The following is a 140,196-nucleotide window of genomic DNA, read 5'->3' as shown; positions in this document are numbered from 1 at the left end:
CAGTCATGAGTCAGCGAGGATGCTGTTTACTCAACCAACACTGCTGTTTGTGGCACTCAGACAGGTCTCCCGTCCAGTCAACGCCAATTTAATTAGAGCTTTTCAGCGGCAAAATAATGCGACGTTGTGTCACACTTCCCGACCGTGAAATCCTCTTATTGTCCTTTCTCTCGGCCTGCTGCCTTTTATTCTGCTCAGCACCGAGCCACAGATTACCGGCCAGGCGGACCCGTGTGAAACACCAGAGGAATATATTTCCAGCTCTCACAAAATGGAACCACTTTGGAGTGCGATTCAACAACTTGGAGTTTGTGAACCCCCCCCCGCTGAACCCTGTTTGTGCTGCGGTCCACTCTGTCAGAGCTTCTTCACTTAAACATGAAGTGTGGCATGAACTTGTGGCAAAAGCAGCTTTTAAATAGAGTTTACTAGAGTGAAAAGTGTCGAGTTCTGGTCTCTTTCATGGTATTATAATCCAGCAGTGAGCTGCAGTGGTGTGTTTATTATTAGTCCCCCCCCCCCCCCCGAGTCGATCATCTGATTCTGCCACTGTGGCCCACTGATAGCTGTTGATCTGAAAAAGGCAGCGAAAGCATGCGGGCTGAGTTTGTGTGAGTGCCTCGAACACACATTGCAGCGCTGTATGTATCCTCAAACTGTTAGATTACACCCGGCCTGTTTGTTTGCTTTGCAGCGAGGCTGAAGTCTCCGCTGAAGTCGGTTATATCACAGCCTCTCCTTTGATAATAAGACAAACATGCATCAGCTACTGTTCTCCAAGCGCTACCAACAATGAAAACAACAGACACCTCCAGGCCCCTGTGTGCACTTGACATAAAGGAGAAAGAACATAAAGATGTTGTTCTTCTCTCGCTCAGGAGAAACAAGTCATTATTTTCACATCTGATACTCATATTTTGCTTGTTAATCTTTGCATCGCTCGCATTTTCCTCCTTGTTCCTCGTCTGCATGTATGCTGGGCCGAAGCAGGAAGTAGGAATTGAAAGCCGTGCAATAACCGCTCCTGCAAGCGGCTGAAATATTGAAGGCATATCTGCTGAGGCCCATTAATTATCCTCCAGCTTTCCAGTAATAAGCTTTCTAAGTATAGGCCTCGGTGGTTCTTCCTACACAGAGAAACCATGCGAACGATTCAAAGGGCATGAAGGGAGGAGGAAATGTGTGTATCCCACATCTTCAAGGTCTCTCCACGAGAATAACGGCGTTGCTTGGACTGTCGCGTTGGGATAATACCCGTCCTCCAGTCTGCCTAATAAAAATAAACAAATGTGTGCATGTCTAATCCCTTTAATTTCAGTGGTGGGAGGGAAATTAAAAAGCACGCGAATGTAAATCACTGCCAGGTTTCATATCGGGTGTTGGTTTTACGTCTTGGTTCCCTGGGTTACGCCAGGGGCTCATAATTTGTGGTAAGTGAATTATACAGTGAGACTTTTGTGATGAGGGTGGAGGTGGTGGGGTCATGGGGGAGGGAGAGGGAGAGGGGGGGCTTAGAAGGGGGGAGTCATTTTGTAAGAACAGAGAGATAACTTCTGGCTTCTCTGGAGCCTTTTAAGTCTTCTTGCAGTTTCTAGAGCTGTGATGTCTCTTTCATGTTGAACAGAGAGGGAACCGATACACGTCTAAAGAGACCGAGCTTCACATCTGACATGAAAGGGAAAGACAAATTACAGCAACTCCACTGGAGGGACTTATTTGAGGGGAAAGACCCTGATTTTGGGCTAAATTGCTGTAATCTGAAATTGCATCAATGGAAACCTTGACTGACGTTGACCCACTTGCTCGGGGTCCTTTCACTTCTTCAGATCACAAAATGCAAGTTTGTCCATTGTTGTCAGTTAGTAGAGGTGCAATCAAAAAGTGGAGAGACTCCTCTGGCTGCACGGGAGCAGACCACCGCTCAGTAACGCGTGCGGAGCAGAGCGAAGTAATCTGTCGCCGAGTTACACCTTTCTGTCCAAACGACTTGAACTTTGGCGTGATGGCAGTTGGGTTCTCCAACATGACAATGCTGCTTACAGTCCGTTGAAAAAGGATTTTGTCGCCCTCAACAACACAATCTTCACTCCCAAACGCCATTTCTTGCTGGATTTGGCTCCCTGTGACTTTTATGTTCCCCAAAAGGCCGATTCTGGCTCAGTTTTACAAAAGTGTGTTTCCAACCCAAAATGAAACCACATCTCCTCATTAGAAACATGTTATTAGAGTTAAATGTATAAAATGTATAATATTTATAAATGAAAAGGTTTAAGAATTTAAGAAAAAAAAAACTATCTTTTTCCTCAAGGAAACAAAAAGTATTCGATGGTTAAAAACATTGTGGAAAGCAGTATAAACATTTCATGTCCATACGATATAACGGATAATAATGTTATATCGAATCAAATCTTTCTTAAACAACAAAATGACCTGACCTGATATTTTAGGCCTTCTGTTAGAGATTATTTCTTCATCCTGCAGCTGTAATAATTGGTGTTCACAAAGACTTTCCTACAGTATGTAGGCCAAATACATTTTCAGCACATGATGATAATAATAAATCTGCTTCATCCACTGTAAAACTGTCTGGAATTAATACCTCTCCCTTATTATAATACACGTATTAATGGCTCATCATGCTTTCATTTTGAAATGTGACAATTACATAACACTGCACAGATAACACACTCCACTGCACTTCAAGTAAAGTGTTACTAAAATCAGGAGATTACTGGCCTATGTGTAATCAATAAGAAATAACAAGAGATGAGATGCCAGCAACTAAGGATGGAAAAGTGGTCTCATCGCAGACAATAAATAAAACATGAACCTGTTCGGTTTCTAGATATTTATATATGAATAATGTATTCAGAAGTTGGTGGGCGACCACAGTAAGGTACTGTCATTATCAACAACTGAGTTGAATATGTGGAAGGTGGAAACATATCCATATCTATGTGAAGATTAAGCCCTGCAACAAATCAGCAAACAAACTGGCAAAACACAGCGCAGGCACAACTAGCACCGACAAAGTCATTATCAACCAAAAAAAAAATCAAATTCAACCCCCCGAGCCCTCACACACTGTGCCTGATTAAAAAGGCAGATTGAATGTGTCGCGTCTGAATCCAATTATTTTTTGGAAAGCCATACCATGGCATTGTTTCTTTTTGATTTGCACTTGCCTGTCTGCCAGCTGCACCTTTCTCAATGAAACAAAATGCTCCCAAAACCTCTAATTTCTAGTGGAAGAAAGGTTCTGCTATTGTGACGCAGAGATGTGAAATCATATTCCAAAATCCCCCAAAACACCAGCGAGTACAACAGTGTTCAGATTGCTTTAATGAAAAAAAGAAAAGAAAAAACACAGAGGGAACTCCTGCAAACAGAAAAAGGAACAATTGGAGCTCATTCTGAGAGAAAAGTCTTGATTAGGAAATAGTAGGCATCCTGTAATTTCTACTTCTTCCTTTTTCTTCTTTCTAAAGACGATCCGAAGACAATTAAGTTACGAAATAGAGCCGTGGGCAGGTTTAGCGAGCTGGTTGCTGGCAAATGATGTTTCTACTTCTGTTTTAAATTCCGCCACAAGGAACGATGCAGCAATGAACGAGCGCTGACAATATGAATGTGCTGTTCATCTAAGAAGGCGTCCAGTCGCCGGCGTTTTCCATCCACATTCTATTAAAAACAAGCCAATTAAGAATAAAACCAACCCATTCACATCACGTTCAGGGAGACGTGGCCGCAGCTAAACAAACCCGAAGAGCACTCTTGATATCGACATATCAATATACCGACAGCCAATACAACCAGTATTCAATTCAGTATCTCTATAACTGTTGTATCTGTAAACCAGTGAAGCTTTTGTTGACGTATTGTATACAGTATAGTATTTCTTTACCGCTCACAGCTTTCCAGCACCCACTTTAATGTAGCCGATAGTTTTATTGAACCCAGATCACCCTGAAAGCGTGTAACATACCCGTCAGACCATTAGAGGATACATGGAAACGAAAGGCCTTTTACTTTTCAGTCCAGGATAAACAGGGTGTCTTACGTGCTTCGGTGTGATACTGGGTTGTATAAATGGAGTTTAATAATATAGGGGAATTCATTTCTAATCGTCTCATCGGTATTTTGTGTTATGTTGTGCTCCAGTAGTGGCCGGAAGTCACTAGAATTTTTATATTTTGTGTTTGCTGTCGTGACAAAAAGGGACATTTAGCCAATTTGTTGAAAAAAATGTAAGTGTAAAGAATGTAATCTTCACTGGAATAATCAATAAGATCTGCTGAGGAAGCTTTTCAATTAGAAAGCAGGAAAATAACACTCACTGCTGTTCCTACAGTAAATGATGGACAGGCAGTAAAAAAAAAAGGAAAAAAAAAAAAAAAAGTGAGCCAACGCCGTTTGTCGCTGTAATTAGTTCGGATCAATGTTTCGCCTCAAGATGCTGTCGTGCATTGCGGGCACATGAAAAACACATTTTGCATTGAATTAAATTATTTAATCCTTGGGGCAAACAGGCCGTTTTAAAATTCCACTCTAGCGAACCTCCCACAGAAATGCTCCAGGGATATGTTGCATACATGTGAATTCACTTTATGGTAAAAACAGAACACAGAACAAACAGACTATACTCCGCTTATTTATCTGCACTGAACACGCCCACATAACAGGAACACTTAGCATATTGTATCAAAACCCCTACAGCAAAACATATAAGCAACAATTGTATGTAACAAACCTGAATAAAATGTATCCAACACAATAGTGTAAAAACTTCTGATATAAATATATAAATAGAATTTAGAGAAAAATAAGAACACATAAATATTTAAAACCATCACGGCTCGAATGAAGCAAATAAATACTGCGTATAAATAAATGTATAAATAAATATTTAGGACAAATGTTTGAACCTGAATGTTTTTCCAGCTCGAGAAATGTGAACAGTGCTGTTATGGTGTCCTTGAGCAAGGCACTTATTTCCTAACTGCTGCAGCTGAGCCACAGCGAACTATGTATTATACAGAAAACTCCCCCGAGTGAGTATAAATGTGTAAAAGTGAAAGAGGACATTCAGTGGTTTCAACCTTCTGAGGATAAATGGGCGGTTAAAAAACATAACGGCTCTCAGAAACCAGGAGACTGTGGAGGCACCAGAAAACCGTGAACAACATGACGTAGAAAACAACATTTCAGTCGTCAAACATTACAATGAAAAAGCTTTTAAGAACTCCATTTGCACTCACGCATCACCTGGACTGTCCGACGATCACTTATATGGGTGGGGGCGGTGGAGGTGTTTGGTCTTGCTTCTCTTGGAGAGTCCGACCCGGATTGGCCGTGTGCACGTTTTCAGAGGCTCCAGTCTCCGGGGCAACTCCGGTGGTCCTGCACACACAGCAACAATACAACACTGTATGTCATAACCAGAGGAATCAGGCTTTAGCTTTCTTATAACCACGGCAGGGAAACACACGCTGTTGCAAAGAAGCCATGACAAACAACAAAATACACGTGTTATTGTTCTTGAAGCTTGCGGCGTCTTTTTTTTTTTTTAACCCAAACTGACAAGATTAACAAAATGTTTCTCCATGTGCAGCGAGAGCAGCGATGCTATTAGACTGATTTTGGCCCTCAAACTGACAAGGTGAACACATCGCATCTTCAGATAAGCAGGTTGTTAGACTCCCTCGCCTGTTAAATATTCAGGTGAGCCCACTTCACTCCCAGCTGACACACTTGGGTTCATAATGCAGTGAAGAGCAGCAGGAGTTGGAGGAAGGAAAGAAAAGGTGAGACTGGATGAAGCAGGTTGAGAACTCCTGTTTATACTGTTGATCTGTTTCTTTTTGAGTCACGACAATGTAAGAAATAAAACAAACGTGAAGTCAGTCTAAAAACATGACAGACAGATCTATACCACTGCCCACCAGCCGTTACAATAGATATACATATGCATGAAAAACCTTTCAAAGGATTTGCAACTGTCCTTTCTTTTAATTAATCTTCAAACAAATATGACCGCCATCCAAAAAGAACCCCACCATTTTATCAATAAAAGCCTGATGGGGTTATGTGTCTTTTGTGTGCCGTCACAAGATGAAACTCACTGTGGCTCAGTTGTTCCAGGAGAGGAAGGCAGCCAAAGGACGGACACCACATTTTCCCTTTCTGCTCCGTCTCCCGGGGCTCTGAAAGGAGCATATTGACAGTCAGAGATATCCAAGAAGGACCGGCTCATTCTGTCTAATTTGTTCCTCTGTTTACCCCGAAACAATGTTTTTGCATTCATGACCGACGTTATCGTTCCACTGCAGCTTATTGAGGAAAAGAATATGTGAACATTCACGAAAGCAAGCTGTTTCAATCTGAAAAGACAAATCAATAAACGTAATTGTATTTCCTCGCTGAATTAACCAAGCTGACCTTTTGAAAGTCTATCACCCACCTCTGTGTAAACAGTTAACAATGCAGCACTGAAAACAGGAGAACAAAGACACATTTAATTAAAACATTTCATGTTTTTCAAGCTTGTCATCTTAAAAGTTGAAACTTTTTGCTTCAGAGGAAATTCTCTGGTTGAGCAAACCACTTTTTACTTTCGTTAATTATTGCTGACTTCTGAGACACTCGGTTGATGTATGGTTGTTTTCCTCATGAAAATATGAATCTTTCTTCTTGATGTCTTCCCCTTTTTTTAACAGAGGAAAATATTTAATGAAGAAGAAGTAAACTGTGAACCTGTGTGTTTCTCTGCAGCGTCCATGGATGCTTCCAGGCACAGGTTTGTGCTCAGGGGCACTTCCTGCTCGCCATCACCGCTGACAGCGGTACGAGAATCCACAGGATCTCCTCCACACATTTCCAGGCAGCGGTCTTCTTCAGTGTCATCTAAAGATAAGCGATAACTTTTTACACAGTTCAGTCAAAAGGAGAGCTGTGTTTGGGACTGAATGACTGGCAGTTCAACCATCTAACTTTAACTCCACCTGACAACGCTGATACACAATGTGAGCGCTTGAGTTTTAGTCCGCGTGGTCGACAACGTGAAGACTTAGATTTAGACTTCATTAATCCCACAGTGGCGAAATTTAGTCGTCACAGCAGCATAGAAACACAAAAAGGTGCACACAAAATGAAAAAACATCAAATAAGATGGATAAAAAGAATTATTTTAGAAAAAAAAGTGGTTCAGTTTTTAAAGAAGTGTTCTTTTGACAAAGTAAGAAAACCTTTTGTGGCTGAATTGGTTTTCAGTGTTTGGAAAAATGAAAGATTGACAATTTCAGGTGCACGCTATTCAGAGCACAATGTAGAGATACGAGGGCCAATCAATAACCTGACTTGTTGCTGAAGCGGAGCGCAGCACAGTGATGTGCACGAAGCAGGACGACGCTGTAACCGTCCTCAGTAATTATTCCAAATAACAGCACCTGTGTTACACAAGTTTTGGTGAGAAGTGGTGCGCGCACATTTGCGATTACAGCCTGGACTTCAGCAGAGAACACACATCAACTTTTGTGTCAACGCAGACCCTTGAAATTCAGGAAATCCACAACGACAAAGCAGCGACCCGTAGAAGGTCGTGTGAGGTCACGAGTGCAGCCGGGAACCTTTCTTAGATATTTGTGGGGCTGTGCACCGTGAATTTGTCCCCCGGCGTCAGACGGTCAACACTTTCTGAGGAAAACATTTGTCACAAAAGACCTGAGCTGTGGAAACGACGGCAACCAGGTTGCCGTGACAACGCACCGGCTCAGCGCACATTAAAAACACACGACGCCCTCGACAACACGATAATCAGTCCCCACCGCATCTAATCACTAGATTTTGCTCCCTGTGATTTTTTTCTGTTTCCCAAAAATGTGACAAATTTGATGTGCAGTCTCTAGTTTCACATCCATTAGTGAAACCACAAACGTGTGCACACCAGTGGTCACAAAAACATCCGTAAACCAGGTGCTGATGTTGGTCCAGCGATGTATCTTGGAATACTTACTCAAGATGCGTTAACACAAATGATCTAAAAAGTTATTAAACGTCATCAACAATGTTACATTATTGTTTTGAAAGAAACATGAATATCCAATTAATTCTAAAGGTCACAGGAGGTTTCAGTGCTGCTGTGCTGCAGCTGGACCTCACGGGTGCTCTCGGCTTTTAATACAGTGTGATTGACCAAATTGATGAAGTGATTGAGTGTATTGATATTCAGTAAAGATGAATCACACAGTGTTACAGCTACCTGATGGCGCGTCCGTGTGGCCGCCCGGTTGTGGGCTGCCGAGACGTCCTTTGAGTTTGGATGCGTTGTCGTCCGAAGGTTCGGTGACGTCACCGCTCTGCTCGGGCGACGAAGGGCCGCGGTCGCTTTCGCAATCATTTCTACTGACGTCAAAGAACAAGTGAAGCTCTTTCAAGACCACGTCGAACTGTTTTTTCATTTCGAACTCGGAGCCGTCGTTCACGTGCCTCTCGGTGGAAACAGGAGACTCTGACTGGAGGTTAGATTCATCATGAACGTGCTCAGAGTCGCAGGCTGATTCGCAGATAGGCGGTTGTTGCTCCGGCCATCCGAGAGGAGTGACATCTGCTGCTGAGATACAGTTAGGGACTTCATTACAAGTCAGATCGCTGCTCGCAAGTGCCGGTGCCAAGTTCTCAGTGGGGCACTCGAATTTTTCCACCTCTTCCTCCTCGTGCCTGTCATTCTCTGCCACTGGCATGCACTGGTGAAGTTGTGGCTGGGGTGTTTTCAACAGCTGCCTGGGCGAGCTGGTGAGGACGGGGATGTTTCCCAGGCCGGCAGCATCGTCATCATCATCGTCATCATCCTCTGGTAAGAGCTGGATCTTTTCAAAAGTGTCAAACCCCTTCAGCACACTGTTGTAGAGAGTGAAGGCAGATGGCAACAGGGGAAATGTGTCACTACAGTTGAGGGCTGTGGGGATTTTGTTGTAAGCATTTTGTAAATGGCTTAAGTCCCGCTGACACGGCACAACTGCATCACTTGTCGACGGAGAAGCGAAGGGCAGAAAATAATCTTCATTTTCAGCTCTGTGTTGGCAATCAGAGGAACAACTGAGCTTGTGTTCTCGGTCATTTTCGCTATCTGTGGTCAATTTGTTCCCCTCTGTGCGCTCACTAATGCCTTCCCCAGGTGACACTTTGCTCATATCTGCTTCGGGTTCATTTTGCTGCGGCACACTTTCCTGCAGCATCTCTGCACTTTCATGCCCCTCAGTATTCATTTGTTCCCCGACATTTGTCACGTCTTTTCCTTCCCTTTCGTCAACTGTCACATCCATCACGGAAACATCAGCGCCGAACGGCCGTTCAGACGAACACTCAGGCTTGTTTCCTGGTTCACCTTCAGGAGGTTTTGATTTGCTGTCAGGTTCATGTGTTTTTCCCTCCGGCCGGTCGCTGATGTAATCATCAGTGGATATTTCAGCTGCATCTTCTCCGTCTAGTTCGTTTTGTAGCTGAAGTTTTTCCTGTGACTTCACTACTTTCTTGAATGTCCCGTTTTCCATTTCTTTCACAAAACACCTTTCTTCTCTTTCTTTCATCTCATCCATTCTTTGAATTTCACTCTGTGAATATTCAACCTCGCGTGGCTTCAGATTTTCAAGGTTGGCAGGAAAGGCAACACATCGACTCTGCTCTTTCAACTCGTGTCCCACGGTATCACGGCTTTCTTGTATTTCATCATCCCCAGCAGGAGGAAGGTTTACGGGGCCGCCGCCACTCGGTTTCCACCGACAGTCGCCGCCGTCGCTGGTGTCGTCGCGGATTTCGGCGGCGGTGAATGAACGAGCCTGTGGTTCTGTGCATGACTGACAGAAGTCTTCATCTTCATCATTGCACCGCCGTGTCCTGCTTCGGTGAATAAACTGGTCGGGATATGACACCGTCTGTAATCGTGTGATGTCAGAAGAGAGTGGAAGAGGCATTTCCATCTCGCAGGCCGTCGCTGATGGAGATAATTCTTCACCTGCAGAACTCTCGGAGTTACAGTGTTTCTCCTCCTTGTCAGTTTCACTCCAAATTGCAGGGTCAATTACACTGAAAGGGCCTGAATCATTATCTCCTTCAACGCGCTCTCGGCTGATTCTAGCTGGCATCGGAGTCTCTGTTGTGTGATCAGCCGTTTCGCACCGAGCTCTGGTTATTATCTCGCCAGCAGCACGCTCTTCTTTTGCCCCACAGCAGTCGTCAAGACTCACATCCTCGATCGCAATATTTCTCTTTAATACCACCACATCCGCATCGTAAGGAAGAAATGATCCTTCAGCAGCTGAAGGGATGAAGGTTTCGCTCTCATTAACTTGGCCTTTTGTTTCCTCATCACAGGTCGAAACATTTTCACCTTCACAAATCTGTAATTCTAATTCATGTTTTTCATTTTTTCTACCTTCTGCCAAGTTCCCAGAGGGCTCTTCTTTGGGCTTCGAGTAGAGACCGGTAGAGTCTGCATAATCACTGGAAGATATGGGACTCTTACCCTCTCCTCTACTGAAAGGGATATTCTCATGAAATTCAAGCTGGTCCCTCCTCTGATTAGTCTCTACGACTTCAGAAAATTGTCTCCGTGTATTACAGAAACCTTCATGAGTGCAATCAGACTGACATCTGACCTCCTCGTTTCTTGAACTGAACGTGACTACTTGGATTTGACTGACATCATTTTGCACCTGTCTCTCATCTTCGTCACTTCCACCGGAACAACTGTCACCGCCAGGGGTCTCGTCTTCAAATGATTTTCCGAGCCGCGTGTAATCAGGATGAGCGGCTTCGTCGGCGCCGGCTTCAGCAGAAGCTTCTTCTAGAGACCCTCTTTCATCTCCCCGGCACAAGCCGAGCTTGTCTGTTTCAGGAACTGGAGGCTGCTCGTCTTCCTCCAGTAGTAGCGGGAGTCTCTCAGCAGTGACGACACACTCTGTCGATGATCCCGCGTGTCCACTGTTACTCTGGGAAGAAGTCGCCTCCGTAATAAGAGTGACATTTAAGTCAGCGCCTTGTTGTTGCTCATGAGCTTTTTCGTCTTGAAAATCCTCACGTTCAGCTGCGCCTACGAAGCCCTCGTTGTTCAGCAGGGCGTTTGATGATGATGATGATGACGACCAACTGATGGTTTTCTGAAATGTCAGAAGCTTCGGGAAGGAAAACCTACTTATCTCACTGTGGTCGTTCTTCACTGTACAATCTAGCCTTTGTCGTTTCGGGGAGAGAGGTGCAGTAAACTCCCTCCCTGTTTGTGGACTGATATCGTCTTGCGTGATTTTATCCATTTTCTTCAGTTTGTAATACCTGAAGTAGAAACAGACTGAGAGGTTGAACACCGCATCTGAAAGCCACACCAACTATTACAGATCAAACAAAGCAATCACGTCAACAATGTTCCGACTGCTTTGTTTTTCTTTTTGGTAGATTACACTCGAAATAACTATTTCATATTTTAATTGGACTGCTATCTCACTGTAGTGATTAAAATAATAATAATAATAACAATAATAATAATAATAATAATAATAATAATAATAATAATAATAATATAATGTATCTCACCTTCCACCAAACCTGTGACTCCAAACACAGAAGTAATCCTCCAGCAAACCTTTGAAGAAAACATAAGACAAAACACAATATTCAGTCATTGGATATAGTGGAACAGAGGGTTACACATCATGATGCTAATTCACAGCACAGAGTACAGAGATGACAGTCGCACTGTTCGCAGCCCTTCTGTCAACATCCCAATCAAGTTTCTGACAATGTTCGCTTTGTTTACAACAAACACAAAAGGCCTTTTTCCCGACAGACTTTTTGCCGTGTCATACCAGTGAAACAAGTGTTATCTATAGCGTTAACAGCTACGATTAATTAACTAATTTACTCTGATTGCCTGAGGCCGTATTTGTGTCCCCCCCACGCTACTATGACTGAGGAATATTGTGCCTTTCAGGCAGCTGGGAATTGGGAAAGTTCTCATTTGGGAATTTCCCAACATCCGAGCTTTCACAAACAGGCAAACCCCAGAAAACCAGCTCCATTTCTGCTGTCAGAGTTTTGATCGTCAAAACCGTGGAATCAAAACACCGATCACGAGGAGTGACTTTAGTGAGTGGCACTATAATGACTTGTGGAAAAATGGGAGTGTTTTTCATCGTTTTGGAGGCACTTTTATACGCAGTCTGTTCAGAATATATCAAACTGTACTAAACCTCATCATCACCCATATAAAGAAATACAGGGATGAAATAGAGCTCAGGAGGTCCATATTATTTGTACACTACATTTCTACATGTTTTAATTCACTGCTGTTTTTTTTTTAAAACTTTTAACACAGGTATCACTATAAAGTAGACTCGGCTAACCCAGTCTGGAAGCAAGTACATGTCTGCCTTCAACCACAAACTGTGATAATGACGTCAAACCTACTTGCTCAAAAACCTCAGGGTTGGAAATGTCCCACCTCACAGTTGCTCTGGACGAATTATGATTGTTATCATTATTATTATTATTTTTCGTCTAGTTAGCTAAGAACATGAAACTCAGCTCACTGCTAACGCTAGCTTTTATTGCCGATTGACTTTCCATTGCAGCCTTTCAGCAGGAGAAATGGTGTTTAAATAAACTACTTTTTCAGGGCTGTGTGAATTTACTGTTAGATTTTCCTTCAGCTACCCGGTATGTCACATCAGTGACATTGCGTTGTTGCTAAATATGATTACTCTGCAACGGTGAGTAAATAAATAGGGAATACTAACTTAAGTCTTGCTTCCAGCCCTTGACTGTGAGGTTTATATTAAACTTTAAACTACAAATATAACGTATCTCTTTATCCAGCTGTTATTAGTGACCACTAGTCCAGAGTTACTTACCTTCTAAATGAATGCTGTTCAGTTAGTTCAGCATTAAGCAGGCCCTGCTTAGATTAGCTGGTTAGCTAATCGTGCTATATTGTCCTGCTCTGCTGCTATTTGGCGCGAAACTGTCGACGGAAGAAGATTGTTGTGAATTTAACTGCCAGCTAACTTTTTGATGTTGCCGCTCCTCTTTGACAAAATAAAGAACCACTTATAGTTCCGGCACCAGAGGGAGCATAAAGATTTATATTAGTGAAGAATAGTATGTGGAATACAAACGGCGTTTGTGTTTCTTGCTGCCTTTATTTTAGTCATTGCTCGTCAGCCTATTAATGCCGCGCGCGCACGCGCAGCAGCCCGCGCGCAGGACACGCGCATCCTGAGACGGAGCCGCACACTGCGCTCCCTCTCCGTGTCCGTCTCCTCCTCTCAGTCCATCAGCAGCACTGTGTTGAGCAGCATCACCCGACGGACCTGCGCCGCTTACTTTCTGTCGAGGCTGACTTTAATAAACATTCAACAACAACACGACAGAATTAAAAACAAAAAAAAAACAAAGCGCACAAAACATCTGAAGCGACCAGCGGCTCGACAGAAGCGCATTTCAGACGTTTGAAGCGCTTCTTTTATTTCCGTCCTCGCAGGTTTTGTGAACCAGACCGGACTTCTCTCGTTGACTCCACACTCTCACAAGGTAGGAGGAGATGCTCTGTGGCATATTGTGACTGATGCAGTTAATATATAAATATATATATATATACATATATATATTTGGGTTTTTTTTTTTGCACATCATCCTCTGTTTTTCACGTGTAAGATGCAACCTGGTGCGTCACCCTTTTGGTTTCAGGAGAGGAATTTATTGATTTATTGGCGTGTTAAATCCAAATTAATGAGACACAAAATAACAACAGCGACGCACACCTTTTTATTAACGCAGCCTCCACTGATGTCTGATCAAAGCCTCCTGACATTTTTTTGTGTTTTTGCACAAATTAGATGAACATGGTTGTGTCTTGCCTGGGTTTACTCATGCTGCCCACAAACAAACACACGCACACACACACACACACACACACACACACACACACACAGATCTTGGATTCAGCTACTAAAGTGAAGAGGCATTAAGCATAAGTGACAGCAGGTTTATGTAATCCTCCTGATCAATACGGACAGTGAATTTGGTGGATTGTAACTGACTTGCTCGTTTGGCATGACATGACTGTGGTGTGTGATGTATCCTGGTGTAGTTTGTCACTCATACTGATGTTGTGATGGTGTGTGTGTGTGTGTGCCTGCATGACGAAGATGGGGGTGTGGTGTGTCTCCTTAACCCCACATCATCATCCTCAACGGGAAGCTACTTCTTTTTTTTTTCGCAAATCAATGCAGGCATGAGCACATCTCATCCAGCAGCCCCTCCATGATTGTTGTACCCCCTCCTCTCCTTCAAACACACACACACACACACACACACACACACACACACACACACACACGCACACACACACACACACACACACACACACACACACACACACACACATCTCCAGTTAATAAGGGCGGCAGGATTACAGAGACTTCTGTCAGATTTGTCTTAATTATACCCCCAAACTGCTTTGTTTCTCTGATGTTGCCTCCCTGGGTCGGGGCTCTGCCTGCCTCTCAAGGTCATCCCCCATTGGCAAATGAGGGTAAAGGGATAGTGTTATGTAATAGCCTACTGCCTGGCTCAGGGGCAGGTCTGTGGGTTGTTGCATGGCTGTAAAATTACTCCTTAGACAATATTTATTTATGTCAAATCCATACCTGTCTGCTGTGATTTTCTTTTTCTTCATCCTGGCTCTGACCAGGCCACGGTGGACTACATGAGACAAAGGGCTATGACTCAGGTTTGGAGTCAGCATGGTGCTCCGCTCTGCATCGCGCTGCAGAGTGACCCGGCGTGTCTTGTCCCAGACTCGGTCCCCACTCATTACACTTGCTAAAACAAAGCGGTCATTTTTGGTTTTTTTTCCTGTGCGTGGATGTAAGTGCAAAACATTACAAAGGCATGAAGTTGAGCGTGAACAGGCGGACGGGGTGTGTTCAGCGTTTTGTGTTAATAAGAGCGCCTCTGCATTCGCCTCAAGTCACATCGTGATTACTTTTCCACCACTTTCCTTTTGCATTTCTCCTTTTTGTCAGTGTGCTTTCTGTAGAGAGTGAAAACGCAACGCCAGAGAATGTTCTAGGAATTTAGTCCTTATCCCACTTGTATGCCGAGCGGTGAGATTTCGTTCAGTCCTCTAACATTTAAAGGCGGTTTTCATTCCATTCTTCATATATTCCAGTACAGGGTCACTGGTAGACAGCGACGTGGCTCCTAGGCAGCTCTGAAAAAAGATGGATACTGGAGGTGTTGAATGGGAACAACGAGTACGGAAGACAAATATGATCAGATATTTAAGGCATGTGGGTGACAGACGATCCAAGTCACTCAACTCAGACTCAAACTGAAGGTCTCAGTATTTCTAAAACTGTAGGAAGATGATGTTTTGGAATTGCTCCACTGTGCCATGTTGCCTGTTGCGTCACTTAAAAAGAACAGTGTGTAGGATTTAGTGACATCTAGCGGGGAGGTTGCAGATTGCAACCGACTGAATACGCCTGAGCCTCCTCTTCACAGCGTGCAGGAGAATCCACGGTGGCCGTGAAACCTATGAAAAACGTGAAATGTTTGGTTTGTCCTTTTATGGGCTGCTGTAAAAAGCTAGAGCCTGACCAATTTATTGCTCGTCCAATTTGATGTGTTACATTTGGCGGGCGAGGAACAATCAGCTAAGGAACGACTTTTTTTCCGCGAGCGGTGGACAAGCTGCTAAACCATCACCGCCCACCCTTCCGCTTCAGGGATGCCAACAAAGACTGCAACTGAACTGCTGCTGCTATAATTTAATGGAAAGTGCAATAATAGTTTTCGCGTTCATTGTTTCTCTACAGACACACATCTTATTACATTAATATATTTAATCTATTAATTCTTATTTTGCTAAGAGGGCTGCTGCCTAACAAAATTTTGTCGTGTATTTATATGCAATGACAATAAAGAATCGCATTTATCTAAATAGGCACATGTGTTGACTGCTATGAGCGAATATGAAAACAGATCATAATGCAGAAAAGGATTGTTGGGGTCATTAGGAAAGTGAAGAAAAAGTTCTAACTATGCATTTCTTTTCTAAATTATGGTTATTTACAATTATTAGATATCCAGTGAAGTTCACGGTGTCAATGCACTGACGTCATTATGGACAATAAAGCCTATTGTTACACTCTTAAATATCTTGCCTCCATTACATATCTTTGTCACGTTTCAGTCGACATATCGATATTTCAGATTTTTGTACTTCCCAAGATCGATATCAGCCCCAAAAAAAATCCAATATTGGTCTGGCTGGAGTAGAAACGTGGCGGTACAAGATGGCGGGCTCCGTGGAAGAGGACCCGCTCCTAATGTAGATATAAAGGACTCATTCCAAGGTAACAAAAAACTACGATTCCTAGTTTAGAGTGGTATTATATTCCCCCCTGAACCCGACACACTGAATCTTTAAATAGTTTGCAGTCGCAGGGTTTCTGTAAGTGAGCTGATTGGGTGACATAAAAAAATCAAACATGTTCACGATAAATAAAACCCTCAAGATAATTTGTCTCAAAGTTAAAGTAATTGCATTTCATGATATAAACATTTTCGTCATTAATTAATAAGGCCCAGATGTAAAACTTGATAATATGGAAAAATAACTGGCGTTGTGTGGTAAAGCTGGGCCTCCAGCTGTGTCGCTGACACAACGCAGATTCAGATTCAGATTCAGATTCAGCTGGTTGAATGAATGCTGAGAGACAGCGTGGGGAGTCACACTCACATCATGATGCACTGGGAGCCTCTCTGAGGACATTGTGAACGTTTTAGCGCCTCGTCAGACATTTATACCTCTTATCAAAAATGGATTCACTCCCTAGAAGTTGTGTATGTGCATTATGTACTGTACGCTGACAGTATGCTCATATCGAGCTAGTTGTGCCCTGAAACTTCAGATTCATTCTTTATGATTTCTGGGATGCAGAGTGCACTTCAATTCACAAAAATGCTCCGTTTAAAAACATGTGACAGACATAAACCCATAAATATCATAGCACAGGAACATGAACCCATGCGCTCACTCACACCCTGTACATCCATGCTGCATAAAAAGATGCAGATCTATTACACACACACTTGTCTGCACACACACACACACACACACACACACACACACACACTTACACACCTACACTGTGATTTAATGGCGAGGCTGTTACTCGTCTCGTGCTCGCAACTCTCCCGGGACACATCTGTCTCCTGCTGCAGCTGCCATCTTCAGCCCCGGTCCATCATGTAACAGAAAAGTGTTGCGCATCGCCTCAACAGTTTCACTGTGGCGCTGAAAGATGTTTTTTTTTTTTTTTTTTTTTTTTGTAACAGGATGTTAAAGCTTGCCAGGCTAGTTTACAGTTGGTGTCAGCATCGTTTCACCCTTAACTCCTGTGTCCATGATGTTTGCTGCGATCGCCATCTTCTTCTCTACTTTAGTCAAGTCTGTGCGGGGTCGTTTGCTTCGGTGTGTCGAACTGACCGATTGACGGAGCAAGAAATAAAACCAAAGACTTGCTCGGTGTATCTACGTAGTTGTTTGCTCACAGAAAAAGAGAGAGAAGTAAATAATGTTTTAAAAAATCGGATAGTTTGAACACTATCTTACATGTGTAGCTTAGTTTACTAATCGTGATGAGTCTTACTTAGCTTGTGTAATGAGTTGAATAATATCATCTGTGGTTCAGTTGGAGCTTTACAAAACTGCCGTGTGTCATTGTTTTGGTCCTTATTATGAATGTTAGCATCACGTTCACATGTAAAATGACTTATTCTGAGCACTAGAGGAGTTGGGCTGTCATGTGTCTGAGTTTTGTAGGCAAAAACAAAATGTTTCCACAAAAGTTAATTGTACACTTTGCCTGCTAGCAGCGTCATTTTATCTGTTGTGGTGGTTCGCTGCTGCTAATCGATTGGAGTCGCTGCTGAAGATCTCAGAACAGCAATTTAGTTGATCTCCATGTTGAAAGCGCCATCTAGATATCACAGGGTCAATTAGGAATACGAAAATTGTACAACTTCCTTTTTTACTTCTCAGAAGCAACTGAACGCTGAATGATGCCCAACGGGTCACATTAACGCACGGCTGTTTATCTGCTCTTCAAAAGCTCCTGTTTGAGATGCAGGGTTGTTATTTGAACACTTTTCTGTGCTCATATTGCGTAATCTGTGTCATAAGCACCAGACAGATTACTGCATCTTTACACACAGGTCATGCTACTAGATAGCCTGCCAGTCCCGCGCTGCGACTGTAGACGCAAAAGTGTGGCTCCATGGGGTGCAACGCTTCGGTGGCTTTATTTACCACAGTGGCAATAAATGAGCTCAATGAATGACCCACAATTCATTGACTGGCCCACATGATATCCAAACTGTTTGACGGTCTGATTTTAAATCTATGACTCCAAAGCAGAGACATAGATCAAAACGGTCGAAGACTGCGTGAGTCAGAGTGCAGCACTGTGAAGCGAATGGAGCAGCAGGAACCTTTGTGAGCAACCACTGGTCACTAAAACGTGTGTAACTCAGTTGCTGATGTTGTCACGGTCTTGTGCACCATTCACGGGCAGCAGGAACAGCCTCAGAACTTTTTGATCCACCTTCACAGTTTTCTGTCACACAACAAAACGAATGGGATGTGCATGAACACAGAGAATCAAACCATGTGGTGGAGGAGTTGTTGAGATGACATTCGTTCAGGTCCAAAATGTGCCTTATTCGTAATTTATCAAACATCTGCTTTTTCGGTGAGCATCAGCCTTTTGCGGGCAACGAGTTCAGCTGGCCGTGTAATCATCTGTCCGACGTACAGCATCTCTTTGCTACTTTTTGGTGTTTGTCGCACACTGTGGGCTCTGTTTGGGCAGCCTGCTAAAGTAGATTAAAACCCACCTAGGCAGATAAAATCACTCTGTTTAAATTTTAGGGACATCTTTCATTAGTGGAACAGGTTATTTCTCTCTTATGAAACCAAATTTCATGCACTGCTGTAACTGAGTGACTGTTGGCTTCTCTGTGCACAGCAGCTGGCGAGCACCTCCTAATGTTCTGCAGGTGAGGAGTTTAGGAGACATCTGTGAACTGTAGCGTCCAACAATAATCTGTGTGTCCTTCAGGGCACATCTGTAAATTGTAGTGTCTACCAATAGTCTGTATGTGAGGAGGAGTTTGGGGGACTTCCATTAATTATAGCTCTCCCCCCTCTAAACTGCATGAGTTTCACCACCCGTTGACTAGAAGTAAATCCTCCACCTGTGGGAAACCATGCTTTATAACCACTTGGTTCTTGGACTGCTTTCATCTTCTCCATCTGGAGCTGCATCTCTCTTGGCTTCAATCTTTCTCCCATTTTCGGGTGGATCTTTATCTCCACCTCCCAAAAGCTGTTAAACTTAACAGGATTGTTTCAGTTTTTTATATTGTTTCACTGATTTCATTTTTGTTTGTTTGTTTCTATTATCTAAATAATTAACTTCATGTGTACAAAATATCTGTTATCATATAATACGTGCAGCAGTTTAATTTATAATAAGTTAATTTATTTGTTGCACTGCCCATTTAGTTCACAGTCGGTGAAAAGGCTTTTTACCAAATGAGTAACTTTTCTGATTTGAAGTGTCTCTCCACTGTTCTCCATTCTTCTCATCAGTGCAGACAACCAGATTACATCCAGTAACAGAGGCTGAGTACACACACACACACACACACACACACACACACACACACACACACACACACACACACACACACACATACACAGACTTTGCCATCCATTTCAAAACTTTCTAAAATAATATCCTGGTGGTTTGGGGCCAATAGAAAAAGATATGGACCGCTCTGTGTCATAATAAAACAATACAGACCTCATTCTGAACTCAAACAGAAGCCTGAAGAAGTAGTCCATGAGTTTGTAAAGTTTGAGTAGACCCCTGATGATAGTTAGATGAGATAATTAATTCCCCGTTTGTGTCTGGAAACGTATTACCCAAAATGTTATCCTTTAGAAATCTCATTCTTGTAGGTTTATATCTTTTTTTTTTTATTGTTTCTTTCCTTCCACTGAGCTACTGATTTGTATTCATTTCAGCACAGTATGACCATAAACTTGTAGAGACTCCCTCATGACAACTTATCACAGAAGAGCTATTGATTTCATGTTTTAGCCATATTTCAAACTGTAATATACTTTAGTTGCAAACAACAGAGACTGTTTGCCAGAGGTGATGACAGTGAAGACAAACTGACATCCAGGGTAGAACAGCTCACTGAAATGCATTCGAGAGTTACTATTTGATTAGAAAAAAAACAACAGATGATCAACAAGCAGACTTGGATACTGAAAAGGCGACTATGTTATTTAATTAACTTCTTGCAGTAACAAGGTTGCTGTTTGGCAGCCAGCTTTAGAGCTGGAGCTGAGTGTCTTTCAAAGCATCGTGGGGACCATTTTACAAAAGAGTTCCTCCTCACAATGTCATTACCACACAACAATAATGCTTTAAAATCAGGCAGCAAAATGTTGCATTTCTTATTTTAAACAGATTTTAAGTCTCAGTGTTGATTTTCACAGATTGTTGCTCACTCACATATCTGCCTCGGTCTTTTCACACCATTAAACATCTCAGCAGAGAGTAAAAGCAGAAATGTTGCAAAACTCGAACCACCTTTTGCAAATGATGTTAATTATGGGTTGGTTAATGAACTAATCCAGGCTGTAAAGCAGCACCATTAATGCTCTACAGATACAAGCGGCTAAATACAGACGCAGCTGACTGCAAACAGCTGGGGAGGGGAAATTAAGGGACATTAAACCAAAACATACTTGAGTTTTTCTAAAACGTCACAGTGGGCCAACTACTTTAAGATGTCATTATTGTCCTTTCCAAAGGAGATCCAAATGGAAAGTGAGAAAGTAAATACTGAAAGGCTACAAAAGCAAGTGGCCAAAAATTGAATCAGAAAAAAATAAAATTTTATTTGATGGGGCTTGAAAAAAATCAGCTGTAATATTAAAAGAAGAACAAGGAAAACATTTTTCCTCTAAACAGTAGTGTTTATATTTTTATTTCCCCTGATTGAAAACATCCATATGTAGCACAGCATGAAGACAATTTTGGCATAAAAAACAAAAGATATATAGTTTAATTGATGTTTGCTGATGAATATGATGCAAAAAAAAAACATCTAATGACAAGGATTTCAAAGGTTTCAGATGTCCTCTGAAAATTAAACAAGAAACAAACAAACAAAATTAGGACAAGCAGCTCATCAAAGATAGAAAAAGAAAGTTTCATGTCTCAAACTGACCCTTTTATAGAAATAGACCAAGACTAATTTCTAATATATGAAACTTTTCAGATTCCTCATATTGCAGTCCATTTGTTTTAATGCTTATTTTTAGATGGAGCTTTGGTTTGCACTTTCACAGCTCTTTAGAAATCTCTGGTTTCAGCCTTGATGAATCACTCTTCCAAACGCCCTCCAGACTTTCACTGTAGAGGCACTTCTTTGTGTGAGGTCTTCATTGAAAGACGCCTAACATATATTTTCTTTGTGTCTTTGCTTTGTGTTATCCGTCCTTGCAGGCAAAATGGGGAAACAGAACAGCAAGCTGACCCCTGAAGTGATGGAGGATCTGGTGAAGAACACAGAGTTTAATGAACACGAGCTGAAGCAGTGGTACAAGGGTTTCCTGAAGGACTGTCCCACCGGCCGGCTCAACCTGGACGAGTTCCAGCAGCTTTATGTCAAGGTGAGGCTCCACTGACTCACTTTCACTTGACGTATTGCACACATATTGTCTGCTACAACACAACACTGACTCCCTTTTGTATGTGCTCGCCACACACGCTGCACAAACTCAGCACTCAGAGCGTGCAGAGTAGAGCTGACTGCAACAGAGCAGGAGAGGTTTAGCCACTAACGAAGGGGTTCAATAGATTAAGGTAGAGTAAAAATAGAACAAAAGAACAAAGCAGAGAGAGTTCAATAGATTAACAGTAAACTTTGCCAGAAGAGAACAAAGAGCCACCGGCACTGCAAAGATTAGTTGCATTGAGCAGTGCTGATTTCATCATACCAGATTTTAACATGTTCTCATTGTGGTTGATTTGATCATCTAAGAAAAGCCTCAATTTTTTAAATTTTATTTATGTAAAATAAATGTTTTATCAAGAAATGACCACCAATCTCCTACTTTGGTACAGTAGGAGATTGCCATAAAGCCTTTTGATCTGACGTTAATCTGTTTAAAGGAGTACTACACTAACATCGCCATACATCCTGTTGACACAAAGACATTAGCATTCTTTAAAGTGTGTTTCTGCACACCTGATAAGTGCAAGTTCAACATTTACCCTCCTGGGAAATATCTGGCTCTGCAGTTGCCAGGTGCTCAGTTATGTTCACCAGCTATCTGCTCACACACACACACACACACACACACACACACACACACACACCTGGACAGGTCGATTTTGTTTAATTGCAAATTAAAAGTGGTAAGACTTATAAAACTGAACCAAAACAGAAAAGGTGCCGACTACAAAACCAAAATAATTGCCTGAAAGATGCTAAAATGCTCCGCAGAGCTATTGGGGACTACAAAGTTATGTGATCACTCTGCACAGGATTGTCACTACAGGTGACCCCTTACACTTTACACATAGCCATGTGATCTACTGTTATTATATAACTTGTTTATTAGTGGGTCTTTGATTTCAATCATTCTGAACAAAGGTCTGGGGGGGCTTTCGTTTTTCAGATACACAATTCATACTCTTTAAGTAAAGGTTTTGCATGAGGACAACTACTAACACTATTAGTAGTTGTAGAAATAACAGCAGGGGACAGACAGCAGCATCAGTAATAGTACTGAACAGTCACTAGCAGAGATATCAGTGTCAGTTATTAGCTGTTTGTTCATTTCCATAAGACTAACACAATGCATCCTTCGTGGGTTTCCCCACACTTGGGATCAGGGTTGGTCGGGGTCACATGACTACACTCTGAATCACCACAAGAAACTCTGTTAAATTTTAGCAGGCTTGCTGCCATGTTCCCATTCACCCCTCCTGTATCTGGGCAGAAAACCAACAGAGAGGCTGATATCAGAGGCGCTCAGATGAGTATCTTCTCATGCTAATACGTATCCCATCGTATCTCATTACTGTTGACCGAGCGGTGTGAATTTGTTCCATGATTTATTAATTTAGTCTTACAAAACAAGGAGGAACACATTCACAGAAACAATGATGATGTGAGAATGGAACCGAAATGGTGATAAAATAGGAAAAAATGGCTAAAAATGTACATTTGACCAAATTTTATTTACTTCTAGAAAGGCTTTTAAGTCCATAACGAAGTACTGCTGACTTTAAAAAATGGATTAGTTTTTTTTTCTGTCACCAAAGTGATCCCCCACTGTGACCTAGTGAACCTTAATTCAATCATTTGTAATAGAAAAGTACATTTGCAGATGTGTCAGGTCCATGAGGAGCCATCTGCCTTCAGGAAGACCTGACTGTGACCGTAATTATTTTTGAAATATGATTAAATAAAGATTCAACTTGACCTGGTCAGGTTTTGGTAATTAGCGGCAGACACAGAAAAACCATTATAAAAACCACAAAACAAAAGACAACAAGTGTGTTCTAATATTACAGTGATTAATTAAGTTCATTATGTACTAACTTGCTGTTACATCAGCGTCTTGCGTCCGCTTGTACTGTATGTTTTTACTCCCTGAGAGTTCTCATGGACGAAAGCACTCAGAGGAGTGTAAGGATAGGCATTAATCTTTTATCAGTGGTGGCAGGAAATGCTTCATAACCAAAGGGGGCTGTCGTTACGTAACACACGCCTGGGCTTCGAGGGCATGGGTTCACTTCCTCTAAATGCCATCGGACCTCATGCATCAGCTGAGACCGGATTTGGAAGAAAGAAAATGTGGAAAACATCCTAAAGAAGTGAAGGTATTCTTCCCCTCAAGAAAAGGGACATCTATCAGCAACAGACATGACATTTTCCATTAAAACGTACCGTAAGGCACCAAAATCTTTCTCATATTGAACTGCAGAAATGACCTGGTGCTCCTGGGAAATGAGAGGGGGGCTGGCAGATCTGACAGAGGCTGAAAACATATCCCCTAAGCTCTGTTTGCAGCACAATGTGACGGCACACGAGGAACAGTCTGCAGCGTGCACAAAAAGGGCAACGCGCCTCACATCTAAAGGGGTCTCGTAGGCTTCGGGGGAAATCCTATTATTGATGCATCCTATTGTGTTTCTAGGCAACAGTGTATCTGTGATAGAGCTTTATTTAAATCCAGAAGGCTGATAAAGTGGAACAAAAATACGGTCTGCTGCGACCTCACATTAACGGGACAGATTGTTCCTGTGAAGAGTGACTGTGTGTGTGTGTGTGTGTGTGTGTGTGTGTGTGTGTGTGTGTGTGTGTGTGTGATCGTGTGTCGGGGGGGCTCGTGTGTTTAGTAGGAGGGAGCGAGGGAGAGACACTACGGCGGGTTTGCGTTGGCTGAAAGTGAGAAACAGAAAAGGGAAGAGATGAGAAAAAAGTTTGCAAGCGAAAGGAAGCGTGTGTACATTATTTATTATTCATTAGCTCCACCAGAGTGATGAGAGATGTACGAGATGAGTTTCGAGTCCCGATGCATGAGATCGGCATAGATCTTTATTTTCTATATTTTTTACACCTTCTCATCTCACCACGTTTGAAGCCCTCCCTGCCAGGGTGCTAAACGCAGCGTTAGCTCCACTCGGCTGCCAGCCTGGAGTTAATGCACTGTTGTGGTTGGACACAGACACACTGTTCTCTTTGTTCCTTCTGTGCTACATCTCTCGCGCTTTTAGGAAGATAAAGGCAAAGGGGTTGAAAGTAGGTGTAGCACGGCGGCTGGAAATGAAAGGACAGCATCTGAGGCGATGCTGTATAACCACGCTGCATGGTGCAGTACAGTATTTCTTTGTATGCTATAACAAGGATGACCAGTTCTTGTGCTTCTTACATTTGATGAGAGCTTTTGAATTACTTTACATACAGGTGGCAATCAGAAAGTACAAAGACAGTTCCAAATGCAGCGAGTCGGGATGCTGGAGGACGGCTGTGTTGTTGCGGGTGAGAAATGTGTGTTTTCGACATGCTGTGACGGGTGTGTTGTCATGTTGAAGAACCTAAGTGACATTTTGTGTCTTGGACAGTGACGTTCTGCCCCTCGTGAAGCGTGTTTACATTTCAAGGGTCAGTTTCCAGAGTTTGACACAAAATGTGCTGCTCTTTGTTCAGGTTTGTGGTGAAATAGCAAATGAACACATACCAGCGGTCACAAAGACACGTGTAACTCAGGTGATTTCATTTGGAATAATTACTGACAAAGGTTATAGCTTGCCTCCGCTCTGTGCACATCATGTTGGTCTCCATTAACGCACAACAGGAGCAGTCTCTGAACTTTCTGATCCATCCTGACGTCATCATAAAAGAAAATGTGATAATTCTCGAATCAGATTAATTTGATTTATTCTGAGAGTTACTTTCGATGACGTGCTGGATTCAGACGTTTAGTTAAATAGACAGACACATTCAGATTTTAGATTGTAAAATGAGGTGAAAGGGAGACCATTTTCCAAATGATAATACCACAATTTAAATGTCCATTAGTACGGTAAATTAAATGGTAATAGCTCATTTAAATGCATGTTTATGGTAAAGAAACCAGTACTGATCTTCACTGTCATGAAAAAAGTCCTTCAATGAGGCCTCGGTTAAAATGAACTATACATTTTTTATCATTTATTTTTATGGAATTTTGAAGATTCTTATCTTTAATTATCTTTAATGTTACAAATGCTGAGACACGCTGCACATTCAAAATTGTCCGTTTGCTCTTAGCGTCGTACATCCTTTAATCCACTCAAGAATTATTGAAGACAGGAAAATGCTCTGAGGTAGCTCTCTAACATCTAGTCGACTCTTCAAACTATAGCTTATGTGTGCAGTTTTGACTCCAGCAGAGGAGATTAAATCAAATGAAGGAAAAATGAACGATGCAACATAGCTGATAAGCTACCGTAGTACACATAATTTCAGTGTTATAAATTCTTGTGTGACTGAGCCTCAATAGTCTTGCAACCGACACCATGAACTTCAACTCAACTGCAGCGCATTGCGACGCCAAGTGCAACACAAGCGTCATTTTGTCATCCAGCACTTGGAAATGTAATTGAACTTGTTGGTCTTACAACGAGGGTTCGTCAGGGGCTGAATTCGATTGTACGACTGACCAACAAAAACCTGGTCTTAAGTCGGTGTTCCAGAGTTTAACTGTTATTTCAAGGGTGCATGTTTAAAACAGTGGTATGCACCTACTCAGGTGCTTTGCCCTCATAAGATTTGGACAACCCTGTAATGCACATGTGCTTTAGATCATGAGCTTAGATTGTTAAAATATAGACTTATTTCGTTATATTGTTTAATAAGTGGATTTTTCCAGTCAATTGACGTGTTTATTAGTGTATCAAAGGATTATTTTGTGTTTATGGTATAATTAATGTCTAAAATATGACTGTGACAACCTAAAGTAATATTTTCAGATTGCCTGGTTTTTATTCCAACAGTCTATAACTCAATATTCAAATTCAGATATACTGTATATACTGTACTGTCGGTATCACTTTACAATGATATATAACACAGAAAGCAGGTAATCATCACAATTTAGACACTTAAACCAGCACAAGTTTAACATTTCTTCCTGATCATGAGCTTAAAGTTTTACTCAACTATCTAATTGTCAATAAAGTAATTATTCAAATCTACTCTTCCAGGACCAACCAGTGACGTCATAAAGAAACTGTATCTGAGCTGTCCCGCTGACAATGAATGAGCAGCTGACTTTTTTGGCTTGTGTTGCTGACTGGAGAGCAAAAATGTGTGAAATCACTCAACTCTGTCGATATGAAGGTTTATGATGCCTGGTCTGCTTGTTTTCGTTTCTCTAAGAGGAGTGCCACTGTTCATAAATCCCGACACCGACTCCCGAGATCGTTTAAGTGAATCTGCAGCACTTTCTGTTTCCCGGGGGAAGTTCTCGTTTAGCCGTATCCCCAATGCCAGACAAGTTATGAAAAAGTGGAAGAGAAGCTTCCGTGCCAATTCACAGTCAAGCGCTTGCATGCCACGGCGTGTGAAATTTCTCATCCCTGACACTGCAGCTGCTCTGTGAGCCATTTGTAACAGGATAACGACACTCCCTGAAATGTTAAGGTGATAGATTCTGTCACTAGATCTTTTTTTCTTCTTGCGCTTGATGCATGTAGTGACAGCCATGCACACGCACACTCAGACACACACATTTAGCTTTGATCCATGCACAGCAGAACATTCATTCTTTTTTAAGGGGTTGTTTGCACCCTCATAGTCTCATAACATCCGTTGTGGGTCCGTATATGCTGGTGTGTAGATTGATCGTGACGTGAAATCAGTGCCTTTGGTCTCCTGCCAGCTGGTGTTATTGTGACGAGGAGGCTTTGTAACATCAGTATAATTGACTTCATCATAGTTTCTGCTACAAACAGCAACTCTGCCTCCGTGTCTTCCACTCATGTTACTCTGTTGTTGGTCCTGTGGACAACACATACATTGAAATACAGACAACAAACAAAGTTTGACATTTCAGTCGGGTCGGCTACCGAAGTTTGATGCTTTTATGAATACTTTCTACTTGCAAAAAATGCCATGTCATTGGTAATACATTTCCGATATCTGGGCTGCATTTAAACTCACGGTTTCAAAATAAAACACACATTTTGCTACGTTTATGTCGGAGTAAATCTGCTCAGCGTTAGCCCAGCGTTTTGGTTTTTTTGCTTCAAGAACGTTCTGAGAATATTATGCAATGTTTTAGTAATATTTTTTTTTTGGGGGGGGGGGGGGTTGGTTCGCAGAATGCCATTCTTTCATGTGAAATAACGTGGTCTAAAAACATTATAAAATATTTTGTGTTAACATTCTTAACATGTTTTTTATAACATTGTCACATCAAATGTGTAGTAAAAAGTTATTTCAATGTTTTAAATGAGTTGAATAACCTGCTTTGAAAACATTATACAAATTGTTTGTGGTGAAATTCTTAAAATGATTTTAAAATGTTTATGGGGAACATTTTCCTGTATTCAAAAAGAATATTTTGGGAACAAAACAAATTTACCACGAAAAGCATCATTTTTAGGAGGGAATGAGCCACATCAGTACTATACGTAGCTTCTTGGGGGCCCACGTAGATAAAATCACTCAGTTTTAACTTATGTAAGTCAATCTCAAATTAGAACTCTTAATTTCACCGCTTTCAAACTAATTTGTGTCCACATACAGTTCACGTGACTGAAGGCTTCTATGTGGTGAGCTAGAGTTGACATGTTAAGCGTTTAGGGAACGTTGGTAAATTGTGGTATCTTTCTTGCATATGAGGCATTTTTGGGACATCTGTTTATTTTCTGATACACTCTCCCCCTCTAAACTACATGAAAAACTAAAGGATGTGTACCGTAATGTGTTATGTAATTTTCTCTTTCTTGAATTGAATTATACACATGGTATAATTGGTAGCAAAAAAAAGTATTGTATGTTTTTAAGCAATACTCAGCATATATTTCAGCCCTATTCCCAATTTACAGTTTTTAAGGTCTTGGATTTCACTTTTGATATCATCATACAAACATTTAACTTGTGGTTTGTTGCTTTAGATGAGAGGCATTATGTTGGGGGAAAGAGTAAGTCCTTGCTGTAGATTGGATGCATTGTTGTGACATTGGCCAACACACAGACACACACACACACACACACAAACACAAACACAAAGGCACTGACGCACACACAGACGCTAACCTGATTATAGATGTATGGCTGGATTCCGCTCCGTTGGGTCTCGCTTACGTGGCCTCAAGGCTTTCACTGTTGACGGGTGTGGCGTGTGTGTGTGTGTGTGTGTGTGTGTGTGTGTGTGTGTGTGTGTGTGTGTGTGTGTGTGTGTGTGTGTGTGTGTGTGTGTGTGTGTGCAGCAGCGACCATTGGTCATTGCTGGCTGTGAGAGTCCTTATGGTCCCCACAGACAGACAGACAGACAGACAGACAGACAGATAGGGAGGTAAATGAAGCGACAGGGATACTGACATCATCTGGCCAGCAGCCTGTTTCTGTGAAGAAACATATGTCAGCTAATCACAGGAGACAAAAGATAGAAAAGATGGAGATGCAGCGTTACACTGACATAGAAAATGATCTATAAAACCCCCATTTTTTTCAGGAGGACTTCTTCAGCTTGATGTAGCTGACTCTCAGCTCAGACTTTGTCCTTTTACAAAAATATATATAGAAGCTTATTCATATTTATTAATTATGTCATACATTGACAGCCATACAGCCGAGAGCTGAGTGATATCCAATTTATATAGTCCTGTAATAAGTATTACGTTACGGTAAGTATTTTGCATTATCGTTAGAATCAATTTCAATTACATGTGTAAAAACTGCTGGTTGAAACTAACAAAAATGTCATATTTCCATGTTTGAGGTTTGAAAGACGGGTTTCTTGATGTCATCTTGTTGCGCCTTTGATGAGCATCTAATGTCATTATATCATTTAGTTGCTAAATCAAATGCCACCAGCCTGCTTCAGGCACAGTTTGGTGTTACGCCAAATGAAAAAGGAAAGCCCGACCACTTGAAGGATGCTAACTGTCGGGTTTGCAGCAAAAAGGTTGCCGTCAAAGGCGCTCTTTATATATTTCAACATTCAGTGTCAATAAACAGCTCCTCTTCTTCATAGAGTGTATGTGGATTATGAAAGCATCATTAGGATTATACTGTAATAGTGGCAGAAAACAAAAGTGCAGTCCAGAGCTTGCACGTATGTTTCCCCTAATGCCCTCACAATATTATATTAGTGTAATGTCATTTGTCCTTCTTCCTCTCGTCTGCTTCTCCATGTTCCTTTCTTCCACTCTGTCTTTCCTCTCTTCATTCCTCGTTCTCTCTCTTTGCCCACTTCCTCTCTGTCCAAGTAGGCTTGTGGCTGCCATACACTAAAAATAGCTTTTGTCATCTCAGAAGCTCTCATGCCATTCTCCATCGTTATCACAACACAGGCACGCGCACACACACACACGCACGCACGCACGCACACACACACACACACACACACACACACACACACACACACACACACACACGCAGCTAAATGGCTCCTGAAATGCAAAAAATTCTGTTAACGACATGAAGTGCTTTGTGTTGACATGCAGAAAAACTTATGTTACTAAGATAGAAACAATTTGAAGCTACAAAATGAGCTCAGAATGTGCGGCAGACAAATGATAATAATGAACTCAATCATTGTGACTGTGAGTAGCTCACGATGTTTAGAAAGCACACAGGGAGGAGAATCTAACATTGAATTAGCAGACTGTAATTTTTCTGAAGACAAACAGTGTTGTTGTTTTTTCAATCCTTGAGAACGGAAAATTGGTGTTAATTGCTAAGAGTCTGTGCACACAAAATGGAGAATATGAACACATAAATACAGTCAGAGCTGCAGAACAAAAGACAGAAAATAGATGCATCGGCACAGAAAAAGGGACACTAACGGACAGATGGCTGGATTTATGATAATGAATTGCTTTTGACCTGTCAGCTGCTCTCTGGCTTCTTTGCAGAGTTTCACTTCAGGCTGTGAAGATGTAATTCAATTATTCAGCAACTTTTCAGCGAGCCTCACCTCTGCTGCTAGGGTGTGAGAGCAGGAAAGAGGAAGTCAGTAAGTGCCTTTAGTTGCACAAAATATGATAATACGATCTATTCTGGGGGGGGGAAATCATATTCAGATTGAGCTGCGTATAACCATTAGCACAGAACGGGATGGTGAACAAGGCTATTAGCCTCACAGGGCAGGTTTAAATCTGGTGGTGCAGAGAGAGGGAGAGGGGGGGGGGGGGGGGGGGGGGCAGGAAGAATGATCCTCAACTGGTTAACAAGGGTTCGAGCCACAGAGTCAGCAAGTATCCACCCGAGAGAGACGCTGAATCCCAATCAGTTTGACCTCTGACCTTTATATGGTGGCAGACGTAACGAGAGAGATATAATTTCCATTTCTCTTTTATGTGAAAATAGACATATGAATACAAATAAATGATATGTCGCTTACGTGGGTGCACAGGTCAGGCACAGGCCTGCTACATCATTCAATATGGGATAAGGTGTCTATTCATATTGTTCTGTCAGTGTTTCAACTATCGTTGTCTTGAAAGAAACAAAATATGAACGTACTCAGAACTGCAGTTACGTCCAGTAACTACTATTTATTTAGCTAATTCCTGAGCACCCGTTTTATTTCAACTCAGTGTGGAAGTCGCATTAATTCGCAGTTTCTCTGCTCGGTTGCGTGTCTGAGTTTCATGAAGGGCCGAGCAGAAGGTAGACAGGTGAACGTTTCATGAGTTACGTGACTTTAAATAACGTGTCGCTGTGTGTGTGATGTCATTATGCAGCACAATGAAACTAAATTTTGGGACCGATTAGATGTCTCCCCGATGATATTGGGTAAGAATCCCAACATCTGAAGTGCCTAATAATTTTTGCACAACTACGCTACATACTGTAAGCAAATTCTGCTGAGATATAATTGTGGCTTAAAATACGCCTTCGAGGTCGAGTCAGGTCGCCATGAGTGAATCAAAATACTCTGGAAAGAAAATGGGTCTTGTTATTCAGTGGAGCGGCCTTCCTCTTCCCAGCTTGTTGTGCTTTGGAGTAGCACGTTATTAGATGAGGAGCCTTGCTTTCAGTTTCTTTCCCTCCCGCTCTTCTTGTCTGATTTTTACTCTCTTCATCTCTCATTCTTTGTAATCATTGCTGTCAGTCAACTCCTTGTTCCTCTTTCCGTCTAATGTTCTGTAGGATTTTATATCAGAAGTATCGACCAATAAAGGAATGATTTAAGACTTGGGGGAATATCCTTGTTTGCTTTCTGGTTCACAGACAGATGTCTGATTACAGTTTTGTGTCTATTTTTGGAGTTATAAGCTGGAACTGTTTCTTGGCTAATCAGTGGCTTCCTGGAGACTTTGATTAAGATTAAACAAATTATAACTTGTTGATATTTAAATGTGCCTGTAGGCAGATTTTATAAAAAATTTATACAAACCCTTCAAGTCTTCATGTTGTCCCAGGCTGACTGCCTGCTGGGTCCAGCTTTATATTTACTGGATCATTCAGCTGTGAGAGGGATGTACACCTTTTCAACCCTTGGCAGGAATGAAAATAAACTGTTTCAAAATGAAAACGTATTCGTGTGAACGTAACCTCAGTGTAGTGCTTAAACAGGAACTAACAATACTCTCTGAACTACAGTATACCCCAGATTTTGTTCTTACATTATGTTCTTTGCTGTCTTATAGTCTGTCCTCGCTGACGCAGCAGTCTAATCAGCTTTACTTAACACGACTACCAGACCGAGCAAAACCATTCTCTCAACTAAAACACAGGAAAATGTGACTGCTATGAAAGTGAAATGACACTAGAAATACACATTGGTAAAGTTGTTCAAATCACTTGTGGTTTTGTAGCTTTTAATCAGCAACATCTGAATATCATTCGCCGGGGTACTCTGTCACACAGCATCGCCATCAGATACCCAAAACAGATTTATACAGGGAGTCTGTTTTTCCAAATATCAAAAACATTTAATTATGGAGGCTAATCTAAACACAGAGTGAAACAGCTGAGACTGCTGACCGGGGTAGAAGAAAATGTATAAATACCCATAGAAACATAATACTTATCTTTGTGAACATACAACATAACCTACACATGCCCTCCAAGTATCAGTATAAATATTGACCACATTGGTGTGAAGGAAGAGAGAAAACATCTTTTTAGGTTCTTATCAGCAACCAAATTGTGTTTTTAAGACTTTCAGAGAAGAGGGACTGTTTGCAAATGTAAGCAGTGTCCTTACTAAGATTGGAGCTGCACATTGTAGCACCAGACCAGAGTAAAGCCTTTTCAATGTCAAGATGGCTCACAAGGAAGATCACTCTGAATGCACAGAATATTTTGTGAGTTAATGGCTACAAATAACTCTTACACTTACAGCATAATGCTAATACATAAATTAGCACATGCAAGGACATGCATGTGCCAGCCAATAGATGTATTAGCAGTGTCTGACCCGCGAGCAATGTACTTGTTGGTCAATGCCTATGGTCTGACACTGAAGTCAATACCAGAGCTAGAATAATCTTATTACTCTTGTTTCATGACCACATACAGATGCCTTAGTTTGTTTATGTTTTACCAGCTATACTGGAAATTTTACTTTTGAAAAATCAAAAATGAAATAATTGGAAGTGCTCTCTGTAGTTCGTTTTGTCCCTCAGATTCTTGTTATTTGGCCATTGACATTGCGATACAAATATATCTGCAACCATCTGATATGCTTTGCCTTATCCCGACTACGGTTGAATATCAAGTGGGGACAAACAGCCCAAAGTCAAAGTCTGGTGGTAATTTACACTTAGATAAAGAAGTAGAAATTAGAGAGAAAGAGGGTGCATTAGTAACAGCATGCACACTAACCATGAAGGTTTTGCCGTTTGAAGTCATTCATGAAAGATATCCAAACACTTTAATGTCAGAAATGCAGATACGAGTTTTTGAATGTGTCCTTTGAAAACGTCAAAAGTGAGGATTGAACGAGAGAAGTAAAATGAGCGTTTTGTGCCAAACAGACGAGTTGCGCCTCAGGCAAACTTCAAGCAGCCACCAGAGCGCAGGCAGGGTGCCCATAGCTGTGAGCCAGAGCAAAAGAGAAAGGTTGCTACTGTTCATATTTATGCAACACATGAATACAGCACACAGCAACGTAAGAGCGCTGCTAATTACTTCCAGCAGCCAGCTGGCAAAATCATAATGTGTGTAATGCAGATGCTCTTCAAATGGGTCACAGACTTGTCTGCTGCTCGTGGGACAGCGTGTCATGAGAATAGCTCGATGATTGCATGCACCTCAGGGTTTGAATAAAAACACATTCAAATTAGATCCTCGGCTTTTATAAATGGACTCGGATGTGGAGGGGATAGTATCAGACATTTAGACATCTTCTGGGGTTTTTAGCCTCCTAAAAGTCACATGGAAATGACATGAAGGCCGCAAACGCCCGCATGCAGATTCAGAAGTGGGAGTTTCTCGTGCGTGTGCAGATGCACAGACTCCGACATGATTGAGCAGTCATGAATGAGGAATTCATGCTTGATTAGGAAGAGCCAAGGAGGTTTGTTGACTCATGTAAAATGGAGGCACAATGTAAGTAATGAAGCATACTGTAGTCGTCCAGAGAAGACTGAAAGGAGTTTAGCGTGTTGTATTTTTCTCGTGGTATTTTCTCACCCCCCTCTCCCCTCACCCCTTTCACCCCCTTCCGCTACATCTCACTCTTCCCTCGCCTCTTTTCCTCCGCTCTGTCTGTCGGCACGGTCTGAGCCGGAGAAGCTCTCAGGCTGATTATGAGCTTCTTTTTTTGTTTTTTTAATTATTATTATTTCTTTTTAAATGTGACTTCAAACTGCGCAATCTGCCGTGGATTTATCTGCCAGGCACTTAAAAGACTAGCTGTTCTGGACACACCACTGGCAGGGGAAGATAAAGCGAGCACATCCGCCTTATTTTCTCTGTTGTTCTGCCTCTCTTTGAATTGCATCACAAAGAGCGGAGGGGCAACCCTCAGGTCTACCTGCCAAACCTGGCAGCCAGCAGTGAGTCACTCCCTGCTTCCTGCCCACCACCACCACCACACACAAACACACACACACACACACACACACACACACACACACACACACACACACACACACACACACACACACACACACACACACATCCCCGGCTGTTTTTTCTGTATCTGATATAGATCAGAGTCAGAACTTAAAGTTGCCACAGCACGTCACATTTTTTGTGCTAAAATGTTGATAAATACCCTTTTTAACCTGTGTCATGGCCTTTTTAATATCAGAAGGATCAGTTATCGGGATTATTGATTGGGAATCTTTCTATGCCGGTAGTCTGATGCATTTTCCTCTCATTCTTTCCTCAGTGCCAATAACTGCTCCCCTCGCCGTCCCCTCAGGCGTGAAATATGCTTCCAAACTCAACAGTGCCATCTGCTGTTGTGCTGTCATTTACACTGCTCATGCAGAGTTAGTGCTGCCAGATGGGTGTTTTGTAACCACGGAGACAGATCCATGCCAAATTCCCCTTCAAATCACAAGCTGAATGATTGTGTGCCGTCCAGGAATCAGCTGTTTGAGCTGATTCCTGGATGGCACAGCAGTGACTCACACTGTTTGCAGGGACATCTCAGCAGCCAGTCCAAATACTTTAAACAACCTTTTGGTCAAGTTATGGTTTGCATGTGGTGTCATAACCACAGCTAGTGAAACTTATCATCATCGGTGGCTTATGTTCCTATGAAGTGGCCCCTCTTCTTGAGAGCACCAGTGCGAAGCCAAATCCCTCGAGACCGAAGCAATCTTACAGACCTTAACCACAAACAAAGGTCATATGTGTATTAATGCAGCGATAGATGTCTCCCTCGTTGTTGCAGTCAGGCGGAGGATAAGCTGTCGTTTTCTACATGTGAAGGAATCAGAATCAAATCTTCCAGATTCATTTTAAAATGTGTATATCAGCTTCTTACTGAAAGCTGTTTAGCCTCCTTAAAAATTGTAATCCTGAAGATTGCAGTCCAGGTTGATTTGGCAACACTGTTGGTTACCGTGGTAACAGCAAGTGGTTTTAAATGTGACAGTAAACGCCATTTGAGCAGCTTTGTCAGACGGACAGCAGAAGAGCAACTGGTGTGTGTGTGTGTGTGTGTGTGTGTGTGTGTGTGTGTGTGTGTGTGTGTGTGTGTGTGTGTGTGTGTGTGTGTGTGTGTGTGTGTGTGTGCGTGCGAAGGGGGTACTGATGAGAGGAAATGATGGCTACGGTAACTCTGGACCAAGCGGCAACCAGCAGTGACGTCACACGTTGGTTTGTGCACGGCCGATATGAAACCTCGAGTTCAGAATTTGGTAGGCACCATCTTGGTTGTTCGGAGCGGTTTGGAGCAGGAACTGACCATATTTGGACAAGCTGGGGCGGAGCAACCGGTGGATCTGACTCGATCTGATTGGAAACCTGGCAATACTACATCCCGCTCACCAATATCCGTGAACCTGTCTGCACCACAGGTCTGTCAATCAAACAGACACGCCCCTCAAAACAGCTTTTTGTAGATTATTTTCTCATTAATGGCGGGATTATTTTCAGATGGACGGCCAGAGAACTCATCAGAGGGAGTTACTTTAGCTAACGACACTGACTAGAAATAACTAATTGACTGAGGATTTTATCAGAAGCTACGTCCACTTTTATCTACAGTCAAAGGTCTGGATTCTTTCCACGTGCATCGGAGGGCAGTTTGAATAACAGACTTCAACACTAACAATAAAATCTACTATAGAGGTTTGGTTTCATTAAATTCTCCACTAACTTTAACTAAATGCTTGTTGTCAGTGTGCTTATTTACACTGTTTAATAAGACTACAATGAGGCGTCTGAATCTATTGTTAAAAACATTCTCTGGCATGAAATCCTGCTAACTTGTTTAGCTTTGATGATCCTAATATCACAGCAGACACCCATCTGAGAGTAACCAGAGGATGATTAAAATGTATTTTATAGAGCAAAGGGGATTTTGTGTGTGTGTGTGTGTGTGTGTGTGTGTGTGTGTGTGTGTGTGTGTGTGTGTTTTTTCTCTGTGTGGAGACCCCGGAGGCTTGGAAGCAGTAGCAGCTACAGATTTGCGCTGGCTGAGTTTCTGTAGCTTCCTGGCATGTCACTGTGGGTTTATGTAAGAGCGCACGCAGATGCCGTCTCTCACGCAGACACACACACACGCGCTGTGACTACCCCAGCGATGGATTATGCGTGTGTGTGTGTGTGTGTGTGTGTGTGTGTGTGTGTGTGTGTGTGTGTGTTTCCTCTCTTTCTCCCTCTTGAGTCCTCGCATTCTGCTGGATGAAGTGGCAACTTAAGCGATGCTTTGACGAAGCAATGTATACAGCCGTATGCAGCGACAGCCAGTCCCTGTCGAGCCGCGGTCCTCCCAGCGTGTTTCTCCAAATAGGCTCGACGGCATCTGACAGTGTTAGCAAAGGGATGCACGAAGCATAAGGCATTATTTACACAACCCTCTGGTGCCACGGTGGAAGGATGGAAGCCGTAAGAAGCGAGTCCAAGCTAAAGCCTCTCTGTTTTACTGACGGGAAAATACAGATCGAAAGTGCTCCGAAGGGCAAATCGCAGTCTCAGACTGACATCTGCAACCGCTGCTCGTATGCTGGGAAGATGAACAGCCAATAGCAGATCTCCTTGGTATTGTCAATAACAATAGAGGCAGAACAGCGAGTCCTGCGGGGCCCTTAAGCAAAGACAGATGACCTTGTGGGCTTCGTGAAAGCCGTGTCAGAGAATTAACAGTATAAATCCATAAACTCTGATTAAATGAATATAACTTGTATTGTTTTTTTGTTGTACTCTATTTTCTGATATCCCGGCTGTTGTGGTCACCGAAAAGTTAAAGGTTATGGATTCAGTTTTCTTTTGGCACCAGCCCTGCAGGTGATGATAACATTCATCCAAAACGATACTGAACTATTCATATTGCTGCGAGAGAAGAAATGCGAGCACAAATGAGGTCTAAGACTCCAGAAAGTGTGTGTGTGTGTGTGTGTGTGTGTGTGTGTGTGTGTGTGTGTGTGTGTGTGTGTGTGTGTGTGTGTGTGTGTGTGTGTGTTGCAGCAAGTGGAACGATATGGAGAGAGAGAGAGAGATTTGAAATCAGACTCAATCAGTGAAAAAACGAAGTACAAACAACAGAGCATGGCATCGACATGGCAACGGTCCAGAGCAGGCATTATGGGACAGCGGGTGCATGAGAGATCACGTGTAAGGTTATCCCTTGGGCTATTGTGTGTGTGTGTGTGGTTTGCACAGGTCTGCAGCCTGTCCAGCTTCCTGTTGTATGGGAACATTTTGGCAAATTACACATACACTTATTGAGGCTTAATTTCTTTCTTTTTTAATGACAGAATTATTTTAAACTAGTATGAAGTTGTGACTTGAAACCTTGAAACTTGAAAATATTATTTATTTAGTTCAATGTGGGCGGCACAGTGGGGGCCTTTCTGTGTGGAGTTTGTTCTCCGTGTGCCTGCGTGGGTTCTCTCCAGGTCTTCCGGCTTCCTCCCACTGTCCAAAAAACATGCACCTCAGGTTAATTGGTGATTCTACAAATGGCCCTTTGGTGTGAGTGAGAGCGTGAACGGTCTTTGTTTCCGCCTGTCTATAAGTGTTGGCCCTGTGATGGACCGGCGACCTATCCAGGGTGTACCTAGGATAGGCTCCAGACCCCCATTACCCTGTTCAGGATAAAGCGGGTATAGATAATGGATGGATGGACGGTTCAATGGGAGTCGGCACTTTTTGGAGCCAAACTCTCATGGCACTCGGTGGTTTTGCAGCTTAAACCACTTCTGCCTCATTTTTTTGACTCGAAACTTCGTCTAATTTATATACAGTCTATGGACATAATATAGTTTTTTTTTTTTGACTGATCAAGATAATAAACGGTATCTAAAACTCAGAAACAAATGAATTACCTGATAATACTATCAACAAATCAACTGAAGTAGTTCATAGTTAATGGTCCAAGAAATATACACATATATTTAGTCTCAGCATGTGGGGAGTTGCCTTCTAACTACATTTATCAGGGGGCTGCAGAAAGACCCTAAAATTAGTTCCTGCAGGCTTCTTCAGATCACTTTCACTTGTAAAGGCTTACATTTTTGTTTTGTTTTGTTTTTTCATTAATTTTTGGGGTTCTCAGATAACAGTAATCCAGTTACATGCTGCTCCCAAACTGCAACAGAATCTGTGTGTCGTAAATATATCTTCATCGCTGTTATATCCTGACCCTCGCGAGCTCATCACTGGAAGCTTTTAAGCTGCAAAGATGTCTGTCCAGTTTAACTGTTATCTGAAGAGCTGGCAGCGCAGGCGGTTTAGCCGCAGAGATCGAACGCTGCTGGGCACCTCAGTCTCAAGTTATTGTTCCAATCAAAAACAAGTCATTTGCTCCTGATGAACTCATTTGTTGAATCACATCTTCGTGCTGTTTCAGTGTTTGGAGCTGGAAAATTCATCCGTTCCACGATCTTCAGTCACAGTTCTAGTTAGTGTGAAATGGCCTTCGTTTAAGTGTGAGTAGTGAAGTGTCAGTGTTTCTCCCACACTCTTTTCCTGTCTCCCTATTTGCTCATTCGCCCCCCCCCCCTCACCCCCCGCCCTTTTTTTTTTTCTCTCTCTCACCCCTCTCTCTGGCTCTCCTCCTCCTGAGTTTTTGGAGCAGCACCAGTGCCAGCTTGCACGCTGATTAAGAAGGCTTTAATGTTCCATTTAACAGCAGCGTGTTTCGGGTTGTGTGTGTGTGTGTGTGTGTGTGTGTGTGTGTGTGTGTGTGTGTGTGTGTGTGTGTTGGGGTAGGGGTTGCTGTTCGACATAATAGGCCTTGCCACACTCTCACTGATACACACAACCATGGTGACATTAGCCTTTATTAAGCCAGCTGTGCCTGTCCGCCTGCCTCATCCCCGAGTGGTCAGAGGAAGTCTGGCGTTCAGCCTGTCCTTTGATGGCCGACCCGAACAGCCATATCAAACAGCCATAACAGCAAACGGGGGCCAGATCAGAGGAGGAATACGACATAATGGAAATGTTAACAGCCTGATAACTGAAGCTGTGAAGTCGAGGAAACAGTCGCTTCAAGTCCTGACTCGCTCCTGTCGCTTGTTAAATGGTAATCATGTGCCGACTCGCTAACTTGTCCGCGACAGTTGCTTGTCTTTTCGGTCATTTCCATGTGCTTCTGTGACATGTCACTTTTTCTTCACTCCATTTTACATAAAGTGTTTCATAACTTACCAACTCTTCCCGTCCGTCCACGTGCCTCCTTCTGTTCCTCCCGGATGTGTGTGTGTGTGTGTGTGTGTGTGTGTGTGTGTGTGTGTGTGTGTGTGTGTGTGTGTGTGTGTGTGTGTGTGTGTGAGCCTAGGCAAGACCATACGGGTGCAGGAAGGCAGCGCTCGTGGGAAGGAAGCCACATCACATTTAATGCAGAAAGTGTCATGTGCTTCCTGGCAGCTTGGCGCCAGCCCTTACCGTCCCGGGGGGGGGGCTTCCATCCTCAAATTAGTTTGGCTTCTCTGGAGCAGAGAGGCCGTTAGGGACCTGGGTCCGGGGGTCTGAGTTCTGTTTCTGTCACGCTCCCTCCAACACTTCCTCCATCACACTTACTTTAGTCTGCTCCTCCTCCATCTTTTCTCCCGTTTTCACTCTTCTGTCTCTCCTCATCTCTTTGCTCGTTGACTCCCCCTCCCCCTCCCACCCCCCACACACACATCGTTCTCTTAACTTCTCGCTGCAGCCTGATCCCTTTGCCACTGCAGCAGAATTTACATGGGTGGGACCTCATTGCAGATGGGAGGTTAAGCAACCCCAACTGACTCAAAGTGTCGCACCCTTCTTCCTTATCCTCCTCCTTTTTCTCTCTGCCCCCCCCCTCTTTTTATCTCCTATCCACTGCGCTCTCCTCTCCCATTAGGATTCATGGCCTCGGCTTACCACCACCCTCCCGTCGTGACTCCAGACAGTTTGTGCATGCTGGAGCTGTTCCTCTTTGGAGAGGCCAGGGCAGCATCCCTCGCCTTCTTCTGTGTATAACGAGACAGGCTGTTATGCACATGAGCAAGGACACAGTGTGAAGCAGTTTTGTACCGCCTGGAAAAAATAAGTACGCATGCCTGATTGCTCGCTGCATAAACTGCAGCAGATTTTTTTTCCAACTGCTTTGAAAGTTCTGGCTTCTTTTTTTTACAGATTAAAGCTGCTAAAATCAATATTTTATATTCACAATTTGATTGGATTATTATGTATAATATAAACGGGGTGACTCACAACAAAAAACGACCAATAATCACCATTTGAAACATAGCACCACGGAGCGTTTCTGTGTCTTTTAGCTCATTGTTTTGGTTGTACTGCTCACAACTTAGTTGTTTTGATTAATTTCTATGTGTAACACGTAGTGAAATTGTATGTGCTACCTGCTCAGGAACCTTTGGATGGAGAAAATGAGCAACTAGCTTGTGAACGTAGTCGAGCTTTCAGTAACTAATCAGCCAGATACGGTTCTCAGCCGTTGGTGGAGACCAAACCATAAGGCAAACCCGCTTGATTCTTTTTGGGATTGGGATACAGAAACACAAACAAGTCGGGGCGATTTCTCCCCTTTAACAGAATGACATGAGTGTAGCCAGACCAGTCTCCAGTTCTGTTGGTGGAGATATTTCTGGTTATGCAAGACTAGTCCAACACTAAACAGCAAACACACAAAGTTAGCAAATAGCTGGTGAATATATTAGAGCATGTAACTTCTAAAGAAACAGATTTACCTCCGAAGTCAGCCAAAAGCCTCTAAATGAATGTTAATGTTGCTTTTTGTCTGCAGCAACTGTGAGCGATCATGTTCGCTTTAAAAGGTGATATTGTGTCTGTATTGTGTTTCCACTGCCCTCTACTGGCCCAACAAATCTGCTGATGCAGCTTGACAAAGATAAACAATAGTGGAAACGCCAGAAACATAGTTAGTTCATATTTTTTTAGTTTTACTGTCCCCCGAAAAAAAAGTGCTTTTCATTGTTTAGACCTGCAAATGTCAGTACAAGCAGGACCTCTTGACATGCAGACAGATGGAATATTCAAATGATAAAAGCACTCTATTTCCTGCATGTTATTTTGCCTTTAGGCTACCATTATATGTTTGCAGCGGTCACAGAATGTGAGCAAACAAAAGCCACAGAGGTCACACGAAGGATTGTATTTTTTAAATGAGTTCAAATACACCATCATTTCATTATTTTTTGTAATCACCAGCAAAACAACACAAACTTTAACGACCCCGGCCTGAAGTACAAAAACAACACAAAATATCTCTTCTGGTTTGTTCCGTTTCCTTGATGAAGCCTGAAACAGCCCGTCCTTTTCTGTTTACACGAGTACTCAGAGAGCGGCCGTGCTCAGCTTGCATTACCCATTGCCTCCGAGAGTTTTTACCAGAAAGGTCAAGTGGAAGGTTGCATCTAATGAATCGCTCAGCTTCTCACAGCGACCCGCTGGGTTCATGGTGTACAGTGGATGACGAGCGGAGCAGGGGCTCGGTGGTCACCGAGTTACTGCATTAACCCCTGAACCTGTGTGCGCGCAGGAATGACACGGGTGGCTTGAACTGCCGACACACAGACGAGCTTTACATTATAGCCAATGCAACTGATCCATAGCATTTACTAAACTATATGCAGAGGAGGTGGAAACAAACAGATCGAGGTTGAGAATGATCAGTTTTTGGAACGACCTTCTACATCTGCAAATTTAAGAATCAAAATATGCATCCACAAGGTAATATCTCTGACAAATGACATTTAGGGTAGAATATTCTTGATTGTGTTTATTTTGTATATTTGTTCAAATCTTACTCGTGGCTCTGTGGCACAAAGGTGCCTTCAGGTAAACCAGCATGTGAACATGATCACACTGACGAAGCTAACATGATGACGTTTAGCAGTTTTATTGTTTGGCATGCTGACTAGTTTAGCTCACCTTGTTAGCATTTGCTAATAAGTATTGGACACGTAAGAGTTCTGATCATGGTGCGAGATGGAAGTAAAGGGATCATCAAAGTGATACAAAACGTCAAAATTCAGTTGAATCTAACATTAAGGCTGAGAATATGAGCTCCAGCCACCTCAAGGTGACACTCACATATCCTTTAAGTTTGAGAAAACACTTAATCCAGATTTTGAGGGATATCAAATTTGACCACGTTCGGTGTCAGCAGGGAGGTGCTGCAGAGTGAAGCGGTGAGGGAGAAGGTCGTGGACCCGAGGGACCCTTCTTCAAGTCACAGGTGTGGAGTCGTATCTGGTGTAGGAAAGTTTCTCGGCGTGATTGAATATGAATGGGTGGGACCTGGATTGCTCCACCAGCTCCTGGCTGCTGTGTGTCGAAGGTCCAACACAAAAGACAGCTTCACCTTCAGGGATCAATAAAGACTACAATGTAATTGTTGTTGCTGATTTTAGAACCAGAATTCAGATGGAACCCAAAGGAAAGACTGCCGGCTGTAGTCGGTTCGAAGTGGCAGATTTCCTGCAGTAACTGTACTTTCTTACACTGCAAACCAACACATCAATACACAGAGCAGTCAGACGATTTGGAAAGTTAGAGCCAAAAGCACTGGATGAGAAAAGGAAATTGAAGTTCACTAAATTACTTCAGGTCATCAATGTCTTCTCATCTAATTCCCAGTGGCTTAAAATGACTGAAAAACATTATCATAAAGAATATATGCTCATGTTCTCACTCTTCTCTGTCTCCTCCCAAGTTCTTCCCTTACGGCGACGCGTCCAAGTTCGCCCAGCACGCCTTCAGGACCTTCGACAAGAATGGCGACGGCACCATCGACTTCAGAGAGTTCATCTGTGCGCTGTCCATCACATCACGAGGCAGCTTCGAGCAGAAACTCAACTGGGCCTTCAACATGTACGACCTGGACGGAGACGGCAAGATCACACGGGTGGAGATGTTGGAGATCATCGAGGTAAAGAATTATGTTGTGATAATCATTCTAAGAAAATTACAGGGATTCGATTATTATTTTTACTTACAATCTGGAAAAAAATCTGATACGACTCATAACTGTACGCTAAATATGAAGCTGAAGTGGTTAGCATAGCTCTGAACTACTGACAATGTACAAATTAAACAAGCTTATTATGGATTGTGTTTTCTTTGGACAGAGCCACGCTAGCTTTTCCACCTGTTTTTCATTCTTTGTCCTAAGCTAAGCTAAGCTAACCAGCCGCAGCTTCATATGAAACAAACAAGACATAACAATGGGATCAATATTGTCATTTAACTCTCAGGAAGAAAGCACATAAGTGTATTTCCTGAAGTGGCCACAGTGGACAAGCAGAATTTGGGGCCCGAGGAGGTCAGAAAGCAGCTCCTCTCTGTGGGGACACATTCTGTGATCTGGAATGGATCCAGGTCAAACATATATTTATATTTATGATCTAACATTTCCCCCATCTAACCTATATTATAAGGACATAAAGTTGATACATCTGTAAAAATGCAATCAGATTTAATGTGTATTCAGCATTTGAGCAACGAAGTCCATTTGCAGACTGCTTGACGTATCTGTACCAAGCCGATAGCCCCGGGACAGAAACCTGAAGTCAGCGTGGAAATGCCAAAAACTGGTTATTCCAGTGGTCGGTCCTCATACGACCACGTGTTAATGTGCCCAACTTTAAAACAGGACTACACATGTTAACAGGTCTCTGTAGCTAATTTCACTGAACATGATGATTTTAAGAGCGATGAATGCTTTTATTACTCCCCATGTATTTTGTATTAAGCTTTGAAGTGGTGCATGTTACAGGTTGGGGCTGCGTTGAGCGACAGGCGGGTGCTGTTACAGTTGGCGATCTGGCGACAGGTTTCAGCCAAACCCATACAGACCACATACTGTATAAAAAAATGGACGTAGCCTTTCGTGATGTCACCCATAGGTTTCCCGAAGAGCGGTTTTGAAGCTCAGTGTGGGCGGAGCTTCCAACCGTTGCCTTCTCTGCAGTGCCTGACTCCGCCTAACTTCAGGCACTGCCAAGATGCACCATTTTGCACCGTTACTGATTTTCATTTTCAAATGTCTGTAAACACAAACTGACAGCTGAAAAGGAAGCCTCATTTCATGTTTCTTGAGTTCTCTTTTCTTACATCTCTCAAGTCAAAGCAAAGGAAACCAGGGAATTGAGGCGTGCCCTGAACTCTGCTGCCCTCTGTCTCCCTCTGCAGGCGATCTACAAGATGGTGGGCACGGTGATCATGATGAAGATGAACGAGGACGGCCTGACGCCCGAGCAGAGGGTGGACAAGATCTTCTCCAAGATGGACAAGAACAACGACGACCAGATATCGCTGGAGGAGTTCAAAGAGGCGGCCAAGAGCGACCCGTCCATCGTATTACTGCTGCAGTGTGACCTCCAGAAATAGGCCGGAGGGCGAGCGCAGCGCTCCATCAGCCGCCACGGACTGCACAGAAAGAATTTCATGTTCCATTCAGTTTGCAGCTATTTCCACTGAACAAAAATATGCTTGGACTACCTTTCAATGGATCTGCTTCTTGTGTTTGAAACACTCGTGTGCATGAGAATGTTATTTGCTATAAAAAATTTAAAAAAAACGATCTACACACAAACATAACAACGGTGTGCGGGTGCAACGGTGCGGGTGCGCACTCACAACACAGTACACACACACACACACACACACACACATACACACACACACCTCTCACCACATCCGAACACCTCGCACAAATACTATATAGAGATATATAAATATGAATATTTATTTAAATTATTTAAAGATCAACTGCCAAAATGTGAAGTGTGCAAAGTATTTTCCAAACAGTTTCATTCTACTGGAGCTTGCGCATCGGTGATGTGCTACGTTGAATTTGACGCTACTCTATTTATTGTTCCGAGTTTACTGACGCTAGCTGTACGTGTTTCATAATACCGAGTAATGTCGACCGAACCAAATTCCTACGATAATGTATCTGCCTCCAATAAGACACTCTATCCATCCTCTCAAATATTAGCTCGAGAAGAGATGGACCGTCCAACTTTTCCCTCCGAAACATGCTTGTAACGTCAGTAAATACTGTAACTGTAGTTAATTTGCATGCCTTTAGGTTCTGCCTTAAAAAAAATCTCCTCATTTCTCGTCCTGTAATCGAAGACAGAAAGCCTTATCAAAGCAGCGTGGTGACACTTGGAAGGAAAACCGTGAGAACAATTTGTACCGACGTACAAAGTAATCATACCACAGTAGGTCCTTCTTCAAGTATCGTCGTATGGGATGTCATTTTCGTGACCTGTCGAGACGTTTTTCTTTTGACTGCTTTAACTGTGGGAGCATGTTTCCTTGTAGCTGTGGTATATGTTGCTAAGAACTAAAATCCCTGCCCCATGTGCATTTAAACACACTATCTCATTAGAAATTAGCACATGTTGAATGTGGAGGAATCAGTTTCAGAGAGATTCTTTTTTTCTTTTTTTTTAAAAAAAGGAGCTAAATTTGTATTTTATTTTTATTTCTTTGAAGCTGAAGGACCGGAGGCGCGTGAGATCAAACATTTAAATCAGGATTCAGGAGAATGAATGAAGCTCGAGTTCGATTAAATTAGAAACACAACAAAAAGTATTCATCTATAGTCGGAAAGCATTGTTATATGTTACTATCACATCCAACTCTTTTTTCCAAATAGCCCACACGTTGCATATCAATACGATGAATTCAGAGGAGGTTCTTTTTAAGGAGTGTCAAAGAAGAGCACAGATGAAGCCCGTGTTTGTCTTTTTCAGTGGAAGTAAATGAGTGCTAAAGCAGTGAGAGGAGCAGTGAATGGCGTTTCATTAAACACTGTAACTAGAGTAGAGGACAGCCCTTATTGTAAAAGCCATGTGCTAAAGTAGGTTGGACAATTAGTCCCCGTCAACCCGCCCCTCAAAGTACCAATCAGTCAATCTTTTTGTACTTTTTTACTCCCTTCTCTCACGCATTGTACACGTACTGATACATTCGAAATGTAGAGAAGTTCAGTGAAGTGTGGCAGCTCCTCAGATGAGAGAAGAATAGCCTGTGAGCCCACTTATAAATACGTTTGCCTGGCCCTGACTCTTCCCGACCCGCAGTAATACTACCGGTGTTTTTATGAGCTGACGGAGGATGAAGGAGATGCGACGTGTCATAACACAGTACTGCAATACAGATATATCACACCAGTCCATCGTCATCTCGCAGCAGTGTGGCTTGTTCCCTCTGAACCTGAACTTCTTTACATGAACATCTTCGGCCAGATAATGTTTCTAATCATGACTCTGTTATGACTATTATTGCTATCGAGATACCAAATGTAAACAATGGCAACCGTGTACAAGGATTCTTTTGTAGCATGTATTGTGTCCCTGACGACATGGCTGCACTACTCCCTGTGTTGTGATTTAATCTAATAAAAGGAACTCTATGGACTGTTGTCTGGTCTCTGAACTTTACAAAGATGTACATCTACACGCACACCGGTGGATCCCAACCGTTTGCCTGACATGGGAACATCAGCTTCAGTACATCTGCATCAACTCCACCCATCATGTTCCTAATGTGTTCATTTCATCTGAATTTAAAGCTGATTTTAAGTAACGCTACCAAAAGTTGGTTATTGAATTGTCACGTTGGTTATTGAATTGGTACTATCTGTTACATTTAGCCATCTAATTTAACCATTTATTCATTACCTGTGGCTTACAATGTCATAACTTTTAGGTTTTTCAGTTGCAACAACACATAACTTTTTCAACCATTATCTATTGAATATCACTTATTACTTTTAACTATTATAACCATTTATCCACACTTTTAGTGAACTATTTCAACTATTTTTCCAACACTTTTAACTATTACAACCATTTCGAAATACTTTTAGCTCAGTACTTAGGCTGTTTATTCATTATTCTTGTCAAATTATTTCAAATGCCTTTTTTTTTTTTTTACTTCCCCTTACTTTTGGCTCATTAGTTTGACAGTTTGTCAATTACTTATAGCTAGATATTTAAACTATTCTTTTGTTAATTTGGGCAAATAATGTCAAATTTTAAACCATGACTTTTGGCCAATAATTTAAAATTTTAATCCATTAATTTAAAGCTTAATATTTCAGTGGTTTATGCAATGCTGTAGTGAAAAAATGTCCCCTTGGGGATTAATAAAGTATCTATCTATCTATCTATCTATCTATCTATCTATCTATCTATCTATCTATCTATCTATCTATCTATCAATAATTGTTATTAGTTATTTGATCCAACCCCCTTCTCCATTTATTTTAGCTGATTATTTCAACTCCAGACATTTCTTTTGGCTAATTATTTCAAATGTTTATTTATTACTTTTAGCTACTTTTACTCCTCTACTTCCTCGCTGACTCGTTTTCATGCTATCTCTATTGAAAATATTGATTTCAAAGTGTTAAAACTGATGAAGGTTGGTAGAAAGTGTGTCAACCTATTGTAGCAGTTTACTGGGCTGTATTTATCAACACATACATTTGTAATACTAAATTGATGTTTACTTTCCCAATGCCAGCTGTATCTGTTTTATAAAAAAAATGAGTTGCGCTATACTCCACAATGTTTCCATGTACCCATGTACTTCACCGACCTAGACTGTGGGTGATCAGTGTATAAAACCTTATTACTAAGAGTATAAACCTGCTACAGAAAGCTCCGTCTTCTAACTAAAACAATGAAAAGCTGCTGAAACATGAGTACATCAGATATATTAATCGAAAAATACGATGTCATAATTAATAATTCACAGGATACTTGATGGACTGCAAGGTGATGTCTTCAGAAGATTTACTATTAAATACATCATTACGATCATTTAGTCAGTATCAAATGATGCAAAGCCATGCGGCCAACAAAGCTCCCTCTACTGGTATTACATCACACAGTAATGAGTGTCCTGTGTGTCATTTGTGTAATTAGATGGCCATCAAGACGATACTCAGGGAACTAATACACTACACAGAGTAGAGCTAACATGTGATGCTGTGATACTGTGTGTGATGCTGTGTGTGTATGTGATGCTGTGTGTGATGCTGTGTGTGTGTGTGTGTGTATGTGATGCTGTGTGTGATGCTGTGTGATGCTGTGTGTGTGTGTATGTGATGCTGTGTGTGATGCTGTGTGATGCTGTGATGCTGTGTGTGATGCTGTGTGTATGTGGTGCTGTGTGACACTGTGTATGTGTATGTGATGCTGTGTGATGCTGTGTGTGTGTATGTATGTGATGCTGTGTGATGCTGTGTGTGACCCTGTATGTGTGTATGTGATGCTGTGTGTGATGCTGTGTGTGTATGTGATGTCGTGTGTGATGTTGTGTGTATGTGATGCTGTGTGTGTGTGTGTATTTGATACTGTTTGTGATGCCTTATGTGATGCTGTATGTGAATGTTTTTTTTTTTAATCTACAGCTGTAAGAAGGGCATACTGTATTTTATTGTGAACAATTCAATCAAGTGTCATTTGGCTGATTACTGCCCTCCTCCCTCACTGCGGATCAGAGACATTTCAGAAATGATGTTCTGGTACAACCACCAGATGGCACCGTTCAAACATTTTTAAATGTCTTTACATTGGTATGAAAGGGTTTTTTGTATTTTTTTGAACTATTTGATCTCTGTTTTGAAGGTGGTTTTACACTGACAGACATAATAATAGGCAGGAACCCAGTGACTCTATACAGAAGAACTTTCCAGTGGAAACGACAGAGAAAGCCTGCAGTGTTTACCCATGACTCTTTTAGCACCATACCAGTGATTATTCAGGGTTCAGAGAGGCTTGCGTTCACACACACATATCTGGCGATCATCTCACTAAATCCCCGGGGACTTCATCACAAGCCATTTGAAGCTTCAGGCAAACCAAGAATTGGAGACCCCGTAACGCCTGTGCAAATGTGGAAAATTCAGTCTATTGATCTAAATGGGTTCACGCAGAGGACAGCACTTTCACTACACTACATCCACAGTATGTACAAAGGAGAAGACAGGCTTTTAGAAAAGGAACATTTATTTTACAAAAATGGTATACTTTACATCGTCGATACGGGTCAACTCAAGTCCACATCACACACTTGAGTGACTAAATAGACTGTGATTAGCTTTAAATTAAAGGTTTGCAGGTGAAAACAATGAAGCAATCAGCTCTGTCAGATTTGAACATGTTGTAAAGAGTGAAATCTATAATCATTCCACTATTCTGAACAACTGTCTTGCCCTGAAGTCATTTACTGCCAGGCTGACAGGAGGGTTCATACAATGTGGATAATAAAAGTTAAAAAAAAAACAGAAACAAATCCAACTAAAAAAAAAATCTTCCAAAAAATTAAATCACCAGCATAAACCAAGCAACATGTGAATTTTGAACAGATGAAGCAAAACTGTGGATGTGGAGGTTACCATAGAAACGTGGAGGTATCGGATAGACTACTTTGGAGGGTCTGTGTTGATGCCATATTTCTCTTTGAGAAGCTTCAGCTGTTCCTCTTTCTTCTTTGTGTCCATTTTCTGGAAAGCCTGCAAAGAGTTGATCAAATGGAGAAAACTATATTAAATGTGGAATTATTGCAGGAATTTGTATTTTCTAAATATGTAAATTCTTTCATCTTTTCACTTCCAAAGCAATATTGTTGTCTCCTCTTTGACTTGATTATGAACGCATATGCTGTCATGCTTATACGTACTCTGTTTGCATTGTAGTAGAGGACCACCAGGTAGCGGTTGCAGACATTGAAGCCTGACAGGTGGTCACAGGCATTCTTGGCATCGAAGATGTCTTCATACACCACGTAGGCTGTTCCTCTTGATTCGGGTGTGTTCCCTCTAACAGGTGTTCAGGAGAAAGGACAGATGTTATAGATGCTGTAAACATGGGACACGCTGACATATGATTGTCCCTGATCCACTAAACTGTGTAGAAATGTATCTAAATACAACTTTGATCCATATTCACGTATCATTGTCAAGAAAATAAACCTTTTTAGTGCTTATTATCAACAAGGATCACCAGATCCACTTGGCATGTTAACACGCATCTGCAGAACATGATGGAGGGTACGGCTGGCCAATATATTTGATCGTATCATGATAGGAGACTAGATATGAACATAGATTTTAAATATTTCAATATCTTGATATGGCACAAACGTTGTCTTTTCCTGTTAAAGGCTGCAATATTAATGATTTCGGTCATTTTCTGATCTTACCAGATTGTTCTAGCTGTATATTATTCACTTCATCCACTTAATGTTATGTTGAGAAAGCACTGATTTTCAACCCTGCAATGTCGTCACAATATCGATATATTTGATCAAATATATTATGCTATTAGATTTAGTTTCTTACGTGATATTACTTACGGCAAAAATATAACAATTAGTGTCTGTTGCGATTGAAGCTTCTCAAAAGCACCACAAAACTTAAACAGAGTTTGTACAGCTTTAACATTGTTACTTGCAAAAATGGTGAAAACAGGTCAAGCACACAACTGTATTATTGGCCCGGTAAAAAAATGTGGTTGATTTCAAATGAACCCACTCCGAGCCAACATACCACAGCAGTATATGGGGCTAGATTTGATGTCTTTTTTTTTTTTTTTTTGGTCTTTCAACTGCATGCACAGGCTACACACCATCCACACACATTTCTGTGCACACACGTCAGCATTTACAGTTGTTTTGAGTTGAGGTGCTTTGACCCACTACACGACCTGTCTGGAGATCCCAGTAGTTTGCAACACTTACGTCCTGATTTGCCGTATTGGTCCATATTTTCCGAAGATATCGTACATTTCTTCAGCGGTGATTTTATAAGGAAGGTTCCTGACGTACAGGATCCTGTTCACCTCAGGAGGTAATCGTATCTGCAAAGAGGAAAAACACCAGTTCCAACATATTTGTTAGAAAAGGATGACAGATTCAAAGAGGATACAAATAAACCTGCGACCGCTAAAACGACAAAAGATACAAGCGCATTATCATCTGTCAGAGTCTGTCAATCTAATGACAACAATAACTTGACTTACTCGACTAGTTTATAAAATAATCGTTAAAAACACAACATACGTAATGATAATAATAACAGTCAGAATATAATTACAGTATTTAATTCTTCACTATTTAGAACAAGCAAACGTAGCAGACACCAATCTCGTGGCTCTAGCGAACATTTATTAAAAAAAACAACAATAAAACAACTTCGGAAGGCAGATAGCGGCAAACACACCGCCACCACAAGTAGACGAGTTCAATAGTCTGTTTAAAACCGAATAAATAAAAAGAGGTTTAATACAGGAGGTTTGGTCGTTTTCTATCCGGTAGCGAGCTAACTGGCTAATCGTAGGCTAACTGAGTCGCTAGCTCCGAGCCTAACCAGGTAAAAAGTTCGTTATATTTATCACATAATACACCACCCGACTCGCTCAGACTTACATTCGCGCGTTTTGCTGCTTGCATAGCCATGGTGAATGTTTATTCGGTGTAAATAAGGCCGATGAACAATAAACACGCAGCTTCCCTGCTCTTGTCTTCAAAATGGCATCGGTGGCTGGCTGGTGACGTACTTCCGGTTTCCGACTGAGCAACTTGGAAGGAAAGACAGTAAGTTGCTGCCCCCCGCAGGATGACTGTAGTACTGCACTTATCCACCAGTGGTTCTCAAGAATGGAAAGACAGTCGAGATCAGGGGTGTCAGACTCATTTTAGTTAAGGGGCCACATACTGCCCACTTTGATCTCAAGTGGGCCAGACCAGTAAAATCATAGCATAATAACGCATACATAACGACAATATTTCTCTATGTTTAAATCATTGGTGAAGGTTTTTGGATGATAAACCCTGTTTTAAGGTCTTTCTACAATAAACTAGAAACATAAAGACCAAAAACTCAGACATCAGCCCACTGTTTATCTGCCTGGGCTCTCCTCTGCAGATTCCCTCGCTTTGTGACGCGTTTGACGTCAAACACGTCACAAAGCGAGCACCGAGCGCTTCTTCCTCCGGAGCAGACATCACATTTACGCTGTTTTTGAAGCAATTACTGGATCGATTAAAAAAAAAAGCACAAAAAAACCCCCGTTTGTACTCATAAACCTCCATATTCTCATAGAAATGCAATTTATGTCTTTCTGTAATTTTCACACTTAGCAAAGTCATCCGGTGGGCCAAGCTGGACCCCCTGGCGGGCCGGATCCGGCCCGCGGGCCGTATGTTTGACACCCCTGGTCTAGATTGAGGCTAAAACCACACATAACTTCATAAATGACTGTTTACAAAGAAAGCAAGCTGTAAAGTTTAAATATAGCTCTAATAAGATGTGTTTTATCTTTTACAACTGCTTTTTGGAGCTTGGACCTTCTATCTCAGTGTGAAATACATGTAGTAGATAATATTCAGCATTTGCACTGTTCTGTTGACATTATTAGATGTGTTTTGTTGCTTTGCTTGTGTGCTTTGTTGTGATAAGTATGGTGTTGCAGAATAGTTTGTGTGGCTGGTCTCTAGCATATGATGAAATGATCAACTTTACTATTGTTTGTCATACAGTGATTCTGCGAGGCAAACAATAAGTTGTGCATTGTTTAATCAAGCTTCAAATATATATTAAAATTACACTTTAATGACACAACATCTTTTGCAATGCCACTGCATCATGCCACTGCTTGACTCCTCAAATATGTATATGATTACTTTGGCTGTAATGTAATGTTCCTACTATTTCTAACTGCATGCACATTGCTGTTTGTGTATAGAGGAAGCACTCTGTTGAAATAACTCCTGGTGCAACACTTTCCTCCTCACTCTTTTGAAAGTGAGTACTTGAAACAAAACATGCTTGAGTAATTTATTAGACATTTATTCACACAAAGACACTAACAGTTACAACAAATAGATGAGAATAAATTTATCTTTGTGACGCTCTCACACATTTTTGTTCAAGTTATAGGACTCAATCCTCAAAAGAAATATATGTATTTTAATAGGCTACATGCTTTTTATACTGCATCATCTACATCTGCTTTTACTTTTTTGTGCGTTATTGAAATATGTTGTGGTTCATACATGAAAAGAAAAAATGTTAAGAGATTAAGTTCATATCATGAAACTGACTGCTCCATGGAACTGTTATTTAGAATGAGAGTTTAGAATAGAAAAAGCTTTTAAAACTACATAATAAGTTTGCTTTTTCTGCCAAAAAGAAAAATGTCGACGGATACTGAGCATATAACTTGTTTTCAACAGGTTTAAGGTCCTTGCCTCGCCGCATTTTTCCTCAAAGCAGTAAAGGTCACCATGTTGAAAGATGATAAAGTTTGGAGCTGTCCTGAGACACAAACGTTTTTGCAGCAGAAAAATATAGTTAATCAACATCCAGCATCTCAATCATTAAAGAGCCCAAAATTATATCATCACATGTAAAGAAACCATCGGCTGTTAGTTTAAAACCAGCTAGTCAGATTCAATCTCCCCTTAATCTCACAAGATTAAATGTAATTTATGAAAAAATATTATAATTGTGTGACATTTCTGAATTGCGTCCACAATAAAAAAAAAAATAAAGTCACGTGTGGTTGAAGTGGTGCTTTTTTTTACTCGGCTGCTGCAACGACGAAAAGTTCCGGGAGGAAATAAAAACTACGGGGGGGGGGAAACCGTTTGGCACGTGCGCGGTATGTTAGGCTAGTTAACTTGAGCCCTACGTCACTAATGTCTACTGGCTGCGGGGTTTCTACACGTCGTGGGCGCACTAAAATATTTTCAGAAGCAGTTGAGCTGGCAGTCTGATACGACAGGACACGGAAGAAGAAGAAGAAGAACACTGAATCTGGACTAACATTTTTTTTTTTTACTGCGGTTAAAGTTCGCAACGTTTGGATAGTCGGAGAAGTGTTGGCGCCGCACGGCTGCGCGTGGACCTGCCGGTCTGACGTTGAGTTTGTACGCCGGTCGTCCTGAGTCGAGGAGACTCGGACCGCCACAGTTAAACAAAAAAAAAAAAAAACGGTGAGTTATTTTGCGCCAAAATATCCCTCTTGAGGTTCTCGTGCTCATCAGCTGACACCTGTAACATCACTTGTCTGTTTGCGACGCTAATGGCGTTCAACTTCGCCAATTCGACTCGGCGACATTTGAACGTAATCGACATTTAACAAAAATCCGTCGCGTTGACGTGACAAAGTGTAATTCGTGTATGAACGTTTTGCTCGGCTTGGCTTGCTACAGTAAATAATAACGACGTGTTGGGATGATGTGCGGATATCTGTCTGTACGATGACAGAAAACCCGATTGGTGAGGAGTTTAAGCTAGTGGGTTAGCCACACAACAGTTGCATCGAGGCTAATTTATTGTCAATCGAGCTTTTATGTTTGAGACACTCAGTCGAATTCATTTTATTTACTCTTAAACAAAAACGTGTAGTCCCAGTTGTTCTTCAAACTATTTGTTTTGTGGTGTCAAAGTGTAAAATACGGTGAGAAATCACCGTTTTCACATTAAACACCTGTGTTTAAGGTATCGATAGTCTTTTTTCCCCCCCTCAATGTGCAAGTATCAGGTAACAGGTAAGTTCTGCTTTCCAGTATGGCCTTTTTTTTTTGTTGCACTGCTTGAAATATTTGTTTTTATTTCAGCCCATTGTTAAATAAAAATGAACATACTTTAACATAATGATGCGGTTTATGAATTGAGTAAATCGTTATAATCCCTAAGGGGGCAATTTCGTTTGCAAGCAGTTTACAGCCATCATTCATAGATATTGAAACGACATACAAGTGAAAATGTGTAATCCCAGACACATTGTGAGGTTCACGGCAAAGCGGTTCTTTGTTTGATTGATGAGAGGCTTTAATGACAGTAACTGAAAATCAACATGGCGATGACAATATGTTCACGCTGTGATCTTTCTGATAATATAAGAGCATTAATAAAAGGCTGGTTTTGACTTTGGAGGTATTACAGCACTTGTATAGCTGCGACATGAATTATACGTGGCAGTCGCAATTGCTTGTAACATTATTATTTTAATATGCAGCTTCTTTGTTCCAGTACTCTACAGTATTCAACCGCATGCAATTGGTGAACATGGTCCTTCTGAGTTTCTACTTCTTTTTTTTTTTTTTTATGTGCTGTGTGCTTCATGTTTTCAGATTTGCCACTTCATCTGCTCTGATCACGATTTACTTTGTAATCTCCAGTGAACAACAAAAAACAAAGCTGACTGTGAGTATTTTGGGATGTGGCACCTCAACTAACCACATGGGAGAAACCATGAAAAGCAGAAGACAGTGTGCGTTAGTATTTGACTTTGCTGTAGGGATCTAGCCTGATCCCAGACTTCATATATAGTACATTCCTGATATAATACTTTGTGATGTGAGTGTCTCGGTTCTACTTTGTACCTTGTAACTATTTCAATTGAGGATAAAATTGTTGTGATCATTTTCACAGCAGTTGTTAAATCCAGTTTTGTCATCTGGTAAACTGTAAAACACATTGGATTCATTTCTCAGACTGGATTTAAGGGATCTTTCATCAACACTTACAAATCAATACAACCACATTTTCTTCCGTCATGCTGTGCTGTTGTAGGCTGGGATGTCCCGATCAAGTTTTTTTTGTGCCAAGTCTGATTGAAAAAACTTCCATTGGTACATCTTATTCTTAACTACTTTATTCAGATGCTGAAGATCCTGATCAAATTTGATAAAATGCAGGTGAACAAGAATTGTAGAATTGAGTGTCCATGTTGTGTTTTATATGTGCTCTTTCGATGTGTGTATTTTGTGTGCTTGTGTGTTCTCCAGGTAACGTCCAGCGCTTGCGCACCAGTGTTGATGAGAGGTGACAACTCATGGGTAGCTGGAATCCATGAAACTGCCAAAATGTCTTCAATTCCTGGACTCCCTACACAAGGATCGAATGTAACAATTCTCATTACGAGGGTCCACCTCAATCCCTTATGTGTGCTCGTGGAATTTTGGGGGAAATTTAGCCAGGACAAGACAACATATTATGAGCGCCTGGCTGAAGACATCCAGTCTCCCAGAAACACATTTCAAGACTTGGAAGGACATCCAGGTGACCAGTGCTTGGTTCAGATAGATGGTACTTGGTACAGAGCCCGCATAGTCTCAATAAATGGGTTGAAATACACCGTGTTCCTCATTGACAAAGGGATGACATGCAGCGCCACCACAAGTATGCTGGCGTGGGGTAAGAAAGAGCATTTTCATCTGCCCCCTGAAGTGGAGTTTTGTGTGCTGGCTAATGTTTTACCACTCTCACTTGAGAACAGATGGTCTCCAATGGCTCTTGAATTTCTTAAATCTCTTTCTGGAAAAACTGTGGCGGCACATGTGCAAGATGTACTAGTGCCGCACAGAACGTTCCTCCTGAACATGCCTTACATATCCAAACAAATGTACGAGATGGGATTTGCCAAGAAAATATCTCCAGACAAGTTCCAGAACTCTGTACTCGTGTCACTGCAGACCCCCGGTGGAGCCGATCAGATACAGCCGCTCTCCATGGCAGCAGGTGATCGACAGCTCAAGCAGGAGCTGTTCTTCCCAGAGCTGCCGGGAGGAACAGTAGAGACCGTCATTGTCACAGAAGTGACAAATCCGCAGAGGATTTTTTGCCAGTTGAAGGTCTTCTCACAGGAGTTGAAGAAACTGTCAGAGCAAATCACACAGAGCTGCGAGGGCAGAACGTCCAAATGCATTATAAGCGCTGACATGATTGGGTTTCCGTGTGCCGCAAGAGGAAGTGATGGCAAGTGGTACCGCTCTGTTCTACAACAGGTTTTCCCAGCCAATAAAATTGTGGAAGTGTTGAATGTTGACTATGGAACAAAACAGTTTGTTCAAGTGGAGAACGTGAGGACGCTGGCAGCTGAGTTCTTCAGGATGCCAGTTGTCACTTACATCTGCTCCCTCCATGGAATCATCGACAAAGGGGTGGGATGGACAACCAACCAGATCGACTATCTCAGGTCACTCCTCCTGTACAAGACAGTGATTGCCAAATTTGAGTACCAAAGCATCTCTGAGGGTGTTCACTATGTCACACTCTATTGGGATGACAACATAAACATGAACAACTTGTTTGGATCCAAGGAGAACTGTTTGCTGGAGTGTGAGAAAACTCTTGGAGATTATGCCATTCGTAGCACAGCTTCCAGCCGCCAGCATCCAGCCCAACAACAACGAACTGATAGAAATATGTTACCCCCTGGACAGGCTGTAAAAGAAAAAGACAAGAAAGCAGCAGCAGCAGAAGAGAAGTTCCCTGCTGAGGATCTCTCTCCGACCTCCTCACACGTGGCATTTGTTAAGGACGCATCCGATCCATCAGAGTTTTGGATCCAAACACAGAACTACACCAAGGAGTTGAGTGAACTGATGGCTAGTATGCACCATCTGTACAAAGACTCAGCAAGTAAAGATGCAGTGAAAAATCCAACTGTTGGACTCTATTGTGCTGCCAGGGCTGAAGATAGTGACTTCTACAGAGCAACTGTGGCTGAAGTTGAGGAGACACAACTCAAAGTGTTCTTTGTCGACTATGGAAACACTGAGGTGGTTGATAGGAGTAACATCAGGACGCTTCCAGCTGAGTTGAAAAAACTGCCACGACTGGCACTGAAATGCACCCTGGCTGGTGTCAAACCGAAAGACGGGAGATGGAGTCAAAGTGCCTCCGAGCTTTTCATCAACACAGTCACGGATAAAGAACTAAATGTACACGTGACGGCAAAATACGAGGACGGCTATGTTGTCCAACTAACAGATCGTGAAGCACAAGGAGAACAAGATGTCGGTACGCTGATGTGTAGCTCTGGTCTTGCTGAAAGGGCTGAAATAGAGAAGCAGACCAAAGCCAAAGCTACTGTGCAAACTGCGTACACGTCTCCCTCACAACATCCAGATGTAGTCTTCCCAAGTGTATTTAGGAACAGTGGAATGTTTTTTCCGAGCCAAAACCCAGCTGGCCTCACCAGCAACGAAAGAAAAGTCTCTACCTTCAGGGAGCATATGTTTCCGATCGGAAGTATCCTGGATGTCAGCGTGTCCTACATCAAAAGCCCGAATGACTTCTGGTGCCAGCTAGCACAACAGGCTGGGCACTTGAAATCGCTCATGCATGACATACAGGCTCATTATGCGAACAGCGAGTATCAGCCCAACGTGGAAACGGCTTGTGTTGCTCGCCACCCTGAAAACCGAATGTGGTACAGGGCACTTGTGATTCACAAACACGAAACCCCTCTTGTGGACGTGTTGTTCGTGGACTACGGCCAGACAGAGACGGTCTCCCTCTTTGACCTGAGGAGGATCTGCCCAGAATTCCTCACCCTTCATGGTCAAGCTTTTCGATGCAGTCTGTTGAACCCCATTGACCCCACATCTGCCATAAATGAGTGGAATGAAGAAGCAGTAGCGAGGTTCCACAATTTCGTCGACATTGCGGCATCCAGCTTTGTGATTTTAAAGTGCACCATATATGCTGTCATGTACAGTGACCAGAAGGTTGTATTCAACATTGTGGAACTAGAAACTCCCTTTGAGAGTATCTGCACCAGTATGGTCAATCTGGTCAAAAGTGCACCTCCCAAGAAAGCCGCCAGACCGTCTTTCCGCCTGGACACATACTACTACTCGACACACAACGTCAAAACTGGGACGGAGGAACGGATCACCGTTACATGTGTGAACGGTGTCGGTAAGTTCTACTGCCAGCTGGAGAAGAACATTAATGTCATGAAAGATCTCATGGTGAAAGTGAACGATCTCTGCCATCAGCTTCAGAATGCAAAGCTTCCGAGAGTGTTTGGGACTTTGTGTTTTGCAAAGTACACTGACGGGCAGTGGTACAGGGGACAGATCAAGGCCACAAAACCAGCAATTGTGGTTCACTTTGTGGATTATGGTGACACTATCGAGGTGGAGAAATCTGACCTTCTCCCAGTTCCCAGAGAAGCAAATGACATCATGTCTGTGCCAGTGCAAGCACTTGTTTGTGGCCTCTCTGATATCCCCGCTGATGTTCCCAGTGAGGTGAACACTTGGTTTGAGATACACGCTACAGAATCTTCATTCCAAGCACTAGTTGTTGCCAGAGAACATGACGGGAAACTGCTGGTTGAGCTGTATCGCAGACACGCTCAGCTCAATGCAAAGATCAAGAAAAGGTTTCATATCGAGATGAACTCAACTGACCAGGTCGTCTGCCAAGGTCGGAAAACGCTTCCGTCTACAGCGAATCCTACCCCGAAGACACTAAAAGCTGTCCCAACACCAGCCACAGACATGGACGACCATACACAAGCCCCGAAGAAAAATGATCTCGCCGTCCCAAGTCCTCCACGTCCAAAGCGGCCCGTTTGTGAAATTGGTCAGAAGGTCAAAATGGCTACTATCGAGCTGTACAAACCTCCGCACCAAAGGTGTGGCAGGACGCCAAGCAATGTTTCTGAGCCAAGAAAAGAAAATCTTCCCAAAGACCCAAAGCTGCTCAACATGTCAGAATCATCTGGCACTGACTCTCAGAAGGAAAGCGAGGCTGGAAAAAACCCCAAACTCACAGACCTGCCCTCAAAATCCATCACATGTGGAATGACAGCGGATGTTTATGTGTCACACTGCAACAGCCCCGCGAGTTTCTACGTGCAGTTTGTCAGCGAAGAGAACAATATATTTTCCCTGGTGGAAAAGCTCAATGATCCCGAATCAAACCCAAACACCAGTGATATCACAGATGTGCAGCCAGGTGATCTTGTTAAAGCAGAGTTCACAAATGATTCCTCGTCGTACCGAGCAGTTGTGAGAGAAATCCACGGCAACACAACGGCTCTCGTCGAGTTCGTCGATTTTGGAAACGCCGAGTCGACGCCCATCTCCAAGATTGGGCGACTCCAGGAGTCCTTCCTGCAGTTTCCTGCTTACAGCACACATTGTATGCTGAGCGACGCTGCAGTTGTTGGAAGTGAGGGAGCGCTTGATCCAGAACTGTTGTCAGCTTTCAAAGAAGACATCGGCGGCTGTGGAGAACGAGTACTGAAGTGCCAGTTCAACAGGCAGGTGGGACCAGTGTGGGAAGTCAGCCTGAAGGACAACGATGTGAATGTCGTGTGTCGGGTGGCGACAAAATGTCCCGAAATCACTGCAGAGAAAGTTGAACAAGCGAAGGAGGAGCCAGCCCAGACCTCGGACACGGACAGCATCGAGAGACCACGACTGAACACCTGCTTGCTACGCTACAGTCTGCAAGACCTTTTAGAGGATCAGCTGGTCTACATCACAACCATAAATGAAGATCACACCTTCTGGTGTCAGCCTGCCAACTCGGAGGAACTCGATAAGATACTGTCAAGTATCTCAGAAGTTGAAGATCACGAACGTGTGGAGCCGGGCGCTCTCCTCCCCGGCACCCCGTGCTTTGCTTTCTTCTCGGACGATCAGCTTTGGCACCGAGCAGAGGTCGTGGACAAAGACGGAGACGAGCTGTCTGTTCTCTTCGTGGACTATGGAAACGAGGCTCAAGTCAACATTACAGAAGTGAGAGAAATGCCCCGTCCTTTATTGGAGATTCCCCCGCAGGCGTTTTTATGTGGGCTTGTAGGCTTTGACACCACATGTGGCTCGTGGGACAGCAGCGCAACACATGAATTGTCCAAACTTACGACGGACAAATTATTACAGCTAACGGTCGCTGAAGAAACGGTCGCAGAAGGAAAAATCAAGTGGGTCGTGCGGTTGCAATGTGAAGGCCAGGAGATAAATGAGGGGATGAAAATCTGCTGGAAGTGCTTCACGGAAGAAGACGAGCCTGATGCGGTTGGACTGACCGCCGAATCCGAAACACAACTGCAGGGAGACTCGGCTGAGGACGAGGACGAGGACCAACCGGAGCAACCTGCTGTCTGCGTTCACCCCGAGAGAGGCCACGTTGAAGAGCCCGGCGGTGACGATCCCGCTGACTCTCGCACAACAGACGACATCCCAGATTTAGCAAATAGTCCAGAGAGCAGCGAGCGCTCTGAAGATTTGGTTCATAGTGAGTCTTCTGTTACATCTCCAAAGGACGAATGTGTTTCCGTTGAGAAGGGGAACATTGTCCCCATCACGGCGATGTGTCCCAAAAACATTTTGCCAAGCAACAGCGGTGTAGACGAAACCACGGCACCTTCACTCAATAACAAAGATGACAGCCACGTTTCAGCCTTGAGCTGCAACATGAATGTGGAAGCTGGCGAAGGCATTGAAGAAGAGAGCGCTTCGGTGGTGGACACCGTTGGGTCACATGACTTCAATTCTACATCGGATGAGAACCTTGAAGAGGCAGTGGACGAGTCCAAGACGATAACAACTGACGAAGAGTCCCTACCTAAAGAGAACACCACCTGCTCCAGCTCTGACGTCATGAATGTTTCTGGTAAGCAACACATCATTTCTCCTTTTTAAAAAAAATTAATAAAAAAATGTTCAGGTCAATAAAGCAAGTAAAAGTAAAATGGATGAATCTGAATAGTACCCATGTAAAAAAAAAAAAAGATTTGCTTGTACAATTGGGTAAATTTTTTTTTACCTGAAGGCAGCAATTACCTGTTGTAAGTTACTAATTTCATATTTGTTTTTATTTTCAGATCCAGCCGAGGAAATGGATGACGGAGAAGTTTCTGTTGCCATGGTTACTCCTCTGACCCGTACGACGGCAGTGAGAATGGTACATTATGACTACAATATATTAAACTATGCTTCTGATAATGTAAGAGGTTTTAAAGAAGTTCATGTTGTTCTATGACTTGAGATTGCTTCTAAATATACATATGGGTAGATTTGGATGATTTGATGAAAAAGTTCCCCGTGAAGCTGTTGTTCCAAGGGAGAGTGCTGGTCTGCACGAGACAACGAATACCGTTTTTAAAGGCTCAAAACAATTAAAAAAAAGAAAAGGAGAACAAATCAAGAAAACCAAAGTTTTCCTTTTAGCTTTTACATTTAGAGGTTTGCTGAGATTTGCTGCAAATGTCCAACATACTACTGTGCCGTCGGTCACGCATGCGCTCCGTTTGAGAACATGAGAAAATGATTACCAATCCAATGATGCCTTCGGTTCAGTCCGTCGTCCAATCAGAGGCTGTGATCCTGACTGAGCGTGTTTGTGGGACGGCTCTGATCTCAAACGTGTTGCACAATGGAATAACATGAGATGTGTACATGTAGGGCAGAACTGTTACGCAATATTATATATAAGCATTCAAGCCACGAAATAATTGGTAATAATTGGAGATGCGCAAAAGAAACGCACATAGTGGTAAATGGACTGTGGCCTTGTGCGCGAGGCTGAATTAATGAGCAGTTGAGAACTAAACAACGATCATCGTGTTTATGTTTTATATCACACACTTTATTCACTCCTGTCACTCTCACCAGCAAAAAAAAAAAGCAAAAAGTGAAGGAGATGTTATGTATGTTAAATGTAATGAGCTCAACTCCATGATCATGCACTTCTCTGCCCAGCCTTCATTTAGAGAGATGTCATATCTGTAACTGAAATCAGGCCATTTGATTCAAATATTCACAAGGACATTGTTTTATTCATTGTGTGATCATGTTTGTCCTCTTCTAGGTTCAGGCTGATTTGGTGCTTCCTGCGCTGCCGTTGTGTGGTTAGTGGTTCCTATTTTATTTTTTGCTTCGATTAGGAGAGATTTGAGGTGAAAGGGTAAAGGTCATACCTCGGTCTGGATTTTGCCACCGATTTCCCAAATCGATTCACTTCCGATTCCCAGTGCTTTCAAAAGGTCCCGATGACTGATGTGACTGCCTCTCAAAACTTTAGTGAAATAATCGAAAGTGATTGGGAATCACACGAAATAAATGCAGCATGTATCAGAAGACGAGTGACCTGAAGACGTGTGGGATTTGACACATCACTAAAATGTTTTGCAACGTGGTTCGAGTGTGTTAATGTCCTTTCTCAACATCACCGTGAGGCTGAATATCACTGCATATGAAAGTTGCGACAGACTTTTTTGGGATTGTGGAGAAGTGGCTTCGTGAGGTTTTTCGCTGAATCGTAGCTTTCCAGACACCTCAAGTTATACACGTTAACTTTAACACTGCTTTTAAATCCAAAATGCATTCAAACATCCACAATGTCAACACATAAGTATTTGCATACACAAAAGATTGACATACAAGATTTTTAGAAAATAATGAAGTCAAACTAAACTGTTTTCATCTCATCAATATGGATCTTAATCTGACTCTAATATTGGAGACCTTTGTATGTTGGTTGTTGTATAGACTGAAGTGTCACTAATAGAGAGGATCCAGACGCTGGCAATTAAACTCACTCGTTTTGTATTTCAGAACAACGAATGTTGATTGTCCCCACAGATGTCCCCACATGGGAAGATACTGAGGCTAGAGATGACTTCACACAGGAAGAGGTGCCATGTGTCACCAAACAAATGGAGGTAATATGGATATAGAGCGCCTGTATGGAGGTTAACTGTTACTATTTTTGTTTTGATTGGTAAATATCAACGTCACCATTTACTAGTCGTCACAATTATGACACATTCGCCTGATCGCAATCATTTCGAATCGTTTCCTTTCATCAGTTTAATAACAGCTGGATGAAACTAACAGATTTCATATTTGCATTAATATTACCACGTTGTTTTTCCACCGTTCGAGGTTTGACTGGTGATCTTTTAAAAGACGTCCTCTCATCTCGTGGTGGTTTTAAGACACGAGTCCTACTCACATTGACCCCACTCACATTGACCCCACTCACATTGACCCTCACTCACATTCACCCCACTCACATTCACCCTCACTCATATTCACCCCACTCGTGTTCACTTATTCAACTGACAACATTTAAATGATCATCTAGTCACATAAACATTATGGAATTAGTTGCAAAGCCGAACACCACAGCCAGTAAATGGCTTTTCTTCTTCATAAGTTGTTTATTATTAAACTATGATTAGACTTGTACAGTAATAGTAGCAGAAAATGAACAGAAAAACACAATTCAATTGTTCAATGCAATTATTTGTATAACAAATAATGGTCAACTAATGTGTTCTTTTTCAGAAGGACTCGGCGAGTGAAGAGGAGACACTTTCAGGTCTGTTGGCATCATTTCACAATATTGAATTAATGCTTAAACACTTTTCAGGTTCCTCCTAGTAAATATTAACATCCTGCACTGTCAGTTAAAATGCAGAAACACAAACATGAACCACATCTGTTAACAACAGTTTAGCAAGTAGTGGAAAATAAAAGGAAAAGTTTGATGACATGAAAGCATGTAAATTGTTCTAATCTCTTCTCATGCCTGTAGAAGATGGCCGTCTGTCTCTCTGCCTTTATTCTCATATGCACAACAGCCCTAATCTATCTTTGTGCGGTGTGATAGTTGTGTGTCTGTGTTTGCAGCGCGGCCAGAAGACGGCGACACACTTCGACCACACGGCGACGCAGCTCTCGCTCCACCAACGGTAACCAGCTCGCCGTCGCTTGGCATGTTTAATTTGATGTTTCAGAAACATGTTGCTGTGGTATACTCTATAAATACATAACTCATCTGCTCTCTTGGACCACAAGTTGTAGCTGCAAATGTTTCCAAATGTACTTACACACACACACACACACACACACACACGATGATGGCTTTGAATCATCAAGAGTTGAGTTTTCAGTTTGTGTTCAGGATGAAGAGGTCGGAGAGGAAACCTGTTGTGTTGAAGAGACCCGTTCATCGGATGTCTGCACAGGTATCAGACTAACTGGGAATAAACATTTATCACTTTTATCACACCACTGCTTCAGGGTAATTAACAGTAGATGTTGTCTTATTTCTCACCTGGTATGAACTGCTTTATCAGTGATTTTCTTTTTTTTTTTTTATTTGCACTGCGTATCCAGAGGAGCCAAGTGATGACGGAGACGTGAGCAGTGAAACAGAAGATGGCCTGAGCAGTGAAACAGCACAGGAAACGGACGTTTACATCACAGTGAGTTTCCTCTTGTTGAGTATAAGCAGCTGCAGGGTTTTACGCTGAGGGACGGACTTGGTGGTTTCATTTTAGTTCAAAACTGAAGTCAATTTATCACTTTTTTTTTTCTTTTTTTTTTTTTTTTCTCTAAAGGTTCCTGAAGGAGATGTTGATCCTCTGGTACAAGATGATCTGCATGAAACGTTAGCTGAAGACTCACAGGAGGTATATGATACTAATGTTGTATAAAAACTTGTTTGTTTTAAAATATATGTATCTTAATATTCATTCATAGAATTTTTTTTTTTTTTTCATTTAATTGTATTTCTTGACATTAAAATGGTGCAATTTCTTAAATTGCAGGAGCAGAACGAATCGTTTGGTGAGTAATTTTTAATACCAATGTCCCAACACACGAGCAATAATAGATACTGTTAGCTTATTGTTACGCTAATAAAACAAAATATGAGGGTACATTTTGAGAAGCAAGCTGTAATAAAAGCGATCCACCGATGGACCGTTTAGTAGAACCGGGCCGACAGAACGGTCCAAGTCGGATCTTTTGGTCACCACTCCTACAGAAATCCAGAGATATGATGACGGCTGCTGGGGAGGATTCTTATTGAGCTGTTTCTAAAGAGCGTAGAGATTCTCCCGCTGTGACTGGTGGCGGCAGCCTGCCTTTCCCTTTACAAATATCCTGCAGTCGTGAAATGGATCCGGCAGCGTCATAAAAGATGTTCAACTGTACGCAGGCGGTAACTTCTGAGCATGTGCGGAAAGGATCGGGCAGCTGGCACCGACGAGTTTCACTGTTCACGTCCCGTTTCCTCTCATTCCTCACTGAGGATGAACATTAGATACAGACTGAGATTCTCTTCACAGAAACTCCTTCAGCAGGTGAAACGGAAACGGCAGCCGTTTCCCTGCAGGATGAGGTGCCGTGTACTTCCATCCTGAACGAGGTAGGAAAACCATAAAAGCTGCGTAAACCAGTTTCGAGTACAAAAATGGTCGTTGCTATGAAGATGTCTTGTAGCTGGTCCGTACTGGAGAAACATGCAGACTCAGCAGGATGTTCTGTTGTAGGAGGACCTGATGACTGAAGACGAGACTCTGACTCTCGATGAAGAGAAACGTTCTGGTTTGTCATCTTGATGCTGTCAGATTGGATCACTGAACACATTGGGAGTTTTTACCACTTCATCTGTTTGCATCCTTTAAAGCATATTTTATTTTGCCTCCGTGTTCGCAGCGCTGCCGTCTGTTACTGAGCCACGAGCCTGCACAGTTCCAGCTCCAGATTTGGTAAGAGATCTCATTATTTTCCCCGAGTAAAAAGCGAAAGCATCTCGACTGTGACGAGTGACGTCTGTTTGTGTTGCTGTTCAGAGAAACCTGGTTGAAGAGGTGATCTGTCTGGTGGGAGACCTCTGTTTAACAGACTTCTGCAAAGGTATCACACATCATGACCGGCACAATTTGAAAGCAGTGCTTTGCGATTATGAATTTCCAATTAAACATTTCAGTAACTGCCAAACACGTGTGCTCCTCAGACGTTTTTCAGTGTTCCCGTCTCATGAACATGACATCTCGGGAACACTTCCAATGACTTTCTTCAACGACATTCACGTCGACTCATTGATGAACTGATTGATAGATTTTCTGGGGGGCGGGGGGGTCAAAGGTCACCGCGACCTCACAAAACACATTTGTGGCCACATCTCAAGTGATGTGTTGACTTAATTCAGCGCAGCGCTAACTTAATATGATGAATGCTGGAGTTACAGCAATGCATCATGGTTAGAAATTCTGTCCGTGTGGTGCTGCGAGAGCTCCCAAAGTCACGTGACGTTAAAACCCGGCGGGAGCAGGGCGACTGCAGTTTTCTGAGTCCAACGCTGCAGCTGCTCTCTTCTGGCTGCACTGACTAACAACCACCTCGGTGACGACGCAGCTTCGCCCCGATTGGTTTAAAGCAGGGGTCTTCAACGTTTTTCAGGCCGAAGACCCCCAAACTGATAGAGAGATGGAGCAGGGACCCCCTCCTATATATATATTGTATAAAATTGTGTTTTATATTAAACTGGGCCTTGTGATTGGCACAGCAGCGATAGGGGCGGGTCCTTCTCTTTGTGTGCAGGAGGCTTGGAGGGAACAGTCCAGGTTAGTCTCACTGTGAGTGAACCGGTGCCCAGTTTGAGAGAGCTCCTGTGTGTCGCTGAACGTGTGCATTTCTGACTGAAAGATAAACATCTTCTGCCTCCATTTATCCATTCAATACAATATGTTGGATTCATGTTGATGTGTATTTAAAGACATTTAAATTTGTGGGAAACAAATTGGGGGGGGGGGATCTGAAAAATGGTCTAGTCAACCAAAGATTTCACGATCCCCTGCAGTACCTCTACGGACCCCATAGGGGTGTTGAAGACCTCTGTTTTAAAGCTGATGATGTGGTTGATGTGGTTGCCGTGGCAGCTTTTCCACGCTTCAGAATTCATGCTAATTATGACAAAATTTTAAACAAATGTCTAATAGGATAAAATTTAAGTGGTGACATTTAACAGGTCAAAGGTTAACTTTACTGCGACATCATAATTGTTCTGCAAAAACACTCAGGAACAGAATGAAATATGAGTGAGTGTGTTTCACATTTGGCTGGATAATGAACTGGTGATCTGATCCACTTTGAAACTGTGGTGATTGTAAAGATCTTCTGAGCTGTGTGAAGCATCCACATTTACAATCTAGCTTTTTGGATGAACATCCAATTTTGAAGTAGTGTCTGCTGTCATGACAACAACATTGCGTTCTATGAGAATCAGCTTTATTAACCAGTCTTCAGTACATATTATGAGTGTTATGAGTCCAGACAGAGATGGACATAAACTACAGCAGGACGTGTCGGCGGAGTCAAACAACTACGAGGTGTAATTCAAGCTCAGAAACTGTTAACATTTGATGTTGAAATTCACAAGTACAAACATGTTTGACAGCAAACCAAAGTCCATCAAGCGATAGCAGAAACAGATAATATCCTCCTTGTTTTCGCAGAGCCGCAACAGGAAGCTGAAGCTGTGACGGAGGACGGTGAGCAGCAGGTGAACACGCCTACCGCACAAAACGAGGTAAAAAAAAAAAAAAAAAGGTCCACACGGTTGATAGAAAAGTGTAATACTTCAGCTTTTAAACGTTGATCTTTTAGAAGGTATCTGGAGGTAAAAAAAAAAAAAAAAAGATGATTTCTAAACGGTAGGAAGAGGCTTGCAGATCCTCTGACATCACATACGGGAAACGATGCATGTTGGCTATTTGTCACTAAAGACCTCGTGCTCTGCTCCACGGTGGACTCACACTGTACATGACTGGCAGCGCGATGGATCTCTTAACGTCGCTCAACTCTTCGGCTCCTTTCAGTCACTTAGCGGCACCGCCGGAACCATTCAAACGGACACTCGAGCTACTGATTGTTAGCGTAAAGAAAACCGAACATCCGGTTTACTGTGGGAACATTCGATGTGTTGGATCAGGTCACGTCACTGTCTGAAGATCTGAACTTGATTTTTCAGGATCTTGATGACAGTTTGCCGACAGAAGAAATGTCTCCTGCTGAGAACAGTTTTGGTGAGTTGTGTTCTCGGATCGTCGTAACTATTTCAGTCAGAAGTAGAAATGGAAATACACAAAAAATACACACACACACACACGAGTTGATTTCAGTGATCTATTTATCATTGGTACTACTTGATATTCTGGTATCTGTAAAGCACTGCACGGATACTTGTTTTATTCTCCTCGTGTTCATTAATCTCCACGACTGTAACGTCTCTTTTGCAGGATCACGGCTACGATCTGTAATATGTTGCATTCACTTCCAAACAACTGCAGTTTCTTTATTCTCTCCTTCCTTTTAGAGACCCGTCTGTCACAGATAACTCACCTCTCTCTGATCGTCACCGACGGTGCTGCTGATGTTCTGCCTGCTGATCAGCAGCCGGAGGAGTAGCTGCTGCTCATTTCCTTTGTGAAGTTGTATTGGCTGCATGTTTTATGTTGCATCAAACAGGTTCAGATTTTGTTGTGTTTGTTCTCATTGCCTGTGTTGATTTGAGTTGTCCCAGCATGTCCTCTCTCCCTTTAACCTAATGGCTTTTCTAATTGTTCCTTTTGAAAACCAACCTCAGGTTTAGAAGTGCTTTTTGTGCAGTTAATAGTCGTGAAAGCGTTTGTCGGTCTCCATGTGTCCCCCACCGGTACTTGGAGAACTGTTGTTACAGATTACAGTTCTGATAATCCGCCACTATTTTCTGTTTGATTTGTAAGATATTGATTCGAGTGGCTGTCGTGTGAAATGTGAGATACTTTTCTGTATTTGCTGCGAACACATGCATGCGTTGAAGATTTCTGTTGATACAATAAACATTGCAGGTTTCTGGAGATGAGTCGTGGTTTTCCTTCCCCGTGTTTTGGAGCAGCTCAACCTCAGGTCATGTATGTATTTGATAAGAGAAAATGTTTTAAACACAATTAAGAACTACTTCATTCATCTCTAACAAACGATTTGTATTTATTAGTTAAAACTCATCTACATTTAGTGTCTGCTTTGTTAACAACCAGCTGTTCTCAATGTTATCTTGTCAATGAGTCATTTCTCTCTTTCACATCTGACTGCTCCTCTGAGATATATTCAGTGACTCTTCCCTGTAAAAAAAACAGCTGCAGCAGGATATTCTTGCTTTATTGTTCTGACTTGATATAATGACACGGTTATATTTCAGTGAAGTTGCACATTTCCAGGATCAGAGTTTCAGGTATTTTTGTGTTGGTTGTTACTGAGTATTACGTAAGGTATCAAGTTCCAGCTGCACATTTAAAGATGTAAAAGTCAGGACCTGGAAAATGAAGCCTTTTAATATATAAACCAGATTTATTGCATTTCTGTTGTGTACAAATGCAGATATTCCAGACAGTAAGTGTATAAAAGTGTTACATTGATCCAGGATGAACTGCACTGAGAGTTAAGGTACATGATATATTCCTGCTGCCTTTTAGTGTTTGTAAAATCATCTGCTCAATCACAATAGTTCCCTTTTGTTTGCTATCTTGGCTAAAAATTAAGATCATGAGTCAGTCTCTAATCATACTTTTCCCCAGTCGATTGGTTCGATTCTGATTCTCATTATAGGCCTCGTTACGTAATCACAGCAATCCTAGAGTATGGTGTCTCTGCTGGAAGCTCATATATCCACAGAGACGTACAGTATCTGTTTTTACACTCAAAGATGAAACTGATCACAAGGATTTGCTCTTCGTAAAGCTTTCACTGACAGTGAAAAGATGTGTTGAGCTGCTCGTATGCAATGTTCAGGCCTCGTGAAACAAACACGGCTACACTGAGTGCTTCAAGAAAACAAAATCTTTCCCGCTGATGAGGTAGACTTTAGCTTTCCTCTCCATTACTACTCCAAAATGCTATCCTCAGTCCATTTTGAAATAAAATGTGTGAAATGCCAAGTATGGCCCGGCTGGATATTTTGGGACCGTCCCACCGACTCCCCATCGTTCAGCTGACGGCCAGGTGTTCTTCTGTGTGCGAGGCAAAGTGGCAGTTCAGATGGCGGACTGAAGCACAGTAATGTTAGTTCCTTGAATGAGGTTTTCATCTTCTCCGTTGATCAGAGGGTCCCACTGATTAAAGTTATTCTCCAGACCTTCAAGATAAAAGAGTTTTGGTGTTTAACAGAATTTAAAATGACAGATTTAGGCCCAATCCCTAGTTTTGGAGTGAAAAAAATGTCCCCTCGGGGATTAATAAAGTAACTACCTAACCTAACCACCGGGTAGTGCCCCTCAGTACGGAGCAAGAGGTAGGGCTTAAAATATTGCACTAAGGAAATGGGGCACCACTTGTTACGTCAACAGTATCCCAAATTCACCTAAATTATTCTTTTAATAAGTCTGTAACTCAGCAATTTGATTGCTAATATACAGTATGGTGACAAAATAGTGCGAATCCACTGTTAATGCTCACAAACGAGACTTCATTCAATCTGTTTGAATGAGAAATAGCTTTATTATCCTTAATCTGCACTTTCAGATTACAAAAATATTCTTACAAAAAAAAAAATCTATCTATTTTATGGACCATTTTTAATGTTCTGTTGCTTCAGTTTGTCTTCTACACCTCCATTTTGAGTGCATTTAAAACACTGTTTGGAGGGCTATATGACCCTCTGCCCTTCAGTACATAGAACGAATGGTACCTCCTACCCCACCTGGGCCCGTTAACGGAGCGGCAGGGCCAAAGGCGGGTGACTGGGATTTGGGCCTGAACCTGACGGGGCTGGCAGGCGGACTTTTCTTACCCAGATGGCGTTGCAGAAAGGCTAGCGTTGCTTTGTTGGAGAGGTCTATGGCGAGCTCCGGGTCGAGCTCTCCCTTCAGCTTCATCAGCTTCCCGATCCAGTTGCCCGTCAGGAAGGTGAAGTCTGGGAAACTCTGGTGGACTGTACCTCTGAAGGAGCGCGTTGAAGAGAAGACATTGGCACAAGGTCAGAGGTGGAAACGTGTTTTTACTGACGTTATTAAACCTCCACCTTTCTGTGTGTTGTACCTGATCGTGATCATCTTCCTCTGTATCACGGCAGAGTCCAGTTTCTTCATGCGGCTGATGTTTCCTGCCCACTGGAACTTGTCCGAGTTGATGAAGAAAAGGGGCTGCTTCACCCGAGGAAAAATCTCGTCGTCTAAAGGAAACATCCAGGCATCCAGCGCGACTCCACACCTGATTAGAGAGGGCGAGTTTGTCTTTATTTATTGTCTAAATTTATTAAAAATCCTAAACTAAAATCTAATTTACTCTCTCATTAAGTTTTCAGGCCTTTAAAGTGATACTTTGTAGAAGCCCCTTTGGGACAATTACAACTTTTGAGTCTTGGTTGAGTCCCAACAGGCTTGTATGTAGATTTGATGGAAGGTTTCAGTAGATCTGCAGGAAGACCTCGTATCTGTAGAGAGACTTGGCTAAGAAGACGAGAAGCTCTGATGGCTGCCGAAGGGTTAAATTAAGGGTCTGAATACTTTTTAAATGAGAGATTCCAGTTAGTGATTTGTATAAATTTGCAATTTTTTCAAAACGTTTTAACCTCTTCATTACGGGTTATTTATTGTAGATTAAAGGGGAAAATGACAGTTTGATTAGAAAGTAAAATTACATTAAGAGGAATCACATTTGCCAAAAGTGGAGGTGTCTGAATGCAATGTTTTTTTTTTTAACAGATTGCATCTCTTCATGATTGTTATGCTCTAATTAAAACACGATCCTCATTTTCTAATACACTTCTGATTCCCTGCGACAAGGAAGCAGGATGATGGAAGTGACTGCAGTTAATAAAATGAGTGACTATTTCAAAGGCACCTACTTGAATTTAACCTCTTTGCAGAGAGCTTCGATCACCGTCGCTCCCCCGAAGGAATGTCCCATCGCTGCCGTCCTACACAGATCCATGGAGTTCTGAGACCAGAGGAAGTAGAAGAAACTTCAGCTCCAGGTTTCTCCATCAGATCACGGGTGAAAGGAGAAGCCTGGAGATATTCTTAATTCTCTTTGTTGTCGGCCAATTTGCATGAAAAGACGACAACTAATGGCTTCTTTAAACGAGTATCCTCTGTGTCACAGAGCTTCAAGGCCCCACAGCGAAACCCACCCACACAAACTGGTTGTTTTGAGGCCGTTTGATAATTATGCAGTGTACTGCTGCCACAAATCGCTTTCCTAATCTGTGGCTGAAAACAGTCCCCAGCTAACGCACTAGGAACTCCTGCTCAGTCACATTTTCTGCAGAGTGCAGCTGTTTAAGTAAATCAGATTAAAACCACACTAAATTGTAAAAGAGTATTTACATGACCAATTTTTAAAGATGTGTTTTGAGTCAAAAAAAAAAAAAAAAAAAAAAACATTTTCTGGAGACAACTTCCTGTCTGACCTTCACTCCTTTCTGTGTCAGATCGTTATGTTCTGACTGTCTGTCAAACTCTGGGTCATGTGCACATCTGACTGGAATCATCAATCACATGAGTTTCAAACCACACGTCTGTTACCACATTAGTGGCTCCACATTGCCAAGTGGTTGATAAACAAGCCCATTGAAATACCCTCAGTTTGGGTTTGCTTATGTCAGTTACCTCTACTTCCTGTCGCAAAGTCAATACTATAGCAACCAACGTGGATAAGACTAAATAATAAGGATCGACACCCGTACACACAGATCGGATCTTGTGCAGTTCATAATGCAGACGGCCAATCAGGATGATCGGATTCTGATTGGAAGAGCAAAAATTCAAATTTGTACGGACAGTGTTAGAGAGACGCAACAAAAGGTTCCTGAACCCGGTTACATGGCAACTCACCCTGTCCTGTGTGCCCCAACAGCAGCAGACCTTTGAACTACTATGAAAGTGACTAATAATCATGAGTCGACAAATACGAGCTACACATCTTAGTTTAGGCACGAACTGTTGTATGTGAACACACTTCATGAAAACTTCATGTCGACCTGCTGACTGCAAGAAGAAGCGCTCCTTTGTTTAATGTAATTGGCTGAACATGGAGGACAAAGAAAGGAAACTGTTTGCGTCCCCTTACTAAGAAGACCGAGACTGAAACACAGACGAGACATACAGCAAGAAACAACTGCCGAGTCCACACAGACTCTCATGGATATCACGTGTCCTCAGTCACACAGATGCTGAAAGAATGAACTGGTTCTCAGATATTCTGTTGATATTCTGGTCAGCTTTTCCATTCAGATGTCTGATGAATGGTCGGTTCTCTCAAGTCCAGTCGACCCCTGAACCCTTATTTCTAAGTCTTTCTACCAGCTCTGCAGCTGCAGAGTTGTGACCTGCAGCCGACAGACTCCAGCTTCAATTGGGACTTTTTGTTTTTTTTCCCCCTGCATTCTTCTAATAACCTCCAGACGCTCGTTGTTTTGCCCGATATGCTGCCGACACTCGGGACCTCCAAACCTAAAAACCAACGCTGATGGAAAGCTCACCTCCAGCGTCGTCCAGTCAAACCGGGTCTGCAAAGCATTTTGCACGTCTATCCCCGAGTTGATTTCAGTGAGTTTGTCCAGAGCCAGAATGCATTCATTTGCTCTTTGTTTCACCTGAGAAGAAAAGGAGGACGGAATAGAGAGCACTTCAATTTCATTTACTTCCCCATCTTTGAAATACAAACTCACCAACGTGTGATGATGAGAAAAAAGTCGGACTGAACAAGCCAGGATGTGGTTTGATTTTAACATCACTGGTTCAGATGTTATGTAATCCGGCTGCAGTGAGTTCTGAACTCACACGGTCTGACAGAACAATCTCCATCTACTGTGATACACTGACTCGCGTCACTGGACTGAAGGAGCTCCTAACACACGTCACCTGTTTGTTTCTGAGGGTGAATTCGCTCTCTCCGTGCTGCACAGCTCTGTAGTACATCCACTCCTTCACCAAGGTGTCTCGGGCCGAAGCCGATGTTTTTGCCGAATTCTCATTTGCACTTTCGGATGTCTCACGAAAAAAATACGTAGCTGAGGCCGACTCGTCTCTGAGGAAGAAAAGAAAACGCACCCTGCTGCAAAATCACAATAATTCAACAGCTGAAAAATAGATGTTAAACTGGCTTTTTTTTTTTTTTTTTGTGGAAGTTTCACCTGAAAATGTTTCTTTTCTAACTAAAGAAAATAAATAAAAGCTGACATAAATAGAGCTGCAATGATTAAAAACCAACCAGTTCGATCTGTTATAATTCAATTCATCCTCAGTCATTTCTCTGTTAAATACAGCAGTGAGCTGTTAGTGGACCAAACATCCAAACTACAACATTTTACCAGATCACCAACTACAGAATTAATAGAGAAAATAATCTGTACTAAATGAACTTTCTTTATGTAACTGGGAAATACTGGGTTTTGGCACAGGCCTCTAATGCATCCTGTTTCCTGCACATAAATAATAATAATAATAATGATAATTAAAAAAAAAAAAAGCTTGCAAATCAATGACACACACGTGATTAATGCAGTTACTAGTTTCCAGTTTCATGGTTCACACGCAGACACGCTGGACGGTTCAGTTGCCAACTCTTCTTCGTGTTCAGACCTGCTGCCCGACGTGAATAAGCAGAAGCCGATGTGACAAAAGCGGCTCGACCGACCGCCGGCCGTCACTGCAGCCACGCCAAACAAAGTGCGTCTGGTGTCACGGCTCTGACGTCACCGCCACTTGTTCTTTCTGGGGCGTCAGGCTGAAACCGGCCCACTAAAGTTCAGTCAAACACCACTTCAATCGGCGTGAGTGACAGCTCCACTGTGGCCATTATGTTCATCTCCATATGGTCCCCTTGTCTCTATACTGAAAAGAAATGTGATGAGCTGGTTCGTACTATTGTCTGCACACCCTCTCCCCTCCTACTCCACAGATAAACAGACAGCCGCTGCAGAGGAGACTGACCTCTGTTACCGTTTGCTTGGCCAGCGTTTAAACTACAATTTCCTCCAAAATGACACGTTGGACTCGTGTTTTGTAGTGTGAACCTGCAGTTTTGAATATCGTTAAGAGTGTGTGAAGCTCCCACACATGAATGTGTCGGTCTAAATGACTGCAGCGTTCAAACAGATTCGTGTGCTTCAGCGTATGTGCTGAATTTTGAAAACACCACCTTCAGCTGCAGACGCGGACAACATTTCTCATCGAATTTAATCGGCCAATTTAACCATGCCAAGACCCTAAACAAGGCTACAGAACAACGCCGACAAAAAGCCTCCGTTTCAATATGCAAGAGTACGTATACATCTCTTGCTAGAAGCGGCGCCGCTCGGCCGCTCAACTTCCATCTCCTCTTCAGCACTGAAAGGCTCGTGTGACCTGAGGTTCGGTGACGTCACTTCCCTCTGGACTGTGTTTTTTTTTTTTTTTTTTTTTTGGATCTTGTAATTTATCCATTTATTCCGATCAATAAAATCAACGAGTGAGGAGTCTGAATCCAGCAACATTATGCTAATGTTAGCATTATGCTACGTGGAATATCAAGTTACCTTCAAGTACAGGCAAATTTCATTTCTGAAACATGTAAATGATTAACAACTAAATTTGACATCATCGTATGTGTATGTAATTACTTTCTGTACTTATTGTTTTTTTGTTTTTTTTAATAGAATGAATGGTAACATCTGCATGAAGATTAGTTATCAGCTAAACGTGGACTTAAATAATAAAACAACTGATTACCTGTGTTCCACGGACGCCACGATGAAGCCCTGAGAAGCCATTTCTGCACATATGGCTGAATACAAAGTCCTAGGAAACACCAATGATACCAGACACAGCAGCTGATCAGTCAGCTGGACGATGAGTTGAGACAGCAGCAGTGTGTAAAACGGTGTGCTGTGTTTACCTAAAGGCTCCCAGGCCGTGGGAGAAAACAATTACAGGACATTTCCTATTTGATTTAAATGGCGCGTCCATGTAGGCCGGGATCTTAAAGGACCCTGAAATAAAAATATGACAAATACATGAGCTTGTTTTTCTACATTTTAGTCACTTCACACGAAGCTGCGTATTTTATGTCTATTTCAAAAAAAGGAAGCCATGGTGTTGTTAGCTTTCCCCACCGTATTAATTTACTTCCTGTTTCTACTTTCACTGGCGTCAAGGTTACATTATTGTCGCTCGGTAGTGCGCCAATTTGAAAAAGTCTGCCCTGACTTTGATGTGCAACGGTCACACAATTTTGACAAAAAATTTAAACTGATTTAAACAATTGATTTGATGAGCGGCCACCTGAAAGGATGGCGGACCAAGTTCAAGACACGGAGAAATGCTGCTGTAGTTTCACATTAAAGACATACTCTACTTGCTGCCGTTAAATTGTTACAAACTGACATCATTCACCAAAGAGGTAGTTGAAAATCCTTTCACTGATGGCCCTGTTGATTTTCATGAAGTCCGCCAGGCCGTTGAAATACTCCCTGCACGGCACCCAGTCGGGTTTCTCCGCCTTTTCGGTCTCCTGACAGGGATAGTAGAGTCTGAAGAAGGTGCCCTGTTGGCGAGAGTACAGTTAAACACACACGGCTGTCTCTGGAGATGTGAGCAGCAAAGCGCGTCTTGTATGTGATTGCGTTCGGTTTGTGTCGGTACCCGACACGCGTCTCTGATGAACTGCAGGATGAACAGACTTATAGCGACTGTATTCGCCTAATCAATCATGGTGCAGGATACCTAATGGATGTAAATCAATCATTACAGGATATATCCAGATGAGCTGCCAACTTCCCTTTTTTTCTTTCAACATACAGTGGCTTTAAACCACTGCTTGACGTTCAGCGGAAGATTCGGTGCAGATTATTTCTGATGCTGTTCTTTACAGTGACAAAAGAAAGATTTAAATGACATAACAACACTCAACCTGTCCAGATTTTACACCTCATGTTTCCTAAGTGATCACGTTTGAACTTTTACACATTAACACACAAAGTGGACAGACAGTGTATATAAATATATATATGGTGCTCCTACCTGGGCAGTGTGATCCATCATGAAGTCAGTGCAGCCCACAGCGTTGGGGCCCTTGGCTGGAGGGATCCCAAGATGGTTACTGCAGGAGCTTCCCATGGCGAAGAAACCAAGCGTGTACCTCCACTGATCTGACAGTCAGAGACACATTTAGCTGAGAAAATACAGGAAGTAGTGACAGACACTTTCATTCAGACGCTGATAACATGATTTGACAATAAAAAAAAAGCAGACTATGGTCTTGACTTCTGCTCCAGATTTCAGGCTGTGGGTTTTAAATGTCAGCACATTATGAACGCAGCACTTTTACTTCCCAGTATCAACATGCATTGTTTTTTTTTTTAAATATTAAACCTTTCTTACTGTATGAGCAACTTCTTTGGTGACAAATAAGTCTCCAGTTTTATGGGTGAACAGACAAATATGACTCATCTGACATTAATAGTAAGTAACTTGAATCAAACTTCACCAGACGCAGCGGACTGAACAGCTCTACGGACATTTACAGTGTTTGTGCTGTCAGTTAAAAATAATCAAATAATAAAAACAAATAAACAAAAAGGCGTCGTTTCAGCTCCTACCTGTCTTTGCCCACTCGTAAACTCTCTTGACTGCTAACAGTACAGATCCTCCATGAGACAACATCGACCTCGGTCGTTGCGACAGAGAGCTGACACGCACGTCAGGTATGTCCTCTGAAATCACAGAAAACACCAATAGAAAAAAAAAACAACAACAACACAGCGCCTACCGGAGGTTACAGACGTTGCGGTGGCCTGCCGGTGTTACTACGTCGGTTTCGCAACATTACCGCGAAACTAATTTGACTTTCTGGAGATTAATACACCCGCGCGAGTCACTCGGGAGCGGTTTGACCGGTTTTAGTCGCTGCTAGCGTAAGAGGGTTAGCCCACCCCCCCAACCCCCCCGGGGCGGTGTGTACCGGACGGGTTTCGTCCACGTCGCTCCGCCTCTGGTTGTGAAAAAAAACCCATTACACAATATCATATGACGTACATATCGTATAAAATGAACGATAAACTGTCCCGGCTCCTGTTATCGCTATAATTACGACAGAGGCTTTTTTTTTTTTTTTTTTTTTAAACGCCTGTCGTAAAACTGTGTGAACTCTCGTGTGTTACGGCTCTCGTGTGTCTTTGACTGACAGCGCCGCGGGCACGTGCGTTTGTTGACAACACTTATCGACGTTTTAATGGAAATGTCGTGTCGATATTTTGGGGGAGCGCGGGTGCTCTTTTCGGGGCATTTTTGCGTTACACGCGACGGTCTGATCACGATCGGGGCGAATCTTGACACGCGAACACACACATTGGACTCCGGCTCTGTAGGGGGCAGCAGAGGACAAACAGAGGCGAACACACACACACACACACACACACACAACACAGTCAGCCGAGACCGGTAAACACTGCAGGACGATGCTGTCAGCAACAGCTACTTATTCAACTAATTTATCAGTCGTGTCTCTCGGTAAAAAATGAAATTGGTGAGTAATGGACGTTCCGGTAAAGAGAACAACGTTAATAACAGGCGCCTAAAGAGCGGCTGACTGGGTTAGCTCGACAGCTAATAGCCCCGTCTGTTAGCTACTGTCTCATCCACTGAAGCTAGCTCGGCAGCTAACAGCCAAGCCGGAGCGTGTAAACCATGAAAGACACGCAGGCTGGTGACATAAACACACTTTGCTCCTTTTGATGCGTTTATCCCGCTTCTGCTGCGTCTTCCTGGCCGGCCGCCGTGTTTCTGATGGTGTATTTCTCCTTCACAGTATTGTTTGTCTGGTCATCCCACACTGCCGTGCAATGTCCTCAAGTTCAAGTCCACCACCATCATGCTGGACTGTGGACTGGACACCACCTCTGTCCTCAACTTCCTGCCCCTTCCTCTGGTGCACAGGTGAGTCTCCGGCACCTTTATTCATTCATTTATAGGTGGTCGACTTGTTGAATAATGGAGGCTGTTTTTGTTCTTTTTCAGCCCGAGACTCTCCAAGCTGCCTGGCTGGGTGTCCAAAGATGGAACAGTGAACTTGGAAAAGGTAATGAGAAGATGCCTGTATCTAAACTATAACTTGTTTTTGCTTCGTGCTTTGTCAGACCACTTTTTATCGTTGTCTTTTTTTTTTTAATCTACATACAGTATGTTACTACGACGACTCAGGCCTGCACATGTAGACAAAACCATTTCTTCCCATCTTTCCAGGAGCTGAAGGAGTGTGCAGGACGCGTGTTTGTGGACTCGCAGCCTGAGTTTTGTCTCCCTGAGGTAATAAAACTTCCAGCCACCACACGACTCTACTAAAAGGTTTGGTTCTCTGGGAATTATACAGTTACAATAAAATGTCGCTGTTGATCATGAGAAACGAGCTGAGGTCAAAAGAAAGCGGTGACGTGTTACATATTTTTTTTTACATCAAATCAACATCTTCGCAATAAATATCAGAATATGTATGTTGCAGTTGGTCGTTTCTCATTAAATTACAATTTAAAGGTTTTGCATATTAAAGTAGCCTTTTTTTTTTTTTTTTTTTTTTTTTTTTTTTTTTTTTTTTTTAATTAATTAAACGTATACTCAGCCCGTCTGCCTTTCTTGTGTTTAGTTCAAGCCGTCACTCATAAGTGTGACACTGACATGACTCGGGGAGGGAACCAAGGCAGTATTCAGACAAAATGACATCTATCAAACTGTTTTTATCTTGAGTGTTTGATTTCAATTGCTCGAGTCTACAAACTCAAAACAAGGAGTATTTGGCCGGTGGCTTGTACTGATATTCAGTGTGAAGCAATGATAAAAAAAAAATTATTTCTTTATTTATTACTGGAGCAACAAAGTGTGAGTGCTTTAATCATCTGTAACTTCTACAGACTGTACTTCCAATATACATTGTAATAACTGATTTACATAGAATAATCAAACATATATCCTTGATCTTGAACTATCAGAGAGAACTGCTGGGCCTGTCTACCGTCGATGTCATCCTCATCTCCAACTACCACTGTATGATGGCCCTGCCCTACATCACTGAGCACACAGGCTTCACGGGCACCGTGTACGCCACCGAGCCCACCCTGCAGATCGGGAGGTAAAGAGACACGGGGGTGAAAATGTCAACATATTGTTTTTCTCATGTGATTTTAACATTATTAAAGATGTATTTTTTTAGTACAGTATTGTAAAATGTGATAGAGGTCTAAATCAGCCAGGCTTCAGGTCACATTTTTTGTTTTAAGTCTGAAGAATAACGAAGGAAAGTAAACTTCAGCTGGTTTGCTTTTTGCTGTACTTTCTTTAGACTGTTGATGGAGGAGCTGGTCAACTTCATGGAGAGAGTTCCCAAAGCCCAGTCTGCCACCTGCTGGAAGAACAAGGAAATACAAAGGTAGCTAAACTTTTAAAAACAACTGTCACAGTACAAAAAGAAAAGCAAGTGGGCCCGGTTTGGGAAAATGTTTGTTTTAAAGTATCAAGTTTGGTATTGGGTTATATTTATGTTTAATATATGTAATATTTATACAATCTTGTACCAACTTTTTTTTAATCTGCATTTTGACTCTTTTTCTATCTCTCTTTTTCTGTCTTCAGTTTTAGTGTGTGTATTTTCGATCACGCAGTTTCATTTTACTTTGATGTACATTTCAGCAGAGACATAGAACTTAATGTGATACACAAATTAAAAAAATCCTTTCATTATATTAGGTTGCTGCCTGGACCGTTAAAGGACGCGGTGGACGTGTGGACGTGGAAGCGAAGCTACAGTATGCAGGAGGTCAACTCTGCCCTCAGCAAAGTGCAGCTCGTGGGTTATTCACAGAAAGTGGTAAGAACCACTTCAGGCCCATGTTCTCCACACACACACACACACACACACACACACACACACACACACACACACACACACACACACACACACACACACACTGATCCTGTTATTTTATGCGTGAAAAATACCTCCTGGTAGACAAAGTAAATAAAATTTAAAAAAGTAACATATAGCAATTAAATTATCCATCTGTGTGTTTTATCTAATGTGTGGTTTCCTTCCTCAGATATTTATGTGGATTATTAATCCACTATTTCTGTTGTTACAATATGAATGCCATATTTACAGTATGTGCAAATGTTTGTTGTGAGTGTGTTAGTCTTGAGTCTTTTCTAAGTAACGTCTCTGAAACATATTTCATTTTATTTGCATATTAGAAAGTGTTCATGTATTTCTCAGGCTGGTTTTTCCTCCACATGCTTTGAGTTGCGCTTTCACAATCCTGAAATCCCATTGCATGATTAACTGTCATACAAATTATTGTTATTAATGATATAATTGTCTTTTTTTAATTTATTCCGTGACAATATTATAAATCATAGTTTAATAATACACCTTGTGAAAAAGTAGAGCCATTTATTGTCATTGAACATGGGGACTTATAAATATAAATTACATTTCTGTTTGCCTTTTAGACTTTATAAACACAAACTGAACAGGGCAAATATAACAAACAACTTATGTATACAAAGTGTATTACTGAAACATACCAAGAAATTGCTGACAATAGTCAAAATTGGTGGGAGTCATGAGATGACGTCATCAAAAGAGCAACAGTCAAACCGCAAACTGAGGAAAACATTGTGCAAACGTGACGTCTGTTAGTTTCATCCAGCTGTTTGTATACAGAGGAATGAACACGATTCTGATGATCATGTCACATATTTGCAATCTGCGATGCTCTAGCTACGAGTGGAGGATTAATTCATATGCTTGTATATGCTGCTAAAACAGCTGCATGTTTCCTCTTTGTGTTTTCCATATTTGTGCGTCGTCATAGTGATGACTTCTTTTCTTCTCCAGGAGTTGTTTGGAGCTGTGCAGATCTCCCCATTAAGCTCTGGTTACTCTCTGGGCAGCTCCAACTGGATCATCCAGTCTCACCATGAGAAAGTGTCCTACGTGTCGGGTTCATCGCTGCTCACCACACATCCACAGGTTCGGTCAGCGGGTCTAATGTTTGACGAAATTACACCTGGGAAACCCGTAATGACCCAGAATGTAACATTTAAGCTAGATATGATGTAGTTGGATGGTTGCAGCAACATGTTTAATGTGTGAATGAATTTAAATGACCCCCAAACTTGAAAGATAATCCAGGATAACTCTGTAGATTCATTTTAGTTAATAATCACAAATCAGCTGTGTTTTATCCTATAAAAACCTCACAGGATAGTTTGGCTTCTCCGCTTGTCTGATGATGATTTAAACTTCCTCTTTTTTTTTTTTTCCTTCTTTTTTTTTTTTTATTTACCAGCCGATGGACCAGAGTTCCCTGAAGAACAGTGACGTTCTGATCCTGACAGGACTCACTCAGATGCCCACCGCCAACCCAGACGGCATGCTGGGAGAATTCTGCAGTAACCTGGGTAGGTGGAAATGTACCGGACATAATCGAGTTACTTGTGGACACTTCCTTTGACAATAAGCACGCTGTGCGTCCCACAGTGAGCTGGAAACATCTTAAGCTGTCGTGTGTCATTTGTCTGTCCCTGCAGCCATGACCATCCGGGCCGGCGGCAATGTGCTGGTGCCGTGCTACTCCTCAGGAGTGATATACGACCTGCTGGAGTGTCTGTACCAGTTCATCGAGAGCGCCAACCTGGGCACCACGCCCTTCTACTTCATCTCACCCGTGGCCAACAGCTCGCTGGAGTTCTCTCAGATCTTTGCTGAGTGGTGAGCAGCTGTTTATCAACACCGCCTCATTCTAGCAGACTTTAGGAGTAATTAATCCGAATATGATGATGGATTGAAACTCAATCAAACATCAATTCCAGATGTTTTCCCCCAATATGCACAAAAACAGTCATGTCTTAATTGTACTTCACATTTTTGCCTCGGTGTCTGCAATATAATTTGAATGCTTCATTTTAGACTGTTGCTGAAGAGAGTTTAATTTTTGACAGTGATTTATTGTAAAGTCAAAACATTGTTTTGTGGAGCAGCTGGATTTTCACCATATTTTAAATGGCCGTGCTGATTTTATTCATTTATTTATGTTATGTTTAAGTTACGAGATCATTTTGTTTCCTTTATAATTTCAGGCTTTGTCATAACAAGCAATCAAAGGTGTATCTCCCCGAGCCTCCGTTCCCCCACGCAGAGGTAAGTCCTGCCGCCGTGTCTCCGACCTGTAAGAACAGAGCTGCGGAACCAGATTTTGTGCCGGTAGACATGAATCTGACACGATTCCCGCAAGCAGCTCGACGTCAAAACAACGATGCAGCATTTTCACGACATACATTCACCGAGCACTTTATTAGGAACACCTGTGCACTCTGATGTACACCAATACACCCGCTCTGACTTAAGTTCTACATTTTCAGAAGGATGATAACTCCACTTTATATTTATTATTGAGATCATAGTGGGTGGTGCACCAGACTGCTCTATATAAAGTATTTTGAAATATTTTTTTACCAACTTCAATATTCATGAGGAACGCAGAATATTAGTTGTATTCAATTGCATTAGATTGCTACAGTTCCTAATTTAGTGCCCATTAAGTGCATTTTCTGTATATACACGTACATTTATATTTCTCAACATAAAATCTTAATATGTTTAACACCACCAGTGGAGCGTTTAGAAAATATAATTTGACTAACTCATGTTAATCCAACAGTATTTCACATTTAAAAAAAACACCTTTAAATCAATGAGAAACAAAAAATAACTTAAAAAGACAAGTAACCAGGAGCCACTTCAAATAGTATCGGTCAAATAAACTTAAACAAATTGGCCATGTAGTTATGGATCTGCCAACACCTGGTTTATTCGTAAACGTGTCTCTCTTGAGTTTGCTGGCAAATGTAGAAATGGTGGATTATTTTAGATTAGATGTGCCGCGGGCTTCTGTTGAGTTTTGCCCGTTCTGCCGATGTTGCAGCTGATCCAAACCAACAAGCTGAAGCACTACCCGAGCATCCACGGAGACTTCAGCAGCGAGTTCCGACAGCCCTGCGTGGTTTTCACCGGACACCCGTCGCTGCGCTTCGGCGACGTGGTCCACTTCATGGAGCTGTGGGGCAAATCCAGCCTCAACACCATCATCTTCACCGGTAACCACGCAAACACTGCTGCGTCATCAGAGGTGAATGACAGGATGTCATCCTGGACACACTAAGCTCCTAAAGTCCTCACTGACTTCTCTTTCCCACCACCAGAGCCGGACTTCTCCTACCTGGACGCCCTGGCTCCCTACCAGCCGCTGGCCATGAAGTGTGTCTACTGTCCGATCGACACGCGGCTCAACTTCCACCAAGTGTCCAAGCTGCTCAAAGAAGTCCAGGTACGCCGTTAACGCCTGATCATCATCCCATTCCCACGCGTGGTGAATGGACTGTTGGCACTTTTTCTCCACCAGTTAGAGTGGATTGTGAGAAAAAGGTGAAATAAGACGAGACGAGAATTACACGGGCGTGAAAAGAGTTAATAATAATGGTGAGTTTATAGAGGGAATGTTCTCTCCTGATTGTCTTGCTTAGAGAAGGCTGCCCCGTGGGTTTCTTTACACACAATAATGGTAAGAGGAGAACAAGGAAATAATATAGTAACAGTCCTGTGGGTGAAACAGGAAATGGGAACAAGTTGACAAGCTATCAGGTGAGTCACAAACAAAATAGCAGAACAATGCTTAAGTCAGCGTGCAGAGAACACAACAGTCGTGATACGCTGCAGAGGGAAGTGGTTGGTTGAACTGGACGTTATTCAACTGACCCTGTTGTTCTTCTATGATGTAATCATGTTAAAACTCCTCCACTCGTCCTCTTTACATGTAGAAGGACTTTATTTAATAAGTAATGGCTATGAATAGATCCATTCGGCTTGTCAGGTTATCAGTAATCTTAACTTTTATTTAAAAAAAAAAGCAACAAGAAAGCGCTGAACTCATTGTTTAAAATGAATGAACTGCTTTTATTTATCTCACACTTTTTCGTGTTCTCCTTGTTATAAGATGTCCGACTTCATGCTGCAGTTCAGGAGTTGCGACTGTGCGTGTGTACTTTTTAGTTTTATTCCTTCAGTTAAGAAAATCAAAAGAAAAATGAATAATAAAAATAATCTTTATTCACTGCCCTGATGGGAACTTTGTCACGTAATGTTAGTTTTCGCTCCAAACAGCTTTGTACAACCTCATCGAGCTGCTAACACAGATGAAGTTACATAAATCCTGATAATCATGAGAAATGTTCAACATCATTTAATAAGAAAAATGACTTTTGCCACAGCTGCTGGCCGGGGAAACACATTAATATCCAACACTTAAAAAAAAAGTGACCAAAAAAGAATCCTAGTTTTAGATACTTTTAAATACGAGTGTCCCCGGTCTTCCCCCCCCCCTGCAGCCCCTCCATGTGGTGTGTCCAGAGCAGTACACCCAGCCCCCTCTGACCCAGTCCCACCGCTCGGACCTGATGCTGGAGCTGCAGCCTCCTCCGATGCCCTACAGACGCTGCTCTGTCCTCAACCTGCCCTTCAGACGCCGCTACGAACGCATCTACATCCTGCCTGAGGTGAGGCGCTGCGGAGCAGAAGCTCTTAACAGGTTTCACTCCCGAGGGTGTCGGTTTATTCTTCTTTAACTTGTCCGGTTAAAAGCCCTCAACAGAGTCCTCTGAAAGTGTTGAATAAAAGATCGAATCAGCCCCTTTGGAAACAGATGGTGACGGCATATTTTAAACTCTCTGATGTGCTTTTAGTGAACGGTGACATGTGGTGCTGAAGTAGCTGTCATAATCCAAGATTGAAATGTATTATGGAAACATTGAGTGCTGTCAGGAAGCAGGTGGCCGATTTTCAATTCTCAAAGTCTGATTCTGCTTCTGTTTCCAGCTGGCCAACTCGCTGGTGCCCTCTGAGGTTAAACCTGGCATCTCCGTGGCAACCGTGTCTGCGGTGCTGCACTCCAAAGACAACAAGCACACGTTGCAGGTGAGTCCACAAAAGTCTTTAAGAGGCGTAATCTCCCTGCTGTCCGCTGATGTTTCTCTGTCATGTGCTGCCAGTCGGTGCCCAAACCCCCCCCTGTGGCCCCCACCAAGAAGAGGAAGCGTGTGATGGAGGAGCCCCCGGTGGTGTTGGCCCCCAAACCCCTGCTGAGTGGAGCCGTGCCCCTGGAAGCTTTCCTGGCCACATTGCAAAAGGTGTGAAATCTGCAGACATTGGTGGAAACCATCGACTGTATAAAAGTGGACGAAGCTTCCGGCCTGCAAAAATGCCAATGTGGAAGCGCCTTAAGCCGCAATACCACCGAGTACCACTAGAGGGTCGGCTCCAAAAAGCTTCCGGCTCCATAGACTCCCATTCAACTAGTCTCATAAAATTCTCAGTCAATTATATTTTTCCACAAGTTATTTCAGTGTTGTTAGCTAAAGTCGCTCCTTCTTATTTGTTTTCTGGTCGTCCATCTGAAAATAATCCCTCATTAATTAGAAAATAGGCTTCAAAAAGATGTGGGTTTTATTTTATTTTTTTTGGGGGGGGGGGGGGGGGGCGTGTCTGTTTGATTGACAGGCCTGTGGTGCAGTCAGGTTACAGCTATCGGTGGGCGGGACGTAGTATCGGCGGGTTTCCAATCAGTTCAGTCAGACCCACAGCTCGCCCAAATACGGTCACTTCCTGCTCCAAACTAGCAAGATGGCGACGGCCAAAGTACGAATTCAAGGTTTCATATCGGCCGTTCACAAACCAACGGGTGATGTCACTGCTGGTTGTCGCTTGCTGGAAACTTAAATATCAGCCAGCAGTTGAAATCATTTTCTGTACCATGCTGCCTTCTTATTGGCCCATCATTGGCATTCGTATTCCCGGAGGAGCCTGAAAATCGTTTCCTCTTGGACATTAAAATCTCTCTATGGCGTAACCTTGTCAGGATTAGTGCTTATTTTACATGTATGAAAAGTTCATGTGCGTTTGTCTCCTCACGTGCAGCATGGGATCTCCGAGGTCAAAGTGGAGGAGACGGCAGACGGACACATCCTCCACCTGCAGGCGGAGGACACGCTGATTCAGCTGGAGGAGGACGGGACGCACATCGTCTGCGACAACAACGAAGCGCTGCGCACCACACTGAGAGACCTGGTGCTGCGCTTCCTGCAGAAACTCTGACCTGAAAACTCGCCTCTGTTAGTTCTTCACTGCATTTCTGCTTCAGCAGCAGCAGCAGAAGAAACGGGAGGAGGGAAGGATGTGACGAGGAGCTGTGAGCTGAACTGAACTGTCACATTTAACGCTGTAACATTTACAGTCGTTTTACTGTGAAGCCCAGCGATGATTTTTTTTTTTTTTTTTTTTTTTTTTTTATAAAAACAAACCCAGATGTATTATTTTGTATTAAAAAAAAGATCTGAAAAAGTCAAATTTTGTGTCTTTCATCACTGTAACCTCATCGGGAAGGAAACTTGAAACCACTCGAGGTTATTTTCCAAAGGAGGAAGTAAAAAAGAAAAAAGTCATCTCCTGTAGGTTCCTCTGGTTTGTCTGTTTGTTATTCACATTTCTCACATAACTTAAAAAAAAAAAAAAAGTACAAGTCATTTGTTCTCATCTGACTATAACCTCTATTGAAGAACTCAAGGCTTTAAATTTGGTACAAAATGTTCTTCCTGCTGAATGAGGCGGTGCAAGAAAAGCTCTGTCGTAAATAATGAGACGATGACAGCAGAATTCCTTTGAGCTGCTCTGGTTTCAGGTTCCTGTTATTGACTCACTGTCACGGCTTCCTGGGACTCCTGAATACAACAGAGCCTTTGTTACATGTGACCTGTCAAACAGCCGGTCAGTTGTTACATTGGTAAATATGATAATCCACGGGTGCTGCTGAAGCACTTTGAAGACCTCGGTGCTTTATGTTAATGGTCCGCACAACAGACGTGCTCCGTACAACAAAATGCACTGTACCACTGATTAAGTTAAAAATGTCTCAACTAAAATTAAAATATATACCGCTACTTTTATACACAGTTTATGATGTTAACTTGACTTTCCAGCGCAGTTGGATGGTTGCGTGAATTAAAACTGCGTCGTGACGTTTTGGGACTGCTGCCGAAGCGCATCACCGACAATTAGTGGGCAATGAAATCTAACATCCCTTTGGACGTTAGGATGTTTGTGTTGTTTACACTTTTTTCAATGCGAGTAAAATCTTTTGTAAATATATATATTATATATTATATATATATATATATATAAAACAGCCTCAAGCTGCAATGATCAGAGTTGCAACCAGTAGAAGACAAGAAAGTAAATCACATGCACACACTGCAACAGTGTTGATGAGTTGTATTTGTCCACTAGTGGATTCAAACCGTAGATCTTCAGTGAAGGTGACTCACTGACTGCGCCACCAGGAAGATATAAATGCACATAAATGTAAAGCTATTGAACATCACTACGGACTCACCAGCTTTACCAAACAACCCCTTTGAAAACATCTAGTATCCAAATAATGTGTGGTTAAATTTTGGGAGCATTTGAATGAATATTTGTGGAGTTATGGGTTGCAGTGAGCCAAAGTTTTGTCACAATGCAGAGGATGTCCTGATTCAGTTCTGTAGCCAATAGAGGGGATTTATTGTAACTTCATGGGTTGATGATTGGTGGTGCAGTGGGCAGCAGACCGTCGCCTCACTGCAGGAAGCTTCAGGGTTCATACCTGCCTGGGGTTAAAACACTTCAAGATAAAATGTTGGCGATAAAATTCTGAAAAAAATATATATACTGTATATTATTTGGATGATGTCAGGTGTATCTCCAAATATTTCAGTGAATTATGAGCAAATGTTTGGAGAAATAGAAAATGTTGTGCATACAGCACACGTTACAGGAAGATATTTAATATCACTGCGAGCTCACCGTTTGACCAAACGTAACCCCTTTAAAAACACATGATGTCAAGTATCCGAGGAATGTCTGTGTCAGTGTTTGTAGCATTTGAATGAATAGTTGTGGAGGGTCAATGAAGTTCTTTCTTTTCTGGTTGGTTTTTTTTTTTATTATTTTTTTTTTAATCATTTTTGTGCCTGAGCTAACTGCTAACATGCAACAACCAATAACAAAACTGTCTCTGGCCGGCTGTGCAAAATAGGTTCTCAACAGTGGTAGAAGGTAAATAAGTACATTTACTCAATTTAAGTTACTTTACTGGAGTATTTTCCAGTTGAAGCTGCGTTATTTTTCCACTCCACTACATCTCAGAGAGAATATTGTACTTCCACTACATTTATCCGACAGCTTTAGTTACTTGTCAAATGAAGATTTGACATAATGGATAATATAACAAGCTTTTAAAATGCAACACAATGTTAAAGATAAAGTCAGTATTGTCACATTTCAGATGTCTGTGAGTTGTTAACAGCTCCAGCAAATTGTGATTTTTCTCACCAAACTGCTCACGGTTTTATTTCAATAAATGTTCAAATGATCCACAATCTCAGCAAAAATCAAGGAGATCATTTTTTCAAAAACTTAAAAAGCAGATTTGTAGATTCAAACTTTGTTTTTTCTCCCAGTAATCATCTGACGAGCCCTCAGATTAATCTGCTGCTGGATAGAAAACTGGATAGAAAGTAGTTCAAACCAGCTCCACCTGCAGCAGCTATAACAGTAACATGCTGCTGACACCCGGATGCTTCAGTGTTAATAATCTAATGATGTCATAGATATTAATGTATCAGAGACAGTATTTTACTTCATGACTTTAATTACATTTTGCAGGTAATACTTCTAGATTTTGACTTTAGTAAGATTTTTCCTGCAGGACTTTTACTCGTATTTCTACATTGCTGTATTGGTACTTTCACTCAGTCCAGGGTCTGAATACTTCTTCCCCCACTGCCTCTCTAAGGTTTTCAAAGTAATTTCAAAATGCATTTTTAGACTGTTTTGTCTCGTGAACTCTGGTGTAGCGTAGTATTCAGTGCTTTTGTTACAGTGCTCAAACTGGTAACTCCTCCTTCATTACCCGGTATCTGAAAGTGAAAAGAGTGGTCTTTGTATCAGAGTGCTGAGGGGCTGGAGGCAGGTTGTCATTAAAAGAAGAGACAGTCTCAGGTTCTCTACTTTATTTCATTCATTTCATGGTACAAATACTATAAAGTCACACACCTGCAGGTCACAAAGAGTTTGCTGCTGATTGGCTGCCACAGTAAAGTCTAGTCAGGCCTGTGAGTTTCTAACTACGTTTAAAAGCAGAAAAGCTGAATGCTGCAACATTGCAGAGCAGCGTGAGGCCGCAGGTCAGAGTCTGTGATCTGTATGTTCGAAGCCCTTTTGTCCAGATTCGGACCAGACTGATGAAACCTCATTATAGCTGATAGATGTGGTCAGACTCATCTATTACGGTGTGATCGACGTGGTTAAATCTACCATGAATGACAACATGTGACCACAGATGACTTGTCGGCCGTTGGGTTACCACAGAGGAGCTCTGGTCAGCATCCCTTTCCAGCTGTGAGAATCTGCCACCTGCAACAGAGCAGGATAAAGCGCTGTGGATGCAGAACAGCTGGAACAATGAACAGACTTCAAGGATACATGAAAACAATCCTTGTTGTGGCTAAATGCTCAACTCCATGTTAAAAAATGGCAACATGAAAGGATTATTGATCACATTAAAAAGTAAAAGTGCTATTTGAGGCAACATTACTGTGTGGTAGGAAGGTAAGCACAACTTTGCAGTATGTGAAATTATAAATGGATTGTTACAAATTGCACTGAATGTGTGCCATGGCAGGTTTCACTTCCTGATCTGCTTTGACTACAAGATGTGTTTGATCAGAGTAACTCACCTGCATCCTCTTGTGAAGAAACCTCAACTTCTGGCTGAGACATTCAATCTCCTGAGAGAAGACAGAGATGCTGTGGTCAGGTGGACAGAGCAATGTAAAATATCTGTCTAATTATAATAGAAGGTACAGATGCCTTTCACATTTAAAGTAAGAGTCTCATAGCTTTGACTGTGACGTGTGGGTGTGTGTTGGTGTTTATTTCTGTGTTCACTGCCGGAGGAAAAGTTCAAATACCTGTGTGAGTTTTTCATCGTGCCTGAGTTTGATCTGAGGCAAGAGGTTGTCCAGTCTGTGAATCTGGAATAAATATAAAATGTTAAACTTATGTCCTGGCAGATAATAAAGAAACTTAACGATCCAGACAGAATAAAAATGGCATGAAGACACATTTGATTGTCGGAAGAGGAATAAACCAATTCACAGTCAAACAGGCCAACCTGAGGCTGAGCTGGGCAAAGAAAAAAGAAACACTAAACCACTTAAACATGAACACATCTAATCCCAAATTCTTCATCGCAATTTGAGCACAGAGAATTTAGCCCTCAGACACACAAACTTTAAGCCCTTTTTGAATTAATGTTGATTCAAGTAATGAAATATTAGCGTTGATACTCCATCACAAGAGTGACTGTTAATACATTTACATTTTTAATGAGGAAAATATACATACAGTAGAATCATTTTCAAAATTTATCAGTAGTAGACCCTTTAAAGATTATATGTATTACATATAAAAGCTATATCCATAAAAAGGGGTTAAATAAAGGGGATTTACTGACTTCCTTCTGGAAAAGACTGGGGGAGACATCATCTTCCAGACATGCAAGCAGGAAAACTGATCTGGTCATGTGACATTTCCTATTAGTTGCATGACATTGATCAATCTTACCCAAGACAATCTATTTTTTCATTTTAAAATGGAATTTGTTACCCAAAGCCAAACAGCAACTCTTCCAGAAACACGTCGTCACATTAACGATCTGTGACATTAAACCGATTCATCCAAAAGTTATAAGATGATTCCCAGCGGCCTGTAGCTGCTCTGTCTGGTGCACTGATGACTAAATACATCAATGTTATATTAGCTCCCTGAAACATCATTACTAAAGCAGCAGTTCTTGTATGATGACTGCGCGGTTCCTGTTCCTCACCCTCCTGTCGATAGTCTGCAGTCTGGTCTTCATGCTCCTGTTGATCACAGTCATGGGGATGGTTCTGGGTTTGGGATGCACTGCAGTAAAAATCACAACTAACTGACCTGAACAACGTTTCTGCTGCTGCCGCCACCACGCTCACCTTCTTGGGCAGCTTTTAATACAACACAGAATACAGCACAAGTGACGACAATGACAGATGTTCATGAGCATTGTTTGGTTTGCAAGTGAGACGAATAGCCATGTTATAATCTAAAGTGATTTGCAAAGAAAAAATAAGTAATCTTCTTCATGATAGAAGTGTTTATAATCAAAACATATAACATTTTAATTGGAGACACTTTGAGTCCCCATATTTAGCATTCATAAGCAGCACACAAGGATTTAATAACAAGCATTTGTAACAGAAATATTTAAATTTCACTGATGCAACAAATCTAAAAAATATATTTTGGGTGCTCGTTTTGCTGTTTGCTGACACTATTTTTCATGTGTTTAAAAGTGGTCGCCACTGATGGCAACCAAAGGCCAAGAATTGTCTGCTAACTTCTTAAAATGGTTTCCAATGGCAACCCATCAAGCCATGTACCAGCTTGAAGAGCAGTATTTCCTTATTTAAACATTATAAAGAAAGTGAATTTGTGTATTTCCCAAAATTTCAAACTGTTACTGACAGTGTTGTGAAATGTAGAAACCCACTTGACGCACACATGTCGACCCACGTGTTTTGTTTGAGAGAGCAGAAGCTGGGTGAACTCTTACCATGCTGAAAGATCTTGGCAACCTCGAGCACATAAGGTCTGTGGAGAAAAAAAACATGTAATTGCTTCATAAATGATGCGCATAGACTGAAGCTATGTAAAGACATTCATAGTGTACATGAGCAGACCACATACATGTGTTTGCTGTTGGCGGGGATGGAGCTGTTCAGAGGCATCAGATGGCCGCGGTGGTTCCTTATCTGCACACAGAACAAAGTGATCCAGGTCACTGTGACTTCTCAGTGACTTTTCATTTCTTGTGATAATATTCTGTGGACACAAACAATTCCTTGAAACAGTCAGAGACATGTCTGTAACATGAGAGAAAACGAGTCGTACCTTCAGTATGATGTTGGAAGAGCTTAGCCCGAAGGTACTGTTGATGATCTGAAAAAAAAAAGAGATTAAAAAGTAGTGGAGGGAGTACTCAGATCGTTTACTGAAGTACAAGTAAAAATACCACAAGTAAAATAAATATCTACGGTCTATGATTACAAGTAGAAGTACTGTGTTCAAAATCGGATTGAAAGTAAGTATTTAAGTGCTGTCAGCAAAATGTACTTAAAGAAGTAAAAGTACTCTTTACGCAGAATGTCCCAGTAAAGTATTTTATTTGTCATAATAAAATTAATGGGATGTTGTGAGTGTACATGTGAGTCTCATTCTAATGTTGTCATGGTAGAGATCATTTTAACATGTGACACTGTTGAAGCATCTAATTTATGCACATCAATGCATATATAGGAACTAATCATATGTTCTAGGTAGGCCTATAATATCTTTATCTGAACAGTAACTAAAGCTGTCAGATAAATGTAGTGGAGTGAAAGTATGAAATACCTTCAAATGGAAATATTCAAGTAAAAGTACCTCTAAATTTTACTCAAGTACAGTACTTGAGTTCATGTACTTTCCACCGCTGCAACATCCACAACATTAAAAACAGTTTATATTTATTTTTGCAAATATTCTTTGTTCATATTTTTGAAACAGTTCAAACAAAAATCACAGTATCTGACAACAATAATGATATCAATACAAGTGACAACAAAATCCTAAAGGAGGAATATGAATTACAATTAAAATCAATTAGTGATGGATGGATGGATGGATGGATGGATGGATGGATGGATGGATGGATGGATGGATGGATGGATGATGGATGGATGGATGGATGGATGGATGGATGGATGGATGGATGGATGGATGATGGATGGATGGATGGATGATGGATGGATGGATGGTTGGATGGATGGATGGATGGCTGGATGGATGGATGGATGGATGGATGATAGATGGATGGATGGATGGATGGATGATGGATGATGGATGGATGGATGATGGATGATGGATGGATGATGGATGGATGAATGGATGGATGATGGATGGATGGATGTATACCTGTATGATCATGGTGACCTCAGCCCCTGCATTAATGGACACTTCTCGAAGAGCCACCACTCTTTCATCTGCAACAAATGGAACGTTACAGTCTACCACTTAATCAGTCTGTTTATATATATATATATATATATATATATATATATATATTTACATTTATTTATCTTTAAGACGGGTTTATAAGTTGTAACTAGTGACTTTATTAATGGTGAATCAACCTTTTCACCAAAGTCCCCCTCAACACAAACATTTAATTCTCCTGCTTGTTTTGGCCTTCACACTTCACAATGTATCTGCAGAGTTTGACATGTTTTCACATTCATCTGCCGAACAGGTGAAGTTTCTTTGTGCTCATTTTTAACGTGAGTTGAACAAGTGCAGCCATGATAATGTGATATTAAAACTCATGGTCGGGCAGTATGCAACAAGTATGATGATTAAGTGCACATACAGGGACTTTGCACTGGAGACAGTCTGTGTCCGGTACTAAAACTTTTTCATTAAAAATGATAAACTGACTCTAGATTGCTCAATGAGGTAGAAACATGTACAGAAACACTGCATTAGGCAGAAATTAGTATTCAGAGCGTATGTCTTCAAACCTGTCTGAAAGGGAGACTGGTTGGATTTGTAAAACCCCTTTATTCATCTCTTATTAACATCTGTATGCTATTGGCAGATAGTAAATTATTTAAAAAGCCATTATAATTGGGCCACACACACACACACACACACACTCAAAGCCTGAGATGTGGGCAGCAGGTCTAATAATAACCTAACAACCCTCCTTAGTCAAATGCAGCTGCTGCTGTCCTCCTTGACCATATGACATATGGACAGGAACGTTACCATAGCGACGCCTGATCACTTGGTGGAGTAAAATAAAACCTTCACGTGTGAATAACATTTTGTTAGTTGGATTTAACTCTGCCAGGTCTGAACAATAAGAGCGCAGCATCTCTGTTCAGTCTTCAATGAGTTCCGAGAGGCTGGTTGCCATGGAGATGGACAAATCTCCATGGACAAATAACTCGCATCTGACCACAAAGTGGAGAAAACTCACAGAAACGTATACGAACCGTTTTTGTCAAGCCGCCTCAGAGCGATCCAGACCTTTGACACGTGAGGAGATTCATCAACACTGACGTTAGACATTTTCTTCTCCGCACAGTGGCAGGAGGACACGAGAGCGTCTGATACTTCCTGTGAGGGATTTTCAGAATAAGGCTTGAGGTGTGTGGCTGCACATCAACGTGCCGGTAAGTGGCCGGTAAGAGGCGTCGAGCCTCACGCAGCACAGCGGGAACGTATGAACAGCCCGAAATAATGTGCAGCATCACAGTAAAAGTACTACAATCACCCAACTACGCCTGCTTCAGTACACTTTTGTATTTGATCTATTTCCATTATGTGCTATTTCTTGGGATTTCTTTTTTTTTTTTACATCAATGACATTTAATGTTTTAATAATAATAATAATAATAATAACAACAATAACCTTTATATGTAGAGCACTTTCCCAAACCCTAGTATTTCAAACAAGGCATGATATCCATACTTTTTTTTTTAAATAATCAGATTTTCATTATATAACAGCTTGGAAAAAATAAACATAGGCTACATTTAAATGAAAAGATCAGGAAAATAAGTTCTGCATTTGTCTTAAGAAGAAATGTAAAATATGGCGCTGACTCACGCAGTCAGTTACTTTGCTGTACAGGTTGTGGAAGCTGTCTCCCATCTTGAACATCTACAACACCGTTCAGGACCTGCAGTGAAGATGAAGGTAACAGCCATCCGCCCTCTGATTGGATAACACTTTAGATATCCCCAAAAGGTAACTGCTTGAGTTTCTGAAAGGCTTCTTCAACTCAGACTGACTGGCGTTGGAGTCTCCGGCATCCCAACCATTCAGTTGAAACCGTGCGGAGGAGCAGCTGGATAACATTTACATGACCTGCTGCCGCTTCCTCCCACAGCACAGACCTGCATGTTCAGACGGATGGCGATTCCAAATGGGTGTGAATGGTTGTCTGCCTGCTGGCCCTGCAATGACCTGCCGACTGTCTGCAGCACAGAGCAGGTACAGATAATCAATAGATGGATAGGCTGAGACCTGGATAACTGACAAATCTTTACGGACTCTGATTAGACTCTGCCTTGTGATTGGCTAGTCAATTTCCAGTCAGATTCAGGTATAAAGACAGGGTCAGAGTTCATAGTAGCGTCACACGGTGCAGATTTATTTCACATTACAAACGACAGACTTTGGAAGTATTCGTGAACGTCACTTTACAAGCTCTAAATCTAATGACTGATTTGAACCCACACAGGCTCCGCCTCCATCGAGGTTTAATCCCCCAGCAGCTGACGGTGCAGACCAACGATCAGCAACTGTGCTGTCTGCTTCACATCATGATTTGGATTCTTTGGATTTGTCTTTGGTACATTACACACTAAACTGAACAAACGTTAGATGTAAATACAAAAAAAAAAAAACAACCAGCTGGCTTCTTGTTATTTGTGTCACAAAATATTTAATTGGTGCAACGTTTTACATGCATCTAAAATACATTTAATAATAAGCTTTCAATGTACAATATCTTACAGTGTACTACACTGATAACTGATAATACACCTGTGTGCAGCAGGATGAACAAGAATTGATACATGTTGGAGGATTTGAAACTCATGAAACACTCTTATCCTTCAGTGAAGAGTTTACAAGTAGCTCTATGTTGGACAGATGTAACAACCTTTACATTTAACTTACTTCTGTCTGTTCACATGTGTTCATCTTCAGCAGAGAGAGAGAGAGAGAGAGGGAGAGAGAGACAAACAAGGTATTCTGGTATGTTTGTTGCGTTTCAGCGGGTATCAACATAAAAACAGAGGGTACATTTTGTATGGTGGTCCTGAGAGGGAGAACAAACAGGGGGCGACGTTGGTTCCATCAGTTGTGTGTGTGTGTGTGTGTGTGTGTGTGTGTGTGTGCGCGCGTGCGTAACGAGATCAGTGAGGTGTGGCCCATGCTGTAGGTACCGCCATTAAAAACAAAAAAGGGTAAAATTCATATGTCGTTGAACTGGACAGAAATTATATTAAAACATCTTTTATTATAATGAAGCTTTTAAAAATGTCTCCTCTTTGTTCTTCCTTATATGATACTGAAGAAACGGGCAGTGCATTCGGAAGGATTTTAGTGACGACGACATCATCTCCGGATGTGACTTTCTGATGATCTAAACTCGGTCTCGGTGCAGTTAAAATATTCTGAGGCTCATTTGGTCTTGAGCTTGGGGGGGAAAAAAAACCAAAAAGGTGGACAGTAGAGGTGGCAGTGCTTTCAGAGGAGGCTGTTTCCACTTTGCACCAACGTGCCTCCCGGCGAGATCGGATCATAAGTGGCCAGCTTTAAGCCGAGTGTTACCACATTGCATGTCATGCGTCTCCACCCGAGTCCTGAGTGACCACTTGAGACCAGATCTCACTTCCCCGCTCTTTATGCAAATGAACATGTGGGCTGCTTCATGAGAAGGCACGAGTAAATAAGCACAAGAACGGGAGCCTAAACGTCAGAACCTCAATGATTCGGGTCAGATTAATGAATTGTTCCTGCGCGTGCTCGCTGCCGTCGGTCCGACGTGTTGGAAATTACACGATGTAAACTCAGAGAAAGAAACTAAACCCTGAGGAGGCTTCGGTGAAACAAGTCTCACGTGGCAGCTTGTTTTAAATCGCTAAAAAGCTGATTTACATCACGAGTTTGCAGTAAATCTCTCGTGCTTGTCTGTAGAGTTCAGCTGTGCTCGGCACAATCAGGCAGGAGAGTTTTTTTTTTTTTGTCTGGTAACAAAAAGAATAAAAAAAATAAAAGAGAAGCGCTCACAGATCCAAAACTAGCAAACCTGCTGTAACGTGATGGGAACACATCGGAACGAACACGAACCGGATTAATTTTTTTATTCCACTTGGACGTTCGCTGGCCGCTTGCGATCCGATCACTCCGGGACACGTGTGGATGCACGGTGGAAACGGGGGTACCACAGACGGATCGTGTAAACAAATTCAGGCCCAGTGAGGGAACGTGAACGTCTCCTTTAGTGGTTGGGGGGGGGGGGGGGGGGGGGGGGGTCATAGTTTCATTATTACCTTTTGTCCCAAAAATCTTCCAATTCTGACATTTACAAATACAATACGTTTGAATAAAACGTCTGAATTTGTGAATCAAAACGTGAAAAGAACTTGACAAATGTAGAAATTAAAAGCCAAACATCAACGTTTTTCCTCGTTAGGTTAAGTGAGCAATATTTTTTTTATAAGAACAATGTGTCAAATTATTATGTGTAATGTGAACGGTGTCGCTCCGCGTTACAAACACAGAAAATGATCTGCTCAACTCTGCAGGTCCCCTCAGCGCTATGGAGTTCTTTTATAGCTTCCTTCAGCTCGTTGTTTTGGTTTTCGGCCCTTTAGCTTTATGTTTTGGTTCACTCTAAGTGCCATTTTGCGCACGACAAAAAGTCCTTTTTACCCACACACGGTAAAATAATGATAAAGCCCACTGCGCACTACCTGCACAGCACCAAACGGTATGTGATAATATGTCAGTGTTGCGTTCGGTTTGTTTCTGCAGCCTAAAAAAAAATTACCCCAAAGAAATCTTCAAGGAGCTTTAAAGACAAAATGTGGAGGAAATGTGGGTAAAAGTGACTTTTGGATCCCTGTGAAGTAACTGTCTACTCTTTTTTTTTTTTTTTTTTTTCTTCCCCTTCCTCAGCTTTCAGACCATTAATCTGCACTCTGGCTGCATCCTGTTGGTCAGAAGGAGAGTTGGTTTATCTGCCACCATCTGAGAGCGGGAGGCGGGGTTCGACCTGATAAATGTTTCCTCTGTCTCGTCAGCCGTTTGGAGTTTTACTGTCGTCCTTCACTTGGATTCTTTCTCGGCGTCCAGCAGTGCAGAGTTGACGCCCAGCTTCTTCAGCTCCTCCACCAGATCTCCGTTCTGGTGCATCTGGAGCAGGATGTCGCAGCCTCCCACAAACTCGCCGTTGAAGTACACCTGGGGGATCGTGGGCCAGTTGGAGAAGTCTTTGACTCCTGTGGAAAGCAGATGGCATCGGTGTCAGAGACGGAAATGGAAATATAATATCAGATGTCAGACCAAGAGAATGGCGGGAGATTTTCCTGTGTACGAACCGATGACATTTTCTGATTATTATCCGTCATGTTTCCTTTTGTATAAAACACCCAGGATTCCCCCGTTTAGACCTTTTTCTAAGGCCTTGTTTAAGGCAGGAATGTTGTATTGTTATTTCCCCTCATCTTTCTGTGTATAAGGAACAAACGCGGAATATTTTAATGAGCCATTCACAGTTTCACTTAAACAAACAGTGCAGGTAATCACGGACGGGAATTTCCGACTCTCCCTTTTAGAAAGACGTCGTGACCCCTCGTGGTGAGATTAGACCATGTTGTGCCACGTCATGCCATCCAAAAATCACACACTGGGGCAACATTATGCTGGCTTTGTTTGGTTCAATGTAAGAAAAAAAGAAAAGCTGTGGTGGCTGTGGCTCAGATGGTGCAGCTGGTTGCCCACCAATCGGTTCAATCCCCAGGTGTGTCCTTGGGGAGGACACTAAACTCCAAATTGCTCTGGATGGAAGGAGCCATCTTAGCATGGCAGTTCTTCACGTTGGTGTGTGAATGTGTGTGCTGATGGGTGAATGGGAGGCAAATTGTAAAGTGCTTTGAGATCACTGTGGTAAAAATAAAAATGCATTATATTACTGCGGACCATTTAGTGAGGGGTCTTCTTAACGGCTGTCTTTCAGGATCTCCGTGTAAAACGAGCTGTCAACAGAATTTTGCATGACATTCATAAGAAGACCTGAGTATTTAAAACGGCTGAACACAATTACATGCGTCAGTGTGATTTGGTAGGTTGTATGATCTTGTTTTATGCTGCTCACTTGTGATGTAACATCAGCAACAAAACAATAGGCAATAATCCAAATGTGAAGATGAATGTTAGATTAGTCCACAGTAAACAATAGTGTTGTATGTTTGGAGAGGATGCAGAGCTGGTTAAAAAAAATGTTTAGGACGAAAGTACTGATAAATAAAGTGACCCAATGTCAATATTTACATGTATTTTACTTACATTTTGGGGTTTAAGTTTATGCAACACTTCTATATTGCATTGCGGGATATTTACAAGTGATTCCGGGGTTTCTATTACAGTCGTGCAACTGCAACAAATGTTGAACAATGTTGGTCATTTCCTTGTCCATCAACATATCTGCTGGAACAGAAAAGGATCCAGTCATAAAGACAAGACAATGAGTGAGGTGTGAATAGCCCCGCAGGCTCACATGTGACTATCGTGTAACGTTTGAGTTGAAGCACCACACCCTGTGGTCCTGCTGCTGCACCACACTGATAAACACTTGAACACTTGAACACACCTCGAGACAGAGCCGCTGACAAATAACCGAAGTGTGGGGATAATAATAGGTTATATAGTGTACACAAAGCACGACAGGAGCTAACGGGAGACATAAACACGGGTTAAAGCAACTGAACGCAGCATGTAACACTTCCACTGTTCCGTATGTGGAAGTTTGTCGAGCTACAAGTTTCCTGTTCAGCTGCTCGGTGACAGCTTGTCGCGTCACGTCATGTCACGAGCCGGTTATTTCAGCCCACTGACCTTGTCTCAGGTCCTGGTCGTCCAACACGTTGTACGCGGCGTAGTTGTCCACCCCGTGCATCCGCAGGATCTGAACCACGGCATTGCTGAAGCCACACATGGGCTGTGCCGGCGTCCCTTTCATGAACACCACCACTTTGTCCTTCTTTACCATTTCACCAAGGTCCTTCTGGATATCTGTCGCGGCGCACAGGAGCCGGGCCGAGGCCGGCCACACGCCGGATTGTTTGGGCAGATAGACCGCCGCCCCCAACCGCAGACACCGCGCAGTAGATCTAATTAAACTGTTCATGGTTTTCGGTAAGTTATAACTATACCCGAAGGAAAGAAATGCTGAAACGGACCAACTTTGTTCAGTCCAAATCGGCGTAAACGCAGTCCGTCTGTCAAAACGCGCACGCTCACGCTACCCGCTGGAGAGAAGAGGCGGGACCTTAACACTGATTGGACAGCTTTGGCCAAACAAAATCGAATCTGATTTGCTATTGGTAAAGCCGCACGCCAATTGCATCAGTTACACAAGGAAGGCTTTTCAAACTGACGATTTAATAAAAAAAAAAAAAAAAAAAAAAAAAAAAAGAGAAAATGACATATCAATATACGAAATCGTGTTTTCCTTTCTTAAGAAAAAGTATGTATCAAAAATGTATTTAAAAAAAAAACTTTTCAGGTTACAGAAGTCCTTAAAAACTTCCGGGGCAACTTGGGCAAAAAAGGAAGAAGACGGTGACGGTTTGAAAGATGGCGGCGCACACACAGAAGAACAACAAACCTGGGAAATCTGGAGGTAAAGAGGCTCAGCCTCTGATAATCGCCAAAACTCCGGCGGAAGAACAGCGGCTGAAGTTGGAGAGGTTGATGCGGAACCCGGATAAAGTCGCTCCCATCCCGGACCGGCCGAAAGAGTGGAACCCGCGGGCTCCGCCGGAGTTCGTCCGGGACGTGATGGGCTCCAGCGCCGGAGCCGGCAGCGGGGAGTTCCACGTTTACCGGCACCTCCGGCGCAGGGAGTACCAGAGGCAGGACTTCTTGGACAAGATGGCAGACAAGGTGGACAAGGACGTGGATTATCTGGATAAAGTGGAGCTGAACAAGCAGGCGGCCGAGGACCGCACGGCCAAGCGCCGGAAGAAGCGCGACAAGATGAAGCGGAAAAAGCTGCTGGCGAAGAAAGCGAAAGTGGAGGCTCAAGACAAGAAGGGAGAGGACGCCGAGGAGAGCTCGGAGAGCAGCGAAGAGGAGGACAAAGAAGACGGAAGAGAGGCTGAGGATGACGCGGAGGCTCCGAGCTTCATCATGGGGAAGAAATGAGCGCGTGATGGATTCTAGACTGAAACGTCACAGAACAGATTCAAAAAAGCAGGAAAACCTTTGGACACCTGATGGAGAGCGAAAGAGTCAAATTGATCCAGTCCGGAAAGATGACAACATTTATCAACAAGGCCTTTTTTTTTTTTTATTACCGGCAAACAAACACACTTTCAGACACTTGTTGGTTTGTTGACTGCAGGATTTTAAATCGGACATTCAGTGTTCAGACGCATTTGTGATTCTGGGAAAAAGAAAAAAAAAAAAAAAAGAAAAAAAAAAAATCAACTTTTAACTTGATTTGATTGTTGAGGATCTTCTTATTTTTTCTTTTGCTAATATCGTGTTTTTTTAGTTTTTTTTTTTTTTTTTTTTAAATAAAAAAGAAAAAAACATGAAATTTCAGGTGTTTTTATTGCAAAATTTGCTTTTCTATCGTCATCACCGCACATCGTTGGCGGCAGCTAGGTTTATGAACAACTAAGAAACACAAGTAAGTACACTGTTAGTGACCCGTGATCCTATTTTACCGTTCCTGCCCTTTGCAGCCTTGTGAAGTTGCCACCAGGTGAAGACCGTTGCTTGTGTGGGCACAACAAGGTTGCAGAAAGCAACTCAAAGAATGAAAAGGCGTGACTTCTGGAGGCTCAGGAGTTTCACGTGCGATGTTCCTTGCACAGGCCCCCCCCTCCCCCCTCCTCTCCCCCTCTCCCCCTCCCCTCCCCCTATTCCCCTCCCCCTGCTTTCCACGGTGGTGATGGTCCCGTTCAGTAGCTGTCACCGTTCTTGAGGCAGGCAGAGCAAAACCTGGCAGCAGGATATTGTCTGAAACAGGGGAAGGGCTTCCTGTCAGACACTGTCAGTTGTCACAAAAATACATTGGGATTTTTGGACACCCCCCCCCCCCCACACACACACACACACACAAGTAAAACACAATAGATGATGTTTTCACCTCACTGTTATCGATCTGTCTTTAGAAATTTCTGTTTTTCAGAGGCTGCCAGCTGTGCAGTTTCTCTCCTGCAAGATTTATATTGACTCGCAGCTCTTTTTGCATCTGATAATTTATACATACTCTGAAGTTTCCACTGTGGATTCAGGCTCCTTTTTAAAAAAAAAATGTTTTTTATTAACCCTTCCTCCTTTGCTCCGTACTGCAGATTAAAGTGATGTGTTGGAAATAAATTCAGTTTGTGTTGTTTCTAAATGAAACTTGTAACAAAAGTGGATTTACAAACATTTTTGTTTTTGAGAAAATTGAGAGTTCCTGTTTGTATAAATACTCTTAAAATGATTAACAATGTTTCTCTTTGCGTTTTTTAATTCCTGCTTTAGTTCTACAGTGAGCCAACAAGTTTACAGAGTGAAATGTGTCTTATGTTGGCGACAGACCTGTCCGGGGTATAACTGGCCTTTTATCCAATGTCAGAGCTGCCGTAGACCCCGGCCTCCCCGAGACCCCGCACAGGGTAAAGTGGGTGTTGATGGATGGATGAAAGTTACAGACCAACTAATTTAAAAGATCCACAATACAAAAATATCAGCCAAGTTTGTCCAGTTGGACACAGAAATATAAACTGTTACACAGTACAAACCACTTGCTTATAATTGTAGTGTTGTCTTTAGTAAAAACTTTCCTCTCAGAAGAAAAAGAAAAGATACTTTCTTGTATGCATCAAAATGGCAGCGGTGGTCTGATTCTTAAGTAAAATAGCACACAGACAGAGTCCTTTATAAAATGCAACACTTTTTATGCAGCGGTGATGCTTTTCAAAATATTGCAAATAATTACACATTAGTCAAGCGTAAGCATTTAAACATTTTATTATCTCTGATTAAGGTGGAGCAGATTTGAACTATTTTTACATACTGTTTGTCAGTTTAACAAAGTGTTTTATTTCAGCACTTTATCTTTTGTTTCATATGTAAAATCTGCTAAGTAACAGCAAACCAAACCTGTTTAAAAGAGTAAGAAGTTCAATATTTGTTATATTTCCATCATTCTTTAACGTGCTGATTACTTTTTCAATTATAGATTTATGGTTTGGTCTTAAAAATGTCAGAAAATAGTGAAAAATGTTGCTGAAAGACCAAGATGTAGCCTAAAATCTCTTGTTTTGTCCCGACCGAGAGTCCACAACCAAACGATATTCAGTTTATTATCATGAGGCCTACAGGAACTGGAAAACAGTCAGTTTTGGGAAGCTTGTATCAGAGAATGTGAGCATTTTATTCACAAAAAACCCCTCAAACAATTAATAGATTATAAAAACTAATTGACTTTTTTTCTGTTGATCAACTTGATCAATGGACTACCGCAGCGACGTGAGGAAATGTTCTTTCACACATTCTGTTAGAATGTAAAAGTGCAGACATTCACTCAGAAAATGTGAATTTAGTCAAAACCCTGGATACCTCTGCTCAGTCCTGTACTCTGTAAGGTCGGCATGCTCAGAAGAAATCAGTGAATCATTCTATTATGTGAAGTCACTTCTGTAACCTGACACAGTAATCCCAGCTGATTCCTTCATTTTAACATTAAGGGCTGCACATTATAGTATGTGACCGCCTCCACTTAGTCGGTTTTATGAACCGCAGCCTGCCAATAGCATTCAGGCTGAGCTGTCTCGGGGGAGTGGCCCTCAAACACCTCAGAGGGAGGTTTCAGCATGTTCGGGCAGGACTCTCTGCTTCTCTTTGCATATTCTTCATCCTTATTTAGTAACGAAACCGCAGAGCTCCTCTTAACTGCTGACATTTTCAATTGTTCTCATCTCCACAATGGATCACGAGCAGAGTAGCTGTGGTTAAATGAGAATGCAGGACGACTGGGATTTGCAGAGGAGATCAATGGGAGAGCTCAGTCATCGATTTGAGCAGCTTCAAGGTACAGTCTTATGGTGGTGTGTTTTACCGATCCATAATAGGAGTTATATCGCTGCGTATACTGCTTACTTTTGATAAGAAAACACTCTACACACACATGAAATGGCAACTATTCCTCTTTTCCCTAACCCTTTGTAAGTAATTTTCCAAGTAGGAGTCTTTGGCTTTGTGGCAACTGATTGCTCAACCATTTCATATGTCTTGTATTAGTTGATGGCTTCCTTCTAAACTCTGTTTTGTTGAGACTTGTATGTAAAATATCTGATAAAAAGAGCTTAAAGATATATTTTCTGTTGCTAAATTTCTCAATATTATGACGTATTTTGGAGTTAACACATACAGGCATTTTCCCATGTTCTGGCTTAATGCTTATCATATTCAACACAAACTCTCCCGTGTGTTAGAAGCTTTTGAAACTACTCCTGTGACAAGGCCAAGGTCCTGTTTTCTTTTCCCCAGATGGGAGGAAGGCAGTGCAGAAGAGAACCTTCAGCAGATGGATGAATGTGTTTCTACAGACAGTAAGGCCCAAATCAATACAGTTCTAATCCACACTTTAAAAAATAAATAAATAAATGCAGTCACCAGTGAGGGTGATGTTTTGTTATTCTCAGCGCGATCCTCCAGTCGAAGTGCACGATCTGTTCACAGACATCCAGGATGGCAGAGTACTCATGGCCCTGCTGGAGGAGCTGTCTGGCTGCAAACTAGTAAGACTCCTCAATGAATGCAAAACCCTTCATGAGCTTTTAGGGATTTGTAACTTTTAAAATTGTAAAGTGGATGCACTCTCCAAAAACTAGATAATGTCTGACAGTGTCCGTGTATGTGAGTGGAAGTATCAAGTAATATCTATGGATCTATGTTCTTTATCATACTTACTTTGTCTAAATAGAATTGCTTCACATGGTGATTCAATCTGTCCCTTTTCTTTCTCTGCTCTCTCTTTCACATTTCACCCATTTAAACCTGCAGTTTGGAACTTTTATCTCCCTTGTCTGCCATTGAGAGTATTTACAAAAACACTGTTGATACGATCCTTCATAGGCACCACTGCAGCATACTTTGTCGCTACTGTTGTGGCTGTAAACTGTGGATAGATTGTGAGTAAAGGAAATAAAGGCCATTATAAAAAGTCTAGAAGAGCTGCATGATTTATTTCCCATTCAAGTTAGCTTGTGGACACTGAAAATTAGCCTGCTTGGGTGGTGGACGTTTCTGGTGCTCATGTCCTACCCTACAGAGCACGCTCAGTTGGCATTCATCTGTCCAGCGTGGAAATATCTCAACAGACACCAGATTTAAAACTCTATAATGTGAACGACAGAGATTTATCCAGCACTGATGGGTTTAATCAGCATTGCGTGTACTCGTTTGAATGTAATAGATGTTACATGTTTGTAAAGGTCCAGCACTTTAAGATTTAACATCTTACATTTTTAGCCAAAGGGCTCTGACATCAACGTGTGTTTCCTCACAAGATGGCACTCCCCTTCCCAACATGCAATGCAGCAGTACTTCTCTTCACATTCAATGCACAGTTGACAAATTTGATGCCAAATAAAATATATTTAAGAAAATAAAGAAATAAAATATATGATTGTTCTGGCAATTTCTTCATATTTCAGTTTCGATCAGATCCTTATTTTAGAGACATGGGATCAATGAAACCACTTCCAAAGACTCTGACTGTTGATGTTTGATACCACTCTCATATCTAACCCGAACTTTAAAGCCAGCAGCCAGTTAGCTTAGCTTAGCACAAAGACTGGAGGCAGTGGGGAGACGGGTAACTTGTCTCTGCTTAAAACTAACAAAATCCATCTTCTCAGCCATGAACTAGGTGACCAACGAAAAAATGACTTTTGTTTTTGCACAGAGCTTGTTTACTGTCTTGATGCGAGGCCAAATGAACTGCCTGCACTTCATATTTACTGTAGAGGATAAGCGTTCAACCTGTAATTTCTTACGTTAGCTTTACAGGTTTAGGTCGTCTTCTCATCGCATTTTCAGACTGAACAACATCTCCAAGGCCCTGTCTTTCCTGGATGATAGACATGTGAGTGTGTTTGCTTGTAAATACATTTTGACATGCGTTTCACTCTCGTTCACTTTGGAATGCTGAATAACTAGACTGTGACTGATGTCTCCTCCCTCTTGTCTCCCAGGTGAAGCTGCTTGGCATCGATGCCTCCGGTATCGCTGATGGCACGCCATCTGTTGTTCTTAACCTTGTCTGGAGCATCATCCTGCATTTCCAAGTAGGGTTTTTTCCCCATCGTCCATCAATCTAATGTCTCGTTGTATTATCTCGCTTCTTGCCTGAGTGTTTGTCTTTGTTGCTGACCTTACATACACACCTCCACTTTACTCCAACACAGATAAAGGAGGTGACGGGAGTCCTCCGCAGACATTTATCTTCTAGCCTCTCCTCCTTATCAGGGAGCAGTTACCCGTCCGGTGGTGACCTTTCACCCCAGCCAGATGTCACCGGCAGCTACGACTGCAGCACTCTGCCGAGCAAAGGCAGAAAGGCTGCCAGGGAGCCAAAGTATCATGGGAAAGCAATCAAGACGCTCCTGCAGTGGGTCCAGAGATGCACGTCGAAGTGAGATCCAGTCGCTTACAAAATCCTTTTGGTCACGCTGAACCCAAGCGTGTATCTCTACAACTACGATGAGTGTAGTAAACTTCAAGTTATGTTATGCATGTGTTTGCAGGTATGGGGTGAATGTCCGTGACTTTGGGAGGAGCTGGAGGAGCGGGCTGGCATTCCTCGCTATAATTAAGTCCATAAGCCCAGACTTGGTTGACCTGAGGGAGAGCTTGTGCAGGGAACCAAAAGAAAACATCCAGCAGGCCTTCATGATAGCCCATCACAGTTTAGATATACCACCTCTGCTGGAGCCTGAAGGTAAGAGTGTCCAGAAAGCAGTGAGTGCCTCATTCCTTTCATTTCATCATGCCTTTCTGCAAGATACAAGTTACTTTGATGGAACCTACTGTATTCTCAGTGCTAAAGGCTCACTGTGGTGTAATGATACCACCTATTTAAGCATGTAGGAATAAATCTGAAACTTTAGTCTCGCTGCAGATTAATCTACCAGTAAGCAGCAAAGGTCAGTTCTGTGTGTTCACCGTGTTTATTTTGTATCGTATCTTTATCACGAGACCTCCAGCTGGTCCTCCAAAAACAGGAAGGCCTCCATATTAACAGTTTGTTTAAGAATAAAAATGATTTGTCATTACCCCCACAGACGTGATATGCACTTCACCAGACGAGCAGTCCATCATCACCTATGTGTCCATGTTCCTGGGGCTTCTTTCAGGCACAGATGAGGTCAGTGCACTATTTGACATTTTGAGAAATACACCTTTTTTGCATTTTTGCGATAAGAGATAGATGAGAAAACTGAAACCACTCCGTGATCTGTCTGTAAGCATCAGCCAGCTAGCTTAACTTAGCATAAAGAGTGGAAACAGAGGGAAATAGCTAGTGTGTCACTGTGTGGTTTGACATTTGTGGTCAACGGTCCCAAGGTTCGACACTTTAATGAGGTCATCTATTTTATCTTTATTCATGCCATATGCATGTCATTTGCTTGGTATAAACAGACCCAAATTTAGTGGGGATTGTTTCCAGTCGTTGCATCCTAATAGGCGTAAACTATTGGTGCAGCCTTCAACCAATCAGCATTGACCAAAATATGACAGATAATGTGTGCCAAAACTCTACCTCTCTACTAAATTACACATGCTTTATATTACAGGATCATACAACAGATTTTCAAGTTCCTGAGATCCCCAATTTGGGATCACTAGAGTCAGTCAGCTTTGGAGAAACTCTTGCTGATGATCCAGAAGCCAAAGCTTTGCTTAAAGGCTTGGAGAGGAGCAGCGAGCAGCTTCTGTGGAAACGGTGGTCCAGGAGATCTTCAGGGAGCGCTCGTGCCACCTCACCTCACACAAACAGAGCAGCGACCTCTGACCTCTCCTCCAACAGATGTGACCAAAGCATCACCGTGCAACCTGCGGGCAGTGCTGCCTCCTCACCATTCAACAAACAGAAAGGTCAGGGTCGTAGCGTTTTACAGCCACCCAGTCCGCTGGAAGCGGTCGTTGTCAGCCAGGAGATCCAATCGTGGATGGAGAAGGGTTTGGATCAGAGTTTCGGAATGCACGGGGCGGATGAAAGTCACTTTTCCTTGAGCTCTGACGAAGGAATCTACAGCTTGTCGGTGCTGGACTCGGATGAGGAGGATGCCTACAGCTACATCCTGGATCTGAATAAAGAAGTCTTTCAGCCTTTCAGTCAGCTGAAAAGGCAGGTGCCAAAGGTGGAGGAGGAAACAGCGGAGGAAATGAATGAAGAGTCCAGGCATCAGGAAGCAAATGAGATGTTTAATGGTGGTGGGTGTAAACATCAGGAAGGTGATGCTGTGCAGAATGGAGACATTGATCTAGAATCAGCAGTCGGGGCTCAGTCAGGGGTTCACAGGAAGTTTGATTTGGACAACACTGATAGTTGCACTAGAGAGAACACAAAAAACACAGCGCTGTTTTACTCGGAGCCTGAAAGTAGAACCAAAGAGGAACGCGAAGAGGAGAGCGTTTTTGAGTGGCAGAGTAATGATGATTATCATGAGGAAGAGAGGGAGAAGTATACGGAGAGGGTTCGATTGGAGAAGGATGGAGATGACAAAAGAGAAGATGATGCAGTGAAAGCAAAGATTTTTGAAGCAGCTAGTTGGCAGAAAGATGTCAAGAAAGGAGGTGAAAGAAAGCTCTCTGAAACATGGGGACAAGTGAGTGAGCAAGATGAGGGAGAAGATTTGACAAGGTTTAAGGAAGGGCAGGATTTAGGGATAGCAAGCGAAGAACTGGGTGTAAAAGAGGAAGAGAGGGGAAATCAGCAGAGTGCGAATTTAGAAGGTTTTACAGGAGGAACAAATACAAAAATCTTAATTGACGGTGGTGCGTTTGAAGCCAGAAGGAGAGTTGACACAGAAGAAGAAAGTGACAAGAGAGACAATGCTGTCAAACTGGATTCAACCAAGAGTAAAGATGGAGAAAAGATGGAGGACACAGATGAAGAGATAAATTCAACAGATTTTGTTCCTGTTAAAACAGCTGATGGGAGGAATGGGGGACTGGAGATCAGGAGGCAAAAAGACCTGACAGCAACACCAGACCATCCAAGTGAAACTCCAACAAAACATGACACCAGTGGACATGTCGAGAACTATGATGGTGATAATCACTGGACTCCTGCCTGCAGTGGAACCTCTCAGACGTTCAGGTACTGATTTATCAGTGAAAATACAACTGATTGTTTACCAAACCTTCAAATCAGATTCAGATCTTCAATTTCACGCGCAAGCTACCAGAAGCAGCTCCATGATACAGCTCACAACCTGATGAAGTTTTGTCAGCTGAACCATCACAAGCAGAATTTAAGTAGCAGAAGCTAATGCTGTTGGTAAAGCTCAGTGAATTGGTTGCAGCTTATTTACAGCTAACTTGATGTTTTGCAGGTGAAGCAATATTCTTGTATTGCAGTATAAAGATAGTTAACCCCAGTAATATAGTGTAATTTTATGCTAAATATGGATTTAAAGTGGTATTTGTGCTGACACAACCCTGCTTTGAAAGTTCACAACAGCAGAAGTAATGTAAAGTTATGGTTTAAAAATCTTCAAACACTTTGCTCTCTCTCTGTGCGACATTTTAGGATTTAGACTTACGGATGACTTCGGAAAAAGTATTGCTAGCTAACACAAATTTGGCCGGACTTGATGGATTGTTGTCATTTGCAGCTACTTCAAGAGCACACACACACACACACACACACACACACACACACACACACACAGTGCTTAAAGATGCTGTAAAGTAGAAATGAAAATGAGTTTTAAGTTCATCACACCACAGAAGTATGGGTTATTAACTACCCATCCAAATTTGAATGAAAAAAAACACCAACAAGTTTGTTAAATTAGGCTTTGAAATCGTGAGAAAATCATCAGTCCTCTCTGCTCTGCGACTGGGGGGGCGTGTCCTGAAGGAGCTGAAGCTCCGCCCACTCCCTGGAAGGTGTTCAGTGTTCTGTAGGACAGTCCTGTGGCTGCAGTTCTTTTCCCCACTAAGCGGTCCGTTTGACATCCAACCTCTCTGTGACTTCATGCATGATGTCCCACTGGTACTCTGTCTCTCTGGTGGACGGAGCAGCCTGCTTTGGGAAAACACAATAGAATCAGAATTTATTTGTCCAATGAGTGAAACATACAGATGCATATAAATGAAGCTTGTCCCCCCTGATCTGTAACACAGGAGTAAAACTGGACACCAGAGACAGCAGACAGTGAGTCTCCAACTACTTCTAACCACCTGCATTACAATAGTGGAGATAATAAGAGCGGAGGAGTTGATTTAGTTCTGTAATGACTGCAACATGCACAAGGCTGCATTACATCACATGTTAATTCATTATATCACATCAATTCAAACTTTGAACCTGCTCAGGTCAATCTGACAGTCTTTCGGGCTCGTTTATCCGGACCGGTACCGGTACATGTAACAGAGAGGGTCAGTGATTGTAACGTTACACCGGAGTACAAAAACAACAACCCTCATTAATCGTGAGGACTAGATCTCCTCTGGTCCATGTTCACCATCACCCCGACATATAAAATACAGAGTTGCATATATTATAGTTTCCATTTTCCTCTGAACTCCGCTACGAGCTCAATACAAACTAATTAGCACATTAGCTCTCATTTCATGAAAATAAAGTTATTCTACACAGAGTAAAATCACGTTATCACGTTAGGTTTGCACCGCGGACTACATGCAGCAGAGTTACTGTGGAAAAGTTATCTAGTATAATTATAACAAGCACAGAACTTATGCTGAGTGGTGAACTGCTGGCGGCAGCGGGGGACCCTGCCGGCGGCGGTGGACACGGTCGGCGGCGGTGGTGTCCACCGCTACTGGCGGCGGCGGACCCTGCTGGCGGCGGCAGACGGTGCCGGTGCGACCGAGAGATGAACGGCCGTGAGGGTGAAGCTCGGTTCGGCTCCGCGCTGCAGGAGAAGCGGTGTGTCCGTGAACTCCGTCTGTCTCCGGTGGAAGTTGGTGAAATGGTCCCTGCACAGGCGGCTGTTGGTGTTAATCCTAACGTCTCCATCAGCGTGGCTCTTGACAAAATCAATCCACCTCTTTTTCCTTTCTTCCTCAGTAGGAAATTTAAATGGCGATGCAACGCTAGTTTGGAGGTTCTTGCTTCCAGGAAAGATGAACTTGCAGGTGGAGGGAGACATCCTGTAGCAGCTAGCTGATGTACAATAACTATCTGACTACCAGGAGTAGAACTGAAGTCCAGTGGGATGACCTCTTATGTAAATGAGCTCCAGGCTTTCACCGGAGGAGCCATGCAGAAGGTTATATAAACTGGCTGTGATCTGACACAGATAGGTTGTTGTGAGGTAGATAGGTTGTTGTGCGGTAGATAGGTTGTTGTGACATAGATAGGTTGTTGTGACATAGATAGGTTGTTGTGAGGTAGATAGGTTGTTGTGACATAGATAGGTTGTTGTGACATAGATAGGTTGTTGTGACGTAGATAGATTGTTGTGAGGTAGATAGGTTGTTATGATGTAGATAGGTTGTTGTGAGGTAGATAGGTTGTTGTGATGTAGATAGGTTGTTGTGATGTGGATGGGTTGTTGTGACGTAGATAGGTTGTTGTGAGGTAGATAGGTTGTTGTGACGTAGATAGGTTGTTGTGAGGTAGATAGGTTGTTGTGACATAGATAGGTTGTTGTGACATAGATAGGTTGTTGTGATGTAGATAGATTGTTGTGACATAGATAGGTTGTTGTGACATAGATAGGTTGTTGCGATGTAGATAGATTGTTGTGAGGTAGATAGGTTGTTGTGATGTAGATAGGTTGTTGTGAGGTAGATAGGTTGTTGTGATGTAGATAGGTTGTTGTGACGTAGATAGGTTGTTGTGACGTAGATAGGTTGTTGTGAGGTAGATAGGTTGTTGTGAGGTAGATAGGTTGTTGTGACGTAGATAGGTTGTTGTGAGGTAGATAGGTTGTTGTGACGTAGATAGGTTGTTGTGAGGTAGATAGGTTGTTGTGACGTAGATAGGTTGTTGTGATGTGGATGGGTTGTTGTGACGTAGATAGGTTGTTGTGAGGTAGATAGGTTGTTGTGACGTAGATAGGTTGTTGTGAGGTAGATAGGTTGTTGTGACGTAGATAGGTAGTTGTGAGGTAGATACAGTAGGTTGTTGTGATGTAGATGGGTAGGCTTTTAGCCCCGCCTAAACAAAACCTGAGCTGAAAACAGGTGAGAAACTGTTCAACGGTCTAACTCCACATTTCAGTGCGACAAAGTTTTCTAGCTTTGCACATGCTTTCAGCAACTCATTTCACACGTATATAATGTACTGAGAAGCAAATCATGGAATTTGCTTTACAGCATCTTTAAGATGTGGTCATTCCTGTGTTTCAAAGGTCTCCTTGTATGTTATCTGACTCTGAATATAGATGCTCCTAGCTATTCCTTTTTCTATGACATTGGTGTTTTTGGGTTAGGGCTAGAGTTGAACTGGATAACATCCACCACTTCTTACATCAGCTCAGGTGTCTATGGCTCAGAAAACAAAAGAAAGCACCATCCCAACTCTTTGTGTCACTCCTACCTCGGCCTCATGTATACCACTTTCACCTCAACTACGATTTAGTCTGAATGTTGGTGTAAACCTGACATTTGTCAACTATTTCACTTGAGATTTTCCTCTCCTTCCAGTATCTCTGTGTTGCTTTACTCCTAACTAGAAACCAACACACGGAAAATGGCAAACAGTGGGTCAATTAGGAAGGCATGTCTGCTTGTTTTTTTTTTTTATTTTTTTAATTTTTTTTTTAATTTCACTCTTTTGCAAAGCTTCAGTCACTTTGATGCCAATGCTCACATGCAGATGTTCCACCAAAACAAGTTCCTCCTGTCACTCTTTTGCAAGAGCACCATCATGACATCCTGGTCGTAGCACCACCCGAGGCGATGGTGTTGGGGATGTTTGGGAGTGGGGTTTGTTGTAGAATCAGTTCATTTGATTTGTTTTGTTGCTTTAATATAACTTTTAAACATTGTGAGTGTCACGTGCCTAAATCTAACACCCCTTTGTTTATCTGCTTTTCAACAGCGAGCGAGGATCCATTCTTCAATCTTTAGCGACCTCTTGTGACATAACCCCATCAGAGCTGGAGATGATCTTTGTCCTGTGGATCCTCTTCTACTGCTGCCTCATCTTACCTCAGATGAACCTCTGAGTCCTCCTGCAGTGCACCCTTCTTGTTAAGATATGCTTATCAGCCCAGTTTCCACTAATAAGCCAAACAAGGACACCTAGGGCCCGGCTGACTGTTTATCTGTGTCACTACATTTCCCTCAAGGCAACATTTAACGATTATGTTTGCTTCTTGCTGCCAACAGACATTTCTTGTAACAACTTAGGCTACAGTTTCAGATAAACACACAATGCTGTAATTCCCATTATTACACAGATTTGCAGCTGCCTGGTGTTACACTACACATTATTATCAGACATGGTTTGTCCAAAGCACTGTCTTCTAGCCAAAACACTCTGTTTATTGGACTGATTTCCCCTGGAAGATTTACTCTTTTTAATTTTTATTTGACGCAGCCACATGGGGGCATCGCAGCACCACAGCAGCAATCGTCACAGACACGACAGACCGTCTATACAGCATTTCGGTGCCTTCTGAGAATCTCATGACCTGCTGTTTATTTAGAAGCTGTATTGACATGCTGAGATTAAGCTGATGATAATTAATGAGCACTTTGACATTTCGCAGACTCTCACTGTGCCACTTGTGGCTCAGAATGTATAATCTGTCATTGTTTTCATCTCAAATATACTGTATGATAGTTAAAGCTTATTATGAGTGCAGGCTTTTTTTATGACTTTTTGTGACTATGTGATATAAACAATAAATCATTTATTTAAACTGCGTATATGTTCAATTCCACATGATAGAATCAGGCCTGTAAATACTGTATTTGTAGACAGCTCGGACATACAGTAGGAGGTTTTCATATACTGTCTGTTTGAATACCACAGTGTGTACACCGTGAAATGAGAGCAAAACAAAAGTATGCATCAGTTGCATAAGCGTTCAAAATCCATGTTGACCAGAATGTGTATGAAAGGGGGGAATGAGTGTGCCCTGTCCTCTGTCCACCAAACACACATTCATCCCTGCTGAAATTCAAAGAAACTAGAAACAGTGTTTGCTGAGAGCTCAACCCACAGGTCAAAAGCTCAGCCCCGGAGATCGATGGACTTTCGAAACCACCACCACCCCCGCACCAACCTTTGAGAACAACACTTCCCCAAAGCAAGAGTTTTGGCCGTTTTTTCTGCGTGCTCCAGCCAGGATGGGGAGAGAAGCAGCGATGATGTCTGTTGTGTTTGGTTGTGTATGTCTTACAGTGCTGACATTGTTGACGTGTTCTTCGGCATGCAGGTCAGTTGCACCAAAGCCTGTGACGGTCTTCAGCTGGCCTCTGCGAAGGGAACGAGAGGCCAATCAGCAGCAGCAGCAGCTCAACACATCAGCCCTAAACACAGCCTTGGCCTTTGGACCTTACCATGCCCTGGCCACCAGAACCGCTGCTGAACCTGGGGTCCAGCAGCAGCAGCAACGCAACATCTTGTTCTCACCCTTGGGCCTGGCGTCAGCTCTGACTCTGCTGTGCCGAGTTTCGGGGTCTGACAGTCGGAGCCAGGTCCTGGAGGCCCTGGGGATGGCATCCAACTCCACAGAGCAGAGCGTGGAGGCCACCATATCTGCTCTCACAGATCTGCAGCGCAGCCTCACTCTCCGGGAGGGAGGGGATGGAGGTGGGGTCCAGGAGGCAGAGTCTGAGGGTGGAGCCAGGACAGATGCTGGGATTGGTGGGGCCACTGAGGGAGTGGATGCTGGACATAGAGCTGATGCAGGTGATGGAGAAGGGAATAAAACAGGGACTGAAGATGGCGGTCACGCTGGGGGTCAGTTAAAAGTGTGGAGCAGCCTGCATGTTGATGGAAAACCCTCACTAGACTATGAGAACTTTTTATCCACACCTGGACCCGCTGCCTTCAACACGAGCTTCGAGACGCTGATAAAAAACTTGCAAGACTCGGACAAACTTACACTCAACAATTATGTGTATTTCAAAGGTAGCTCCTTGTTGTCTAAGTGATGAAAGTTGAAGTTTTAATTATGTATATTCATATTCTTTCAACACATGGTTGGTGTACGAGCAATTAGACAGAGGCATCACTTTATTTCGCTGCATAAAAGAAACACAAAAACATTAAGGGGAAAATTAAATGAAGGTTAATTTAAAATACATTACAAAATGTATAATTAACACACAAATATGGGCTCATTGTATCAATGCAATATATTGAGCATCTGCATTTTGGCACTTTCATTTTACATTTCATCCATAACATGTTCCCTTTATTAATGACACGTGAATCAGGTCTTCAACCATTTGAGCGGCACCACACGGTGCTACGGAACTTCCACCTGAATGCTACGACCAGCGTGGAGGTTGCCATGATGTTCAGAGACGACTCGTCTGCGATGACGATGCTGTACGACACCAACTGTTCGGCCACGGTCGTTCGGCTGGCCCACTCGCAACGCCTGGCCTCTCTGCTCCTGCTTCCCAAAGCCGAGCTGCAGCCCCTGGAGGATTGCCTCTCCGACAGCCGCATGAGCTTTTGGCTCAGCAACCTGAAGCCGGGGTAAGTGGGGAACCCAGATGGTTGAACAGGAATGAAATGCAAACAAGCGACATACTCTCTGTGATGTTTTTGTGACTGCTTGTTTGGACTTTTGTGTCAACTGCTCCGGAATGACGACACTTGTACCATTGTGCATCCCTACATGAACTGCTCAAAGTGAATGCAGAAGAAAACCTTCAAAATCAGCAGCAGCAGTTCAATATCGTGACTATAAAGGCTGAGCAACTAAAATTTAAGAGACATTTTCATCTGATTATATAACTATTTACACTCAAATATCTACTTCTATCAAGCCAAATTGTGTAACACACTGATTAGTCCACTACTGGATATCGTGTCAGTTTCACATTTTGTCTCGCCCAAGCGTGAAAAGTAGGTGCCTGAGGTTTAGACACCAAAAATTACATGTTTGGAAAACATTTTGCTTTAAAAATTAGCATTATGTAGGTTAAATAAATTAAATATGTTACGATGTCTGCTGAGGCTAGAAAATTACTTTCGTTAAAAAGAAACCAAAGGATGAATTTTGATTTCTCACAGACTCCCAACATGGTCTCCTTACGAAGACTTTATCACTATTACTATGTCTCGTGACTTCTTTGATGCCCTGTGAATGAAAACATGTTGATCATACATGCGTGTAATTTTCATGCCTCAGCGAAGCAAAATGTGACACTGACTTGGTATCCTCTACTGAACTATGCTTTGGCGTGATACTGGGCTGTTACATTGTGTCCCAGAAAGAAATCGTCCCTACAAAAACTGTTAACAGTGAAGTGTTGCCGTGATGCCATTCACCTCTGTTGTTTTTGTTTTTGTTGTTCATCTATGCTCAAATTTAGTAGTGGTGCATTCATGGTGGTTTGAATATGAGCATATTGATACAAAGATTAGCATGACTGTGTCCTTTTCGATAGACGTCATCCATAAACGGCTTATTCCTGAGTCTACAGTAAATTGAGCAACTCTCTGTCTCACCCTCTCATTGGTCCCCTGCAGTCGCTCGCTATCTGTTGTTTGGTAGCATGATGAACAACGCTGAGTAGTTTCTAAGTCAGCAATAATTACTGCTCGCTATTCACCAGTGAGGGAAAGCCTGCACTACGAGTCCCACAAGGTGTAACAAGACAGCTTAGAGCAAATCCATTAACACATTGATTGTTGTTTTCACAGGCGGGCAGAAATCCGTTTCCCAAGGTTTCAACTCAGAAAATCCTACAGTTTAGAGAGCCTCCTGAGGAATGCAGGGGTATCGTCCATTTTCTCACAGTCAGCTGACTTCTCTGTAATATCACAGAAGAAGACGCTGAAACTCATTAAGGTGAGGCGAGAACCAAATATCCTATTATACTTTTTGAAATTGGAAACCCACAAAACTATCAGGAAAATATTCGAAATTTGTGCAACACAGATGCTGAACTGTACTTTTCTCAAACACCAACTCCCTAATCTATCACTGCTGCTGTTTCCGTGTCATTACACTCAGGCTCCTCATGAGGTTATGCTGGAGGTGGAAGAGACCAAGTCAGAAGACCGGGGGAGACCTGACATCATGTTGGACTTCTCCATCCCCCCGAGAATAACCTTTGACAGACCCTTCATGCTTGTAATCTATGACAGTCTCACAGGGCTCGTCCTGCTTATCGGGAGAGTTATTGATCCCACAGACGGCTAGGCTAGAGTCAACATCACATTTTTTCTTTTGCTACTGATATAATAAGCTTTGGTTTGAATTTGTCCCTGTAGTATAGCCAATCATTTTTGACAACAAATGCCTTTCCAGCAATTTCACTGAAGTTGCAGAGGGAGTTTTGTTTTTCAAACATTACAAGATGAATTGAGGTTTATTTCCCCATTTTCACAAAATGATGAAAAGGCATTTAAATGGCAGCAATTTATTCCCATGACTCAATCTCTGCTTTTCCTGCAAAAACATAAAACATTTTTCCTCCATTACAAAAGGATCTTCTCTTTTTGTCATTTTTTTTTTCACTCTGGAACCCATTTCCTCCTTTAACATCTCTTTATCGTCTTATGCAATTATTGGAAATTGCTTTGCAAGAGCATTGAGGCTTACTCTCCGACACAAAGCGAAAACACTCATATAATAGTGTCACATTTTCACACTGTGGTTGGGTTTAGTAGCTCTGGGATATTAGCTCATTTTTACCTCAGTCAGAAAGCCTGGTGATGAAGTGATAAATGATATTTAGCTTTGCGAATAGAAGATTGTGTGATCACTGGCGTAAATATGGACGATGCAGAACAGGGGCCCAGAAGCTCTCGGGGGCCCATGCTCTGCCATTGGGACCTCTCATGCATTCATTGTTTTACTGCAGCTATACGGCACCAACATTTGGTGACACTTGAACAGGATTGCTGAGATACCTCAGCATACCCGTCCCTGTGTTGTCCACAGAGCTCATTCTTCAAGTTCAAGTTGATAAAACGTTATGTGGGGAGCAGAATGGGACAAAACAGACTCAGCTGATTGGCTATAGTCCCGTTAGACAACAGCAGAGCCAGGAGTTTGGACTTGAGCAGTGTTCTTAATAACTTTGCTGAGTACAAGGTCCTTAGAATGAACTTCTAATTTGTGAGTACAGTTTCTCTTTGCTATAGTGTGAGATCAAGGATTTAAAGTGGACCTACTAATCTCACCTTCTGGGTGTTGTTTTTAGTCAGGAACTCCACTAAAGTACCTTTCCATGATTCACAGTTAAAAAAAAAAAAATCCCTATATATCTTATATATATATATATATATATCTTATATATCTTACACTGGTCCTTTATCCAGGCCCTCAGTTCAACCCACTTTCTTTTGATTGTCCAGGGAGATGACAGTGCAGCAGCACTCAGTGCTTGTGACTGACGCCTCTTCTTCTTGCCGGTGTGGAGTTACGGAACTTTAAACCTACTAAATAACATAATTTCTCATTCTCAATTGGGAATTATTTAATTTAATTTCATTTCATTATTTGAATCTTCGGCCACTTTTAATATGAATATCTGACATTATAACATCATACATTTATGACAGAAAACACAGTAAAGCAGCAAAGTCCTCTATGTTTATGGCAATGTGATTGTTACCTCTCATGAAAATGTGCAGCCACTGTAATCTGTCTGTGATAACACTTTGCCATTGATGATGAATGATGAATTCAATAAATGCGAGTGATTGTGTGAGCAGCTGCCATCATCTATTCATTCCTACTATGTAGGCCTGTAATGAACCGCTCGGTTTTTCTTGATGGCTATTTGAACTGTGCTTTTTGACATACTGTGTGAGCTGTTTCAGATGTTTGATAGTTGGAGAAATTCAGCTTCGGTGGTTTGAGTCTGGGGCAGGCTGTTAGATTAGCGTTGAGAAATTTGACGTTACGGCCGAGCTTTGATCAGCTGCTGTCCGGTTTCCAGGGTGGCAATAGCATGGTGAGCCTCTCCATGGTGACATAGCAACTGTCTGCTTTGCAGTTGTTGGTGTGTGTGTGTGTGTGTGTGTGTGTGTGTGTGTGTGTGTGTGTGTGTGTGTGTGTGTGTGTGTGTGTGTGTGTGTGTGTATGTCTGTGTGTGCTTGTATTTGGGGCAAGGGAGGGTGCTAATAAAAAATATTTGCAAGGGGCCAGTTATGTTACACTGTTGAGTTTGATGAATAGAACAGCAGCTCTATCAGAAGTCACAGAAATGTCAGCCTGTTAATCAGGTAGAGTCCCAGTGACTCTTGGGAGCCCCAAGTTTGTGAGCCATTTGAAAGAGTGTAGGGTCCACAGAAGGACACGCCCACTTCAGGCAGTGATTGGCCACATGTGCAGAGGTGAGACAGCAGGTAAGGTTTGAGCTTCTTTTTGGTATTTCCAGCACATGAACAACCAAAAGATTCTTTATGAATTGCTTTGAGGAAAGATTGTATGACAATTTCTGGATAAAATAATTAAGCCTGCAGATAAGTTGGCGGGTGATGTAGTCACGTGCTGCGGTTATTTCCGGTCAGTGCAGAGTCTTACCATGTAAGAGCACTATTTGTTAGTCCATTAAGGGAAGTATGTATATGCCACCTACGAATGTGGCATAAACAGTGTAGAATCCAAAATGCTTCCACACTCTTCTTCGCAGATTCCTCCTGGGCTTGCCTCACTAGTGTCCTCCGTTATTTATTAATTTAATTTGCTATGAGGTCAAGCTGATGATCTTTAAGAGAACCATCTGAAGGATCACAAAACTTCAAACAATCTGTGGTACTTATAGATTGTGAATTGTGAATTTGACCACATCATTACAGTCATCCACATTTCAGATAAAAAGTAACTGCACAATAGCTTGTAGCATATGAGAGATGTGATGTCATATACGCCTGTGCTCCAATCAGGCTTTCGCAACACTTCAATCACAATCAGATAACAGTTGGTGGGTTGTTTAGTTGCTGTCAATCATATCTAATCAAACAGTCCAGATGAACTGAGGTGTGAGAATCAACTTTAAAGTTGCTTAGTTAGTCATCGATATTTCATGTTATTGAGAAGAACTGAGATTTGATGGCAACATTTAAGGAGCTTTAACTTTACGTCAACACTTCATGTTGGGATGAGAGAACAGATCTGAAGTAACATGCTCCAGTACAACTGATTAACTGCTACATGACTGAGAATAACTTAGACATGAATTTGCGTGATGCATTATAGACACATTCTCCCACATTTTTAGAGCAGTCCATTATCTCACCAGCGGTTCTTTACCCATGCTGTGTTGCATCAGTGAAGATAGGCCGATCTCTCTTAGCAAAGGACAGAGGAGAGAAACTGGTCTTGGTTAATCTTTGACAAACTGTCAGCTGACTCCCGGAGCTCCTGTATATAAAGGAGGACGTTTTTGACAAACTGCCTGCAGCAAATAGGACATTGAAGGTAAGCACATCACTTTAATGAAATATGCTCCACAATATTCTTAAGAAAACTATTTTTTTGGGTAAAAATTTTGTTTGGATGTGACAAAATTTGTAATAATTTGGAAGTTTAAACCTGTCTAGATGTTATTATAAATGTGTCCTGTTTAATTTAGAGATATTAACCCTATAATTCCTTTTGTTTATGATTAAATTAGACCTACTCTGGTCGATCCTAACTGACTTGATTTTCTCTGGACAGGCTGTAAAGATGCGTGGTATGTTTGCTAGCTGTGCACTCGCAGCACTGCTGCTGGCTGTAGCCTGGGCAGACCACGACCACGACCACCACCACCAGGGCCACGACCACCACCAACAGGGCCATGAGGGCGGCATGAGCTGCCACAAACTGTCCTCTCCCAATGCTGACTTTGCTTTTGCCCTCTACAAAAGCCTGAATGCCAAGGCTGCTGCTGGAAAGAACATCTTCTACTCACCGCTGGGCATCTCCACCGCCCTGTCCATGCTGTCCACCGGCGCCCGAGGTGACACTCACACCCAGATGTTCTCCAGCTTGGGCTACGGCGCCTTAAACCAGATGCAGGTCAATGAAGCCTATGAGCATCTCTTCCACATGCTCGGCCACAGCCAGGAGACCCAGCAGCTGGATGTCGGCAACGCTCTGGCCCTGCGCTCTGGTTTCAGTCCTCTGGATAAGTTTCTGAAGGATATCAAGCACCACTACTCTGGTGAGACCATCAACGTCGACTTCACCAAACCAGACGAGGCTGCAGCTGAGATCAACAGATACATTGCCAGTAAAACTCAGGACAAGATCAAAGACATGGTGAAGGACTTGGACCCGGAGATGGCCATGGTGCTCATCAACTACGTGTACTTTAGAGGTAGGACACATAGAGACACTGCATCTATGCAGGCACATTTAATCATCTTAATTAAGGTATTAAGGACAAAGAACCAGATTTAAATCTAATATTTCAACATTTTTATCTTTGTAATCCTTCGTCTCCCTCCTCTGCTGTCTCGTACAGGACAGTGGGAGAAACCCTTCGATGCTAACATGACAGAAAAGGCCGAGTTCAACGTGGACGACACCACCAAAGTTCAGGTGGACATGATGAAGAAGTTGGGACGCTACGACTTTTATCAGGACAGTGAGAACCACACCACCGTCGTCATGCTGCCGTACAAGGGCAACACCTCCATGATGATCGTGCTGCCCGACGAAGGCAAGATGAGCAAGGTGGAGGGCTACATCAACAAGGAGTACATCCAGCACTGGCACAACTCGCTCTTCAGGAAGTAAGAAGAGAGGGATTTCTTTTGCATCCTCAGGCCTACAGTTATGTTTGTGTGTCACAGATGCTTTAATAGTGTGGGCAGGGAATGGCTTGGCATGTGTTGGGTTTTTATTCTAAAATTAGTACAGCTCATGTTGCACAAACATGTCATCTGTATTTCCCACTGATTCTGACACTGGTGATTTTCTTTGTTCCTCAGCAACATTAATCTTTTCATGCCGAAATTTTCCATCTCTGCCGAAGCCTCTCTGGTTGACACACTGAAAGAAATGGGAATGACAGACGCTTTTGGAGACAACGCAGATTTCTCCGGCATGTCTGATGAGGTCAAGCTCAAAGCCTCAAAGGTAGGATCTGCAAAACATGACTTCACATTTTCTGTTATGTTACCTGAAAGCTTTATGTCTGTTTAATGGCAATTACTCATGGAAGAGCTGACTCACACATACATAGCTGAAGGGCCATCCAGCTTTTGCACAGTTTTTTCAGACGTTTCTAAATCCGACTTGACGCTGACTGTTGTCTCCTCCACAGGTGTCCCACCAGGCCGTGCTGAGCGTGGATGAAACTGGGACGGAGGCAGCCGCCGCCACCACCATCGAGATCATGCCCATGAGCATGCCCGAGACCATTGCGCTCAACAGACCTTTCATGGTATTCATCCTGGAGCACTCGACCAAGAGCATCCTCTTCATGGGAAAGATCAACAACCCCACAGCCATGTAAAGATGCTCTGTGTGTCACATTTTCCCGCTGCAGCAGATTTTTTAGTAGCTTCAGGACATTTCATCTCATTTTTACCTCTGCATCTGAAAACACTGTGAAGGTGATATTAAGAGCACCGGGGAAGTGATGAATAGAGAATAGCTTGATGAATGAGACAACAGATCTATCTTCAAGTAACAGAAATGTCAGTCTATTAATCTGTCTGTCAGCGTGACACATTTATCACCATTTGTCATCTGAACCTGGCAACGTCTCCACATGTCTGATTACATCATTATATATCATATCCAACTGACTGTTTTATATGATACAATGAACCAACAATCAGCCGATTTATCATTTGAAGCATCGACGAAGTCACCAAGCCAACTTGTTATTGTACTACTGCTGTTAATACATGGTTCAAAATAAAGTGAAATAAAGACTTCTCAAGACAAACTGGCATTTTATGTTTTCAGTCTAATTTTGGGAGCCAATTATCTCGGAGTTGAACGATTTACACCAACTGTTTTTTTCAGAATATACAGGACATTTGTCACAACATCCGGGAATGCACAATATATTACATTATTGGCTGGTATGTACATAAGAAAGCTGAACTGTGGCTATGATTTTGATAATGGAATTTCAACTAATAGTTAGGACTAATCGAGCAGAGACCTGCAAACTAGAGCGCCACTTTAAAGCCGGTTCGGAGTGGTTATTTTCTGCCTGTCTCTTTCTGTCCTCTGCTCTCTGTTTTTGTTACCATTTGCATGAAGAAGAGGTTGCATTTTTATGAGAACCATCTGAAGGATCACAAAACTTCAAACAATCTGTGGTACTTATAGATTGTGAATTGTGAATTTGACCACATCATTACAGTCATCCACATTTCAGATAAAAAGTAACTGCACAATAGCTTGTAGCATATGAGAGATGTGATGTCATATACTCCTGCGCTCCAATCAGGCTTTAACAACACTTCAATCACAATCAGATAACAGTTGGTGGATTGTTTGGTTGCTGTCAATCATATCTGATCAAACAGTCCAGGTGAACTGAGGTGTGAGAATCAACTTTAAAGTTGCTTAGTTAGTCATCGATATTTCATGTTATTGAGAAGAACTGAGATTTGATGGAAACATTTCAGGAGCTTTAACTTTACGTCAACACTTCATGTTGGGATGAGAGAACAGATCTGAAGTAACATGCTCCAGTACAACTGATTAACTGCTACATGACTGAGAATAACTTAGACATGAATTTGCGTGATGCATTATAGACACATTCTCCCACATTTTTAGAGCAGTCCATCATCTCACCAGCGGTTCTTTACCCATGCTGTGTTGCATCAGTGAAGATAGGCTGATCTCTCTTAGCAAAGGACAGAGGAGAAAAACTGGTCTTGGTTAATCTTTGACAAACTGTCAGCTGACTCCCGGAGCTCCTGTATATAAAGGAGGACGTTTTTGACAAACTGCCTGCAGCAAATAGGACATTGAAGGTAAGCACATCACTTTAATGAAATATGCTCCACAATATTCTTAAGAAAACTATTTTTTTGGGTAAAAATTTTGTTTGGATGTGACAAAATTTGTAATAATTTGGAAGTTTAAACCTGTCTAGATGTTATTATAAATGTGTCCTGTTTAATTTAGAGATATTAACCCTATAATTCCTTTTGTTTATGATTAAATTAGACCTACTCTGGTCGATCCTAACTGACTTGATTTTCTCTGGACAGGCTGTAAAGATGCGTGGTATGTTTGCTAGCTGTGCACTCGCAGCACTGCTGCTGGCTGTAGCCTGGGCAGACCACGATCACGACCACCACCACCAGGGCCACGACCACCACCAACAGGGCCATGAGGGCGGCATGAGCTGCCACAAACTGTCCTCTCCCAATGCTGACTTTGCTTTTGCCCTCTACAAAAGCCTGAATGCCAAGGCTGCTGCTGGAAAGAACATCTTCTACTCACCGCTGGGCATCTCCACCGCCCTGTCCATGCTGTCCACCGGCGCCCGAGGTGACACTCACACCCAGATGTTCTCCAGCTTGGGCTACGGCGCCTTAAACCAGATGCAGGTCAATGAAGCCTATGAGCATCTCTTCCACATGCTCGGCCACAGCCAGGAGACCCAGCAGCTGGATGTCGGCAACGCTCTGGCCCTGCGCTCTGGTTTCAGTCCTCTGGATAAGTTTCTGAAGGATATCAAGCACCACTACTCTGGTGAGACCATCAACGTCGACTTCACCAAACCAGACGAGGCTGCAGCTGAGATCAACAGATACATTGCCAGTAAAACTCAGGACAAGATCAAAGACATGGTGAAGGACTTGGACCCGGAGATGGCCATGGTGCTCATCAACTACGTGTACTTTAGAGGTAGGACACATAGAGACACTCCATCTGTGCAGGCACATTTAGTCATCTTAATTAAGGTATTAAGGACAAAGAACCAGATTTAAATCTAATATTTCAACATTTTTATCTTTGTAATCCTTCGTCTCCCTCCTCTGCTGTCTCGTACAGGACAGTGGGAGAAACCCTTCGATGCTAACATGACAGAAAAGGCCGAGTTCAACGTGGACGACACCACCAAAGTTCAGGTGGACATGATGAAGAAGTTGGGACGCTACGACTTTTATCAGGACAGTGAGAACCACACCACCGTCGTCATGCTGCCGTACAAGGGCAACACCTCCATGATGATCGTGCTGCCCGACGAAGGCAAGATGAGCAAGGTGGAGGGCTACATCAACAAGGAGTACATCCAGCACTGGCACAACTCGCTCTTCAGGAAGTAAGAAGAGAGGGATTTCTTTTGCATCCTCAGGCCTACAGTTATGTTTGTGTGTCACAGATGCTTTAATAGTGTGGGCAGGGAATGGCTTGGCATGTGTTGGGTTTTTATTCTAAAATTAGTACAGCTCATGTTGCACAAACATGTCATCTGTATTTCCCACTGATTCTGACACTGGTGATTTTCTTTGTTCCTCAGCAACATTAATCTTTTCATGCCGAAATTTTCCATCTCTGCCGAAGCCTCTCTGGTTGACACACTGAAAGAAATGGGAATGACAGACGCTTTTGGAGACAACGCAGATTTCTCCGGCATGTCTGATGAGGTCAAGCTCAAAGCCTCAAAGGTAGGATCTGCAAAACATGACTTCACATTTTCTGTTATGTTACCTGAAAGCTTTATGTCTGTTTAACGGCAATTACTCATGGAAGAGCTGACTCACACATACATAGCTGAAGGGCCATCCAGCTTTTGCACAGTTTTTTCAGACGTTTCTAAATCCGACTTGACGCTGACTGTTGTCTCCTCCACAGGTGTCCCACCAGGCCGTGCTGAGCGTGGATGAAACTGGGACGGAGGCAGCCGCCGCCACCACCATCGAGATCATGTCCATGAGCATGCCCGAGACCATTATGCTCAACAGACCTTTCATGGTATTCATCCTGGAGCACTCGACCAAGAGCATCCTCTTCATGGGAAAGATCAACAACCCCACAGCCATGTAAAGATGCTCCGTGTGTCACATTTTCCCGCTGCAGCAGGTTTTTTAGTAGCTTCAGGACATTTCATCTCATTTTTACCTCTGCATCTGAAAACACTGTGAAGGTGATATTAAGAGCACCGGGGAAGTGATGAATAGAGAATAGCTTGATGAATGAGACAACAGATCTATCTTCAAGTAACAGAAATGTCAGTCTATTAATCTGTCTGTCAGCGTGACACATTTATCACCATTTGTCATCTGAACCTGGCAACGTCTCCACATGTCTGATTACATCATTATATATCATATCCAACTGACTGTTTTATATGATACAATGAACCAACAATCAGCCGATTTATCATTTGAAGCATCGACGAAGTCACCAAGCCAACTTGTTATTGTACTACTGCTGTTAATACATGGTTCAAAATAAAGTGAAATAAAGACTTCTCAAGACAAACTGGCATTTTATGTTTTCAGTCTAATTTTGGGAGCCAATTATCTCAGAGTTGAACGATTTACACCGACTGTTTTTTTCAGAATATACAGGACATTTGTCGCAATATCCGGGAATGCACAATATATTACATTATTGGCTGGTATATACATAAGAAAGCTGAACTGTGGCTATGATTTTGATAATAGAATTTCAACTAATAGTTAGGACTAATCGAGCAGAGACCTGAAGTCTAGAACGCCACTTTAAAGCCGGTTCGGAGTGGTTATTTTCTGCCTGTCTCTTCCTGTCCTCTGCTCTCTGTTTTTGTTACCATTTGCATGAAGAGTTTCATAAGGTTTGCTGAGTTTGGCATTTTAAAGAAGAGGTCACCTCGTGCTGCTAGGTGCAGCATTGTTGTGCTTAATTTCTGTTATATCTCATCAGAGAATTTTTAGACCCGGTCCAATAACGTCAACTTTTACTGTCTGGCTTTTTGCTGCAGTTTTTGGACTCACTGCTTTTCTAAATTCTCACGAGTGTTTCTGATCAATAGAGACCAGGCTTGTTCATTTTGGCCTTACAGGTGTGGGCCTGTGACTGACTCAATTTGGGGATTTATATTTTTCAGATGGGAAGGTTTACGGGGTTCACCTCTTTGCACTGACAATGTTTTTTTTGCATCATTCTTGAGAAACCTGGCTGAGTGTCTAAAGATCGACATTATTATATTTTCATATTGTTGTAAGTAATTCGGTTAATAAAAACATTGGTGTGCGTATTGCATGTGGAGAATGTGCAAACACATTGAGTACATTCGGGTGTTGTTTAAAAAATGGTTCAACATGCCACAAAATACAGACCCATCATGAAACTGCTGTATTGTATGTATATACAGTAGTAAATCAATATTTTTTTTCTTCAAATATCTACTTTTAATTATTTTTTAATTTTTAATTCAAAAACGATTAATCTCAAAATGTATCATATTGAGTAATAGCTACATGATTTACAATATTTTCTTTTGAGAGGAACTCATTCATCGGTCATCTTGACGAATAATTTCCACCCAAGAAAGGATGTGAGTCATACCTGAACTCAACTCATCTCACACTGCTGATTCACCCAAGGTGCATGATGGGAACCAGAACCAGAGCCCCAAGATTTGCCTGAGACCGATATACATTTTTGTCAAAAAAGAACACCGCAGCCTGTGGGTCAGTACAGAGGGGCTCAGGAGGAGCTTCTGTCCTCAGGCTGTCCAGATTGTCAATAAGGACAGAGTGTTCAGGTAAGACCAATGACTGCTTTTGTACTCTGCATGCCTCCATCATATTGTAGTTGGTTTAAGTAGCTTTTAGTTCCCCTCACACAGGTCTGTAGAGATAACACAGAGGTTTCCAGCCAGCTGTGGAGATGATTAATAGAGGACAGTTTGCTCAATAAGACATCAGATCAATCAGAAATAACACAAATGTTAACTGTTTGCAGTCTTTCAGCAGTTTATTATCATTAGTCATATGAACTCAGAGAGGCACCAAACAGTATGAATCATCCATCATCTGAACTCGCAGAAGTCTCTAAAGGTCTAAATACATCATTATCCAGCCAAGTTTTCCACCCTCAATACAGTGAATAAAAACAGCACACCGTGTGTTGTTCATGAATTCTGTATGGTATTTTACTGCCTCTTATTTAAATCAATACCACCATACCACACAAAACCATCGGTTTTCTCTCTGGTGTCTACATGATTTACAACACCAGTTAATCCAACTACTAAAATGTAATCATGTATTTTCTAGAGAGGATTGGAAGAGGAAATGATCTCAAATGACTGATTGGAGTGAATTGCTTCATATTTCTGCCATCTCATTCATTTCTTGTTATATATGTTTTGTGATGAACACTACAGGCTTGTGTTTCTGCAACCTTCATACCTAAAAGACCATGTGACTCACCCGCCGTTCAACACCCATGTTGCATTGCACAATAGCCTTACCAGAACAGAAGTGATCACAGGATGGAGGAGGCCGATCCTCATTAATGTTTAATGAAACTGTCAGCTGACTCTCTTTCACTTGCTGAGTATAATAGTGAAGTTTCTGCCAAGCTGCACCAAAAGAAGACGTCAATGGTAAGCATCAGCCTCCATTAAAATATACTGTATGTTTATCTGAATAGTGAGGAATAGGATTTAAACCGAAAAATTAAATGAACTTCTGAAAATATGGTGAGGAAATGTGTTTTTAGTGGATTTGTAACGCTGTGTTATATCATTGACATGTATTAAAATTGTATTGACTGCTTCTTCTATTCTTTTTATTCATTATGTTTTACAAAAAATGTTTGTCTATTGTCTTGTTTATAATCAAATACTATTCTGAGCTATCATTGTAAAACTCCACTTACAGCTCAGTCCCACTGTTTTTTCTTTTCACGTGGACAGGCTGTAAAGATGCGTGGGATCTTTGCTTGTTGTGTTCTGGCAGCACTGCTGTCGGCTGAATCCTGGGCAGACCACCACCATCAAGAGAGAGAGGTGAGCTGCCACAAGGTGTCCTCCTTTTATGCTGACTTTACCTTTGCCCTCTACAAAATCCTGAATGCCAAAGCTGCCCCTGGAAAGAACATTTTCTACTCACCACTGGGCATCTCCACCGCCCTGTCCATGGTGTCCACCGGCGCCCACGGTGACACCCACAGCCAGCTCTTGTCCAGCTTGGGCTTCAGCACCTTTAACCAGAGTCAAGTCAACGAAGCCTACAAGGATCTGTTCTACATGTTGGGCTCCAACCAGGAAAACCATCAGCTGGATGTCGGCAACGCTGTGGCCCTGCGATCCGGTTTCAATCCTCTGGAGAAGTTCCTGAGGGATGTCAGGCACTACTACTCTGGTGAGATCTTTAAAGTCGACCAAGAAAACCCTGAAGAGTCCGTAGCTGAGATCAACAGATATATTGCTAATAAAACCCAGGACAAGATCAAAGACATGGTGAAGGACTTGGACCCTGACATGGTCATGGTGCTTATCAACTACGTATACTTTAGGGGTAAGAAGCAAGTTGAAAGTCTTTCAAATTTACCAACAGGCCACATGTAAAATAAGTCAGCTTTAATTATGTTAATTTGTAGCAAAATGACTGTAAAGCATACTGTTTCATTTAAAAGCAAACCGTAATAATCTAGCACTGACATATCTACATTACTGTCATCATCCCCACTCCGCTGTATTGTATAGGACAGTGGAAGAATCCCTTCAGTGATGACATGACAGACATGGCGGACTTCCATGTGAACGACAAAACCAAAGTTCAAGTGAACATGATGATGAGAACGGGCCACTACAGCGTCTAACCCTAACCCGATAGACGTTGTGTTCTTTCCACTGATCATCCTTGAGATGTTTCTACAACTTGATTGGAGTCCACCTGTGGTAAATTTAGTTGACTGGACATGATTTGGAAAGACACACACCGTCTATAAAAGGTCCCACAGTTGACAGTGCATGTCAGAGCACAAACAAAGCCATGAAGTCCAAAGAATTGTCTGTAGACCTCCGAGACAGGATTGTATCGAGGCACAGATCTGGGGAAGGGTACAGAAAAATTTCTGCAGCATTGAAGGTCCCAATGAGCACAGTGGCCTCCATCATCCGTAAATGGAAGAAGTTTGGAACCACCAGGACTCTTCTTAGAGTTGGCCACCTGGCCAAACTGAGCGATCGGGGGAGAAGGGCCTTAGTCAGGGAGGTGACCAAGAACCCGATGGTCACTCTGACAGAGCTCCAACATTGCTCTGTGAAGAGAGGAGAACCTTCCAGAAGGACAACCATCTCTGCAGCACTCCACCAAGCAGCCTGTATGGCAGAGTGGCCAGACGGAAGCCACTCCTCAGTAAAAGGCACATGACAGCCCGCCTGGAGTTTACCAAAAGGCACCTGAAGGACTCTCAGACCATGAGAAACTAAATTCTCTGGTCTGATGAAACAAAGATTGAACTCTTTGGCATGAATGCCAAGCGTCATGTTTGGAGGAAACCAGGCACTGCTCATCACCTGGCCAATACCATCTCTACGGTGAAGCATGGTGGTGGCAGCATCATGCTGTGGGGATTGTTTTTCAGCGGCAGGAACTGGGAGACTAGTCAGGATGAAGGGAAAGATGAATGCAGCAATGTACAGAGACATCCTTGATGAAAACCTGCTCCAGAGCGCTCTGGACCTCAGACTGGGGCGAAGGTTCATCTTCCAACAGGACAACGACCCGAAGCACACAGCCAAGATAACAAAGGAATGGCTTCGGGACAACTCTGTGAATGTCTTTGAGAGGCCCAGGCAGAGCCCAGACTTGAACCCGATTGAACATCTCTGGAGAGATCTGAAAATGGCTGTGCACCGACGCTCCCCATCCAACCTGATGGAGCTTGAGAGGTCCTGCAAAGAAGAATGGGAGAAACTGCAAAAAGAATAGGTGTGCCAAGCTTATAGCATCATACTCAAAAATACTTGAGGGTGTAATTTCTGCCAAAGGTGCTTCAACAAAGTATTAAGCAAAGGCTGTGAATACTTATGTATGTGTTATATTTTCGTTCTTTATTTTTAATAGATTTGCAAAAATTTTAAACAAACTATTTTCACTTTGTCATTATAGGATATTACGTGTAGAATTTTGAGGAAAAAAATGAATTTAATCCATTTTGGAATAAGGCTGTAACATAACAAAATATGTAAAAAGTGAAGTGCTGTGAATACTTTCCGGATGCACTGTAAGTAAGCAGTCCAAGTTACTCTGCTTGATCATCATCAGTCCATGTGGTACATCTGTTTTTGTGCCCACTGGTATGTGCACATTTGCTATTTCACCATGGGCCTGCAACTTGGGCAGAGAGTGCACATCAAATTTTGTGTAAGATTTTTGGAAACCGAAAGAAGTTGCAGGGAGCCAAATCCGATGAGGAGGTGTGGTGGGCATCAATAATTATGTTGTTATGGGCAAAGAAGTTGCGCGTTTTGAATGCGTCATGTTGGAGAACCATAGACCATGTGTATAAAAGTGGACGTAGCTTCCGGCTCTGAAAAATGAGGCCGATGTGGAAGTGCCTTAAACTGCGATACGACCGAGTGCCGATAGAGCACCAGAGCTCCAAAATGCCTCCAAAAGGGCTCCATAACCTCCCATTTAACTAGTATCATAAAATTCTGTCAGTTTTGTTTGCTAAAGTTGCTCCTTTTTATTAGTTTTCTGGCCGTCCATTTGAAAATAATCCCGTCATTAAATACAAAATAAGATCCAAAAAGCCTTACTTTTGGGGGCTCGTCTGTTTGATTGACAGGCCTGTGGTGCAGTCACTTTACGGCCATCGGTGGGCAGGATGTCGTATCACCAGGTTTCCAATCAGATCGAGTCAGATCCACCGCTCGCTCCCCCACAGCTCGCCCAAATACGGTCACTACCAGCTCCAAACCAGTCCAAACTAGCAAGATGGCGCCGGCCAAAATCTGAGCTCAAGGCTTTATAACGCCCGTTCCCAAACCAATGGGTCACGTCACTGCTGCCACCTGTGTAGAACCCGTACCATTGTTCCACAGTTTTCCCTCAAACACCTCAGAGCATCACAGTAAAACTTGGCATTGACCGTTTGACTGGGAGGGAAGAATTAAAGGGCACAACCCCATAAATGTCCAAGAAAACCCAGTTGGTTGCACTCCTGACTTGACATGCGATCTTTGGGCTTCGACAGTGACACCCTCTTGAAACACAACTGCCCCTTAAAACACTTCATTGCTTCATTGCTGTGGGCTCATTTCAAGGGTCTCTGTTATGGATCACCTGAGTTTAACACAAAATTTAATGTTCCAGTGTTCACAAAAATGTGTGTAACTCAGGTGCTGATGTTGATCAAGCGATGTGACTTCGGATACTCACTCATGAAAGTTACTGTTTCCCCCTGTTCAGTCATCACTTCTGTGCTAAGCTCTGTTCGGGCGCAAAAGGAACAGTTTCAAAACGTATTGATTGCACATCATGCCTTGGTTGCAACCAGGTAATGGAGTGTGATCATTGGACTAGAGATGGAGAATTTGTTGATTTGTTGACTGGATCAGATATATTTTATTTACTTGTATATGTGCATGACACTTTATGACACTGCTCATGTTCTGCGTTTCTCAGGTATGTAGAACTGCTCTTGCCAAAATTTGACATCTCTGCTGATGCTTTACTGGAGGATGCATTGAAAGAAATGGGCGTAACCAACGCTTTTGAAGACAACGCTGATTTTTCTGGTGTGTCTGACAAGATCAAACTCTCAAAGGTAGGCAAACACTCCTCCATTGTCTTTATATGGGCCTTAAAGAATATGCCAACTCCACCACATGTACTGAATGCTGACAATCTGAAATAAAACCTGTTTGCCTGTTTGAAGTCAGCCTCTCTCTGCCTCCTCTCTTTCCTTCCACAGGTGTCCCACAAGGCTACGCTGAGTGTCACTGAGTTGGGTACCGAAGCTGCAGCCTCCACCATCATGGAGTTTATGCTTTTCAGTTTGCCACCATCAGTCATAATTAACAGGCCCTTCTTGGTTTTCATTTTGGATTGCCCCACTGGGAACATCCTCTTCATGGGCAAGATCAACAACCCCAAAGCCAAGTAAAGGGGCACACTTGCAAAATAGTGAATAGTGATGTGTCATCATGAGGCTCGAGTCTGGTAACAGGTGTCATACACCTGTCAGTCCACTGGAATATACTGTGCCATGTTTTACCTTTCCAAAGCATGAAAAGTACACAGATTTATGACAGGGGTTGAAGAAGGAGGTCATGTGACTGAGGTACATGTTAACATTATAATACACAACAGGTTGAATGGTGAAAGCAAGGACTTTTACCCAGGAGACCCATGTTTGAGTCTGAAGAAGCAAAAGTAAACATGCAAATTACTTACATAATGTAACATATTTAACTTAAGTGATGTACGTAATGTTACTTTCATAAAAAATTCTTATTACAAACCCTGATCTTTAACTAACCCTAACCATGTGTTTTTTGGTACATACATGCAAGGAATCTTACTTTTCACACCTGGGCGAGGCAAAATGTGACACTGACACAATATTGTGTTGTGGATTACCATTCTTTACTCTTTACCATTAACACTGCTATTCTTATATTCCCAAGTGTACTTGTTTATATGCTTGTGTATCTGCCTTTTCAGAAAAGTTTTTAAATGCTGTTACAGAAAATTTTGTTGAAGTACGAAAGAAGTGTTTTACAGTCAGCGTGTTTAAATTTCATGGTAAAGCATGACATCAAATTCATACATTAAAAACATTTAATTCTGATTAAATAGAGGTTCTGAATTTGTGTTGGGGTCCGTTTCTGAGATGTTTAGTCTTTTTCCTGCCAGCGTACTGGATCACGATGAATAAAACACTGACAGGTAAGTAACATTTAAGTTTTGGCTTTCCAGCAGAGGGAGGATGTGTAACCTGATGGCCATCATCCTCGCACGACTCTTCGCCCTTTGACCTGTCAACAGAGAAGTTGCTACAGAGTGTTTACACAATCAGTACACATACACTTTGTCTCCCTTGTCAGCGCCCACACAAACTGACTTCTGGAAAGAACATGAGTAAGACGTGTCTGAATCAGAAAGCTGAGTGGGCAGCTCTTTAGAAGTGCTGAAACATTCCCAATATGTCCAGTCTGCTGAAAGATAAACAGGTACTGCCGAGGAGCTGCACTGCCTTGCATGTTCATGTAGAGTATGTGGCCCATGGGAACGTTTACAATAGTATTTTTGGAGGTTTTAGCTTCATAACTAGATCTTGACCATTTCTGCTGAAGAATTTTTCAATGCATGCTTTTCAGCTTTATGTTTTTGGATTTATTTTCCTGCCATTGAAGTTATTGCTTTCTATTCATTCATGTGTGTCACGAAAATCCGTCCGCAAACTCAAGAGTTTGAGTTGTGTGATGTATCACAGTGGACATCAGTTATCAAGTCATAGCAGTGCAGTTGAAGTCTGAACTGATTGAAACGTTATGATCTGCATGACCTCATAACAATATGGTTTGCAAAATAGTTAGCTCTTCACCAGAGTAGCTTGTGCTTAACGTTAAATCTTCAGGCTGCGGTGATCCTTCTTGTGTTTGGTTAGTGTTCCCTTTTTGGCCGAGCCGAGTGCTTTGAGTTCAGCTAGCGTGTCACAGCCAAATGAGTCTTGTTTTCTATTGCTATTGTCCTATCCAGACCAACATGTTTGGTGTTACACGCAATTCTATGTCCTGCTGTGAATGCATGTGTGTGTGTGTGCGTGTGTGCGTGTGCGCGCGCACATATGTGTGCATTTTATGTCTTTGAGTTCTCGGCGCAGCTCCCTGATGAACTACTGAGGGCACCTGCATGAAGGTGTGGGTTTGGCCTAATAAGTGCCAGACCCTGGTTTTGATTCTCATGTTAATGTTATTTTGTGTTATGTAATAAAATGTCACCTTTGTTTTGCATCTAACTCGGTGTTGTGTCCCTCCTTATCTATGCGACTTTCGAGCCGGTCTTAACATTGGACAAAATTGGTGCTGTGAATTGCTCATTTATCGTCCTTTCTTTCTTGTTGCTATGTCTAAACAACCCAGCTCCTCTGGTTTGAATGCCATGTGTTTCAACTGGTATCTTAAATAAGGAGCTGGAGAAGGTGCTTGATTGGGTATGCATATATAATCTGGTATTAATTAAATCCAAATCAAAAATGTTTTTTCTGTATTTGTAATCTGTAATTAAACTTGCTAAAACTATTGGAGCAAGCAGCCAATAAATCAGACTCCTGTGAATCATTTTGAACTGTCATTTGATCAAGACAATGGGATGTGGTAAAAATAATAGAGGGAAGTTTCTCCTGGCGTCCCGCCACACAATCATTGCTGGTTGTAAATGCACCAAGAACATTGATCTATTGCTGAGAAGGAAATTGCAGTTAATTCAAATCCAAGCTGCACTGTCCATATCACACACAATTATATTTCAAATGATCCTGGCTATTTGTCAAAGACAGAGACTTCTAAGTAGCTTCTTGTATAGTTGGGAATCCATCTTCTTTATGCTGATGAAATCTAGGTTATTCATCTCAATGGAGAGAATTGTAATTAACACAATTGGATTTACCAACACATTATGTCTGGTGATTACCAAGACCAGGATTATCATTTGGATAAACAAATCAACTGGACCAAGCCTTTAGCTTTTGGTTTAAGACCCACAGAAAGTTTAAGAATACTGTGACAGGCAGAATATAGAAAGTCATTACGTCTTCATTTAGAGTTTGGGATTTTGGGAACATAAATCTGTAACAACTTCATGCAATATGGTGATAATGCAACTGCAAAAGCATTTAATACGCTGCTCTGTCCAGTAGACGATACCGTGCAGTGTCATGATATGCCTCGAAAAGTACGGCTAATCAGCCATGTGGTTTCAGAAAAGATCAAGGATTACGTTACAATATGTACACAACTTACTTTCGTCAGCTAAAAATATCCAGCCTGACTTTTGATTTCTCACGGACACTGGTCTCCCAGGTGTAAGTCCCATGTTTGTTCTATCCAACCCATCATCATCCCTGCTTGGGACTTTGTCACTCTGTCTACTTCCTCGAATGACCACTGCATTCGACCCTGGTCATACTGTACATATGTTTTCACAACCAGATGAGGCAAAACATGACATCGACACAGTATCCTCTACTTGTCTGATGGGTGTATTACACCTGATACTGGGCTGGATAATGACTTTAAACACCTTCAAATGGAAAATAGTGAACCTAACTTACTCAATACAATAACTGACGCAAACAATATTGAAGATAACCAACGACTAATATCACAAATATGGAACAGAAGGCAAAACTGCACTTTTCACTTCTATGTTAAATAGAAATGGGAGAAAGACTTCGGCCTCAGCGTGTCTAAAGATGATTGTAAAGATATATAGGAAAGCCAGATTACTGACTCAAGGTCCTAAGGAGAGCTCTGCTGGAAGATCACAATACAATTTTGTAACTTTGAACACTGAACTCTATTCAAAGTAGTTTTCAGGGTCAGGATGAATGCTGGAGGCAGGGAGTGTGAACAGTTGGGCGACCATTTCTGTATTTTCTAGGGTTTTGCTCTGGATTTTGTTCATTGTGGCAAGAGATTGCTAAAGATACAACATTTCTGGAATCAAAGTTGATTAGTCTACTTCTTTGTTACAGTATGCCCGGGCAGAATCCCAAACAAACTCACAGCTCAGGATGGATACTTTAAAATACTCTTGGCAGCTTGCAAGAAGGGCATCACATGGAAATCACTGCAGCCAGACGACCAAACCATGAATGAAATTATGTACACTAATTGGACAGTGGCGAAGACAATGGCCCTGGTCAGGGCTGGGAGACCTCCCTGTACACCCACCTCCTGTGGCTGACAGGCTGCTAGTACTGCTATGGACTAAACAGATGGCTTATGTCCATTTAGAAAGGTATAAATGTTCGGAGTCAGCATTACTCTTTGTGTTAAACATTTCTCTTTGCACATATTTAAACTCTGGATTTGGGAAAGGCAACTTATAAGACTACATTTTCACTGCAAAGTATCCCTTGCAGTACAATTATAGAGGCAAAGTTAAGTCTGCAGTGTAGCACGCACCCCTTCGCTCTGGAAAACATCACAAACTCAACATCATTTCTGAGCCTCCGCACAAAGATGTGTTCATTAGTGTCGAGCTTCATGACTCTTCCTCTTCTACTACTGAAAATCTCTCAGATCTCTCTGCTTTGGTTGTTATTCCTGCGTTTCCTCCAGAAGATCAAATG

General features: G+C 42.3%; 13 protein-coding genes and 1 non-coding gene across 16 annotated transcripts; 10 read left to right on the top strand and 4 right to left on the bottom strand.

Moving 5' to 3' along the window:
* Positions 1-13,306: 13,306 nt before the first annotated feature.
* On the top strand, positions 13,307-47,387 carry vsnl1a (visinin-like 1a). The gene is made up of 4 exons (XM_069158649.1): positions 13,307-13,578; positions 21,648-21,814; positions 43,670-43,885; positions 45,148-47,387. The coding sequence occupies exons 2-4, from the start codon at positions 21,653-21,655 to the stop codon at positions 45,343-45,345; spliced, it is 576 nt and encodes a 191-aa protein (XP_069014750.1). The 5' UTR covers positions 13,307-13,578; positions 21,648-21,652; the 3' UTR covers positions 45,346-47,387.
* Positions 47,388-49,970: 2,583 nt separating this feature from the next.
* sf3b6 (splicing factor 3b, subunit 6) lies at positions 49,971-52,529 on the bottom strand. The gene is made up of 4 exons (XM_069158648.1): positions 52,408-52,529; positions 51,721-51,839; positions 50,662-50,800; positions 49,971-50,494 (listed from the first exon to the last, which is right to left on the bottom strand). The coding sequence occupies exons 1-4, from the start codon at positions 52,435-52,437 to the stop codon at positions 50,405-50,407; spliced, it is 378 nt and encodes a 125-aa protein (XP_069014749.1). The 5' UTR covers positions 52,438-52,529; the 3' UTR covers positions 49,971-50,404.
* A 4,327-nt stretch (positions 52,530-56,856) lies between these two features.
* On the top strand, positions 56,857-70,433 carry tdrd6 (tudor domain containing 6). Its single transcript, XM_069158758.1, has 13 exons — positions 56,857-62,410; positions 62,622-62,701; positions 63,608-63,647; positions 64,381-64,460; positions 65,434-65,495; positions 65,708-65,771; positions 66,854-66,958; positions 67,083-67,137; positions 67,249-67,301; positions 67,386-67,449; positions 69,051-69,124; positions 69,566-69,620; positions 69,911-70,433. Exons 1-13 carry the CDS (start codon positions 56,857-56,859, stop codon positions 70,000-70,002), a joined length of 6,378 nt encoding a protein of 2,125 aa, XP_069014859.1. The 3' UTR covers positions 70,003-70,433.
* A 284-nt stretch (positions 70,434-70,717) lies between these two features.
* On the bottom strand, positions 70,718-79,659 carry pla2g7 (phospholipase A2, group VII (platelet-activating factor acetylhydrolase, plasma)). 2 transcript variants are annotated; one of them, XM_069158646.1, is made up of 12 exons: positions 79,513-79,659; positions 79,151-79,264; positions 78,573-78,700; positions 77,946-78,096; positions 77,449-77,542; positions 77,283-77,351; positions 75,435-75,600; positions 75,053-75,166; positions 73,418-73,509; positions 72,610-72,780; positions 72,362-72,510; positions 70,718-71,707 (listed from the first exon to the last, which is right to left on the bottom strand). In XM_069158646.1, exons 1-12 carry the CDS (start codon positions 79,562-79,564, stop codon positions 71,607-71,609), a joined length of 1,401 nt encoding a protein of 466 aa, XP_069014747.1. In that variant the 5' UTR covers positions 79,565-79,659; the 3' UTR covers positions 70,718-71,606. The 2 variants fall into 2 exon arrangements, with proteins under 2 accessions (XP_069014747.1, XP_069014748.1); XM_069158647.1 differs by lacking the exon at positions 79,513-79,659 and having other exon boundaries at positions 78,573-78,695; positions 79,151-79,486.
* Positions 79,655-88,948, top strand: ints9 (integrator complex subunit 9). The gene is made up of 17 exons (XM_069158645.1): positions 79,655-80,076; positions 80,359-80,486; positions 80,568-80,628; positions 80,793-80,855; positions 81,533-81,672; positions 81,883-81,969; positions 82,287-82,407; positions 83,434-83,568; positions 83,888-83,999; positions 84,129-84,309; positions 84,678-84,738; positions 85,523-85,694; positions 85,800-85,924; positions 86,982-87,149; positions 87,469-87,567; positions 87,642-87,779; positions 88,567-88,948. Exons 1-17 carry the CDS (start codon positions 80,068-80,070, stop codon positions 88,741-88,743), a joined length of 1,977 nt encoding a protein of 658 aa, XP_069014746.1. The 5' UTR covers positions 79,655-80,067; the 3' UTR covers positions 88,744-88,948.
* Positions 88,949-91,682: 2,734 nt separating this feature from the next.
* LOC138203723 (uncharacterized) lies at positions 91,683-97,051 on the bottom strand. Of its 2 annotated transcripts, none has more exons than XM_069158737.1 (9): positions 96,819-97,051; positions 95,740-95,807; positions 94,678-94,725; positions 94,474-94,538; positions 94,340-94,377; positions 93,682-93,731; positions 92,658-92,720; positions 92,424-92,474; positions 91,683-92,100 (listed from the first exon to the last, which is right to left on the bottom strand). In XM_069158737.1, the coding sequence occupies exons 1-9, from the start codon at positions 96,892-96,894 to the stop codon at positions 92,047-92,049; spliced, it is 513 nt and encodes a 170-aa protein (XP_069014838.1). In that variant the 5' UTR covers positions 96,895-97,051; the 3' UTR covers positions 91,683-92,046. The 2 variants fall into 2 exon arrangements, with proteins under 2 accessions (XP_069014838.1, XP_069014837.1); XM_069158736.1 differs by lacking the exon at positions 93,682-93,731 and adding an exon at positions 93,575-93,654 and having other exon boundaries at positions 96,819-97,047.
* A 901-nt stretch (positions 97,052-97,952) lies between these two features.
* On the bottom strand, positions 97,953-102,958 carry glrx5 (glutaredoxin 5 homolog (S. cerevisiae)). Its single transcript, XM_069158644.1, has 2 exons — positions 102,458-102,958; positions 97,953-100,842 (listed from the first exon to the last, which is right to left on the bottom strand). Exons 1-2 carry the CDS (start codon positions 102,747-102,749, stop codon positions 100,670-100,672), a joined length of 465 nt encoding a protein of 154 aa, XP_069014745.1. The 5' UTR covers positions 102,750-102,958; the 3' UTR covers positions 97,953-100,669.
* Positions 102,959-103,036: 78 nt separating this feature from the next.
* prkrip1 (PRKR interacting protein 1) lies at positions 103,037-105,043 on the top strand. The gene has a single exon (XM_069158643.1). It carries the CDS (start codon positions 103,199-103,201, stop codon positions 103,766-103,768), a length of 570 nt encoding a protein of 189 aa, XP_069014744.1. The 5' UTR covers positions 103,037-103,198; the 3' UTR covers positions 103,769-105,043.
* Positions 104,305-104,639, top strand: LOC138203776 (small Cajal body-specific RNA 13). The gene has a single exon (XR_011178741.1). It is a non-coding gene; the product is annotated as a small Cajal body-specific RNA 13 (non-coding RNA).
* Positions 105,044-107,266: 2,223 nt separating the features above from the next.
* Positions 107,267-116,658, top strand: clmnb (calmin b). Its single transcript, XM_069158642.1, has 8 exons — positions 107,267-107,364; positions 108,630-108,713; positions 108,823-108,915; positions 109,036-109,262; positions 109,375-109,568; positions 109,912-109,994; positions 110,425-111,953; positions 115,872-116,658. Exons 1-8 carry the CDS (start codon positions 107,329-107,331, stop codon positions 115,996-115,998), a joined length of 2,373 nt encoding a protein of 790 aa, XP_069014743.1. The 5' UTR covers positions 107,267-107,328; the 3' UTR covers positions 115,999-116,658.
* A 438-nt stretch (positions 116,659-117,096) lies between these two features.
* LOC138203722 (alpha-1-antiproteinase-like) lies at positions 117,097-121,681 on the top strand. The gene is made up of 4 exons (XM_069158735.1): positions 117,097-117,914; positions 118,223-118,490; positions 119,664-119,811; positions 119,977-121,681. Exons 1-4 carry the CDS (start codon positions 117,128-117,130, stop codon positions 120,163-120,165), a joined length of 1,392 nt encoding a protein of 463 aa, XP_069014836.1. The 5' UTR covers positions 117,097-117,127; the 3' UTR covers positions 120,166-121,681.
* Positions 121,682-123,359: 1,678 nt separating this feature from the next.
* LOC138203637 (alpha-1-antitrypsin homolog) lies at positions 123,360-125,860 on the top strand. The gene is made up of 5 exons (XM_069158641.1): positions 123,360-123,396; positions 123,637-124,279; positions 124,427-124,697; positions 124,896-125,043; positions 125,231-125,860. Exons 2-5 carry the CDS (start codon positions 123,646-123,648, stop codon positions 125,420-125,422), a joined length of 1,245 nt encoding a protein of 414 aa, XP_069014742.1. The 5' UTR covers positions 123,360-123,396; positions 123,637-123,645; the 3' UTR covers positions 125,423-125,860.
* Positions 125,861-126,871: 1,011 nt separating this feature from the next.
* LOC138203636 (alpha-1-antitrypsin homolog) lies at positions 126,872-129,372 on the top strand. Its single transcript, XM_069158640.1, has 5 exons — positions 126,872-126,908; positions 127,149-127,791; positions 127,939-128,209; positions 128,408-128,555; positions 128,743-129,372. The coding sequence occupies exons 2-5, from the start codon at positions 127,158-127,160 to the stop codon at positions 128,932-128,934; spliced, it is 1,245 nt and encodes a 414-aa protein (XP_069014741.1). The 5' UTR covers positions 126,872-126,908; positions 127,149-127,157; the 3' UTR covers positions 128,935-129,372.
* A 2,109-nt stretch (positions 129,373-131,481) lies between these two features.
* LOC138203746 (alpha-1-antitrypsin homolog) lies at positions 131,482-136,701 on the top strand. Its single transcript, XM_069158757.1, has 6 exons — positions 131,482-131,485; positions 131,798-132,401; positions 132,590-132,699; positions 134,279-134,313; positions 135,522-135,663; positions 135,811-136,701. The coding sequence occupies exons 1-6, from the start codon at positions 131,483-131,485 to the stop codon at positions 136,000-136,002; spliced, it is 1,086 nt and encodes a 361-aa protein (XP_069014858.1). The 5' UTR covers position 131,482; the 3' UTR covers positions 136,003-136,701.
* The last annotated feature ends 3,495 nt before the right edge of the window (positions 136,702-140,196 follow it).

Source organism: Embiotoca jacksoni, unplaced genomic scaffold (assembly GCF_022577435.1).
Source record: "Embiotoca jacksoni isolate LCO1_2020_lvr unplaced genomic scaffold, fEmbJac1.0.p SCAF_23, whole genome shotgun sequence".
Classification (NCBI taxonomy): Eukaryota; Metazoa; Chordata; class Actinopteri; family Embiotocidae; genus Embiotoca; species Embiotoca jacksoni.
This window is presented reverse-complemented; position numbering and strand designations above follow the sequence as displayed.

Excerpts from the sequence above, each read along its gene's own strand:
- prkrip1 (XM_069158643.1), top strand. The coding sequence starts at position 103,199 with ATGGCGGCGCACACACAGAAGAACAACAAACCTGGGAAATCTGGAGGT.
- vsnl1a (XM_069158649.1), top strand. The coding sequence starts at position 21,653 with ATGGGGAAACAGAACAGCAAGCTGACCCCTGAAGTGATGGAGGATCTG. Across the intron at positions 21,815-43,669 it reads TCCAGCAGCTTTATGTCAAG|TTCTTCCCTTACGGCGACGC; the intron begins GTGAGGCTCCAC and ends TCTCCTCCCAAG. Across the intron at positions 43,886-45,147 it reads AGATGTTGGAGATCATCGAG|GCGATCTACAAGATGGTGGG; the intron begins GTAAAGAATTAT and ends CTCCCTCTGCAG.
- sf3b6 (XM_069158648.1), bottom strand. The coding sequence starts at position 52,437 with ATGGCTATGCAAGCAGCAAAACGCGCGAAT. Across the intron at positions 51,840-52,407 it reads AAGCAGCAAAACGCGCGAAT|ATACGATTACCTCCTGAGGT; the intron begins GTAAGTCTGAGC and ends TCCTCTTTGCAG. Across the intron at positions 50,495-50,661 it reads TCTACTACAATGCAAACAGA|GCTTTCCAGAAAATGGACAC; the intron begins GTACGTATAAGC and ends AACTCTTTGCAG.
- LOC138203636 (XM_069158640.1), top strand. The coding sequence starts at position 127,158 with ATGCGTGGTATGTTTGCTAGCTGTGCACTCGCAGCACTGCTGCTGGCT. Across the intron at positions 127,792-127,938 it reads CAACTACGTGTACTTTAGAG|GACAGTGGGAGAAACCCTTC; the intron begins GTAGGACACATA and ends TGTCTCGTACAG. Across the intron at positions 128,210-128,407 it reads CACAACTCGCTCTTCAGGAA|CAACATTAATCTTTTCATGC; the intron begins GTAAGAAGAGAG and ends TTTGTTCCTCAG.
- LOC138203637 (XM_069158641.1), top strand. The coding sequence starts at position 123,646 with ATGCGTGGTATGTTTGCTAGCTGTGCACTCGCAGCACTGCTGCTGGCT. Across the intron at positions 124,698-124,895 it reads CACAACTCGCTCTTCAGGAA|CAACATTAATCTTTTCATGC; the intron begins GTAAGAAGAGAG and ends TTTGTTCCTCAG. Across the intron at positions 125,044-125,230 it reads TCAAGCTCAAAGCCTCAAAG|GTGTCCCACCAGGCCGTGCT; the intron begins GTAGGATCTGCA and ends TCTCCTCCACAG.
- LOC138203723 (XM_069158736.1), bottom strand. The coding sequence starts at position 96,894 with ATGTCTAACGTCAGTGTTGATGAATCTCCTCACGTGTCAAAGGTCTGG. Across the intron at positions 95,808-96,818 it reads GAGGCGGCTTGACAAAAACG|ATGAAAGAGTGGTGGCTCTT; the intron begins GTTCGTATACGT and ends CATTTGTTGCAG. Across the intron at positions 92,475-92,657 it reads ACGATGAAAAACTCACACAG|GAGATTGAATGTCTCAGCCA; the intron begins GTATTTGAACTT and ends GTCTTCTCTCAG.
- ints9 (XM_069158645.1), top strand. Across the intron at positions 80,629-80,792 it reads GAACAGTGAACTTGGAAAAG|GAGCTGAAGGAGTGTGCAGG; the intron begins GTAATGAGAAGA and ends CCATCTTTCCAG. Across the intron at positions 81,673-81,882 it reads CCCACCCTGCAGATCGGGAG|ACTGTTGATGGAGGAGCTGG; the intron begins GTAAAGAGACAC and ends TACTTTCTTTAG.
- glrx5 (XM_069158644.1), bottom strand. The coding sequence starts at position 102,749 with ATGAACAGTTTAATTAGATCTACTGCGCGGTGTCTGCGGTTGGGGGCG. Across the intron at positions 100,843-102,457 it reads CGACCAGGACCTGAGACAAG|GAGTCAAAGACTTCTCCAAC; the intron begins GTCAGTGGGCTG and ends TGCTTTCCACAG.
- LOC138203722 (XM_069158735.1), top strand. The coding sequence starts at position 117,128 with ATGGGGAGAGAAGCAGCGATGATGTCTGTTGTGTTTGGTTGTGTATGT. Across the intron at positions 117,915-118,222 it reads CAATTATGTGTATTTCAAAG|GTCTTCAACCATTTGAGCGG; the intron begins GTAGCTCCTTGT and ends CACGTGAATCAG. Across the intron at positions 118,491-119,663 it reads CTCAGCAACCTGAAGCCGGG|GCGGGCAGAAATCCGTTTCC; the intron begins GTAAGTGGGGAA and ends TTGTTTTCACAG.
- LOC138203746 (XM_069158757.1), top strand. Across the intron at positions 132,402-132,589 it reads CAACTACGTATACTTTAGGG|GACAGTGGAAGAATCCCTTC; the intron begins GTAAGAAGCAAG and ends TGTATTGTATAG. Across the intron at positions 134,314-135,521 it reads AAATCCGATGAGGAGGTGTG|GTATGTAGAACTGCTCTTGC; the intron begins GTGGGCATCAAT and ends TGCGTTTCTCAG.
- pla2g7 (XM_069158646.1), bottom strand. The coding sequence starts at position 79,564 with ATGGGTTTTTTTTCACAACCAGAGGCGGAGCGACGTGGACGAAACCCG. Across the intron at positions 77,543-77,945 it reads GATTTTCAACTACCTCTTTG|GGTCCTTTAAGATCCCGGCC; the intron begins GTGAATGATGTC and ends TTTTTATTTCAG. Across the intron at positions 75,167-75,434 it reads TCACCCTCAGAAACAAACAG|GTGAAACAAAGAGCAAATGA; the intron begins GTGACGTGTGTT and ends TTTTCTTCTCAG.
- tdrd6 (XM_069158758.1), top strand. The coding sequence starts at position 56,857 with ATGTCTTCAATTCCTGGACTCCCTACACAAGGATCGAATGTAACAATT. Across the intron at positions 67,450-69,050 it reads TTTAACAGACTTCTGCAAAG|AGCCGCAACAGGAAGCTGAA; the intron begins GTATCACACATC and ends TTGTTTTCGCAG. Across the intron at positions 69,125-69,565 it reads CGCCTACCGCACAAAACGAG|GATCTTGATGACAGTTTGCC; the intron begins GTAAAAAAAAAA and ends TTGATTTTTCAG.
- clmnb (XM_069158642.1), top strand. The coding sequence starts at position 107,329 with ATGGCCCTGCTGGAGGAGCTGTCTGGCTGCAAACTA. Across the intron at positions 107,365-108,629 it reads AGCTGTCTGGCTGCAAACTA|CTTTACAGGTTTAGGTCGTC; the intron begins GTAAGACTCCTC and ends TTCTTACGTTAG. Across the intron at positions 111,954-115,871 it reads GGAACCTCTCAGACGTTCAG|CGAGCGAGGATCCATTCTTC; the intron begins GTACTGATTTAT and ends GCTTTTCAACAG.